Source organism: Sphaeramia orbicularis, chromosome 6, assembly GCF_902148855.1.
Source record: "Sphaeramia orbicularis chromosome 6, fSphaOr1.1, whole genome shotgun sequence".
Taxonomy (NCBI): domain Eukaryota; kingdom Metazoa; phylum Chordata; class Actinopteri; order Kurtiformes; family Apogonidae; genus Sphaeramia; species Sphaeramia orbicularis.
Genome location: NC_043962.1, coordinates 4,112,156 through 4,227,785, shown reverse-complemented (window position 1 = coordinate 4,227,785; position 115,630 = coordinate 4,112,156). Strand labels below are relative to the sequence as shown.

The 115,630-nt window shown below is 37.4% G+C and overlaps 4 protein-coding genes across 4 annotated transcripts; 2 read left to right on the top strand and 2 right to left on the bottom strand.

The window, feature by feature from the left end:
- Positions 1-2,675: 2,675 nt before the first annotated feature.
- LOC115421478 (C-Jun-amino-terminal kinase-interacting protein 1-like) lies at positions 2,676-30,652 on the bottom strand. Its single transcript, XM_030137382.1, has 12 exons — positions 30,492-30,652; positions 18,026-18,101; positions 14,175-14,771; positions 12,929-13,510; positions 10,783-11,040; positions 9,717-9,792; positions 9,471-9,637; positions 7,752-7,855; positions 5,540-5,650; positions 4,796-4,866; positions 4,287-4,385; positions 2,676-3,302 (listed from the first exon to the last, which is right to left on the bottom strand). Exons 1-12 carry the CDS (start codon positions 30,561-30,563, stop codon positions 3,230-3,232), a joined length of 2,286 nt encoding a protein of 761 aa, XP_029993242.1. The 5' UTR covers positions 30,564-30,652; the 3' UTR covers positions 2,676-3,229.
- Positions 30,653-44,412: 13,760 nt separating this feature from the next.
- On the top strand, positions 44,413-74,930 carry cry2 (cryptochrome circadian regulator 2). Its single transcript, XM_030136128.1, has 13 exons — positions 44,413-44,711; positions 52,449-52,557; positions 54,664-54,806; positions 58,230-58,414; positions 59,631-59,719; positions 61,888-62,028; positions 62,755-62,880; positions 64,343-64,528; positions 65,691-65,842; positions 67,293-67,495; positions 69,391-69,471; positions 69,802-70,322; positions 71,384-74,930. The coding sequence occupies exons 1-12, from the start codon at positions 44,554-44,556 to the stop codon at positions 70,317-70,319; spliced, it is 2,091 nt and encodes a 696-aa protein (XP_029991988.1). The 5' UTR covers positions 44,413-44,553; the 3' UTR covers positions 70,320-70,322; positions 71,384-74,930.
- A 2,888-nt stretch (positions 74,931-77,818) lies between these two features.
- Positions 77,819-80,161, bottom strand: cox8b (cytochrome c oxidase subunit 8B). Its single transcript, XM_030136130.1, has 2 exons — positions 79,929-80,161; positions 77,819-78,007 (listed from the first exon to the last, which is right to left on the bottom strand). Exons 1-2 carry the CDS (start codon positions 80,037-80,039, stop codon positions 77,912-77,914), a joined length of 207 nt encoding a protein of 68 aa, XP_029991990.1. The 5' UTR covers positions 80,040-80,161; the 3' UTR covers positions 77,819-77,911.
- Positions 80,162-83,762: 3,601 nt separating this feature from the next.
- Positions 83,763-89,914, top strand: c6h11orf24 (chromosome 6 C11orf24 homolog). Its single transcript, XM_030136129.1, has 3 exons — positions 83,763-83,854; positions 86,209-86,996; positions 88,884-89,914. The coding sequence occupies exons 2-3, from the start codon at positions 86,306-86,308 to the stop codon at positions 89,642-89,644; spliced, it is 1,452 nt and encodes a 483-aa protein (XP_029991989.1). The 5' UTR covers positions 83,763-83,854; positions 86,209-86,305; the 3' UTR covers positions 89,645-89,914.
- Positions 89,915-115,630: the final 25,716 nt, after the last annotated feature.

Here is a 115,630-nt window from a genome sequence, read left to right as displayed (position 1 = left end):
CAACCCTGCACACCGGGTTCACAACCGGAGCCGTTTGGAAGAAAAAGAACATTGTTAAGCAGCAAAAAGACAAAAAATCAGGCACCTCGACAGCCACTCCAGAGGTCCTCGGTCAGAGATTGTCAAGTCTGGGGCTTAAAGATACAGAATTCTACTATATATATCATAAATATTCTTTTTATCCAATACATCAATCTGTTCTCATCTGTGCAAGAAACAAGCAGGTCCATTTATTTCCCGTTCACAGCCTTTAAACACAGCCCGTCTGGTTCATTTAAAGACACAACTCCGACACAACCTGCATCGTACAGGTCTATTTCCATTTCAGTTCGATGCCCAGGCCCTGCACCAACACCTTTGACTATGAGATGCTGAAAGTGGAGTGTTTATATAGTTGTTTAATGAAATGGTTCAAATCCAGAGAGTGAATTCCCTTTTGAATATTGATGTCCTCATATCATAATTAAATAAGTTATACACAAATGGACAAAAGTATGTGGACACGTTGAATTCGGGTGTTTCTTTTCTAACAGGGGTCTGGGATTCAAAACAATAATGACTAATGTTATAATATAGTTTTATATTGGGATAAATATCATTGTATTGGTTAGTTTGGTTTAAATTGTTATCTTTGCTTCCAAAATGCTTCAGAGATGGTTTGGACTTCATTTCTCTTAACATTGATTTTTTTATTCATGACTGATTTTAAATGTTCTTCCTCTAAGTTTCTATAATATTTTTTGTGCTCTGACTGTAAATAATAATTTTCTACCACAACTAACCATCTACTTTATTCACATCTCACTGAGGAAAAAAAATCTACCATTAAACTTTAAAGAAATATTGATGTTTATAAACTTCATGGGACACATCATGTCCACAGCTGTAAGATATCCTGTTCATGAGGATTTGACATAGAAACATCAATATTAATAATTAACATATTTATCCCAATATAAAACTATTTTATGACATTTGTCACTATTATTTTGTCTCCCAGACCCGTTAGAAAAGAAACACCTGAATTCAATGTGTCCACATACTTTTGTCCATATAGTGGATGACTTATGTAATCATGCTAAGAGGATAATGATATAATAAAATGTGCTAATGAGTGCTATTGTGTGAAAATGTACATTTTGTTGTGATAATATTAATTCTTATAAATACCATTCTAAATAACACATACACTGTTGTCCATAAAGTTGGAATCACTTTGTTTTCAGACATAATTCCTAATTTTATTCTTATTTAATCACCTTTGACCAGGTTAATGATCACATACTGAGTCCCAGTTACACAATGTTTGTACAAATAAATCACATTGTCATAACCACTTCATGAGAACAGCGAAAAACATTTTATTCCAACTGTATGTGCAACAGTGTCGTTTTTTATGAGTCATGTTAACATTGCTACTGTGAGCAGTTACCATGCTACCTCAGTGTTAGCGGTATGCTAGCATTAATGCCTTCAATATTCTGCAGTGTTCTGTTTAAATTTGAAATTTCTCTTTGGCTTTTGTTCACCTTTCTATTTTATTCTTACTTATGTTTGAAATTAAGTTTATCATCATCATTATCATCGTCATCCATTTGCTGTTAAAATGGCTTTAGACCACGGGTGTCAAAGATCTGTCCCGTGGGCCAAAACCAGCCCACCAAAAGGTCTAATCGGGCTGAATCAGGATGAATTTGCAAAATGCAAAATTTACACTTAAGGTATTAAAAATCATTTTAGTTCAGGTTCTACACTCAGCCAAATTCAGTCTAAAGTGGGTCAGATCACTAAAATAATAACATGATAACCTATAAATAATTTCAACTCCAAATTTTTGACTTTGTTTTAGTGTATTAAAAAAAAAGGAAATTACATGAAAATGTTTACATTTACAAACTATCCTTTCACAAAAAAAGTGAATAACCTGAACAAATGTAAACAATATGAAATGTCTAATGAAAAATAAGTGTAATTTCACCAATATTCTGCCTGTTATTAAATGTTTTGTGTATTTGTAGATGTTTCTCCAATTTTTGTTCATTTTTGTGCATGGTTTATTCTTGTTATTGCTTAATTTCATCATATTTGTTGGCTATTCGCTTTTTTTGTTTTGTTTATTTCTGTACATTTTGTTCATCTTTCTCAAATTTATGTTCATTTTTGTACAAGTTTTGCTCTTGTTCTTCTTTAGTTTGTTCATATTTGTTGTTTTTTGTTGTTTATTTCTGTTAACTGCAGTTGTGTGTATGTATAGATCCACTGTGATCTGTAAGTTGTAATATACATCTGTAAATAATAAACTGAGGCAGAATAATGTTAAAAATGCACTTATGACCTCCGCCAAGGAGGTTATGTTTTTGCCAGGGTTTGTTTGTCTGTCTGTCTGTCTGTTTGTTTGTTTGTCTGTCCGTTAGTGTGCAACATAACTCAAAAAGTTATGGACAGATTTTGATGAAATTTTCAGGGTTTGTTGGAAATGGGATAAGGAAGAAATGATTAAATTTTGGTGGTGATCGGGGGTGGGGGGGCCCACGGGGGGGGCCACTGATCAGCCTTGGCGGAGGTCTGCGCTCTCCGAGTGCTTCTAGTTTTTAAGAATACATTTCAGGTTGTTCATGTTATCCACATTTTTTAAAGGATAGTTGGTGAATGTAAACATTTTCATAATGTAATTTTACTTTTTTCACTTTAAACCATAGAGAAAACTTTGGAGTTGCCATTATTTATATATTATTACGTAATTATTTTACTGGTTTACTCCTGATCTTATAGGTCTATATGTGGATTCTGAACTAAACCAAGTGCTGGCACTGGACACAAACTCAAAATGTACTTAAGGTTTATTTCTAAACCTTCTGTCATTAAACCGACTCCTCATGTAAAGCCTTTGACACACTAGATGTACGTAGGGCTCTCCTTACATCCAGTATCTGTGTGCTATAATGTATAGGGTCATCATTTGAAAGCCAATAAAATGCATCCATATGTGATGTTTGATTTCGGGTAGGTCTCATGTAATCCCATCCATTCATAGAGGTATTTATATGTGACATGGCCAAAGGAAGGAAAAGCTCGCTGTATCACTGGACGCAGCTAAGAAAACAGAAATCCACCATGCAAATAGTCTGACAAAGGTAATACTGTAGCAGTGGTCCAGTCTGAGGCACCAGACCAGACTTACATGCACGCAGTGACAAGTCAGTACATAATGTGGGACATGGGACGGGTGTTATTCAATGAAGATGTCTTCGGTGGGACACGAGTAGCCAATATGTTCCTTGTAATACTGCTGGAACGCCCTCCTGTGGATGACAGAGCACAAAAAATAGTTCCAGAGTCCCTGTAAGTCAGCATCACGTTCTATCTGATGCAATCCCCAGTTGAATGTGTGAGGTTGTCAGGATCTGTCTCTATGTTCCAGTCCTGTGGTCTGGATGCAGATCAATCTAACTATAGAAGTGGGCGGGACTTTCACTGGAGGAGAACTCAACTAATTCAATCCAAGTCCATATATGACTTCCACCAGTGATTAATAGGAACTATATTGATATCTGTAACTATTTACGTGTTATAAACCATCAATATATGGACCATTAGAAGGAAAGGAACATTTTTAATATTTCAAAAATTTGTAAAAATTCCAAAATCCAAAATTTTCAGAATTGTGAGCACACTTTGTAGACATTGTCAAGACAGATACATAAAATATTTGAAATGAATCCAACCAGTAGTTTCAGAGAAGAAGATTGCTGAAATGCAGATATTGGTGACCTTGGGTTTGACCCTTCAAGGTCACTCAAGGTCAAAGGTCATGTATCTAAATGAAAGTCCATAGATGACTTCCTGTCAGTGATTAATAGTAACTATATTGATGTTATAAATCATCAAAATATGGACTATTATAAGTAAAGGCACATTTTTAATACTCCAAAAATTTGAAAAATTCAAAAATCTAAATTTCTCAAAATTATTCAAAACAGTAAACAAACTTTGTAGACATTGTTCTAAGGAAGGTACATTAAAAAACTGGAATTCTTCAATATGTCATGACTGATTGGCCGGTGAGTAAATAAAACACACATCTGTTGAGATGTTGTCAACCATCATTTTTTAAATAAACATTATCATCCGTGGATGCAGGGACAGAATAGAATAGAATAGAACATTTTGTTTCAACCTTAAAAATGTTAACCAGAAACAGTTTTGTGGACGTTTACACTAATGAAAGAAGCACCCTTCATTTACTGAGAATATGTGACAGATAGTGACTGATGAGCAGATCTTACCCGACAGATTCAGCCAGAGGATGTAGAGTTGTCTCTGACATCATGACATGACAGGCAAAGCGCTGTTGGTCTGGGTGTTTGGTGATGAAACCGAAATACCTGCGATGCATTAAAGAAAAGAAACATATTACAAACAAATCTGGAGTCAGTGGAGAAAGACACAGCCAACACAGAACACAACATGAGAAATTATTATTATTATTATTATTATTATTACAGTGTGTCGGGAATTTATTATATCAGGATAGGATACGACTTTATTTATCCCACAGTGGGGGAATTCAAGTGTCACAGCAGCATTTACAGTAAAAAGAACATAGCAAATATTAGAAAATACACAATAATAATTAAAGTTTGGACTCATTACTGTAAAAAAAAATGTAGCTTTAATTACAGACTGAATAACTGTCACTGCAGTAGTGAAGGTATGAAAGGGTTAAATCAGAGAACTACACATCCTGGTGTCCAACTGTCCAACTGACAGTAAAAACACTGGAGGTTGAACTCACTTGCTGTGTTTTGGATGACATCCACAGAACGAGATGTTCTTTAACTGGAAGAAATGGAAACACTGGTCGCCCTGAAACACACAAATGTAAAAGGTTTCACTGGTTTTATTCATTCCTGCTTTTTTTAAAGATGAAACTTTAAGCCCAGGAGTACAGTTCAGTGTGTATCTGTGACATCTCCACCATTCTAATAATGTGTAGTTACAGCTTATGGTCACCAGACGGCGCTGTAACACTGGTGAGATGTGGCATTAAAGCAGGGATCCAATCATTTCAGTTCAGGTTCCACATTTAGACCAATATGATCTAAAGTGGGTCAGACCACTGAAATAATAACAGAATAACCTATAAATAATGACAAAGACAAGATTCTTGCTATGTTTTAAAGTGAAAAAAGCAAAGTTTATGAAAATGTTTACATCTACAAACTGTTCTTTAAAAAATGTAAATAACATGAACCTGAAATTTCTTAAGACAAATAAGTTCAGTTTTAACAATATTCTGCCTCAGTTATCATTTACACATGTGCATTATAACTTACAGATCACAGTGGATCTACAAATACACAAAACATTGGGAGCTTTTGAGAAATTTGAGAAACACAAACTTAACAGAAAAAAATCCAAAAAATTTGAACAAAATAAAGAATAATGTGAGGAAAACTTGTACAAAAATGAACATACATTTAAGAACAGATAGTGACATCACAGGTTAATACAGGTTTGTAGAAGCCTGTGGACGTACCCTGTGTGCAGAGTGACACTGGTCCTGGACGATGATCTTCACCCCCTTCACACTGACCTCCAGGACACACGGGGACGGGGGTTGACCCGCCAACCGCCGGTTACACGCCACCTGGAAACACACACCCACAACCAGTCAACAAACATCAACACACACCGTTAACCCTCCGCTATCATAAACACCAAACACACATAATCTGAACAGTGTGGCACTAATGTCAAAATGTTTTTTACACACTTTGTTTTTAACTTTTTACATTTTTTTGTATTTCATCAACAAAAACACCAAATAATCAATATCTGTCATATTTTTAACCCTTTAAATGCCATGTTTGCAATGTAAACAAACCAAACCAACATAATAACCTATAAATAATGACGACTTTAAATTTTTGTGTTTTACTGCAAAAAAAAACAGTAAATTCTGAAAGTATTTACATTTACAAACTATCCTTTAACAATAAAATGTGAATAACCTGAACAAGTATTAACAACCTATAATAAAACTTTGTTCATGTTTCTCAAATTTTTGTTCATGTTTTGTTCTTTCCATTGCTTAATTTGAGGTAATTTTAGCAATATTCTGCCTGTTACTGAATGTTTTGAGCCTTTGTAGATCTGATCTGTAATGAACATGTATAAATAATACAGAATATTGTTAAAATTGCAATTATTTTTCTAAAAAAAAAAGTCAGTTTTTTCAGGTTGAGTTGTCATTATTTATAGGTTATTATATTATTTTATTGATCTGATCCACTTTAGATCATATTGGTCTGAATGTGGAACCTGAACTAACATGAGTCTGACATCGCTGGTCTGAACTGTTAACTAAACTGTAAATCTACAACCACAGTAACTTTAACATACATGTCCTAATTTTGTGTACCTGAAGAGGTTTTTTTTAGATCAAAGTAATTATACTGTTTTAACATGATTACTGTTATTTTCTATAGTGATAATTATTGCAGCTGCCACTGCTGTCTAATATATCCAACCTAGTGAAAGGTCCCACTGTAATGAAATAATCAGTATTATTAACACGTCTCCAGTCAGTGGACATAATCATATGTCTGATCAGTGTATGTGTATGAAAAGGGTCTAATATTCACTCGCTTTCTCTTTCTTCATCTTCATTTACTTCATTCGACACTGAACTCTCCACTTTTCTTCCAAATTAAATTCATTAAGGAAACAGATCAAATCCATGGTCATTGTAAAAGGAATTACATAACTCAATTATTCAAACTATTCAGTGAATTTAATGACCTTTAATCCCTGTTTAGTGTGCGTGAAATACTGCAGTGTTTATATGTTAGAATGGTGCAACCTCTAAAGTGGTTTATTTTCACAATAACAAATACGAGCAGTGGCCTCTGTAATGATCTTAAGGGTTTAGAGCAGGGGGGTCAAACATGTGGTCTGTGGGCTGAAACAGGACCACCGAACGGACCAATCTGACCCATGGAATGAATTAGTGAAGTGCAAAAATTACACCGAAGAAATTAACAATTAAAGGTGTTAAAATCATTTCAGTTCAGGTTCCACATTCAAATCAGTACGATCTCAAGTAAAATACTATCATAATAACCTATTAATAATGACAACTACTAATTTTTCCTCTTTGCTTTAGTGTAAAAAAGTCAAATTACATGACAATGTTTACATTTACAAACTATCCTTTACCAAAAAATATGAATTACCTGAACAAATATGAACAACCTGAAATGTTTTAAGAAAAATGAGTGTAATTGTACCAATAATCTGTCTGTTATTAAATATTTTGTGTATTTGTAGATCCACTGTGATCTGTAAATTGTTATGAAGATGTCTAAATGATAAACTAAAGCATCATAATACTGTTGAAATTGCACTTATTTTTCTCAAGAAATTTCAGGTTGTTATATTTGTGGTTGTTCATGTTATTGACATTTTTAAAGGATACTATATAGATGTAAACCTTTTTATTAAGTAATTTAACTTTTTCACTCTTATTATTTTACTAGTCTGACCCAGTTGACATTATATTAGGCTGAATGTGTAACCTGAACTAAAATGAGTTTGATGACCCTGATATACAAACACTGAAAACACCAAAAGCACCATTAGAGACAATAATTCTGTTTCCAGTTCTATATTTGGTTGGTATGTACTTCTTTCTTACCAAACTTCTTCATTAGTGTCATAACATTAATAATCAGTTTTGCGCTCTGTACCTTCTGCATTGCAGCACACAGCACGTCGCTGCCTTTGTGGATCGGAACCTGAACCGAACCCAGGAACCGCACCATGAACTGTTCCATCCAACCATCTTTGTGGACTGACAGGAGAAAAAAAAAAACACATTTTACAATCACCCCCACCGTTTTCAGATATTAACCCATAAAGACCCAAACAGCCACTGGTGACACAAACCATCTACAGATATGAACTTTTTAATACCTGTTGATCCACTAATTCTATCAACCCATGTAAATAATTGGTGTAAAATACAGTTTGTCGTCTTTTCATGGTCATCAGATATGACCCATTTGGACGTTCAGAGGCTCCATAATGAACGTGGAAACACTGTCATCTTCTACAACATTGATTCACCAGTAAATCCCACAGAGCTGGATCAATAACAGTCGATGGAGACGCATGTTTGTACATTTAGTTAGCAATATCTTTGATGAAAAAGTAACTTGTTCTTCATTTTTCTTTGTTTTGATATAATTAACTTTGAATTTATTCTGAGTTTTCATGAACATCTACATGGTCTGTGAATTAAATATAGGAAAATACATGATTTACACCAAAAAATGCAAAATACAGAGGATGATATTATATTTTAAACATTGGTGATTAATCAGTTAAGAAAGGTAGAAATAGAGAAAAATTAATTTAGGAACTGCCACAAAAGTAGCACTGCGTCGTTATGGGTTAATGAAGGCTATGAAAGTCTGGTCACATGTTACATCACAGCTCAATAATCAAAGTTAATAGTTGAGTAATAATGTAGTGATGCTGGGTAATTAGCAAAGTAATAACCATGTAAAGATAAAAAATAGTTCTAGTGTCCCTGTATGTCAGTGTCATGTTCTATGTAAATCAATCCAATCCAATCCAACTTTATTTAAAAAGCCCTTTAAAACAGCCACAGTGGACCAAAGTACTGTGCAGAAGACTAAAAGCACAATAAAAATTAATAAAAGCATTACAAAACATTAAAGTCAAATAAAAATAGATAAATAAAACAAGTTAAAATATAAAAACAGAAACAAAATGTCAACATTGCACAAGTGTTAAAAGGTCAAGGAGAACAGGTGGCTTTTAAGAAGTGATCTAAAAACAGGTAAGGAGGAGGCCTGTCTGATATGCAGAGGCAGGTTGTTCACCAGTCTGGGACCAGCAGCTGCAAAGGCCCGATAGCCCCAATCCACAGTTGAATTTGTGGGGTTGTCAGGTCCTGTGGTCTGGATGCAGGAGATCTATCTCCCAATAGAAGTGGTGGTACTTTCACTGGAGGAGAACTCAACTCATTCAGTCAAAGTCCATATACGACTTCTATCAGTGATCAATAGGAACTATATTTATATCTGGAACTATTTACATGTTATAAACCTTCAGAATATGGACCATTAGAGGGTAAGGCGAATATTTAATATTTCAAAAATTTGTCAGAAATTCTGTGAACACACTTTGTAGACAGTGTCCCAAGGATGCTAGATATAAAATTTCAAATGAATCTGACCAGTAGTTTTGTCGGAGCAGATGTTTGAAGAAATTGCTAACGAAGACGATGCCGGACACAGTGCCTTCACTACAGCTCATGACTCACTGACCAGTGACATAAACATGTAGACCAGTGTTATCAGCCTCAACATTAACCCAACTGTCACCATGTTACTACTGAGCTGTGACGTACAGTGTTACCTGTTTTTCAGGTTTTTTACCTTTGTTATTATCTTTGTCCATCTTGACGGCGTAGAATGCAGGGAAGATGCCGGTGGCTCCGGTCCTCATGTTGTAACCCTGACACCACAGGTCCTCACACTGGTTCAGGATCAACACGGGGTCGTCCGTCTCCAGGTACAGCTCGTCTGCATGACGGGGGACAAACCTGCACATGCACAGGTACAGGCGTCAGTCTGATGGGTTAGTTCCATATGCCACACAGCTGTGTTAGTTCATGTGTTCACCTGTAGACGGCTCTGTGGGTCTGCTGTCTCTCTACGCCGTCCAAAAGGCAGGAGAACACGCCAAAGGAACCTGCACCTGGATCACACACATCCATGTTACATTAGTGGGAGAACGCTCTGAGATTATTTCCAGGGTCAACAAAGTTCTAGTTCTGGATGAGGGGGACTGTTATAGAAAGAAAGTGGTGTCAGTGCATAACATCAGCTGAGTATCTGACAACAGGGATGTGATTAATGATTAATGATTTAGAAATGTATTGATCCATATCAATGGGTTGTTGAAAATGTTCGTGTCACTGACCTGTATTTGTGAGTCAGGACTAAAATTGTAGTAAATACTGAACAGGTTCAGTTCTCTTGGAATTTCAAGACTTGAAAGACTTTGTATGATCCCCTTACACCAGGGGGGTCAAAGATGGGGCCCGTGGGCCAAAACCTGTCCGACGAAGGGTCCAATCTGGCCCACAGGTAGAAAAATTACACTGAAGAAACTAACAGTCAATGGTGACAAACTGGTTTTCGTTAAGGTTCCACATACAGATCAATATGATCTGAAGTAAAATAATAACAAAATATCCTATAAATAATGGCTCCAAATTCTTTTCCATTAAATTATGAAAATATTTACATTAATAAACTATCCCTTAAGAATAAATTGTGAATAACCTCAACAAATTTGAACCTGAAATGTCTAAAGAAAATTAAGTGTAATTTTAACAATATTCTGCCTGTTATTAAATGTTTTGTGTCTTTGTAGATCCGAGCTGTAATATACATGTAGAAATGATAAGTTGAGGCATAATATTGTTAAAATTGCACTTATTTTTCTTAAGAAATTTCAGTTTTTTCATGTTATACAGATCTTTTTAGTTTGGAAAGTTTGTAAATGTAAATATTTTCATAATTTAATGTTAAATGTTTTTTTTGCACTAAATCAAAAAAATATTTGAAACGGACATACCTACGTATTTACGAATTTAAAGTGAGCATAAATGGGCCTTAATCCAGACATAAAACATTGCTACGTCACCATAAAAAACAGACAGTAATCAAAGAACAGACGTACCGGTAGCGCTGTAATGGCTGCTCTCGTTGCCAAACAGATTGAGAAACTTCCTGCTTCGCGGAGCTCCGCCCCTTCCTCCATTGGACTCGTCTTCCTCTGAGGTTGTGGTCGACGTTACCTTGGACTGTTTGCATATCCTCGCCACCACCTCCCTCCTTCTTTTCACCTCTTCCTCCCTCCTCCTCCTCAGGTCCTCCTCCCTTCTCTTCCTTAGCTCCTCCTCCTCCTTTCTCCTCTTCTCCTCCTCTTTCCTTCTCTCTGTGAGAAGAAAACAAGGACAGTTTACAACGACAGCTACAAACTAGGACTAGCATTAGCAAATACTTTAGTTTGTGCTGAGTGGTGTTCCACAAGGCCTTGTATTGGGTCCTTGACTGCATCTCAGGAGATTAAAGAGCATGTTATCTCTTTCTATGCTGATAACATCCTTCTATTAAAACATCAAACACATGATTAGATTCAGATCAACACAGTTCACAAGACCCAAACTGCCTGTATAATGAGTAATAATTCTACTCAGAAAAACTAAAACTTTATTAAACTGCACTAGATATGGATGATTAAATAGTCACAGCTCAGATTTTCCAATGTCATAATTCAATGTTAGTATTTTCTGTTTGTTTGTTTGTTTGTTTGTTTGTTTGTTTGTTTGTTTGTTTGTCAGTATCTATGATGCACCACAAAGTAAATCCTTCCCATCAGCAGAGTGGCATAAGAAATACCAAGAACTTCAATGATCCCCAGAGGATTAGCACTTTCATGACCTTTCCTCCAGATCCACTTTTGGCACAATTTACTTTTCTAGACCCAATATCACTTACAGCATACAGTAGTCACAGAGTGGAGTTTCCTTAGGTGAGGGTATCCTTTATCCAAATACATATATACACATGAGGCGCCACATAATATCGCCCATTGTTCACTGAATTACCATTCTGAAGCTCTGAGTTTACATTTTGCAAATTGGTATTTTGGAGACAGAAGTGATCATACTTGGACCACTGAAAAGCACAACATCATGCCACCGCTAATGGAAAACACCAACATCACAGGTAAGAAATAATAAATGCCACCAAGCAATTTTAATACTTGGCAAATGTTAACAATTACAGTTCTATTTTTTCATACTATTGACAAATTTAGCAGGTTAGATGGCCAACCACATAATAATGCAGCATAATAATGGTATTCTTCATCTAATAAACACTAATTTCTTTGCTAATAGTAACTGTGAACTTGATGAACCATTTCCTAGGTCATTACAACAGCTATCAGACTTCATAACGGTTCTCATTAACCTCTCATTAACATGTTTTCTCCACTTCCCTGTTATTTTAGTCGTATATTCCACTACCTTTGTGAAGCTAAGACTTTGGTAAACCTATTTCGACACCAAATAATTATAATGTTAATATTTACCAAGTATTCAAATTACTTGGTGACACTTATCATTTCATTACGTTTTCCATTAGCGGTGGCATTATATTGTGCTTTTCAATTGTCCAAATATGGTCATTTCTGGCTCCAATTAAGAGAGGGAAGTGGAGAAAACATGTCTAAAATCTAATTTTGTCATATCATCTTTTGAACATAGATGCTTATAACAGTTCTCATAACCCCCCATATTACACCATGTGCATCTATTTTGTATCAGTATTTTGTATATTTTTGTATATATTATTTGATTAAATTTATATAAATATTTGTATAAATAGCATATTTCTTTTTTCTCTTTGTATTTCATGTTTCAGACTATATTTTCAGCTTGTCTTCTGTGCACTTTACTTTTTAGTAACTTTTTTCTGTCAACTGTGAAATTTCCCCACAGTGGGATCAATAAAGTCTTATCTTATTTTTTTCAAAAACAAAACTATTTAATTGGGTAAAAAATCATAGAAAGCAGAAGTGATGTTGTCAAATATGGGCGGGACAGTAACAGGAAGTCTGATTCTACCGTCACTACATACGTACAAACTCCAAAATAAATCCAGTAATGGACTGAAATGTCTAAACTAGGGTTCATCGATTATCATGTAAACACATCAGATCTGATTTTTACAACACTATGATTACTAACACTTATTGGATTCTTATGCTCATGTAAACACTGTGTTACATCCATGTTCCAATAACTCTCTGCCATTACCTTGCTTCTTTGTCTCCTCCTTCCTCTTCCTCTCCTCTTCATACTCAGGGTCTTCCTCCTCATTGGCTGACTGATAGACGGTCTCTGCATCGCTGTCGTCATTGCGCTCGTTGTAGCTGTGTAAACAGTCCTTGAGGCTGACCAGCTCCAACTGAGCGTGCTCGTCGACCACCAGAGTGTATTTAACAGAGTCATAGCTCAACCCGGCTGTAGCTTCGCTCTTTGGTACAGTCCAACCGGCTGTGGGATCTCCCTGAGTGACACCGTCTTGGTTGTTCTCCTCATCCTTGTGGCCTCCTGCTCCTCCTGGTTCCACCTCAGGTTTACTACAGTCCATGTGGGTCTCCTCCTCAGCTCCGAGGTGGTGAAGTGGACCGTTGTGGACATTGAAGCATGGAGTCGGTTCTCCTTCTCCATCCTCCTCACTGATGTCTGGGTTGGTTCTGTGGGGGTGGGCAGGATGCAGGGGCCCGGGTGGGGGGGCCTCTGTATCTGAGCTCAGGGACATTCTGTTTGACCCCCCCTCGCTGCTGGACCGCGAGAGGACAGGGGGGTTTTCCTGGCTCCTGTCATGGTTTTGGCCTGGAAGGAGAAATATGGACAGTTAGATGGACAAAGCACAGGAACCAACTGAAAGGATATCACCGAACTGAACCATATTTAACCCTTTCATGCATGAATTATGAGAACATATGTCAAGAGTGTTTTTATTCATCTTTAAGGAATGCGATTGAAAATTTTTTATGAACCTATTTTTCATGGAGTTCCATAAATGTCCAACTCAACTGGAAGCAAAAAATTGAATGTTTTCCATATGATAAATAGTAGGCAGATGGAACACTGGTCAGTTAAATTTTTTGTGTTTTGTAATAAATCTCTCAGAATTCAAATAATTAAACTGGCATTTATAAGGTTAAAATCCTTAGCTGTTACACACATCTGAGCCTTCGTTTTTGTGTTTTACATAAGTGAAAACTGCAAAATAAAATAAAATTTTAAAAAAAAGGTTAAAATCCTGAAAATTGTTGAATGTTTGGTAGTTTTGAGCAGGAATGAAGTTGTTTAAGAGATTCATCAAAAGAAAAAAAAAAACATGTATGATGATTTTATAGCAGGTTTTTTTATATGATTGTGTATTTTTGCAACAGTTAATTATAATAATGTGCAGCTTTGACCTTTGACCCCCGAGGTTAAAGGGCTGAAAGGGGGGGTCCTTACTTCAGCACCCCGCCCCGCCCGCTGTTACCTTGTTCCTGGTTCTTGTCCTTGTTCCTCGGTGCTACAGGTGTGCGTGGGACGACCATGGCTGTCAGATAAACCTCAGGTTGAGCCAACATGTTTGCTTTGGCGCCGACTCCGCCCCCTCGACCTCCGACCCTTGCGCCTACTTTTCCTTTCCCATCAGCCATTCGACTCTTGGGTCCATTGGCCTCCCTCGGCCTCTGATGTGCGTTCTTGTCTTTCTCTTTGCCTTCACACAGCCTGCCTGCTCTTTTCTCCTCCTTCCCGGCTGTTACTCCATCCTTCCCTCTGATGTCTCCCAGACTCCTCTCCCTCATCGCTGCCCTTCCTCCCCCTCTTCCTCCTCCTCCTCCTCTTCCTCCTCCTCCTCCTCCTCTGCGTTGACTCCTCGCTGCGCCGGCGGACTGTGTGTGTGTGGCTCCTGATGACTGTCGTTCCCGTGGCCGAGCCCGTGCGTCTGCGGCGGCCGTGGCGGCGGCGGTCTGGCTGTGGGCTCTGCCATTGGCTGCAGCGACCGTGGGGGGTTTGGGGGCCGGTCTGCGGGTACTGTGCCGGACTTTGTCCTCAGCTTTGGGTTGGACATCCGGTGGTGTTAGATCCCCTTAAAATGCACATGCAAACAAAATTATCAGATTATGTATTAGGCAACCAGACATAACAGAGGGATTATCAACGTAGCTGCAGTAAGTGGTTTATCCTCCAAACTCAACTACAGGAGCAGGAAACATACACACACAATCAATTTAAAGGTGCAGTATGTAGGAATTCTGTTCTCAGTAATTATAAAATGGCCCTGACTGTCACCAGACATTAAGGAATCCTGTTCATTTCAAATACTGATCTCACTGACAGTAGTAGTCCAGACAGAATATTTGCATTTGAAAAGCTCAGTGTCAGCTCTGAAATGATGTTTCTGTTGTCATTGTGTGTTTTGGTCTGAGGCTCCGCCCATCACCTGTCTGCCAATCACAGTGTCTGTAGCCTTTCAGCATCCAGGTTGCCAGTTCCCCCTGAGCTGCAGCTGGAACATTTCTGATCATAAATGTCTGACGTTAATAAACCTAAAAGGACTCTTATTATTCCCAAATACGTCATGACAAAGTGAGAAACAAAACAAGGAGATGTATAGAAGATGATTTAGAAACATGGAGACGACTGAAAGAGGAGAAGAATCTGAAGAACGACGCCGGCTCTGCCTTAGTCTGACCACCGCTGAGAACCACTGAGAGCTGGGACCACCGTCTCTTCACCTGGTCCTAGACCGTCGGTCTCTTCTCCCAGGGCCAGGCTGCAGTCTCTTCTCCTGGCCCTGGTGAACAGACTGCCGGTCCAGGACTGGTGAAGAGACCGGGTACCAGTGTAGGACTTGTCTCTTGCCATGGTAGCTCCTTGTAGTTCAGTGTTTTCTGCAGAAGTGACCTCTTCATGTAGCAGTGTGTAATCCGAAAGGGGGGGGGCGGGGTGTCGGTAGTCCAGCGTCCATGGTTCGGCCAGGGGGTGGTTGGGGGGGGGGGGGGGTAAGATAGCGATATATGCTGCTTGTACTTCGCTGAAGTAAAAGTGAAACTTAAGGCTCATTTCCCTTTTCCCTATCTCCTGAATCTTCGCAAACTTTCATTTGAGTGTTCAGGACGTTTTTCCTGGCCTATTATATATTATACTGATGCAGAATAAGTCTGGTGATGATTTTTTTGTATGAAATTTATGGTGTGGTGGCAAGGATTAGTGGAAACGCTAGAAGTAGATGCTCATGCTGGATCTGGCAACCCCTAGTCTGGGGGGAGGAGCAGAGGATACCACGCTCTACAGTATTTTGAATGTGATTGCAGTACCAGTTTTGGCCACAATCCTACATACAGCACCTTTAAAGAAGATTTAGTTCTACTCAAAAACAACTTGTTGTCACTTTTCTACCTCTATGTTTATCTGGAGTCAAGAAGTGTTATAATACACTCTAAAGTCTTGTATCAAAATATATTTCACATTGCTTTTGTGTACACCAGGGGTGTCAAACATATGGCCTGTGGACCCTCCAGTGTATTAGGTAACGAGCTGTGCACCTGTGATCTGCACGGTTAATTTGTGAAAAGCATGGCCAAAAAAATGGTGTGGAGTAAATATTCTAGTCTTATTCTTGTTAATTATCAATATATTGTTCTCTTGCCTTGTCACAGCCTAATTTTGGCTAAATCCATCTATTTTTCACAAAAATTAAATGAATCATCAATTAAGTAAAGAGCAGGAACTATTAGTGTGTCTTAATGGGGGCGGTACAACGTGTAAAGACCCCGTATAAGACACCCCCTGTTACAAATTTGTTTTCACGTGGGAACACCGTACCTGAAATTTTTCAGGGACGAGGGGGCTACGCACATTGCTTTTACACCTGCCGGAATATTACACACTTTGTTATTTTTACACACCCTGTTCTTCCATTTCTGCCTAATACACTGTGGACCACCACTAGTCTGCCAAAGGGTCTAATCCAGCCCATAGGATGAATTTATAAAATACAAAAATTACTCTAAAGATAATAACAGTTAAATATGTTAAAATCATTTTAGTTCAGGTTCTGCACTCAGACCAGGACCAGACCAGAAAAATACTATCATAATAATCTACAAATAATGACAACTACAAAATTTTCTCTATGTTTTAACATGAAAAAAGTAAAATTACATCATGAAAATATTTACATTTACAAACTATCCTTTGAAAATGTGAATAACATGAAAAACCTGAAATGTATTACGAAAAATAAGTTCAATTCTAACAATATTCTGCCTCAGTTTATCATTCACACATGTATGTTACAACTTACAGATCAGAGTGGATCTACAAATGCACAAAACATTTAGTAATTTTGAGAAATTTGAGAAACATGAATACAATTAACAGGAAACCCCCAAAAAACAACAAATATGAACAACATAAAGATCACAATAGCCTATAAATTACGACAACTCCGAAAGTAAAATTACATGTATCCGTTTAGATGTACAAACTATCCTTTCACAAAAATGTGAATAATCTAAACAACCATGGACAACTTGAAATTTCTTAAGAAAAATAAGTGCAATTTTAACAATATTAGGAGGTATTTAAGTGTGTTTCAAGTCATTTGTAGGGGGGTCAACAGCACTTCCCAGTGGACGACCATAAGGCTTTACCATGAGGTCCAAAAATTTAATTTCCGTCAAAATTTTTGTTTCACTTTAAAACAGACCCAGATAATCCCTAAGACATCAGTGAGTCACCTCTGAGCTATTTAAGTGTGTATTTGTAGATCCACTGTGATCTATAAGTTATAATAATAATAAGCCGAGACATAATACTGTTGAAATTGCACTTGCTTTTCTTAAGACATTTCAGGTTATACACAGTCATTCAGTTTATTGATCCAGACTGAACCCTTTGGTGGACCCATTTTAGCCTGAGGACTTTAACAAATGTGTTTTGTTTTGTTTTGTTTTTTTATCTTCTCTTTCTTTTTCTATTGTATTTGATGTTTTTTGTCTTTTGCTGCTGAACATTTGAATTTCCCTCTTGGGGGATCAATAAAGAATATCTTATCTTATCTTATCTTATGTTATCTTATCTTGTCTTATGTTTGACTCCCCTGCACTCTTAGCTTTTGTGTTTCTCCAAATGCAGTAAACACATCCTCACAGTCCTCTTCATTTTGTTATATTTATCACAGTGAAAAAAGTTCTCTACTTGGAAGCTTTGTGTTTAGCAGCGCTAGGGGGGATGCTCACATATTCACCATCTGTTCCTTTATTTTAGCACCAGTGAATTTTACACATCACAGTGAACTTGTTTCTTCCTTTCTGCTTCAGCTCCGTTGGTTCTTACCTGTGATGTGAGGGGAGGAAGAGCGTGAGTCCTTCCAGCTGTCCTTCTTGCCTAAAGAGTTGTTGTTGATGGAGTCCTGGACAGAGATAAGGACAGAGACGCATGTTAGACATGTTTGTGCAGAAACTCACAGCTGATGAGATTATCACTGATCCCACTAAGGATACACTGAAATAATGCAATCACAGCTTGATTTAACCTCATCTGAACCCTAAAACCATGTATTAGTCCTCCAGCAGTGGGATCTACCACTGCAGGTTTTGTCATTCAAAGTGCTGTTGATCATTCTGCTTTATTACTGATCCATATATACTTATTATCCCACAAAGCTGGAATTCACCCTCAGAGCTTGATGAGTTCATCACTTACACACATCTAATGATTCTTGATATCATTATCCTCATAGCATAACTGCCTAAGTCTTACACGATATGGACAAAAGTATGTGGACACATTGAATTCAGGTGTTTCTTTTCTAACAGGGGTCTGGGATACAAAACAATAATGACTCATGTCAGAATATAGTTTTATATTCAGATAAATATCATTTCATTGGTTAGTTTGGTTTAAATTGTTATCTTTGCTTCCAAAATGCCTCACAGATGGTTTTGACTTCACTTCTCTCAACAGATTGTGTTTGTTTTTATCTATGACTATGATTTTAAATGTTCCACCTCTGAATTTCAAAAATAACTCACTGTAAATAACAATTTTCTACCACAACTAACCATCTACTTTCTTCACATCTCATTGAGGAAGAAAAATCTCCCATTAAAGTTAGAATACTAATATTTATAAACTATATGGACAAAAATATTGGAGCACATCATGTCTACAGCTGTAAGATGTCCAGTTCATGAGGTTTTGAGATAAAAACATCAACATTTCCTTAAAGTTTGAGGAAATATTGGAAACATTTAGGAAAATGTAGACGTAGAACATTTTAAAGCAGAGTCTTGGATAAAAAAAACGTAACAAGTAAAATAATAAATTAAATTCACCTAATTCACAATAAAAATAAATACATGAATGATAAATTAATAAAAGAAAATAAGAAAATTTACAAAATAATAAATAACATAGAGAAAATAAGCAACAAAATGAATTTAAAAACTGAAACATTGATTCACTAGTAAAACCCATGGAGTTGGATCATGTGATATTTATCACCTGAATGTTCCAAGGATTCAAACTGGAATGGGGACGCGAGCCTTCATTCCTCTGCCTGGAATACTCGTTATTCGGAACTACAAAATACCAGAACTCATCTCACTACAAGCTTTTCATACTATTTTTCTGACTAGACAGTGAAAATCCTTTGGACAGTGCCTGTGTTTTTAAGTTGTTTGATGACCTCGACCAGATCTTGCACTTAAAAAAATTGTTTGTGACCTAAACTACACTGCACTTTAAAAATTCTGTTAAACTGTTCTTATTTTGTGACATTCCTAAATTACCTGTCTTTCATCATGCTGTATGTTACTTGACCTCTTGGTCAGGTCCATAAAGGTTCAATAAAATAAATAAATAAAAATGACAGTGGATGGACACACTGGGTTTATGTTCAGTTAATGATAGATTTGATGAAAAAGTCATATTTTCTTTAGTTTTCTCTATTTTTTTATATAACCCTCAACTTTAATCTAAACTTTTGTGAACATCTACATGATCAGTAAATTAAATATCAAATACATGATTTACAGTGAAAAATGCTAGATACGGAGGATAATATTATAATAAATGATGATAAATCACTTAAGTAAAGGTTAAATAGAGAGAAAAATTAATTTGGGAATGGCCACAAAAGTATCACTGGGTCTTTATGGATTAAAAAGATGAATATAAGAAACTATGTACAAATGTGACATAGTGTGGGCGAGCACTTTCCTGTCATCTTTAAATAAAATATTGATCGCGCAGAAGCGCTTGGTTTGAATTGCGACCAGTTCTAAGCCACTGACCTCTTCTGCTAATTTATTCTTCAAACTAAATTGACTTAATATTTTTAAACCAAATTACCAAATTTGCATTTTTATGTCGAAAATTCAGTATAATCAAAGCACCTTGCCGGAGCATTTCATCTTGTATTTTGCAGCCAATCCTGCAGTTCACAGATGCAATACTCATCAAAATCAACATTTTCATTTGCCTAAATGTGTCACATCAAGAGCTCAGTTTTGTATGAGGTAGAGGGTGTAAACTGTGGAGCCAGTTTTCACATGTTCTTGGAAATAGTACATCAGAGATATCCTTTAAGAAATATTTAAGGAAATCAATTATGATATCACATTGAGATATATAAACATATATATACACACACACACACACACACACACACACACACACACATATATATATATATATATATATATATATATATATATATATATATATATATATATATATATATATATATATATAAGTTTCATGAGTTTTGAATGTGTATGGACTTTGGAAGTCTCATAACTTTTATAATGTTTCTGTATTTATAAGGTGGAGGCTTTAAAACCAACTATTTTAGGCTTTCTGCCTCTCCCTGTACCCTTACTGTTTTATTATGTCTTTGATCAATGTTATGTAAGTGCAAAATAAATCATTAAATCAATGTAGAAACTACCCTTAGAGCTCTGAGGGTTAAACTGATCCTGAATCTGTCTCCATCTTTTTTTCTCCAGGAAAAGGAAGGAGTTCTGACTTGGAGGAAAGTGGCAGTCCAGCCTCGACGTCATGGCAACCGCACAGACTGTGACTCACTCCCTGACATCCCATCATGCATCTGCTCTGTCCCACACCTTCTGTTGCTATGGTTATTTGGACAAAGTGTGTGTGCGATACCAGTGTATGTGATGTGTCGTGTCTGACATTTCGACAGCAGACGTTCAGATGAGACGTTTTTATTCTCACTAACGTCACTTTGAGTCTGATGCTCTTTTATGAAGCGTCCAGTTTCTGCTGACGCCGGCTTCTGTTGGGTTGGATTACACAGAGCAGCGCCTCTGAACTCCTGCCCACCATGATTTTACTGACCACATTTTATGGAGAAAAGTTAAACAAAATCATAGATCACCGGGTCTCACAAGGTTATTATTGATCAGACGTGATCCTGGTTTTAACTCCGACATCACATTTGTACGTCCACTGTCATCCAACTCACCATAACGCCATCATGTTTGAACTACTGACAAAAACAGTATCTGAAAGGTGAGATTCAGAGCTTTTGTTTGCTATATAACACATTAGGGTAGAGGTCTGCATTGGCTGAGGGGGAGAGGTGGAAGTGGGCGGAGCAGAGAGCAGCAGAGTGCAGTCGGTGAGAGAGAGATGGAAGATTTTTATTACTTTTAGCAGCATTTTACAGAGGTTTTAGCGGTGAATTCTTGTAAATAATTGTATATAATAGTTTTGGAGTGTTCTACTAGTGTGTTTTGCCATGTTTTTTGTAGTCTTGTCTTTTTTTTTTTTTACTGTTTTTATCTGTATTTTTGCAGGTTGCATAGTTCATTACCTCCGCCAGGAGGTATTGTGATCGCTTTGCTTTGTGTGTTTGCATGCGTGTTTGTTTGTTTGCGTGCGTGCGTGTTTGTTAGCAAGATAACTCAAAAAGTTATGGACAAATTTTCACGAAATTTTCAGGAAATGTTGATACTGGCACAAGGAAGAAATTATTAAATTTTGGTGGTGATTGGGGGGGGAGGGGCAGATCTGTCTTGGTCCGTGCTCTCCGAGTGCTTTTCTTGTTGATAGTTGTATTTTATTTGGTTTAGTTTTCTTGCTTTTTTTTCATTATCTTATTCAATTTTTCTTTGGTTTTGTTCATTTTTTCATTATTTTACTCTTTTTTTTTTTTTTTTTTTTAGTTTTGTTCATTTTTTCATTACTTTATTACATTTTTTTTCCCCTGCTCTAATCATCAGTTTTGATCACTGCTTTTATACGTATTTTTCCAGTTTGTATAGTTCATTGATAGTTGTGTTTTCTCTATACATATTATATAAATGTGTGTATACTTCCATAAACTAAATCTATATGCAGTTCTATCCAGGGCAGACAGATGCAGTGTCTGTATTTGAATCAGATGATGGATGTTTTTGTCAGTGAAATGAGGGGCTCTGTCTACAACTAGACAGAAAGCGAACACAGACTATCACACAGGATCAAAATGACTAGAAAGAACTAAAAATAAGAAGAACATGGATACAGAATGATCTACACAAACAAAAATGTTTAAGCACATGGAAAATAGTTGAAAGTGTATTTCTATGATCTCTTAAAATTTTGTTCTTCACATTTACAGTTGTTCTACAGTGACCGTCACAGATTAGGTAGTTTGGATGCAGATGCTTTGCAGAGCAATCACTCTGCAGACTGTACTTTGTGGTTGGCATCAGAGGTGAAAGACAAAGGTGAGCAATCTATCACAGCATGGAGGCTGCAGGAGGAACTTGACCAGATCTGTGGAGGAGGCTGATGGAAGGACACAAACTGAAAACCGATGTTCACAGGAGTTTTCTTAAAGATGGTCTAAGACGTTCTAAAGACCAAGCATCAGGGGATGTATCTGTACAAATGGATTTTCTTCAATGATGCATTGTTTTATGGATGGATAAACACTATTGTCCATGCCGTAAATTGGTTTTCCCTGACAGTCATATCACAAACATACGGCCCATGTCAAACTTTTAGTTCAGGTTCAACATTCACACCATGATCTACAGTGGGTCAGACCAGTAAAATACTATCATAACAACTTATAAATAATGACAAATACAAACCTTTCTGTACATTTTAGAGTGAAAAAAATAAAACTTCATAATAAAAATGTTTACATCTACAAATTAACCTTTAAAAAATGCGAAAAAATATGACAAATATAAACAAATATAACAACCTGGTTCAGGTTCCACATACAGACCAATAAGATCAGAAGTAAACCAGTAAAATAATAACATAATAAGATATAAATAATGACACTTTTAAAGTGAAAAAAGTAAAATTACCTTTTGAAAATATTTACATTTATCAAGTATCCTTTAAAAAATATGGATAATATGAACCTGAAATGTATTAAGAAAAATAAGTGCAATTTTAACAATACTCTGCCTCAGTTTATCATTTACAAATGTGCATTACATCGTACAGATCACAGTGGATCTACAAATACACAAAACTTTTAATAACAGCCAGAATATTGGTACAATTACACTTACTTCTTTTAAGACATTTCAGGTTGTTCATATTTGTTCAGGTTATTCACAGTTTTTGTGAAAGGATAGTTTGTAAATGTAAACATTTTCATGTAATTTTACCTGTTTACATTAAACAAAGAGAAGAACATTGGATTTGTCATTATTTATAGGTTATTATGACAGTATTTTAGTAATCTGACCCACTTAAGATCATATTGGTCTGAATGTGGAACCTGAACTAAAATGATTTTAACACCATTGGTTATTAATATCGCCACAAATTCATTCCATTTTTAACTGGTTTTGGCCCATAGGCCGTATGTTTAACACCCCTGGTATAGATGTTGTCCCAGTTTTAGGAACAGCTGTGTTTTATATGGTGGGTAGAAGTTTAGTCAGTGTCACAAATGGTGTCTTTGCCTAAATGTCAATTATTTGCCCATAAATGAATCTTATCAAATGCTTATAAGTGTTCTTCAGAAACACGTGGATTAAAAAAACAATCTGAGATATTAAAGGTTTTGTCAGAACTTTCAGTCCTGTATGTACGTCCCCAAAACCAGCAGCGTCTTCCTTCTTATTGGATAACCAGGTGGTGATGAATCCATGTGGTGCGGTTCACTTCCTGTCTCATCATCCCTGTCTCCCTTTCCAAGTGAACTTCAAATGGCTTTGGGGCAGACATAACAGATCAATGGAGCTGCCTCGGATGCTGCATCGATTCCATCCCGCCTTGTTCTCTCGCAGAGGCAGCCAGGAGGGGCCGAGCGCTGCTGTTTATTATTGCATTACTCCTTATGGGGCATGTGCTGCAGCATGACTCCTCATATACACTCAGTCCACTGGATGCTTTTCACACCGTTGGTCTTTGCCTCTAAAGCAGCAGAACTGGTCAGTGATTGGATATTATATTTACAACAGTATCTGCTTCTGCTCTGACCCGTCCATCACTAAGGGCTGATGCATCGCTCCTACCCACATGTTCAGGTGTTTAAGTGGTGTTTTCCAGGAGCTTATACTAACTTCTAAAGCATTTGGCATCATGTTAAAATACTTTTTGGATGAATGTGTCTCCAGCGCCAAAATTTTTGTGAACACCATCATTCAAATCACAGTGACTTCTCAACCACTATTCGCACTATTGACAAAATTCAATCTGAAAGCTGAGATTGGGAGCTTTCGATTCCTAAATAACACATTCCGGTAGGTACATCACTTTTAGCAGCATTTTAGTGAGGTTTCAGCGCTATTTTTGCAGTTAATTCTTGTAAATAACTGTATATAACAGTGACAGTGCTGTTTTGGAGTGTTCTACTAGTGTGTTTTACCATGTTTTTGTCGAGTTTTGCTGTTTTTTTCACCTTTTCTTCACTGTTTTTATCTGTATTTTTCTCAGTTTGTATAGTTCATTGAGAGTTGTATTTTAGCTGTAAATAATATATAAATGTATGTATGTATTAAACCAAAAAATACTTTGTGGTTATAGTTCTAACAAGATAACTCCACATTTAATATTTTATTTGGGAAACTCATGTACTCATGAACATGTGCATTACAACTTACAGATCACAGTGGATCTACAAATACACAAAACATTTAATAACAGGCAAATATTGGTAAAATTAGACTAATTTGACAAGACATTTCAGGTTGTTCATATTTGTTCAGTTTATCCACATTTTTGTGAAAAGGTAGTTTGTAAATGTAAAAATTCTCATTGAATTTTTTACATTTTTACACTAAATAAAGACAAAGAAAAATGGATTTGTCATTATTTATAGGTTATTTTGTTATTATATTACTGGTTGATCCACTTCAGATCATATTGGGTTGAATGTGGAACCTGAACTAAAAACCCCTGAAACACTAATTTACAAATTATGGGATTTTTTTTTGTTTTTTTTTTTAACAACAGCCATATATCCTTATATCCATTCGATATGTGCTGTGTTACTGCAGCCATGTCTTGAAAGGAGGTATTTTTACTTCTTTTTATATAAGCACACCAGGTAAAATTAAGAGCTATATATGTAAAACCTTTAAGTTAATCTACTGACTGAGAGGCCGTTTGAAGCTGCAGCATATGGTGAATACCTCTGATATCTGCCTCTTTAATCCACAGATACCACCCTCTGTACTTTCTGCTGGATTTCAGCGACGCTCAGCATGAAGCTCACAGAGGGTGAAACCGAAGACACAGTCACCTCCTATATCTACCCGTCAGCATATTATCTCCATATTATATGTCGGCTTTCAGTGGATCATTGACTGCTGGACGTTCTGTCTCATCATTACTGATATTACTGATCACTTCGACAGGAGCTCCTGCCATCAAAGTTGCAGTGAGGGATGGTTTTTTGGCGTCACTGCACAAAAAAACTCCGTAATTACTTTTTCAGCATATTATAATTCAAGACAAAACTAGAAATTAACCCCCTTCTCTGTACTGTCACTAGAATTTGGCTGCTAATGGGTGTTTCCAGACCGGTAAGAGGTTTGATATGTGATTGACAGCTGTAATTACCAATCGGTGTCCAGATTCAGTCAGATACAAACACACAGCATTGAAAAGTGGCTTTACTTTCCTGCACTTTTCCCCCATAAACACCAACAGTTTTCTCTCTAGTAAATAATAAATAAAGATATAATACAATATGTAAGAATAGTTAAATTAAAAAAAAACAAAAAAACTCTATATACATAAAGACACAGTATCAACTTATACACAGTAATGGTGCAATTTTTCTTGCACTTTCTTTACTCTAAAGAAAGAGAACAATCAAGTTTAACCCATAGACCCAGTGCTACTTTTGTATCAGTTCCCAAATGAATTTTTCACTCTACCTAACCTTTTTTAAGTGATTTATCACCATTTATTGTAATATTATCCTCTTTAGCTTGAGTTTTTTTCAGTGTAAATCATGTATTTTCCTATATTTCATTCACTGATAATGTAAATGTTCATTAAAGAACCACAGTAAATTTACAGGTTATTAAATCAAAAACAGAAAACTGAAGGAAGAGTGAATTTTTCAGTAAAATATATCATTAATGAACATAAACCCAGTGTGTCCATCCACTGTCATTGATCCAACTCCATGGGTTTTACTGGTGAATCAATATTGTAGAAGACAAAGGTGTTTCCATGGTAACTACAGAGCCTCTGAACGTTCAAACGGGTCATATCTGATGACCATGAAAAGACGACAAACTGTATTTTACACCAATTATTTACATGGATTGACAGGATGAGTAGATCAACAGGTATTAAACAATTTACATGAGTAGATGGTTTTGATCTCCAGTGGATGTTTGGGTCTTTATGGGTTAACAGTAGTAAACAGTAAACATTTACTACTTTACACGAGCAAAGTAGTAAATACATGAATAGTGATGATTATTTTGATCACAGTGAGTTTTACAATAAAAAAAAATCTATGCATTTATGACCATGGACTATTTAATATAATATATAATTTATGGACCAGGAACCATGATGTCACCCAATGGTTTCTGGATCACCATTTTAAATCCAGGAGCGAAAAGAGCAGAACTACAGGAGCCTGGGAGGTCAAAGGTCAGCTAATGCTAAGTACTAGCTAACTGACTCAGCAAAACAGTTAACGTCAATTCGAACCTGTCAAAATTTCTATTTGACCTGCGATAAAGGTAGACTAGATCAGTCAGCACCAGAATGAGTCCTGAAGAAAATAAATAAATAAATAAATAAATAAAGGTAAGACTTTTTGGAGGAAGTCAGAACAAAATTATCACAGTACTGCAAATTTAAGATATGTTAAACAATTGTGATAAGATAACATTCTGTAAATTATTTATGATGTGATGACAGTGGTAATGATCTATCTGTCCCAAAAAGACCTCGACTGAGATGAAAAGAGTACGAGAGGGTGTTTGATCAGCAAAACTGGTCCAACTGTGGTTCAACAAGTGACAGGAGGCAGCTTTAGAAGTACTGTGTAAGTGTCCAAAGACAAAGAGGAAGCTGAAGGTGACAGGGCTTTTTCGGTCACTGTCCCCTGTGGAATGAACAACCTTTGCACATCAGACAGGACTGTTTTTAAATCCTCTCTAAAAACACATTTTAACTCAGCGTGAGAGGTTGGCTTTTGTTGTTTTAATGTATAATTACTTTTATTGTTTTTATCCATTCTTTTACGTGTTTTGTTTTTATGTCTGTGTAAAGCACTTTGGCCAACTGTGTTGTTTTTAAAGTGCTTTATAAATAAAGTTAAATTGAGCCGTATGATGAGGACAAGAAATGAAAATTTTTCCATGTTTTAGTGGAAATCTGATGTTAAAAATACATTATTAACATTAAATTATTTTATCACAGTGCACAATCAAATTTACTCATTTACTGTGTTCATCCAGAAAAAAATGATGAACCTCCACATTAATTAATAAAATTTACATAACAGAACGTGGTTGTAGTTGCAGTGACTAAAACTTGCCTACGACATAAGTTATGAGGCTTGTTGTTCTGGTAATGGGTTAAAAGCACATTGTAGATTTTGGTGTGTGTTGCATGTACAATATATACTGACAAATATACTGAGTGAGGGTTGGTTCTCATGCAAAACATGCCCTTTCAATATCATACTTTTTTTCCCCAAAAAACACTGAACTTACCTTGTATATATCGTTTATTACCTTGTACATATCCTATATTACCTGCATATATCCTATATTACCTGTATATATCCTATATTACTTGTAAATATCCTATATTACCTTGTATATATCCTGTATTACTTGTATATATCCTACATTACTTGTATATATCCTATATTACCTTGTATATATTCTATACTACCTGTATATATCCCATATTACCTTGCATAGATCCTATATTACTTGTATATATCCTATATTATCTTGTATATATCCTATATTACCTGTATATATCCCATATATCCCATATTACCTTGCATATATCCTATATTACCTGTACATATCCTATATGACCTTGTATATATCCTACATTACCTGTATATAATCTATATTACCTGTATATATCCTATATTACCTTGTATATATCCTATATTACCTGTATATATCCCATTTCACCTTGTATATATCCTATATTCCCTGTATATATCCTATATTACCTAGTATATATCCTATATTACATTGTATATATTCTATATTACCTGTATATATCATATATTACCTTGTATATATCCTATATTGCCTGCATATATCCTATATTACCTGTATATATCCCATCTTACCTTGCATATATCCTATATTACCTTGTATATATCCTATATTACCTGTATATATCCTATATTACTTTGTATATATCCTGTATTACCTTGTATATATCTTATATGACCTGTATATAACCCATTTTACCTTGTATATATCCTAAATACTTGTATATATCCTATATTGCCAGTATATTTCCTATATTATCTTGTATATATCCTATATTACCTGTATATATCCTATATTGCCTGGATATAGCCTATATTACCTGTATATATCCTATATTACCTATATATATCCTATATTACCTATATATACTCTATATTACCTGTATATATACTATATTACCTGTATATACTCTATATTACCTGTATATACTTTATATTACCTGTATATATACTATATTACCTGTATATACTCTATATTACCTGTATATATCCTATATTACCTGTATATATTCTATATTACCTGTATATACTCTATATTACCTGTATATACTCTATATTACCTGTATATATACTATATTACCTGTATATACTCTATATTACCTGTATATATCCTATATTTCCTGTATATATTCTATATTACCTGTATATACTCTATATTACCTGTATATATCCTATATTACCACCTTATTTGTATATATATTTGTATATATTTCTCATCTGTAGTATAGTTCTCTTTCGTATATTTCAGTAGTTTTAGTAATACTCTGGTAGCATATGTATAGGGACTATTTTATTCTGTAGCTTTTCACACATGCCTACAATTTTCTTTAGTATTTTGTGTGATATTTTTATAGTCTTCTTTTGCACTACGTTTTGCTGCTAAACTGATTTACATTGTTCATGTGACAGTGACAATAAAGATCTATTTTAATAAGCAGAAGGATTATCTTATCTTATGTTCTTATTCTGAAATGTAATCAAAAACAGTAGTATTTCCAAAGTCTTTCCACATCTTAACTGTTTTTCTGTGCAAAGACGCTAAACCTTTCATCATCCACATCAGGATTATTCCTCCTGGTCTGAGATTCTCAATAATAAATGTCAAAACTATGCAAATCTCCACACATCAGAGTAATGTTATTGATCCATTCATGTAGGTTGAAATCAGTCTTAATGTTGTGAAGATGATGCAATAACGCCAACTTTAAAAACAAAGTCAATAAAAAATGTCTGAAAATGTAAAGAGTTGAACGTATAGATGGTTTTGTCATCATGGACATAGACAAATAAATCTGATTTCACCTCAAACATGCTTATATGCATTGAGAATACAAACAGCCTCCTGTCTAAAATATGACTAAAATCAAATTAAATGTGTTGTAATTCAGGCCTGAAGGCACAGAAGGAGCGTTAATGAAACAGTACAAATCTCCTGTGTGTGATTGGACGCTGATGCTGAAGGGAAGCCCAGGTTATGGTGACATGACTGAGCTCTGATGTGAACTGACACAGTAAACAGGATGCAGGTCATTTAAAGGGACCGACCCCGGTACTACTACTACAGATACTACACTCAGTACTGAACACTGGCCTGCCCAGTCGGGGTACTGATTACTGCATCTCTTATTGTGTTTTAAATGTGAATATTCTGTCTTTATCTGCTGGTTTGGTGTTGTTTCCCTGTGCGGTGCATCTCAGACAGTCATATATATTTCCTGACATGATCTTAACGCTGCGATCAGGGTCAGTATCAATGTGTCCTTGAGCAAGCCAAGCTGTGAACCTGCACCTGCTGTAGCCCCGCTCGAAAACCAAGACGGATTGATGAATTTGTGACATGTTTATTGAAGCCATGCGACGTTCAGCTGCAGCTATTTTCAGCGTTGACCCACTGCCAACACACAAACAGACACACAACCAGCCAGTGCTGCCTCATCCTGAAGGATCCTCCCATATAACACACACATCCACTGACTAACCCATTTATTCAGCCTGATGCTGCTGTTGCCTCTCACGCCCATTTCCTCAGGTCGTCTTCACAGCAGACCCCCCCACCCCCACCCCACGCCCCCCCAGGCATCATCCTCACCCTCATATCCTTACCTGGGTGCCGGCTTGTGGCAGCTGTGGGAACAGAGCCAGGGTGGTGGGTCTCTTTGGTCGATATTTGTCCATGACAGCACAGGTTGATCCCCCTTTGACAGGCGACAGCTTCCTCCCTCCCTCCTCCTCCTCCTCCTCCTCCTCCTCCTGCTCCTCCTCCTCCTCCTCCTTCTCCTCTCCTCTTTTATGTATCCGGCCTTGGAGCTCCTCTTCCCGGACAAGGCCTCCCCCACCCTCCTCTACCTCCCTCTCTTCTTCGCCTCCTTCCTCCTCGGTCTCCTCAGCATCGATCAGCTGCAGGCTGAGCTCATAGACACGCCCCTTCCACTCCCTTCCGGTGTGATCATTGGCTGGCCAGAGCGTCACATCATCGTCGTCGTCGTCATCTTCGTCCCCGTCGTGTTCCTGGCAGGAGCAGAGGAGAGGAAGAGGAGAGAGACAGAGTGGAGGGTGGGGTGGATGAGGGTTGACGGAGAGAAGAGGGAAGAGAGGAGAGAGAGTGGAGAGGAAGAGGGGGAGGAGGAAGTCAGCAAAAGCCAATCAGAGGGAAGCATGACATCATCAGCTCATCTGCCTGTGGCGTTTTCTGTGAATAAGGCTAATAAACACTGGCAGTGGCTGTGCTGTGTGTGTCTGTGTTTGTGTAAGCCAGTAAAATAAGATTAAGCTGAATTAGTGAACACATGGAGAGACAAAGGCAGCAGGAAACAGTGGACTGCAACCACAAAACAGCCAGGAACACATTAATAAGACCAGTTATTTCACTAACTGGTCATTCAGACAACTACAAATATATTAACTATACACAGTGTGCAATTTCATCATAACAATGAAAGACAAAAGGCAGTTTGGTGTCATTATGAAATAAGCATGGATTTGTCATAACTCATGTTTGCATATAGGGCAATGATACAATTAAACATGTACAGTCCTGTGTAAAAGTCTTATTCCACCTCTATTTTTGTTTTATTCAGGGTTGAGATAATCATACATATTTATTTCTTGTTCTCTTTTCTTCACAAGAAAATACAAGAAATATGTGACCAGCATTAAAAAAACATAAAAAACTGAACTAAATGGGTTATAAAGGTTAATGTCAATATTAATTGTGACCTCTGACCCCACAAATGATTAGAAACATCTGACCTGTCACCTGAGGTGAATCAAACCTGGTCAGTTTTGTTCATTTTATTGATTATTTTGTTCATTTTTGTCCATTTTGTTTATTATTTTTTCAGTCTGTCCTCATTTTATTGATTATCTTTTTCATTTCATTGATTATTTTTGAGTTTTTTGTTGTTTTGGTTATTTTGATTATATTGTGATTATTTTGGCCATTTTTATTTATTTTGTTTGATTATTTTATTCATTTTGCTGATTTTTTTCTGTTAATTTTTGTCAAATGTGTATCACATATTTTTGTCAATTTGTGGCTCGTTTTGCTTATTTTGTTGAATTTGTTACTGGTATAAAATACCAGAAAATGAATGCCATGAATCTCAAATTGTCTGAACAAACTGGTTAAAAACACGTTAAGTGTAAAGGAAGGTCACGCTAAATGGGTGGTCATTACAATTTTACTAAACCAACAAACCAAATGTCAAATGAGGACTTTTATACAGGACTATATATTCATGTTTTGTAAGTTTATACTGAATTAGCTCCAAGTAAGGTTGTTATTGTTGTGTTAAATGATGAATGCCTAATATTGAATAAAGCTGCAGCCTCTGGAGCTAAAAGAAGAAGCTGATGCAAAAAGGATAAAAACTGAAGTTCCTTAAATGGGCTCTTGAGACTGGATGAACTGGACTCATAATTTAAGGCCTCAGTGTGACTATTATCATGCTGTTTTGTGAAAACAGTTCCCATGTTTGGATTAAACTTGTGTGTGGAGCTGGAGTGAAGCTGAAACCTCATGAAAATATTCACCAAATCCACTCAACAGTGTCATTATGAAACATCATCAAGTTATTTTAGCTACTTAACTAATGTTAGGTAATATAAAAGTTGTGAAATGTACAAAAACACCAGTTACAGCTATCTGAGCTAATTAGCGGATGAAGTGACACGGTATAATTCAGCAACAGATCAATCCAAACAATGGCTAATGCTAACAGCAGCTAATGCTAACAACGGCTAATGCTATCCGCGGCTAATGCTAACATTAACAGGCCAGGTATTAAGTACCAGTGAACTTGACGTGACAGAATTTTCTGAATTGTTATTGCAGTTCTTTAAATGTGACTACGACAAAGCTGTGTGTTAGGGATAAAAATGTTTAATTCAACAAAAAGATCTGAATGTCCAAATCAGCAAACAAAGCTAAGGCTAACTATCAAACAGCAGCAACATTAAGCCTCAATATAAGTTAAGTGAGTATAAGTATAAAAGTGAGTTAGATAAAAATATGAGTTATTGAAAACGTCAGCTCCCCATACAGTTCTCATGAATATTAACCTGTTCAGAGAGCATACTGACCCAAATCTGACCCGCTGTAACCCAGGTGGAATGAACGTTACATGTCACTTTGGGGATGTGTCAATTAGCATATGACCACGCCCACTAAACCCCATAAAAGGGCAGGTGTCGCGCCATGTGCAAACAGCTGACTTGGAGTCAGCAATGGGAGAAATGGTTGGGGAAAAAAAGTAGCAGTAACACAACAGTGGAAACACACATCTGATGCTGTGAATGTCACGACCATTTACACAAATCTGAAGAAAGTGGTTTGATTTTACAGATAATACAATTAAATTTAATGATGATAATGTAATTTTTTTTCCAACATAAAATAAATAATCTTTCAAGATTTTTTTCAAGAGCCTTCCAAGTTTCTTTCAAGAGTCACCCTTTTTTTTTTTTTTTATAATTCACCTCATGCTGCTGTCTCTTGACCAGGTCATCACTGGAAAGGACAATTGGTTCTCAACATCTTACCTGGTTAAGTAAAGGTTCAGTAAATAAAGCCATACTTGAAGCTTACAGAGGTCTACAGTAGATATAGACACTTATAAGTTATAGCAACACGACAAAATAAAAGACTACACATTTTTAATATTTTTTTTTTATAAATAGCAACTGTGATTTCAAGTAGTAAAACTGGCATTTAAAGGGTTAAAATTGTTGAGAGCTGAATATGTTCCAGAGATTTATGCAGAAAAAAGCTGAAAAATATGAATATGCAAAGTTTTTATAGAAATTTTTTGGAAGTGGACATTTTCTTCCTGAAAAGGGTAGTATTTTTTCCACACTTTTCTGATAATCTATTAGAAAAATTTATATTAGAATTATAATCTTTGCTAAGGGAGCGATATTGTCACAGAAAAAATGTGGCATATGCACTAACAGAAAATAAGATGACAGAAAAACAGGAAAAAACTTTTGTTCAAATGGACAAAAATGTCCAACAGTAAAGCATGAGGGTAAAAGGCTATGTGAAGGATGTTAGCTGTGGTTGATGACGTACCTGATCGTGGTATTGGTCTGTGATCTCAGTGAGTTCAGACAGATCTTCATCCTCAAACTCATTCAAGCTAAAGTCATCAGTCAACCTGAAAAACATCAGCAGATGTTCAGAAGCTCAGAGTAAAGCTTAAGGCTGCTATATCAAAAACAGAGAAAAACAGCAAAATCATCATTAACTTCATCATTAAATCTCTCATTAACTGAATATAAACCAAGTGTGTCCATCCACTGTCACTGAGCAAACTCCAAAGGTTTTACTGGTGAATCAGCGTTGTAGAAGATGACAGTGTTTCCATGTTCACTACAAAGCCTCTGAACGTCCAAATGGGTCACATATGACAACCACGAAAAGATGATTAACTGCATTTTACACCAGTTATTTACATGTGTTGATAGGATTAGTGGATCAGAAGTTACTTTAGATTTCAGATCAGTAGATAGTTTTGGTTGCCAGGTTATTTGGGTCTTTGACAGTTAAACATTTTCATCTGATGTATCATGAAGTCAGATCCTAATGTAAAGGATTCATACCACTTCTCCCACTGGTCCTCCAGCTTCTCCCCATCCTCCACTGGGTCCATCACCAGGAACAGCAGCATGGACTGGGCATGGACGAGAGGCACAGCAGCCTCTCTGGGTGGAGATCAATTATGTGGATGGATCAGCTTCTATATATAAGGTAACTGAATCCACTTCTAGGTCTGAGCCATGTCTTTAAGCCTGGGGGTGCACAGTGAAGTTCACTGGTGTGTATGGACAAGAGGCAGCACTGACACCTCCAGCTGGTTCTCCATTGGCCAAATCTGTGGGTGGATGGATTGATGGATAGATAGCATTAGTTAATTTAGCCTTTTGTTTTGTCAAAGTTCAATGTCTCAATAAACACTCAAACAAATTTGATTGAAAAAAAATGAAAGCCTACACATTACTCACACATACTTAAATATTCTTAAAACTACATAAATAACAAAGTGGGATGTTGGCACAAAACTTTTTCATTACCTTGAAACTAACTTGTATTGAAAGCAGCATTAGCTAATGTTAGCTAACATTAGCTACAAAATTTCTAAAGTTAGTTAAATCTGGAAGATGATTAATGTAAATATGATAATATAACAATAAGTCAGTTTAAAATAGATAGATAGATAGATAGATAGATAGATAGATAGATAGATAGATAGATAGATAGATAGATAGATAGATAGATAGATAGATAGATAGAAAACCTATACATTACCTACACATACTTAAATATGCTTAAAATTAGATTGACATAGTAGGATGTTGACAAAACTTTTCATTAGCTTGAAACTAGCTAGAATTTAAAGCAGCATTAGCTAGCATGAGCTAATATTAGCTACAAAATCTCTATAGCTGGTTAAACCTGGAAGATGATTAATATGAGATAAGACACGACAGATATGACAGTTACTGAGTATTTGGTATTTTTGTTAATAGCTCATGTTGGTGAAATACAAAAAAAGTTTAAAAAACCTGACTGTATGAAAAACCCTTTAGCATTACTATGGTACTGCACAGGTTACACGCTTTTGGTGTTTCGGTTTAAAAGGACCTCTGTCAACCGGATACCAGAGGGTTCAACATTTTTTGATGAGATAGTCCTGTGCCAACATGGTCCTGGGTTCCATCACAGGGTCTGTTTGGATCTACATGAGGTGGTCTTAGGTGGACTTTGGAAGGAGTAGGACTCATACTAGAGCTTGATCTTCTGAAGTCCTCAAAACAAGCACTTGTCCAAGGTCCACCGATCAGATGCACCTACGTCTCCTGGAGTCTTGGTTTTAGTAAAAGGCTGGACTTTCTTAACCCTTTAACCCCTGACGTGTCCATGGCGAGCGTTCTGAAAGTATGATTCATTTTAAATATTCATAAAATTTCAACTATTTACTCAACAGGAAAATTTTCAAAACATAATAATAGAATAGACTTTGTTCTTTCCATAGACATCTGAGCATGCTCTGTGCACCCCCCACCACCTGTGTAACGGTGTAAAACACAGAGCAGTGAGTGAGACCAGCACACTATAAAAATAAATGGTTGGGGCTTTTTATTTTTTCCTTGTGGTTTTTTTGTTTTTACTGTTGTTTTTTTTGTTTTGTTTTGTTTTGTTTTGGGGTTGTTGTTTTTTTTTTTACTGTGTTTTTACTGAGTTTAGACTGTGTAACTGCTTTTTGGAGTTCAACCAGGTGCCAAAAAGCATTGGGACTAATTTTGAAAAAACAGAGCCCAAAACAAAAACTACTGGGCCAAAATTCAAATAGTTGTTGTTCAGTGTGTTCCAGTTCACAGTTCATGTTCAACATCCTAAGTCTCTTAATGATGCACATTCCGAGTGCCTTATTTAGCAAAAACCTGTCAAACTTCCATTCCCCTTTGTCTTTGTCTGTTATTCCACCCTGTTTTGACCCTAAAACACACAGTAAAGCAAAACCACGGAAGAAAAGGAACACAAGCACATATTTACAGCATCTTTTATGACACTGAGAGACGAAAATACACAGCTGCACGTTTACCTGCAATCATGTCTCAGGGGTTAAAGGAGTATTGATCCACTGGTTTAAGTCCTGGGTTGACAGCAGACTTTGCAGTTGATCTGTAAATAAAGCACGGAGCGAACCAACATTTCCGGTCCAGATTGTGTTCCAGGTCCAGTGGGAGATGAAGCAGAACCTGGTGGTTTTCTGAGTGGAGCTGAAACATGCCTCGGTCTGAGAAGGCGACCGAATGCCCTTACTGCCCTATCCTCTTCCTCTCCCTCCCTCCCTGTGTTTCCAATCCAGCGACATCTGTTCCTCTGATCGATCAAACAACCATTAACAGTCACTTCCTCTCATCTCTACCTCCCTCTGTCCATCCTATTCTGACATGAACATCTCAGTCCTTCCAGCCTGTTTAACATACACAAACACCAGCAAATGTACAAGGATCACATTTCAGTACAAGGTACAGGAGCCTGAAACCAAACTGTCCTGACTTTCACTCATCAGTTTTCATGAATATAGTTGGATTACAATCGATTTAGGAAGCAGTAATGATAACGAATTAACTCATTAAAAGACTCAGACCCAATAGAATCCACATTTGTATTGTTCAGTTTCGGGGGGGGGGGGGGGGGGGGGGGGGGGGGGGGGTGTTGGAGGTTTCAGGGTTCACATTCAGACCCATAACAGCATAATAACCTATAAATGATGACAACTGATCATGAAAAAAGTAAAATTACATAATGAAAATGAACAAAGTGTTCTTTAAAAGAATGTCAATAACATGAAAAACCTAAAATTTCTTTTGAAAATTAAGTGCACTTTTGACAATATTCTGCCTGTTTTATTTACACATGTACATTAAAACTTATATATCACAGTGGATCTACAAATAAACAACACATTTAGTAACAGGCAGAAAATTGGCACCATTGCACTTTTCACATTGCTCAGATCTTTCGGTCCATAATAAACACCTGTCGACCACCAGAGGGCACTGTGTGCTTTTATTTCTCTGTTTCAACAGTCAAAAGGCCCCGATTAGAAATAGTGTCGGAGTGTGTTTTATATCTGTGAAGTCAACTCAGTTTTAGTGGAAACATTGTCTGAACTCTCAGAACCAACATCATCATCTGCGGAAAAACATGTTCTCCAAATGACTTTTTAAACCATAAATGTCTGCATGAATCTCGGACTAAGGGAGAAGAGGCTTTTCATAGAATTCTAAATCATGTATGGAGGGTTGACGGTGAAAGACTCGCACAAGTTCTTCTATAAAGTGAGACCTGCCTTATGTATGATGCAGGTTTCAAAACTTAACATTGCTCTGCAGTCATTCCATATTGAAGATGGGGGAAAGTAGTCTACATAGTTAAATCATTTGATTAGATAAACATGTAGCACATTTCCTTCTTCCATGTTTGTAAAAGAGCATAAGTATTAGTATATGTTCCTGTGGATCTATACTTTTATTATGTCATTATTTAGCCATATTATACTATATGTGAACTTTGGACACACTTTTACTCCGTATAAAGTTCATACAAGCTGTTAGAAACAGTCTTAGGGCGTCAAGGCCTTGCATGGATACAGTGGCACCAGCTGAGCCATGGACTTATCAACAGTTTACGTAAACACATACGTGTAACAACTCCGAGGAAGCCTTGAAAAACACCATTCCCTAGATGCAACTTGCATTGGGACATCGACATACTGTCAGTATGCCCGTTTACTCTGCATGTGCTAAAATAAACCCCTCTTCTTTGAGACGATCCACTGGTTTCACCTTGTTTTTGTGAAACAAAACGACATTCCCATTACACAAATTTGTTTAACTGAACCACCACTTTTCCTCATTTAAAAATTGTATTTTATATATTCCTTTAAATTCCCTTGAACATTAGTTGTGCCGTTTTAAGCTGAATCTCAGTAACAGGCAGAATATAGTTTCTGAAGTTCCAGGTAGTTTAATTTGTAAACTGAACATTCATCCAATTATGAAATAGGGTCACATCCACTGATGCATCTCCATCTTTAGTCCTTTGGCACCTCCTGGTGGTTACTATGGGTCAGTCTCACTTCCACTCCAGGTTACCCAGAGTGTGAATTGTTTCGGGGGGGGGGAAATCAACCCCCCCCGGTTTTTGCATCCTACTTCTACTGAAGTAATGTCATGGGGGGGGGCACAACTCTGATCACAAACCATTTGAAATAGGCTGGTTGTGGCTGAGTTTTCTCTTGTACACCTGCAGGAACCAGTGTAACGTTCTGTTTTACAGTCAGTTGCCCATTCACCATAAATACTCTGCTAGCAGGATTGGCCCTTATCTATAGTCCTGAAACTTAATTAGGCCTTAATCTCCTACAGCTGTGGCCATCACAGAAAATTAAATGTTTCATGCATTTTTAGTTTGCATTAAAGATGAGTCTTCAACATGTAGTAGGGCCAGCTGTTTGCTTGTTTTCCATTGAAAAACCATTTTGACATCACACCCTGGTTATGTTTCACTCCACTCTGAACCCGTTCATCCACTGTTTAACCTCACTCAACCCTTCACACCTCATTGGAGTTTTATTCACCCTACATTGTGTTTCACCTGCCTCCTTAGGCAGTTTCAGTCACCCTGGTAGAAAAACACCAGTTTTATTTGGTGCATTTCACCAGATGTGCCATCATCCCCCCCCCCCCCAGTATTTTTTTGGAGCTCTAAGGATTTTCTGTTCCTGTGGGTCCTTTGACAAACAAACACTGAGTTGCCAGTCAAGATTTGATAGCATTTTACTGTCTGACCCACCTGAGACTGCATTAAGCATTTCATGTCCTTTACATGAGATCCAAGTTTTGTTTTTATTAAATTTCACAAAGTTATCCTACAGCACCCCCCCCCCCCCCCCCCCCCCCAGGCCAAGTTTGGCACACAGGCTGCACATTGACACCCTTTTAGAGAAATCCTTGACAAATGCAACAAAAGCTGTTATGATTTGTTTGTTATGTTTATTAGCATTTCTGTCTTTAGAATCAGGATCTCTGGAAAAGGTGATCTGCAAGAAACAAGACCAGAGGTAAGTTGAGCCATTTTAACACTGGTCATAGTTTAATAAAACTAAACTTACCAGACACCTCCCTTAACTGGAGTAAGGGTCCCAGTCTTGGGAGGCTGGATCACTTGGTAAATCCTGGGATCTGATACAACTCCGACCTGTTGGTTGAATGGTATGTAGACTGGAGGAAATTGTTCTCCTGGGATGTACTGGGACTGGCCCCAGACAGACCTCCCCCTGATGTATCGAGACCTGGACTGATAGGAGTAGACCGGATCAGCACCGGCCACATCACTAAAGAATGCCCCTGCTGGTTCCCCAGCTGCAGCAGATCCAGGACTCAATACTTCATTTGAACCCCTGTAGTAGGTGTTACCAGGACCCAGAGCAGCACCAGAACCCTGAGGAGACACTGGAACTTCCTGAGGACCTACAACACGGTCACCAGTGGAAAGACCATAGGGAGCGGTGTAATGAGGGCCTGCGCTGCCGGATGGGCCATAAGAAGATGCCCAAACTGGAGCAAAGCCACTGTAGACTGAGGGACCGAGAGAGTCGCTAGGGCCAGATCCAAACATGGATGGTCTGCTGCTGGCTGGGTCCACATTGGCACCCTGCTGAGGTCCAGTTGGACTGGAGTTTTGAACATAATCTAGGAAAACAGAAGGACTTTTTAAATAAATGAGCCTCCTCTAAACAGGTCCCACCACCTTCAAAGAGCCCAACATCAAGAACAAGTCACATCCTGGACACAGTTTGACCTGCTGCTGGTGTAAAACAGATTTAGCAGTTTAACCCAACAGCAGTCACCACACTCACTGAAACAAAATTTTAAAATAATCAATACAATGACAAGATGTATACTGGTGATAGTTTCTGCTTGCATTTTAACCATTTATTTCTAGATATAATTTACAGATTGGGTGGCACTTTTATACTTTGTACTTGTTCAAATAACCAGGCACTGATTTCTAACATGAAATTAGACACTTACATTTCATCAGAGGAACACAGGTGATGCTTCCAAAGAGCAGAAAGGAAATCCACAACACCCTAGGAGAGTTAGTGTCAGTTTAACCAGGAACTCATGCAAGTATTGGTTTATCAGGCATCTCAGTCCAGTAAGATACTGAAACACTCCAAACTTCCAGGTTTTAGAGTGAAGACAATAAAATTACATCTACAGATCATCCTTTAAAAACATGTGAACAGGAAGCTGAAGTGTCATCAAGGTGTAACTAACAATATTCTTTAGTTTCACATGTGCATTACAGTTTAGCATGTTTAACACCCCTGGTTTGGGCCTCCCCCCCCTCCTCCATGTGGTTTAGATCATGTTGTATTGACACAAGAGACTCTGAACTCTAGTCTAACAGAAGTGCCAACAGTCTTACCTCATTCTGGCAGATGGATTGAAATTCAGGATAAGGACTTGTGATTTCCTAAAGTTAAAAAAGGAAGCAGGTGTCTGATTAGAATCAAGGTTAAACAGAGACTTAAAAGCCACAACCAGTGACCTTACCTGGTTCCAAACCAGCAGGTTTGTCCCCAACAGGTGAACCCTCAGGAGTGTCTGAAAGGACAGAGGAATGCTGCTTTTAAAGGACTCTGGGGACTAACTGGTGATGAGTGTCAGCTGGTGCAGGGGGTTGGACACCTGTGGGTTAATTAACCTCCATGTTAACGTCAAAATGACCAAACTGCATGTTCAAGAAGGTAGAAATCAACCAGGCATCTGTACAGCTCAGTGGTAATGGGACAAAAAAACAGAAATAGAAACGACCAGAACATCAAATGCACAGCTGAGATGTAAATACCTTATATCCTGGTTTTCCATCTCTGATAACAATAGAAAAATAAATTTAAAAAATTATTAATCGCGCTTATTTTTCTTAAGAAATATCAGGTTGTACATCACATTTTTAAAGGATACTTTTAAATGTACACATTTTCAGAAAATGGCCGGTGGAATGAATTTGCGAGGTGCAAAAAAATTACACTGAAGATATTAAAATAAGATAAGAAAGATAAGAAAAGATAGATATAGTTTTATTCAGGAAATCTCACAGTTAACAGCAGCAAAATACAACAAGCAAATGCAGAGAAAAGCACAAGTAGAAAAACAACAAACGAGTGAAAAATTATAAATAAATAAATATTATTTCCATATTTCTATTGCGGTTGCACATGCACATGATGTGAAGGGGCGGGGTTACTGTCAACCGTTCTATAGTCTGATGGGGGGGGGGTCAAAGTCTGGGTGCTGAAGGATCAGCCAAGGCCGGGTCTGCAGTGGTCCAGTTCACTGAGGTGGGCTTTTTTGAGAACTGGACCCACACAGGAGGTCTCAGGTTGAACAGGTCCAGAACCACCTCACTGAGCTGGTCTGGACTCTCCCTGACCACTTTGGCCTGATGTCGTCCAGGCCTGGGACTTTCCTGCCCTTCGTCCTCCTGAGCCCCCCCCTCATCTGGTCCATAGAATTAAGAATACTGTTATGAAATATAATATGAAGGATAGGTTATTATATTGTATGTGGGGAGTCCAGTTTCATGTCTGTCTTCATTTGTCCCCTGGTCTCGGATGTGTCTCCATGCGTCCTGGACGTTGTTGTCCTGCTCCAGTGTCCTCCTGGAGCCGTCCTTTCACCTCCTGATGCTGGATTTCAGTTCCCTCTGGACTCTCTGCAGCTGCTCCTCATCCCCACAGATAAAGACCCTCTTCTTTTCATTCAGCCTGTCCTTCAGGTCAGGGGTCATCCAGAGCTGGTTGTTGGGAAACACCGTACTGTCTTGGAAGGTCCAGTGTTTTCCACACAGAAGTTTCATAGAGTTTCATACTTTAACTGTACTGTTGGTGCATACTGTGTAATTTTGTACATATTAGGAATCTATTTTATTATTATTTTTGCACATTTTTATGGTGCTTCTATTCTACCCTACTTATCTAATAATCTATTTTTACCTGCGTCAGGAGGTATTGTGATCACTTTGCTTTGTTTGTTTGTTTGTTTGTTTGTTTGTTAGCAACTTTACGGGAAAACTATTCCACCCATCTTTACCAAATTGTCCCCACAGATAGGCCTAGGCCCTAGGAGTAACCCATTAAATTTTGGGCCAAGTAGGCCAAAGTTCAAGGTCACAGCAGGGTCACAAAATCTACAATTTTCCTATCTCTCATTGAGCAATTCTGAAAAATTAATAAAAAATTCGATTAGCCTCCAATTTCATCCACCCGTAGCTCAGAAGAATATACTGTATCTGGCTCAAAATTGTCCACATCCACTATGGAATGTGGACTCTGTGGACATTTCAATTTAACATTGAAAATCCCATTTACAACACATTTTTCATTATAACTCAACAAATATTGATTGGAATTTAATGTAATTTGACAGACACATGACTGGTACCAAGCTTCAACTTTTTCTACTGTATGGAACAACCTGGAAACTGTTGAATTTAAAAAGAAATAGTCGATCCACACATGTACACTGTTCAGGGTGCTTGGCAGAGGTTTGCGTTCTCTGAACACTTTATTTTATTCTTTATCTTCTTTCTCATGCTCCAAGACCTGGGTAACTACATTTTGTCCTACCATTGTTCTACCATTGATTGAATGACAATAAAGCTGAGTCTGAGTCCACAGTGTGTAATACAGTGGGTCATACTGTCCATGTCCTCTCCAGGTGGACTACACAGTATATCCCAGTCCGTGGTGTCCAAACAGTCCCTCAGCCTCTCACTTGCCTCCTCTGTCCATCTCCTCCCAGTTTTGTTGTGTGGATGCAGCCTCTGTATCACTGGGATGTAAACAGGAAGCAGATGGACGAGGATGTGATCAGAGGCCGATAAATGGGAGGGGGGTGGAGGTGTAAGTATCTGGAACATCTGCATACTGTAGGTCCAGTGGTTTGCTGTCTCTGGTGTGTCAGTTGACAGACTGTGTAAAGGAAGGGAGAGGGGTGTGTGAAGCGTACTCCAGTTCAGGTTCCACATTCAGACCAATATAATCTCCACTGGGTCAGGCCAGTAAAATGCCTTCATAATAACCTGTAAATAATGACAACTATGGTATATCTTTTCTGTTTTTGTGTAAATAGTAAAATTACATGAAAATATTTACATTTACAAACTAGCTTATGAGAGGCAAGAGCAATTTTACCAATATTCTTTCTGTTATGAAATGTTTTGTGTATTTGTAGATCCACTGTGATCTGTACATTGTAATGTATATGTGTAAATGATAAACTGAGGCAGAATATTGTAAAAAATTGCCCTTTTACTTTTTCCCACTAAAACCAGAAAAATATTTAGTTATTATTTATAGGTTATAATGAGAAAAGTAATTCCATAATAACCTATGAATAATAACTCTTATTTTTTGTTGTTTTAGTGGAAAAAGTGCAATTTTAACAATATCAAGAGGATAAAATTGCACTTATTTGTCTTGAGATATTTCAGGTTGTTCAGGTGACTCATATTTTTTAAAGGATAGTTTGTAGATATAAACATTTTCATTATGTAATTTTACTTTTTTCACTTTAAAACATTGAGAAGTTTGGAGTTGATATTATTTATAGGTTATTATGTTATTATTTAACTGGTCCTCTTCAGACCATGTTGGGTTGAATGTGGCCTCTGAACTAAAATGAGTTTGACATTCCTGCAACAGAATTTGAAGGATGGTTTGCGCAAATGTGCGTCATGTGAAAACTTATCAGACTCTTATATCAGAGAATGACACCGAACTGTGAACGTGACACAGCTCTTCACCACCGCTCCGTGTATTCACCCACCAACCAATCACAGCTCTCTCGTTTTATAATTCTCGTTGGGTCAATCTATTCGGTCCAATCAGCGCGCAGACACAGGGCTCGTGCCCTATAAATCCTCCCACCGCCTAGCCCCGCCCCTCTGCTCCTGGCTCTCATTAGCAACCTCCAAAGTTTGACGGAGTCTCCAACCCGAGGCAGTCTGTTTTCCATCTGAAGCCACGCATTTCCCTTGATTTTCCTTTTGTTTTTATGACGATGGTATAAGGAGAAAATAGCCATGGTGGTAAATTCGGTGCACTGGTTTCGCAAAGGTCTGCGGCTGCACGATAATCCGGCGTTGCTGGAGGCCCTGAATGGAGCGGACACAGTGCGCTGTGTTTATATCCTCGACCCGTGGTTCGCTGGCGCCGCTAACGTCGGAATCAACCGATGGAGGTTAGTGGCTCAGTCTGCGACGCATTTGACTCTATAAATGATGGTTAAACACAACGCACGGCATAAACAGGATGCATTAGGACGTCATTTGGGTGTTTCAGTGTCTTGTGAACATACAGCGTTGGGAGTTTAGGCTCAGGCCTCCTCACGGCGTCAGTTAGCGTTAGCTAGAGTTAGCTAGCATAATGCTAAAACAAGCTAAACAGCAGAACCGTACTATATGATACAAGCTCCAAAACATCATTACAGCACCCACGTGTAACCGAATACGACATATTTAGCACATTAATACAACCCAATGGTGTATTCGACGTGTAATGAGTCGCTACGCAGTTGTTAAATTGTGCATAATTTGTGGCAAAATCACGGTAACATGTCAACATCCGACTCATGAATTTTACACGGGCACCATCACTAGTTCTGCGGATTTCATTAACCCTTTAAGACGTAAACAGCAAAAGTATCAACTAATCTAATATCTTCTGATCCACTAATTCTATCAATACATGTAAGTAATTGGTGTAAAATCCAGTTTGTCATCTTTTCATAGTCCTCAGATATGACCCAGTTGGACGTTCAGAGGCTCCAGAGTGAACGTGGAAACACCGTCATCTTCTACAACATTGATTAAACATGACAGTGGATGGAGAACCTTGGTTTATGTTCAGTGAATTATGTATTTTGCTGAAAAAGTCACTCTTTCTTCAGTTTTCTCTGTTCTGACATAACCATTAAAATTTGAGTTTTTATGAACATCTACATCAGGGGTGTCCAAATCTGGTCCTGGAGGCTGGTACCCTGCATGTTTTGGATATTTCCCTCTTCCAGCACACCTGGAAGCCATTACATTGTTATCATGCTCTGCAGAAGCCTGATAATGAGTTGATCATTAATTGAACCAGGTGTGTTGGAAATGTCTAAAACATACAAGAGGACCAGCCCTCGAGGACTGGGTTTGGGCACTCCTGATCTACTTGATCAGTGAATTAAATATAGGAGAAGACATCCTTTTTTCTGGGAAAATGTAAAATGCAGAGGATAATGTTACAACAAATGACAGTGTATCACTTGAGATTAAATGCATTGATAAAATCATATAGAAGATGCCACATAAATAATTCTAGGTTTTTAAGGGTTAAGCTCCAACTTGCCTCTTCTTTTTTACCAGTTTATGCAGGACATATCCATATATAAAGTATAAAACACAATGTGAACATCCAAAAAAACAAGATAAGTATAGTGGCCACCTGCTTATGAAAGAGACTTACCCCTGTAGAAGCCATTATTGCATCTGTGTGTTATGTAGTGGTTTAGTCACATTGAAGCTCTTGTGCTGTGTATTTTTCATTTAGACATGAAAAGAGCCACATGTAATAGTGAAAAATGGTGAGACGCTGAGCTAAATTCTCATTGCTCTGGCTCCTGTTGCTCTTCCTTTCATGCAGACTCCCTTCCCTTTGTGTCATTTTTTGAACTGGGATGTTGCTCTTGGCACGATGTGTTGCTTTTGGGGTTTTAATGGTTTCAGAGGAGTCGCCAGTGAGCAGGGCTAGTCGTCACCCCCCTGAGGCCTTGAGCAAGGGTTACAAAAGGGTCTCAGCCAATTTACCTGATCTACAAGCTTTTTCCAGTCACACCCGAGCTCCAGGGGTCCCACCCTCCTTTGAAACAGTTAGCCCCTCCTGTGGGAAAAAATGGGTCTGTACATAGTAGTAGAACTAGTAGAAGAACTATACCCATTGAATTGGATATTCTCTATTGGTTGTCATAGAACTTTATTCACTTTTGATTATTACTTTTTAAAATTTAATGACTAATATTTCGAGGAACTTAATTAATGGCACGGTTAACCCATAAAAACCCTGGGCTACTTTTGTGGCACTACCAAAATAGGTTTTTCTCTATATTTAAGTTTTCTTCAGTGATTGATCATCATTTATTCTAATATTATCTTCTATATTAAGCAGTTTTTCAGTGAAATTGGGTATTTTCCTATACTTAGTTTACTGACCATGTAGCTGTTCATAAAACCTCAGGGTAAAGTTGAGGGTTATTGTATCAGAAACTGAGAAAACCCAAGAAAGTTACTTTTTCAGCAAAAATATCAATAACTGAATGAAAACAAAGTACCTTTATCCACTTTCATTGATCCAACTCCGTGGGTTTTACTGGTGAATCAATGTTTTAGAAGATGACTGTGTTTCCATGTTCACAGAGGAGCCTCTGAACACCCAAATGGGTCATATCTGATGACCATGATAAGATGAAACTGTATTTTACACCAATTATTTACATGTATTGACAGGAAGTAGATCAACATGTATTAAGCAGTTTAATCAGTAGATACTTTGGGTTGCTGGTGGCAGTTTGGGTCTTTATGGGTTAAGGACCACTGTTGTGATCGGAATTGGATGTAGTCCTGTCACCACTTTTACAGTAATCATATCCTGTATCATCATTATTTTACCTAAATAATTAAAAAAAAAGATGATTATTATAATAATTTGCATCTATAAAGCACTTTTCATTCAAATGAATCTCAAAATGCTACAGTGAAAAAGAGAGTATTAGAATCAAATGCTAAGTAAAATAAAATGCTCAATGTAAAGCAGAACATCCTGGTGGGCTATGAAAAACCTGTCTGAACAGGAATGTCTTGTCCCTTTCAGAATGTGTCCAGTGACTGGAGCTCTAAGGTGTTAGCACTGGTACATAATCAGCATTCACTTGTGTAGAAGAAGCTGGGTGAAACTAAGTGAAATAACAAAACTTAGGTGACTGTTCCTCTTTTAATAACTAATAGTTCTGTACTACCCCCCCCCCACAGAAGGTAATTTAGATTTTGTTGCTTGTATGTTTATACCATTTTCCATTTCCTATTAACAAAAGTTAAACAGAAATGTGTTCAGTTTTATTTCTATTTATACCCTAACCCTGATAAAAGACCTTCTGTCCCTTGACCCTCAGTCCAAGGGACAAATCAATCAGCATTGTTTGTTTGATTAAACACTCAACCATTCAGATTCTATTATCACAGCAGCCCTGATTCCATCGCTACTTCCATGGACAGTTGAAGCAGATTAATGCTCTGTCTAAACTAATGTGGACATTTCGCAAAATAAATATTTTTCTCTGTTTTTTGGGTCAGAAAAATGATTTTAAGCTTCTTTGTAACTAGACTTATATCTATGCTTACAGCACCTTCGTGGTAGATAAGAACAGGGGTATCAAAGTCATTTTAGTTCAGATCCCACATTCACCCTAATTTGATCTCAAATGGATCCTAACAGTAAAATAATACATAACCTATAAGTAACAACTCCACATTTATCTCTTTATTTTAGGGCAAAAAAGTAAAATTGCATTATGAAAATCTTTACATCTACAGGGCATCCTGTAAAAATGTGAATAACACTAACAACTTTGACCAACCTGAAATCTCCTAAGAAAAGGATCCTGTTGGACCCTTTGGTGGGCTGGTTTTGGCCCACGGGCCTTATGTTTGACACCCCTGGATTAAAGCCTCTTTGTTTGCCATGTTCAATATTATCCACAGTCTTAAGTCCAACAGAAGCAGTGTATATGTTTCTTTCCGCGTGTATATTGACGCTGTTATCAGCCCTCTGTCCAACCTGAATTGACGCGTCAAATACCGCACACTGAGGGTTAGGGTCGTCACTGTCTTATATGCTTGACTTGGATGGACAAATTTTTATGTGCAGATTAAGACGCTGGTATTCTTTTATGTATTTTATTTCTGCTTCCAACGTATTTACTGGTCTATATCTCTTGGAACGACTTTAACCCTTTATCGGGCAAGGGACTATTTTTGGTAATTTCGACACACATTACGAAACAGTGATGGCAACAGTTCCAATGAGGACAGTGAGTCAGCAATCTCAGGTCCAATGTGGTCTACAGGGTCTGTTAGGTCCACTTCTGAATGAACAGTGAGTGTACCTGCTTTGTTAGGTATCATGAAGTAATGGTACTAATGTAAGGAATGATGTTCAAGGGATCATGTGGATGTGTCTGGATCAGCACTTATGTTGTTGTGATGTTCTAAAATACATGTTCCTTTCATGTTACATGTGTATTTCTTGTATTTGTTGTACATATACTTCATGGATTTGTTTAGTTCATTTTCACCACATACAGGCAAGAAACCAAACTTCATTGACCTTAATTTTTTTTTTTTTTAACTGACAATAACATTTTTTTGAAATTTCCCAAAAGTAAGTCTTGTTATGCCCTCCAGTAACACACTATGGTTGAAAGTTTGAATTTCAGAGTATTTCTATGAGTGCCCCATGAAGGGTTAATTACAGACTCCGGTCCCAGGATCTGTTATCTCTGATCTAAAACTGGGAAAGAAAACTTTCAGATGTTGTGGTTCCACTGAACAAAACAATCAGCAGAAAGATAAAACTGAACTTTGATTTTTTTTCCATGAAGGATAAATCAGAAGCAACTGGACTTTCATTTCACCTCTAATCTGAGAAGCTTCATCAGGTCTAAATGTGTTTGTGCAGGAGCTGGTTATTCATCCGCTCCAGATGCAAGTTGCCTTGAGAGGTCACATGAGTCGTATTGTGAGTGGTGGGGGTCAGTGTCACCTCCTTCCCTTTGAATGGTTAATGAACCAGTATGTGGGTCTGGCATGGCTTAGATGTTAGGACTGCATTGTAATTAGAAGACAGGTGGTGGCACCAACCCCCACCCCTGTTGAAAGTAGGTCCTTTCAATTTGACATAGAAGTCAAGATTCACTCCTTTCAAACCATACGTCTTCCCTTTCCAGGATGTGGACGTTCTCATCATTAACAGTCTGTCCTTGGTTGTTGAAGTGAAGGTAAACTGCAGAATCCTGCCCTAATGAGGCGGATCTCCAATGTTGTGGGGGAGCAGTTTACTTTCTCCTATATCCAGATCAGTACACTCCTCACTACGTTGAACTGCATAAACCACATTTCTCAGCTGGAACTGGTCTTTAAATACATTCAAAGTCATTTAAAATCACTGAGAAAAGGATAAAGTCTGGATGTAGATGTTTTTTCTAATTGATTGAATCTGGTTCTGCTTTGAGATGCTTTTAAGGAACATTGTTGATTATATTATTAGTACCTTTTGATTCATTGGTGTTTTTAGTTTAGTGTTTTATGTATGTGTTTAGGATAGACATATGGATGAAATGTGTAACTGCTGCTGGAAGGAAGGATGAAAGAGGAAGGAAGGAACCAAATGATATACAGTTGTGGAAAAAATGATTAGACCATCAAGTCATCAAAAACAATTGATATACAATCAAGTACTAACTCCTGTGTGTATCATGTGACTAAAACAAACAGAAAAGAAAACATGGAATGCCTAAAAGCACTGTTTTTGTCAGCACAATGCCATAGATATTGATGTAAGAACTGAAGTGATCTTGGTTATTAAGAAAACCACAGAAAATGTATACATATAAGCTCTGAAATTAAACTCTTATGAGCTATTTTTTGTTATCGTTATATTTGTCCAAACAAATGTATCTTTAGTTGTACCAGGCATTAAAATGAACAAGAAATTGAAGAAAACAAGGGTGGTCTAATAATTTTTTCTGTGACTGTATGTTGTGTCCATGCTGTTGACAATGAAATACAAGTCAAAGGACATTTTTAATATTGCGTTCTTTTTATTTGTGTTTTCTGTATCGTCGCCACCTTTCTGTGTTGGGGGTTGTACATCTGGTAAACGTCTGTACTGACTGACAAATGCACCCGTTGTTGAAGGAAGTAGAATTAGTTTGACTGTTTTCATGATGCCTTGTTCAGACGTTCACCTCTGCACATACTTATCACTGCTACACATTTCTGGGTGAACTTTCACGTAAAACTGACTATAAAAAGACTGGACAATGCACAAATAAGGTTAATGGTGGATAATTATCCTCTGTCTTGATATTTATCCCTTGTAAGTAGACAGTGCTAATTATGTCGTTTAGTAGATTGCACAGCTGGGAACTAATGCATGTGTTGAACCAAAGCTAATTTTACTCTTAGACCTGTTGGTCGTTGTTTGACTCTTGCATTCATCTGTGCTCCTCATATTCTCCTCCAACATGGTCTTGAAATGTGACCTTATTTGGCGCATTAAATACAATACGATGTGTCTAACTCACTGATAAATCCACTTTTTGGAATTATGGATGATGTGACCAAAAATGTTGGATGTGTTTATCAATTGATGCTGATGTTATTGTGATGCTGTTGTTATGTCACCAGTCACAAGTGTTTGCTCCTGGAGGATTCTGTTGGGTTTCTGTAAATTGGCTTAGAGTCTGGTTTCGACCAACTCTCTGTAAAGCCTCATGAAATACCTTTAGTTATGATTTGGCACTATATAAATAAAATTTGATTGATATTTCCAGTAAATGTCTTTTAGAAATTATTTTGGCTTGGAGATTAAATGTATTAAATCTTACATTTTAAAAACAAGAATTGAAAAGGAATGCCCCAAAAATGCTGGTTTTCTGATATTTTCAATGTATATTATAAATATGTTGTTCCACATATTGGTTTATGTCCATTTGTACAACAGATTTCTAAATGCTCCAGCATAAATAACCTGTAAAGTGAATGTATTGTAATGTGCAGATAGTGTTCTGCTCTGACACAAACATTCTTTTGGAATTGAACCCATTCTTTAACAAATTCACATTATTTCACATTTACACCATAGACTGTATCTATGAAACTACAGAAAACCAGCATTTGGACTGAATTTATATTTATTAGTAGTGACTCAAACATGGTAAAGTTCCATTGTTTTTATTCTGGAGGCATTTTACTGATGGAGCGATCTTATAAGTTTTGGTCCAAAGTTAAAGTTGGAAAAACTAGATGGTTTAAACATTTTTAAAGGTCAGAATTTGACAAACACTTGCCAAACAATTGAGCATTTGGTGATTACAGAACATCAAAACACCCCTAACAATAAAATGTTTGTTTAGCATCAATGCATGAGGAAAAATTAAGAAAAACAGCACAACATTAAAGCATTTTGAGTTTAGATTAGATCCCTCAGGACATCAAGGTTCTTTTAGCAACACAACAACAAATGTACACATAAGAAATACTACAAGAAAATGGTAATAACAATAGCTATACAAACAATAGTGAAAAAACATGCAATTGCAGATTAGAAAATACTACTAGAGAAAATAAAGTAGTAATGATGATAAAGTAAAAAACTATGTTATAATATGTGCTGTGTGTAGATAGGTAGATAAACTGCTAATGATTATAAAGTGGTTATTATTATTATTATTATTATTATTATTATTATTATTATTATTATTATTATTATTATTACAGAAGTGGAAACAACTAAATGACCAACAACAAACTAACATGGCATACTGAAAGTTTCCACACACATAAAATGGTCAAAAGAAAATTTTACAATCGTACAATACTATAAAAGGCAAGAATTGTTATTGTTTTATTACACAGTTGTGTTTTACAGCTTTACAAATGTGCAGATATGTTTTATCGTTGTCATAACTGATCATGACCTAAATACGCTTGTCTTCACGCTCTGCTCATGTCATGTCAGTGGAATGGCTCGAATTACTAAATTTTGTATCCAGAGGAGTTTGATACCTAACTACTGAACAGTGGGTTTGATTCCCACACAGTCTGCTGTCAGTGGTGCGGGTGGATCCATTGGTCTGTAATGGCCTGTTTTCCATGTGTAGGTTTCTTCTGGAGGCTCTGGAGGATCTCGACAGCAGTCTGAAGAAGCTCAACTCCAGGTTGTTCGTAATCCGAGGCCAGCCCACTGATGTTTTCCCGAGGCTCTTTAAGGTCTGTACCACTGCCTTATCCATACTATACTATAATATAGTTTTCTATTGGGATAAATATTATTGCATTGATTAGTTTGGTTTAAATGTTTTTATTAAAATTTTATTTAACGTTTATTTAACCAGATAAATTTCCATGGAGGTCGAAATCTTTTACAAGGGTGACCTGGCCAAGAGGTCAAGCAGCACACACCATCCCATAATGATAAACAAATTAAAAATATTGGTAAACTATACTATCTGGACAGAAGTATTGAGACACATGTCTACAGCTGTAAGATGTCCTGTTCTTGAGGATTTGGCAAATAAACATCAAAATTTCCTTAAAGTTTAACGGGAGATTTTTCTTCATCAGTGAGATGTGAAGAAAGTAGATGATTAGTTGTAGAAAATTTACAGTCAGAGCATGAAAAATATTTTTGAAATTTATAGGTAGAACATTTAAAATCAGTCATGGATAACAAAAAATCATTGAGGGAAATGAAGTAAAAACTATCTCTGAGGCATTTTGGAAGTAAAGATAACAATTTAAACAATTTAATTTTTCAAACTAACTAATGCAATGATATTTATCCCAATATAAAACCATATTGTGACGTGTCATTATTATGTTCAATCCCAAACCCCTGTTGGAAAAGAAACACCTGAATTCAGCGTGTCCATATTGTGTATTGGTGGTTTTTACTGCTCTATTCACAGTGGAGTCTGTAATGGGATGCACTGACTGTTCTCAGTTCTGAGGAGCTTCCCGTGGGGATTTAGTTGTGGACAGGGAGGAGCATATCTATACAACAGCACTTATGTAACACAACGCTGCTTTTCCATAGGGTTAGAGCTCTAGCAGTTTATACTTCACATCCAGGAGCCAGAGCCAATGACCCGATACGGCGGAGTTTAGGTCCAATGAAGGCACCAGATAATTAAAACTGACCATGTGTTTTACAGGGTCATATGTTAAGCCTGGCTTTGGACCCAACTGTGGTCACGTTCAGACTGAGATCAGGTCCTGTAGTGGATGAAAACTCAGCCATGTGACTGGGCTCACCTGAGAATTCAGAAGAGACAAAACACAACTCCAGTCTACTTTGTGATGTGGATTTTATAGTTTTCCACTTTGGTTTGTGGGTGTATCTGGGTTGTAGCATTTTCTTTAAATTCACAGAAGATTTGGGTGCATAAGCTAGGCAAGGTCCTTCATAAAAAAATATGTAATTAGATGTGGTTTTCCAACTTTATGATCAAATCTATGAACAAAAAATCGGGAAACGGAGCAAATAAAAAAGCTGAAAAATAAAACTTCATAAAGGAGTCATTAGAGATGAAAACAGTAATTTTTGCCTGTCAACGCTAATATTAGTCTAAATTAGGGGTGTCAAATATACGGCCTGTGGACAAGACAGGCCTGTGGGATGAATCTATGAAAAGTAAAAATTACAGTGACAATATTAACAATCAAGGATGTTAAAGCTGCGTTTGACTTTTGTCACCAGTTTTTCATCAAATCTGTAAAACCCAAGTCATAGACTAAGTATCACCAATCTGTAAGTCTTTCTGTGATTACGCACCTGAATCTCTTCCCTCACAGTCAACAATTTCAAAGTGATCTCCACCATAAACAATTCATTTGTTTACAAATGGAGCCGGTAGGTCACTCGGGCATTTTCAGAAATTTATCACGACGTGCATTGTGAGAAGCGGAAGTTCACGCAGCTGCAGTAGCAAGAGGCAGTGAAGCCATTTCTGTGTTTGTCGCTGCTGCGGCCATTACTGTGTGGAGCTCCGCTGCTAAAAGTAATGAAAACCTTCTGTCTCTCACGACTGCACTCTGCTACTCTCTGCTCCGCCCACTTCCACCCTCCCAACCAATGCAGACCTGTACCCTTAAGTGTTACAGACCAACAGAATGAACCCAATCTCAGCTAAAAGATGACATTTGAACAATCTCAACAGTGAGAACAGTTCAGGAGTTACGGGAATTTGAATGCCGTAAAATGCAAAATATGCCACCAGAAACGCAGCTGTCTTAAAAGGGTTAAAAAAAAAAGGAAGCGATTTTTATATCTTAATGTCTTCGATACAGAATTAATGTGGTCTGGTTTCCCTGCAGGAGTGGAAGGTGACCCGGCTGACGTTTGAATATGACCCAGAGCCTTATGGGAAGGAGCGGGATGGCGCCATCATCAAGATGGCTCAGGAGTTTGGAGTGGAAACCGTCATCAGAAACTCCCACACCCTGTACAACCTAGACAGGTCTGAGCCACACGCAGTATTCACACACACCCGTTCTGTTCATGTGTTAATGCAGAATATTCACACAGTGCAGTGAAGACACGCTGCATATTTGAGCACATGTTCTGAGAGCTTTGGATTCTGAGTCACTCTGAACGCACCATCCTGTTTGGTGCCCTGTGTCGAGAAATCATGTGTTTGACTTTTTTTTTTTTTTTTCTTTTTTTTTTTGTTCAGATGCTGGTTTTTAGACAGTGAATAAATGACATGAAATTTAGATTTTTGAATTTTTGACAAATTTTTTGAAATATTAAAAATTTGCATTTACTTCTAATGGTTCATATTTTAATGGTTTATAACCTGTAAATAGTTAGCTATATCAATATAGTTACTATTGAGCACTGATAGGAAGTCTTATATGGGCTTTGATTTGGGTCCATGACCTGTGACCTTGAAGGGTCAAACTGAGGGTCACCAGTGTCTAGATTTCAACAACCTTCTTCTCCAAAACTCCTGGTTGGATTAATTTCAAGTTTATGTGCATCTTCCTTGAGATGATGTGTACAAAGTTTGTTCACAGTTTTGAGAAGTTAAGATTTTTGATGAAGTTTTGAAATATTAGAAATTTTCCTTTACTTATAATGGTCCATGTTTTGATGATTTATAACATATACTCATTTAGAATCAGAATACTTTATTAGTAGCTTCATTCAAGTATAATAAAGTAGCAGGAAAGAAATTATCAATACAAAACCAAATGTGTATGTATATATTTACATATATTGTATATTACAGTACACAATTAGAACAGCAATTTGTACAATGTGTATTAGACAATATATTATCAGTATGATAATTAAGTAATTATACATAAACAAAAGTGTGCCTTAATATTTTCACAAAAAATTAGCATTTTAAATTCGCATTTGTTTTTCTGATGCAGCCACGCCTTTTGAAACATAAAAACAAATTTCCGCAGATATGTCTTGCTATTTGAGATTCCGTACATATTCTAGCACCTTCCAATACTTAATGCAGTGTGTAGAGTTGAAGTTGGGGTAAAATGATATGTGTGCAGTGTCGCATGCAGAGCCCTCCAGTGGCCATGTGGTGTCATTGTAGTTACCCCACCCCCCACTACGAGTGGAGTGGAGTCATAACCAGGCCTGGCTGTGGCTCCAGTGCACAGGGATGAGCAGTATTACAGCACTGGATTACATAATGAAATGGAATATTAGCAGCATGTGTGCGTTACAGCACAGGGCTGTGTGTGTGTGAGGTGGGGCTCTGCTTTGTGTGTGTGTGTGTGTGCACCAGCTGGTTGGTCTATGTCGGTAGTCGCAGACATGTGCACGGCTTACTGCGCTCATTGATAGTAGTCACAGCCAATGGGCCAATAGGAGGCTGGCTCTACTGCAAATCCACCAACGAGCATCCAGACAGGTTGTATAAGATACAAACTATAAATACAGACTCTAGTCCGTCAAATGCACCAGCACCACAACCTGCACAGACTGAGGTGGAAATACAGTTGTCTGTGTAGATTTCACTAAAGCATTTGGATTAATTAGGTTTATCGTGAAAATCAGTGCAATCCTAGATAAAACCATCCACGGTTAATGACTGATATTAACATGATTATCCGTGAAGATCAGCTGTTCATTTTAGTCCAATGTAATTATATATCGGGATAAAATGACATTTTCAAGTAGAACAAAGTATTCTGTGTTTTATTGTTTTACTTTTTTTGCTGTTGTGAAGGTACTGCGTCCGTCATTTGTTGTCATCTTCATTAGCAGTTTCTTCAAACATCTTATCCAAAACTACTGGTTGGATTCACTTCAATTTTTTTTTTTTTTTATGCAGCTTCTTTGGGACAATGTCTACAAATTATGTTCACAGTTTTGAGATATTTCAATTTTGGAATTTTTGACATTTTTTAAAAAAAAATTATATTTAAATTGTGCCTTTACTTATAATGGTCCATATTTTAGTGGTTTATACCATGTAAATGGTTACAGATACCAATAAAGTTACTATTGATCACTGATAGGAAGTCATATACAGACTTCCATTTGGTTCCATGACCTTTGACCTTGAAGGGTCAAACTTTAGGTCACCAATTTGTAGATTTTAACAATCTTCTTCTCTCAAACTACTGGTCAGATTCATTTCAATTTTTTTATGCAGCTTCCTATGGACATTGTCTGTGAAATTTTTTCACAGTTTTGAGAATATTTGAATTTTTGACATTTTTTTGAAACACCTGATTCTTACTTTGTCTTTGAATAGATAAATGGATGGAAAGATTTACAAATTTTTGAAAAAAGCAATTTAAATATTGAAAGTCAAGACTTAAGCAGAATAATGTTTGCCTTGGTTTGAATGAACTACCCAAAAGGGACAGTGATGTATTTATTCTAGTTTACAGAGTATAAGTGATCAGGAGGGGTGGGGCTATTGATAAGCTCTGCCTACTTTTTCACTTGTTGTTTTGTAATAAAAAGCAACATTCTAATAGTTTTTGCAGCTCAACTGATGTAAAGAAGTTATCAAAATATCACTTATGGCCTAAAACAAATACATGAATCAAATCCAAACAAACTTGGAATCATTTACCAACTCTTATATTTATGCTTGACCTGCAGGATCTAAATTACAGGTGTCAAACATATGGCCCATGGCCCAAAACCAGTTCTCCAAAGGGTCCATTCCAGCCCATGGGATGAATTTGCAAAGTTGCATTGATCATACAGTTGTATATTTTTCAGTTCCAGATGCCCATTACTAAATCTATTTCTCTAGATCCACTGTGATATCTAAGTTCTAATATACATGTGTAAATAATAATCTGAGCCATAATAATGTTAAAATTCTACTTTGTTTTTCTTAAGAAATTTCAGGTTGTTCATGGAAGTTCAGGTTATTCATTTTTTTGTTTAAGGATAGTTGTTGAATGTAAACATTTTCACCCTGTAATTTTACGTTTTTGCGCAAAGTCAAAGAGGAAAAATTGTAGGTGTCATTATTTCTAAGTTATAATACTATTATTTTATTGGTCTAGTTCTTTTGAGATCATATTGGGCTGAATGTGGAAGCTGAATTAAAATGAGTTTGACAGCCCTGATCTAAAGACTATAATTATCTTATAAGTATATATTAGTATCAATAGTAATCTGTCTGTGATGCATTCCTCTATTACAGATTTGGACTTTCAGACCTAATGTCAAACTGAATATGACCTATAACATAATGATAATACAACAGACACATTAGTCTTAAATTGTCTTTAGAAACTGCTGGAATCCTTTGAGTCATGTTATAAAACTGCACCATTTGAACATAATTTTAAACATAAAACACACTGTTTTGAGTCACAGGATGTTACATCAGTTCTGCTCCAGTTGAGTTCTACCTGTGTCTTTTCTTTGTTTGTTTGTACAGGATAATAGAGATGAACAACAACAGTCCTCCTCTGACCTTTAAGCGTTTCCAGACTATTGTGAGCAGACTGGAATTACCCAGAAGGCCACTGGCTCCCATCACAAGGCAGCAGATGGACAAGTGTTGCTCTAAAATATCAGACAATCATGACCAGCTCTACAATATACCTTCACTGGAAGAGCTAGGTTGGTATTTTTATTCCATGTTTGACATTTGGGCTTCTCTGATATGACAGAATTAACCCTTAAAGACCCAAACAGCCACTGGAAACCTAAACCATCTACTGATCTAACATGTTTAATAACTTCTCATCCACCAATCCTATCAGTAAATAATTGGTGTAAAATACAGTTATTCATCTTTGCATGGTCATCAGATATGACCCATTTGGATGTTCAGAGGCTCCGTAGTTACCATGGAAACAGTCATCCTCTACAACATTGATTCACCAGTAAAACCCATGGAGTTGGATCAATGACAGTGGATGGAGACACTGGGTTAATGTTCAGTTAATGAGAGATTTGACTGAAAAAGCCAAATCTTCAGTTTTCTGTTTCTGATAGAATAACCTTCAACTTTAACCTGAGCTTTTATGAATATCTACACAATCAGTAAAATGGATATAGGAAAATGCCTGGTTTTCACCAAAAAATAACAAAATACAGCAGATATGATAAATGGTGATGAAACTCTATTTATTTAAACAAGGTTATATAGAGGGAAAAATACATTTTTGTAATTGCCACAAGTAACACCGGGTCTTTGTGGGTTAATTTAACCCTTCGTAACCTCTCAGGCTGTTTGTGTCCTTGTTTCACTGAACCTTATGTCTGTGTTATAGTTGATAACATTGTTTATTTTTTGACATCATGCATGTGTGCGTTAGCAACTATTGTTGTACATCACAACAGTATGTCAAGGTGAGAGGAGTTTGCTTTCACTTTCTCACAGCTTTATCTACAGAGTTTTATAACCCACTACGTCCTCCACAGACAAATTTGTCGCGTTACTTTTAGAATTCTGTTCAGCATGCATGATGTAGACCATGTTGCAAAAATTTAAAGGGGAAGGATCGGTCTTATGGATTGGTTGCTTTTACAGATTTTTTTTTTTTATTGATTTATTTCAAATATGGAATGATACAAGCTTCCTGATTGCTACTAATTGACTTTGCACAACATAATATAGAAATGAAAATGCAAGGAAGCATAAAATGATGATACACAAAAAAAGAATAAAATGCTATAATGTTTATCTGGGCCGATATCCGATCCTAAAATCGGATCAGTGCAAACTTAAAGTCAATGAGGCATTTTTTACGAGGGTCCAACACTGAATAAAAACTATTAATGCCTTTAAATCAGTGTGATTGATTTTCTGACTTTGTAAACTCATGCTCAGGTTTTCAGACGAGTGGTTTACCTCCAGCTGTGTGGAGGGGAGGAGAGTCGGAGGCCTTGGACAGACTTGGCAAACACCTGGACAGAAAGGTAAACCCACCCCTCATACACTAGTACTGATTACTGATCAGTTCCACCAGTGCTCAGTTTACTATAGATTAGACAGAGGAACAAAGAGAAGGGACTGTAAATAAGTAGTAAATGAGTAAAACTGTGATAACAAGCCACCAAAACCCATAAGGGTGAAGTTTCACGTAAGTAAGTGTATTTTGGTGTCATCAGACCACAGGACATGGTTCCAGTAATCCATATCCTTAGTCTGCTTGTCTTTAGCTAACTGTCTGGCTTTCTTGTGCATCATCTTTGGTTCAGATGTTGGCAACCCTGTTTGAGGAGAACGAGGTGAGGAGTATAAAGACAAGTGTGTCTTACCCACAGTCAGTCATGGTGGTGGGGGTGTCAGCACAGGGGAGCTACAGTTCATTGAGGGAACCATGAATGCCAACATGTACTGTGACATACAGAAGCAGAACGTGATCCCTCCCTTCGTAAACTAGGCCACAGAGCAGTATTCCAACATGATAACGACAAAAACACACCTCCAAGACAACCACTGCCTTGCTAAAGAAGCTGAGGGTAAAGGCGATGGAGTGGCCAAGCATGTCTCCAGACCTAAACCCTACTGAGCATCTGTGGGGCATCCTCAAACAGAAGGTGGAGGTGCGCAAGGTCTCTAACATCCACCAGCTCTGTGATGTCATCATGGAGGAGTGGAAGAGAATTCCAGTGGCCACCTGTGAAGCTCTGGTGAACTCCAAGAGGGTTAAGGCAGTGCTGGAAAATACTGGTCACACAAAATACTGACACTTTGGGGCCAACTTGGACATTTTCACTTAGGGGTGTTCTCACTTTTGTTGCCAATGGTTTAGGCCAGGGATGTCAAACTCATTTTCTTCCGGGGGCCACATTCAGCCCAATTTAATCTGAAGTGGGCCAGACCAGTAAAATAACAGCATGATAGCCAATAAATAATGACAACTCCAAATTGTTTTAGTGCAAAAAATAACATTAAATTATGCCAGTATTTACATTTACAAACTATCCAAATAAAAAAAGATGTGAATAACCTGAAAAAAATGCAATTTAAGAAATATCAGTACAGTTTTACCAATATTATGCCTTGACTTATCATTTATACATATGCATTACAGATCAGATTTCCAAAGGCACAAAACATTTGTAACAGTAACAGGCAGAATATTGTTAAAATTGCACGAAATTCTCCTTAGACATTTCAGGTTGTTCATGTTTGTTCAGGTTATTTACATTTTATTGTTAAAGGATAGTTTGTTAATGTAAACATTTTCATAATTTAATGTTTTTTGCACTAAATCAAAGGGAAAAAATAGTGGTGTTATTATATTATTTTTGAGTTTGATGCCCTAATTTGCACTTTGTAAATTCATCTCACAGGCCGGATTGGAACCTTTGACGGGCTGGTTTCGGCCCCTGGGCCGCATGTTTGACACCTGTGGTTTAGACATTAATGGCTGTTGAGTTATTTTGAGGAGACAGTAAACTTACACTGTTACACAAGCTGTACACTGACAACTGTACATTGTATCAAAGTATCATTTCTTCACTGTTGTCCCATGAAAAGATATAATTAAATATTTGCAGAAATGTGAGGGGTTTACTCACTTTTGTGAGATACTGGATAGATGGATAGATAGATATATTTCTATGTCAAATAATCATGAGCAGGACATCTTGCAGCAGGAGAAAGGATGTGTCCCAATATTTTTGTCCATATAGTTTATAAACATCAATATTTAATTAAAGTTTAATGGGAGATTTGAATTAGAAAATTATTTACAGACAGAGCAATGATATTTATCCCAATATAAAACTATATTCTGACATTTGTCATTTTTGTTTTGTGTCCTAGAAACCTATTAGAAAAGAAACACCTGAAATTAACGTGTCCAAATACTTGTCAATCAATCAAACTTGATTTCTATAGCACTTTTCATACATGGTACATGTAGCACAAAGTGCTTCACAACAAACCCCCCACTGTCCTGCAGTTGCAAATAAAAATACAAGCAACAAAATAAACTTGTGTCCATATAGTTGACGTTGTTGGTCTTTGTGGGTTAAAGTAGATTTGACTGACAGGGGTTGAGGTATCTGAAGTGATCAGGTGTGTTCAGATGATGAATGGAACCTCCTAACCTCATACTTTTCCGTGTGTGTAGGTGTGGGTGGCCAACATCGAACACCCCCGGGTCAGTACCTGTTCTCTGTACGCCAGCCCCACCGGCCTCAGCCCATACCTGCGCTTCGGATGTCTGTCCTGCAGGGTTCTGTACTACAACCTGAGGGAGCTGTACATGAAGGTACCACTGCGAAAACCACAGCACCACATCAACATATACAGTAAAACGGTCTCAGACACCCTTAAAATTATACACAATCTCAAACGTCATCATGAAATACTGACGGGGAAAAAAAAATAATTTCTGTGTTTGTACAGGTGTGGCTACATCAGACACAAGCAAATGATTTTAGTGTATTTTTTGTGTATGTTAGTGTATTGTAGCATATGGCTTGTGTATTTTATTGTATTTTTGGACCATTTTAATGTATTCTAGCATATTTTAGTGTATCCTTGTGTATTTTTTGTGCATGTTTCTCCATCAAAATGTAAACAAAACAAGCACTAAATCAGAGATGACGCATGTTCTATTCATAATGTGTTTTTGACACATTTTTCTTTTTTCATTTTCTACAAATACTGTAACTGGTTTCTTAATTCTTCATAATGTAAGTAAAAAAAAATATACAGAAGGAGCGTGTGTGTTTGGAGAATGGAACAATACTGGACACAGTTCAGTGACTTAAAAGTGATTCAGAATGTAATAAATCACAAATGCATGTGGTTAACTAAACCTCTTTTCCACCACTGTATGAACTGCTGTAGAAGCAAGTTTGAAATGACCCTGAACTTCGTCAGATTTATTTCTGTTCGTGTTTTATCATCCGTACATTGCAACATCTAGTTAAATCATTGTTCTCGAATAAATGTCTGTATTTGTGTCTTGTGTTTCCCGTGGGTTCGTCAGCTGCGGAAGCGCTGCAGTCCTCCCTTATCCCTGTTCGGTCAGCTCTTATGGAGGGAGTTCTTCTACACGGCCGCCACCAACAACCCAAACTTCGACCGCATGGAGGGAAACCCCATCTGTGTCCAGGTGAAACATGACGGGAGGGGGTCAATACTGGGATGAAACATCCACTAATGTCCAGCTTTAGAAAGCGTCATCAAAGGAAAAAAATACTGTTGTACTTAATCAGACGATAAGTAAATATCAGTATTATTGACCTATTAACCTTTAAAGACCCAAACATCCACCATCGACCAAAACCATCCACTGATATAAACTGTTTAGTACCTGTTGTTCCACTAATCCTATCAATCCATGTAAATAACTGGTATAAAATACAGTTTCTCATCTTTTCACGGTCATCAGATATGACCCATTTGGATGTTCAGAGGTTCCGTAGTTACCGTGGAAACACTGTCATCTTCTATAACATGGATTTACCAGTAAAACCCATGGAATTTGATATGTATATTGATAATACAGGGTTCCCACAGGGTCTTCAATCTTGAATTTACAAGCATTTAATACCTTTTAAAAAAAGTCTTTTAAAAGGTATTAAATTTGACATGGTAGGTCTTAAGTTCTGTTGCCATAAACTTGCTGGCTGTATTGTGTTTAAATATGTCTGTTAAATGTCCAACCTTTAAAGAAAGTAATGCTGGTTGACTCGGTTCCACCTATTCCAACCTGACGATTTATATTGAAATTAGGAACAAATTAGTAATTTTGCAGCCCCCGATGAGAGATGACTACAGAACACACCTGACACATGTGCAGCAGTTAGTTGCCTGAGAAAGCTGACTTTGGGAACTTTAAGGGACAACTCGCAGGGGGAAATGCAAATGTAACACTGCCTGGTGGGAGAAAAGAGCATTCTCGACTTTACTGACACGACTGGAGGGGAATGTGTTCAAAGTTCACTGTACCTTGTACAAGAAATCAGTTCAATTTGAATGGGAATGGAAGCGTTGGAGTCAATAAATACATTTTCCTAAACTCTAGGGGTCACAATATCTTGCCAGTATGGCTGTGGGCATTAAATTCTATTCTAAATAGTCTTAAAAAATCTTAAATTTAACATGTTGAAACTTGGAGGAACCCTGTAAAAAATAGATATATATTGGTTTTGTGTGAGTGAAATGATGGTACACTCAAACTTCCTATTATTGTCTTGTGCTCATGTTTGACTACGTCACTTCCGTTTTCTATGATTTTAATTGTTTTTACAGATGCGCAGACTTAAAACAATGGAATAAATCAGATTATCCTGTATACATGCATGAAGACGTATTAGTGATAAACCCAGGTGTGTTAATCTGATTTGTCATAATCAGGTTACTGCTCTTATTTAATCAAGTACATCAGATTATCCTGTTTACCTGATCACTTGAATAATCCAATAATTTAATAAAGAAACTCAGATTTGGGGAAAGTGGGATTTGGGCCAGTTTTACTTGCAGTGTGAACATAGCCTTACACACCACTCCTCCCATTAAAACAGTGGAACCCCACCACCGTCCTGTCCAACCTGAGTCTGTGTTTTGTCCAGATTCCGTGGGACCAGAACCCCGAGGCTCTGGCCAAGTGGGCGGAGGGTCGGACGGGTTTTCCCTGGATTGACGCCATCATGACCCAGCTGAGGCAGGAGGGCTGGATCCACCACCTGGCCCGACACGCCGTGGCCTGTTTCCTGACCCGGGGAGACCTGTGGATCAGCTGGGAGAGCGGCATGAAGGTACCACGGCCCAGTTTAGGGCTGATGATTCAACAGTCTATTTTTACTGGTGGTAACCCTTTTAGGACGGTTGTGTCTCTGGCACCACAGGTCATTTAAATGATCATAACTCCTGAACAGTTTACACTTTTGAGATTGGGTTCTTTCTATTGGTCTACAACACTTTAGGGTAGAGGTCTGCATTGGGGTGGAAGTGGGTGGAGCAGAGTACAGTCGATGAGGGGGAGATGGAAAATTTGTATTACTTTTGTCAGTGTTTAGTGAGGTTTTAGCAGTGAATTCATGGAAATCATTGTATATAATAGTGATAATGCAGTTTGGAGTCTTCTGCTGATGGGTTTTGACAGTTTTTGCTGCATTTTGCTGTTTTGTCCCCCCCCCCACTGTTTTTATCTTTATTTTGTGGTTTGTATAGTTCATTGATTGTTTTATTTTCTTTAGTTTAGTTCTCAGTTTTTTTTCATTATTTTAGTCATTTTTTCTTTGGTTTTCATCTTTTCATTATTTTACTCAATTTGAGTTTTGTTCATTTTTTTTCATTCTGTTCGATTTTTATTTTGTTTTTTAGCTTTAATCGTTCTTTTTTTTTTTCCAGTGTGTCTGTATTTTTCCAGTTTGTATAGTTGATAGTTGTATTTTAGCTGTAAATATTATATAAATGGATGTAAATCTATATGCAGAGCTCTCCAAGGCATTAAGATGCAGTGTCTGTATTTGAATCAGATGATGGATGTTTTTGTCAGTGTCTAGTTATAGACAGAGCCCCTCATTTCAAAGTGAACAGAGACTATCCCAAAAATGAGTAGAAAGAATGAAAAATAAGAACATGGACACGTGATTTAAACAAACTCAAATGTTTGAACACTTGGAAAATAGTCAAAAATGTGCTTCTGTGATCTCAGTTTTGTTCTGAACATTGACAGTTTTTTTTCTTAATAAATATGATAAAAAGACTAGTCTTTTTTGCTGTAACACACTGTTTTAAGCAATTATTATACCTAATAATGATAATTAAGACAGATTTTGAAAGTTAAGTTCTTCTTGACAAATGATGCAAAAAAGACATGCATTCTAACATGTTTTCTTGCAAAAACAACATAACTAATGCTAGTCCTGTTGTAATGGTAGACCTTATGGGATTAACAGATGTTTGTTCGTGCAGGTGTTTGAGGAGCTGCTTTTGGATGCAGACTGGAGTGTGAACGCTGGCAGCTGGATGTGGTTGTCCTGCAGTGCCTTCTTCCAACAGTTCTTCCACTGCTACTGCCCCGTCGGCTTCGGACGGAGAACTGACCCATCAGGAGATTACATCAGGTACCAGCGCCAGAAGAACATGATCATAAACTCGAGTATATTCATATTACATTTGGAGGATGTGGATGTGTGGTATCAGTCATGTACTGCTCAGTTAAATTGGCCACAAGCTGGTTTAAATATGCATTTACAGCTGCCAGCTTGTGTTTATTAATGACCCTCTAAGCCAGGGGTGTCAAACATATGGCCTGTGGGTCAAAAAAGGCCCACCAACAGGTCCAGTCCAGCCTATGGGATGAACTGGTGAAATACAAAAATTACACAGAAGATATTAACAATCAAGGATGTTAAAATCATTTTAGTTTAGGTTCCACATTCAGACCACTATGATCTAAAGTAAAATAACCTTTAAAAAACATGACAACTACACATTTTTCTCTGTGGGGGGGGGGGGGAGTAAAATTAATTGTTAAATGTTTGCTTTTACAAAAAATGTGAATAACCTGAAATGTCTTAAGAGAAGTGTCCCAATAATATATACTGTTGTCCATAAACTTTGAATTATGTTGTTTTCAGACACATTCCTCTTTTTATTTCTAATTAATCACCTTTTACCAGGTTCAGTGACTCCATAGTGAGTCCCAGTTACGCTTTATCTATAAGAATAAATCACAATCATTTCATGAGAAGAGGTAAAAATATTCCATTACAACTTTATGGGTGACGGTGTAATAGTATTAAACTATAATAATGACGACCCAATATTTTGTACTTGGTTTAATGTGAACAAAGGAAATTACACAAGAAAAACATTTAGATTTGCAAACTACCCTTTCACAAAATATGTGAATAACCTGAATGAAGAGAGATAAGTGTAATTGTACCAATATTCTGCCTGTTACTAAATGTTTTGTGTATTTGTAGATCCACTGTGTTTTGTTGGTTGTAATGTACATGTGTAAAGGATAAACTGAGGCAGAATATTGTTAAAATTATCCTTATTTTTATTAGAAATTTCCGGTTGTTTGTTGTTCACCTTTTTTTAAAAGGATATCTTGTAGATGTGAACATTTTTCATCCTATAGTTGTACTTTTTTCACTCTAAAACAGAAAAGTTGGAGTTTTCATTATTTATAGGTTAATATGTTCTTATTTTACTAGTTTGACCCATTTGACATCATATCGGTCCATATGCTGAACCTGGTTTAAGGCGTGACTGTCCCCATTGTGAATCCTCAGATCCCTAGACGCAGCTTTAATCCTCCATGACATCAACATACTGTATCTGATTTATAATGTGTGTACCACACAAATAGACTCTATAGAAAAAACCCACTGCAATAATATCCAACATGTATCCAGTGAAGATTTTAGATTAAATATTATATCTGTAGAAATGAAAGAATGCTTGATGCTGCTTGTATTGTGACTAGAGAGGCTTAAAATAAAATCCCCACAAACATGACTGAAGTTGAGTGAGATGTTCTTTCCATTTTCCTGTTTGCTGTAGGCGTTACATCCCAATCTTAAAGTACTACCCCAACCGCTACATCTATGAGCCCTGGAACGCCCCGGAGTCGGTGCAGCAGGCGGCCAACTGCGTGGTGGGGGTGCATTACCCCAAACCCATGATCAACCACGCCGAGGGAAGCAGGCTCAACATCGAGAGGATGAAACAAGTTTATCAGCAGCTGTCGCACTACAGAGGCCTCAGTAAGTCCCAACCAGAGGATACAGGATACATGTACAATATACCAGGGATGTTAAAGTCAGGTTAGTTCAGTTTCCACATTCAGACCAATATCAGATCAGACCAGTAACAGAATAACCTTTAAATAATGACAAATACAAACTATTCTGTATGTTTTAGAGAGAAAAGTAAAATTATGTCATGAAAATGTTTACATCTACAAACTAGTCTTTAAAAAAAATGAATAACATGAACAACCTGAAATCTCTTAAAAAAATTAAGTGTAATTTTAACAATATTCTGCCTCAGTATTATTTACACATGTACATTACAACTTACAGATCACAGTGGATCGACAAATACACAAACTATTTCATAACAGGCAGAATATTAGTACAATTACATTTATTTTTTGTAAGACATTTCCGGTTATTCACATTTTTGTGAAAGGATACTTTTTCAATGTAAACATTTTCATGTACTTTACATGACTTTTTTTGCACTAAAAGAGATAAGTTTGTAATTATCTATAGGTTATGTTATTATTTTACTGGTCTGACCCACTTTTGATCATATTGGTCTGAATGTGGAAGCTGAACTAAAATGATTTTGGCATCCTGGATTGTTAATGTCTTCAGTGTAGTTTTTACATTTCACTAACTCATCCCACGGGTTAGTTTGGACCATTTGGGAGGCTGCTTTTGGCCTACGGGCCGCATGTTTGACGCTCCTGCACTATATGGACAAAAGTATGTGGACACTTTGAATTCAGGTGTTTCTTTTCTAACGGGTCTGGGATACAAAACAATGACTAATGTCAGAATATAGTTTTATATTGGGATAAATATCACTACATTGGTTAGTTTGGTTTAAATTGTTATCTTTGCTTCCAAAATGCCTCAGATGGTTTTTACTGAATTAGTTTTTTTCTGTGACTATGATTTTAAATGTTCTACTTCTAAACTTTGAAAATATTTTCGTGCTCTGACTGTAAATATATTATGGCATTAGTCATTATTGTTTTGTCTCCCAGATCCCTGTTAGAAAAGAGACACCTGAATTCAACATGTCCACATACTTTTGTCCATATAGTGTAGTTTCTGGTAAATTCTGTAGTTTGTGCTTAAAGCTTTGACCACTAGATGGCAGTGTTCTTCAGACTGCACAGAAAGTGTCAGTATGACTGCATCTGTTTCTGTGTTTTGATACTCTCCCTGAAATAAACACAACAAAAATTAATAAAGGAGCATAAACTGCAGAGCATCCCTGAGGTTTTATCTGATTAGGATGAAACCTCAGATCTTTTCTAAATAAATGCATTTGTCAAAATGTCTTTGGCAACGGTGCCAAGACAGCAGCAGCAGTGGAGACAGAAAGTACAAGTTTCATCCATACATCTACACTAAAAATGTACATAATGCGTATAATAAGACTCTGCTCTAAAATTATACATAAAACACTAAACTGTAAACATGCATATAAAAACACAATCAGTAATTTAAAATGTATTAAAAGTATAACAACAGTGTTCCTTAAAAGCATCTCAAAGCAGAACCAGATTTAATTCATTAGAAAAATATCTACATCCGGATTAAATGATTGGTTATTACAACTGTCAATCACATCTAACGCCCTCCCCATGTTTGTCTGTGTGGGCCCCTGAACTAAAATGAGCTGCACCACCCCCCACGGGTTAAAAGATCCCAGGTGTATTGTGGGGCTTGTCCATGTAATGCTCTAAAAGTCTGAACTACACTTCTCTTATATTTTATTCTTACATTTTACTTTTACCGTTTGTCATGAAGCTGCTGCTGGACTACAATATCTTATCTTATCTTATCTTATCTTATCTTATCTTATCTTATCTTAATGAAGCCAGTATTTAGTCTGAATGTGCGTCTGACTTTCTGTGTATCAGGTTTATTAGCATCAGTACCAACCATCCAGGAAGAGGCGGAACCACCCATGACTGACGAATCGCAGACGAGCAGCGGTCCAGGTACGAAGAACCACACAACGAACCCTGAAACCCCGTCCTGTGATGAAGGACGTGACCTCATTTGAACAGTGTACTTGTCGTTAGTTCACCGTCCAATAGGACATGAGCAAATGAAGACGCTGTGTCCGCCGTCGGCTTCATCGTCATCTTTGTTCATAGTTTTGAGAAATTTTGATGAATCTTTGAAATATTAAACATGTCCCTTACCTGTAACGGTCCATATTTTGATGGTTTCTGACATGTTACCATAGCAGCAGAACCTGACAACCACATTCAACTTGGTCCTATTTTGTCTTTTTTTTTTTTTTTTTTTTTTTTTTTTTTTTTAAGACTCCCCTCCCAGAGTTCCTAGCGGTGATGAAGCTGCTCCAGATTCATCCACAGCGTGCCCCTCCCCCACCTGCTCTGCCGCCGTCCAACATCCATCCCCAGAAGAGACTCTGTCCAACCAGCAGACGCACGCCGCCATCTCATCCACGTCCTCCGGCCCCCCACCACCACTGGCAGCAGCCCCTCCCTCCCCATCCTCCCCCCTGTCCAGGTCCAAACCCTCCTCCCCGTCCTCATCGTGTCCCAGCCTGTCCCCGGCCCCGAGTCCGGCTGCCGCCCCCCCGCCCCGGGCGTCCACTCTGGGCACCCGAAGGAAAGGTATGGCCCGAAAGATGAGACGCAGCCAGAGGCAACGGGGGAGGCAGATCTGCGCCATGACGACCAGAGAGGGAGGGGGGAGGGAAGAGGAGGAGGAGGAGGAGCGTGACGACGAGAAGATGGAGGAGGACGCGGAACCAGAGGAGGAGGAGAGGATGGAGGAGGGGACATCAGGAGGCGCATCAGGACATCAGCAATAACAGGTAGGAAGGCCACGCCCACTGATGGGGATTGGATAACACACTGTAGGATGACCACGCCCACTGATGGAATCAATGAGAATGTAGTGATTGCTGTTCCATTATCTATCACTGATCGATTCAGTTCTCATTGATCAGGGAATACACTATGATACAAATGACTTTGTTCACATTAACTGTTTAATGTCAAATATACAATTGAATGGAACATTCTGCATCAAAATCAAGAAAATCCAACCAGATTATTTTGGTAATTTATGTAAATTTTGTTCATTTTGGTGATTATTTTGTTACTTTTTGGGGTTTTTTTAGTCATTTTTTTTTTACCAAATTAATGTTTTTTTTTTTGTTAATTTCTGTTTATTGTGTTGATTAGTTTATTCATTATGTTGGGTTTTTTTTGTTCATTATTGTTTATTTTATTTTCTTAATTTCTATTGTTTATGTTTTCATTTTGTTGAGAATTCTGTTCATTTGTTTATTTTGAAGATTTTATTAGTTTTATTGATATTCATTTAAGTTATTTTTCTGGTCATTTGTGCTTGATTATTTTTTTATTTTTATTGATTGTTTTTTTGATTTGTGGCTCATTTTGCTGATTAAATTAGTAGTAAACTAGAAAAGCACTCAGAGCGCAGACCTCCACCAAGGCAGATCAGTGCCCCCCCCCCAGATCATGCCCCCCCCCCCCCCCTCCCATCACCACCAAAAGTTAATCATTTGTTCCTTGTGCCAGTATCAGCATTTCCTGAAATTTTCATCCAAGTCTGTCCATAACTTTTTAAGTTATGTTGCAGACAGACGGACAAACCAACGCCGGCAAAAACAGAACCTCCTTAGCGGAGGTAAAAATGAATGCAATTGATCTCATTGTCTGAACTAAAAGGGTTAAAGACATGTTAAGGTCAAAGGTCACACTAAATAAATAGGACCCTTGTGGTTTATAGAAGCGGTTTCATCCATTAAACTGAAGGTTTCCCTGCTGTTCATACTCCACATGTATGAAGTGCATTTCTGTTTCTGTGACTAAACCAGTTTTGTCTGTTGTGCTTTTGTTTTTTCAGGTGGAGTTTAACAGAACAGACGTCAAAAAAAACAGACATTGGGACTCATCCGAACATTTACCAGGAGCAGAGCTGTGGTCGTGTGCAGATCATGAACACCCGTGCATGCCTTCAGCGCAAGAGGAAACGGTACAAAACAAAGCCACTCAGATAAAACCGAACACAGCTTTAGATGAACAGGAGTAGCTCTGCAATGGTAGGTCCCCACTCTGACCCAAAAGTAGACTCACTCCAGACCCACTGGACTCAAACTGGAGCAGAAGGATCTCAAAAACGTTCCAGTGAATAACCCTTGTACAGTTTTATCCCCAAAAAACACTGTCACGGTTAAAAAGATGTAAGATAACAACTGCACCCAATGTGTCCGTCAAAGCTCTGTGACCTGCTAGAACACACACACGCACTATAGTTTGGGTAAAAAACAGCCTATAAAGGTGGATTTTGACGTTTTGCGGTGACTGTGTGGGACTAAACAGCTGCAGATTTAGTCCTGATACCAAGTTACAGGCGTTCACACACCTGCAGCTGAATGGAAATATTAAAGGCAACACGCTGTCGTAGTTGGTTTCAGTGAACGTTACAGCTGACGTCAGGGTTCCTACACATGAGGGTAAAAAACAAAACAAAACTGGATTTTAGCCATAAAAAGAAGATGGAGAGTGTTTCTCTAACAGGTTGTCGCACCCTTTTACTTCAACACTACTAGTAAAACATATAAATGGATCTGTGTTTATTCTGAACCGCATCTATGTTTAATATCCGCCAATGACGGCGCAGATGTTAAAACACGTGACGAGTATGAACATGTGAAACACTACTGGAAAGTATCTACAGATCAGGTTTAATAGATGAAGGTGGATCATTATTCAAGTGCTAACATTGGCTTTAACCCATAAAGACCCAGTGATACTTTTATGTTGGTTCCCAAATGAATTTTTCTTTCTATTGAGTATTTCCTAAGGGATTTATCACCATTTACTTTAACATTATCCACTTTATTTTGCATTTTTCACTGTAAAATCACATATTTTTCTATGTTCAATTCACAGATGTGTGTAGGCGTTCTTCAGGAAATTCACAGGTTATTATATAAAAACAGAGAAAAAACAATGTTGTAGACGATCATGGTGTTTCTACAGTAACTATGGAGGCTTTGAACGTCCAAATGGGTCATATCTGGTGACCATGAAAAGACGACAAACTCTGTTACACCAGTTATTTACATGTATTGATGGGATTAGTGGGCCAACAGGTGTTAAACAGTTCAGATCACTAAATGTTCTGGGTCTTTATGGGTTAAGAATGAACAAGACAGAAAGGACTTAAAATGTAAGAAGAAGCAAACAGGAAGTGATGTAAAAGGGTTTAAAAAACAGCATGAAGTACACAGAAAGAAGTCAAAGATACAACAAAACAACAGCAGCATAAAAGATGCACAAGACAAAAAATACAGAATAGAAAGATAATGACACAAACACAAGAACGTGAAAGGACGGAACAAAACAAACCAACGAAATAGCCACAGATAAACTCAGATCCTGAAATGATCATGTGTGGGAGCCGAGACGTATTAAACCTGTGCATTCGCACTCTTTCATTAGTTCTGTATAAACCTGTTTTTCTGTCTCCATGTTCATGAAGGGCGTCCGGTACTGAGAGCTAAAGGTCAGAGGTCAAGCGTCAGGGAAGGTTTGTCATTAAAAATCAAACCCTTGTCAGTTTTTGTTGGTCACACATCTATGAAGGTATAGCAAATTGCTAATTAAAACTATGTAAAATAAGAGGCAAAGGCAAGACCTGTATGAAGAGCTTTTTTATATATCTATCTGTATCCATCTGTGTGTATATACAGATGGATATAGATATGAGACATGTTTAGATTCTGAAGATGGGATGAGGAAACGAACATGGAGGCTTCAGGTTAGTGACATTTTTACATTTGCCGTATAAATCTGTGGCAATTTTAAAAATGCTGCTTGTGTGAATGAATGTAGAGGGGAAGAGGGCTGTTGGCCCCTCGTATTTATCGGTTTGTATTTAAAATCTGTTCAATAAAGTCTGTTTTACTGTTGATGAACTGACAGACGGAGGTTTCGTCAAGGCTTCACCTGCAGCTCATTTGTGTGAAAGCAGCCACCAGGGGGCAGTAGAGGGGGGCGGGTTCTGCACATGCGCATTGTTTGTCATTGGAGGATGAGATCACTGTTTTAAAAAAACAAAAACTGACTTGGGTAAAAGCATACACTTATTATCACAAATTCTAGATTAAGTCCTTAAATTACTATAAAATTATATGAAAGTGGTAACATTCCTAGAAAAAAAATATTTATCTTTGATTATATTCATAAAAATGCCCTAAAAACAATCCTCACATTTTCTTAGATTATAGTAGAAACCTGAAAAACCTCCCAAAAATATTTGTGATTACAGCAGTAAATGTATTTGAAAAGCTTCCATATAATCCTTCCATTAAAAAGTCAGAAAATTTGCAGCAAGTTTGAAATTGACAAGAAAAGAACCTCATAAAACCTCTTTACAGAAAGAAATTCTTTCAGATTAGAGGTAAATTTATTAGAAAAAATAACATTCTCTCTCAAAATAGCCAAAAAAAGTATAGATTTTCTGATTACGGGTGTAAATTTACAATAAAAATTAAAGTGGTAACTGTTCAAGAGAAATGTCTGTTCAGTAATGTTCAGTTAGTCATAAAATCGCCCTAAAAAACAGTCGTCACTTGTAAATTTACTTAAACTTCTAAACATTTGTATTACAGCTGTAAATTACTTGAAAAAGTCAAATAGAATTTTACATTAAAAAGTCGTGAAATTTGCAAAAAGTCCTCAAAGTTTCCTTTGGTTTGGGTCAGAAATTTACAGGAAAAGAACCTGAGATTAGAGGTAGATTTATGAGGAAGAATCCCATTCTTTTAGATTCAAAAGTTATAAAATATTTCCTGAATTTGAAATGGTGCGTTTGAGTGGAAGAATGAAATCAGCCATGAAATATGTGTCCCCCAGAACCAATCAGCTGTTTTTATGATTGCATGATTTAAAAAACAAAAAAAACAACCCTAATGTAAAAGTAGGAATAATGTAACTGAAACTTTGACAATCGTGTTTTTTTTTTTTTCAGTTCAGTTTTTTGTAAATCCTTTGTGTAAAACCCCATTTTTCCTGACGTGTATGTGGATACTGGAGCTGCAGGTGCGTTTGTGAAACCCAGTCGGCATTGCCAGGACGGGTGGGGTTGGGTTTGGGGGTGGGGTGGGGGGTTGGACGACGGCAGATTGTTAGAAAACCTCAGCCGTCAGCGAGCGCTCATGCACTTCACCGTGTTCAGGACGAGTGGTGACTGAACGTCTCGGGTCAGAGCTCACAGGTCCCAGTCGTCCCTGAACACATCACGTGTACATTCCAGCTGCGAATGGTGTGAGGCTCTGACGCTGCAGGTCGGACTGAGAACTGTGGGAGACATGGATATTTATTCATTTTGTATTGTACAAAGAGAGTTTATTTTCATTAAAACTGCTGAAGGAATTGCCATTGAACCTGAGTTTTCCTGTGGTTATTTTTTTAAACTCTGCATTTACGTGTTTATACATTATGTTCATTTATCTGCTTTTATAAACATCAGTTGTGTTTATTTTTTTTTATTTAAACTTCATTTAACCAGGTTGGTCCTGGCTGAAATGGCAGTGGTACAGTCACATTAATTACAGGTTTACAATAATTAAAGCATTAACAAACAGTAAAAACATGTACAATCAACTTTATGGATTAAAATAGTTTTATTAGAATCTGAAATAACGAAATAAAATCATTAGAGCATCGACAATAGGGATCGACAGATTATCGGCACCAATATTCGGCATTTTGACAGATGTTGTTCAACTGTATTTTGAGACTGTTTTGGAGAAGTCCATTTTATTTGAGGAGACTTATTTAGAAAAAAATCATACAAGTTTATTTTTTTGTACAAATGTATTTATTACAAGTTGGGGTTTTTTTAGGAGTTTTTTTCATGCGAGTTTATTTTTATTTAAGGGGTACATTTATTTTTCAGGTACTTTTTTCTAAATAAATCACGATCTCCTTTTTTCTTATAGTGCATAGTTTTTGGGCTGTTGGCCCTCTGGGCCACCGTACTCTGCAATGTAGAAAAACTTCCATCAGGTTGTTCATGTTATTCACATTTTAAATGAAAGAACAGTTTGTAAATGTAAAACACAAATGTGTATTTGTCATTATTTATAGGTTTTTGTTATTATTTTACTGGTTCTGATCCACTTTAGATCACATTGGTCTGAATGTGGAGCCTGAGCTAAAATGAGTTTAACATCCTTTAAAGAAATGCAATTACATGAACAACCTGGACGTTCTTAATAGATCAGTGCAATTTAACACTATTCTGCCTCAGTTTATCATTTACACATGTACATTATAATTTACAGATCACAGTCGAACAAAGTTGTAATAGAATATTTTTACGTCTTCTCCTGAAATTGTGATTTATTCTTATAAAATGTAACTGGGACTCATTGAACCTGGTTGAAGGTGATTAAATGGAATAAAAAGAGGAATGTGTCTGAAAAGAACATCATTCCAAATTTATGGACAATAGCATATATTGTTAAAATTCCACTTAGTTCTTTGAAGACATTTCTTGTTCATATTTGTTCAGGTTACTCACTTTTTGTCAAAGGATAGTTTATAAATATAAACATTTAACATGTAATTTTACTCTTAGACTAAAAAAAAAAGAAAATGTAGTTTATATTATGATAGTATTTTACTTTAGATCATATACTGATCTGAATGTGGAGCTTGAACTAAAATAATTTTTCATTTAATGTTTTCAGTGTATTTTTTTGTATTTCAGATTCATCCCATGGACCAGATTGGACTCTTTAGTGGCTTGTTTTGGTCCACAGGCCGTATGTTTGACACCCCTGGTTTATATGATTATTTCCCTTTAGTGATTTTTGTCTTTTAACTTTACCAAAAACACACCTATTAGTTTGTTTGTAAAATGTTTTTTCTGTTTCCTAATAATTCTTGATTCTATTTTATTGTCTTTTAAAACATAATTTCTGTCTTGAAGTTTTATTCACAGATAGGGACGCAACAATTACCGGTATAATGATAAACCGCGGTAAAATTGCAGACTGTTAGTATTACCGTTTAAATTCTAATTATCATGATAACTGTGTTTGATTACCGCAGTTCCAGAGAAAACGCCTACGTAAAGACCTGCTTTTCTGTCAAATATTTGAGTATAGTTTTAATTTATTACAATTTTAATTTTCTATACCTAATATTTGGAACCAGTATTCAATTTTAAAGTCTTTGAAAAGGTTCGTTAAGCATCTGTGTGATATTTATGCAATAAATTTTTTTTTTTCACTTCGAGTTTATATACTTGAACAGTTGAATATTCACAACACTATCTGTAATGTCAAAATTTTCATGCCAATTCACTTACACTACATACAAAATTATTAGTTGTGTTTTAATTTTCCACTTAGATCCAATTTAAAATATAAATGACTCATTTTCAGAAAGTCCTGCCATCTAAATAAAAACTCTCCATCTCAATACGGTGACGCCAAAATCCCACTAAGAAGCTGAGTAGACTGGAAGCTGTTGGAAACTCACTACAGACTGGATTACATGAAAAAGACAAACGTGTAGTTCGAGTTCTGCAGTCTTGATATAAACATTTGTAGTTCGAATGTCAAGGATCATTCAAAAGAACACTTATTCCAGTTGAGACCTCCTACTATAAAAACATAAGCACAGAAAACAAAAAAATATATAAAATCCAATTTGACAAATGTATATAATTTTTACATTTCTGCCAAATGCATAAATGTAAAAATTATACATTTGTCAAATCGGATTTTATATATTTTTTTGTTTTCTGTCCTTTTTATAGTAGGTTAAAGTGGAAAAAAAATAATAGGCAGATGAGATAGATGAAGTTGTGCTGAAAAAACAGATCCCAAACATGGCTGTAGTAAACATTTGTTTATATAGTATATAAAGGCAAAATCAAAAGGACTGAAAAACGGACAAAATAGGCTCAGACCACTAAGGGTTAATGTTTGAATGTTTCTGCAACAGAAGGGACAATGTGCCTTTTATTTATTTTGTTTTATTTTTTTTTCAAAATACAACTTGGTTAAATTGGAACATTTTGAGCACACTTTTAACAATACCGTGATAACATGATAATGTTGGTCACAATAACTGTGATATGAAATTTCATATGGTTACATCCCTATTCACAGATGTTATTGCTGATTGTTGGTTCTGAGTTCAGATAATGAGGTTTTTCAGTAAAACTGAGTCTACGTCACTGATATAAAACTCACTGATGACACTAACGGGGCCTTTTGATTATGTTGAAACAGACAAATGACAGCACACAGCGCCCTCTGGTGGTCAACAGCTGTTTATTACAGACTGTAGGTAGATGCTCAGACCATCGGCCATGGTCCAGTGGGAGTATTTGGGGTCCGGTCCGGGTCTATTCCCTCTTCTTGTAGTCCTCGAGGTGGGCCAGGATCCAGCCGGACGGAACCAGGATGGCCACGAACAGGGCAGTCATCGCTATGGCCTGTTCCTGAGACGGACACACAAGCACAGGTCTGGGTCAGAAGCACCTGGAAAAGCTCCCATCATGCCTCTGGAGCTCATCTGGGTTCTGCTGGTTCATCTAATGGACAAAACCAGCTTCACAGCCTCATCACAGCAGACGTTCAGCCACTAAAAATGACCCAGAAATCCTAAACCACGACCTTTAACCTCCGCTTCATTAACAGGCCTCGGCTTTAGTTTGAATCCTAGGTTTGAACAGTGATAGACTCTCCATTGATTTGACTGACTCTGTCTTTGTTAATATTAGACCGATTTATTATTACAGCGTCATTTGGGTTTTCAGATCAAAACAGTGTGTAACGACAGAAAAGATAATTAACAGAATAAAAAATACACAGTAAAAGAACAGGAATAAATACAGTTTTAAAAGAGAAAAATCTAAAATATATAAATGTCAAATCTAAAGTGTAGATAAACACTTGAGATTACTGCGCTGTGGAATACTAAGAACCAGTGCGGTGACCCACAGGGATCCATGGGTTCTAGATCCTGGACTTCATCATTGTCAACCAAATCCATTTAATGGAAATGATGACATACATGATGACATACCGCCTACAACAGTACAAAGGTGTAAAGCACTGGAAAAAATGGGACTTTTTCATTCAATCTGTGGACAGTAAAGTCTGTAAATGTCTGAATGGACCTGTGACCGGGTTTCTGTTTTTGTATTTTACATTAAAACAATTAAAGAAAGTACAAAAAAAGAAAGGGTTAAAGCCTGTATTTACTGCAGATGTACAGTATGTTGATGCATGTGAAGAAAAGAGAATAAGAAATAAATATGTCTGAACATTTAACCCTCAGATAAAGATGGAACTAGAAGCACTCGGAGAGCGCAGACCTCCGCCAAGGCTGATCAGTGGCCCCCCCTGTGCCCCCCCCCCCCCCCCCCGATCACCACCAAAATTTAACCATTTCTTCCTTATCCCATTTCCAACAAACCCTGAAAATTTCATCCAAATCTGTCCATAACTTTTTGAGTTATGTTGCACACTAACGGACAGACAAACAAACAAACAAACCCTGGCAAAAACATAACCTCCTTGGCGGAGGTAATAATCAGACTTTTAGTAACTGTACATAATATTATTTTTCTTTTATTTATTCTGTTTTTGTTTTTGCAGTGAACTTCAGTTTTTATTCAGACTGTATTGGCTATTTTAATGTGTCCGCTATTGTTTCAGTGTGTGATCTTTATCATGAGCTTATAAATAACTGTATTCTAGTCCTATGAGGCCTGTCTGTCCACCTGTCTGTCTGTCCACCTGTCTGTCTGTCTGTCTCTCTGTCTGTCTGTCTGTCCACCTGTCTGTCTGTCCACCTGTCTGTCTCTCTGTCTGTCCACCTGTCTGTCTGTCTGTCTCTCTGTCTGTCTGTCTGTCTCTCTGTCTGTCCACCTGTCTCTCTGTCTGTCTGTCTCTGTCTTTTCTGCATCAAGGTCATTGACTTTCACCTCTCAAACTGCATGTTTCATTCCTACTGCACTGTCATTTTTCAGTATTCTTCCTTTTCTCCCACACATTCCTGGGTGTAAACAGTCCTGTGATGCCTCCATGTGTTTTTATTTCCATTTCTGTTCGTGTTTCTAGTTCACGCTCTGACCATCACGCGCGTCTACGTGTTGGAATTAGGAGGAATAATGGCGCTTATCAAGAGTTAAAAATAATCTGAGTCTATTTATCACTGATGATAAGAGCCAGGAGGAAGGAAATGAATGTCAACAGGCCTGTATGGGTATAAAAACTCTGCAGTGATTAAATAATACTGTTAATTTGAAGTTTTGTCGCAGTTTCAGACCTGAGCGCGCGAGGTCACTTCAGGACAAGATGCGGCGCGCGCTCTTCGATGCACCCAAAGTGAACCCGATAAAAACCTCTACTCACCCCCGCAGTGACGTTATGTTTGGCCGGTTTGGAGGAGACCCGAGCCACCTGGACCACCTGGGTCCTCAGTGCGGTCCTGAAGAGTCCGTAGGCGGCGGTGCGCAGAGACATAGCGGTAGAATATGGAGCCAAAAAAACAGACGCAATATACGCAGGTGTGCGCGCGATCAGTTTCTGTTTCACCCAGGCGACAAGTGGCGGGTGTCTGAGGCCGGAGGGAGGGGCGGTGGGGCGCACGGGACGTTCCTCCCCGGGCGGTGGAGGTATTTAATTGGCCGTTACAATATCGGATACCGGCACGCGCACGACGTAACCTCTGACACATATGACAGAGCAGAAATAACTTCACTTCAACAGGTAAAATCTACCACTAATTAAAACGTAATTACAGGTAAGAACAACATTTTATTTGCAACCAAAAGCGCAAAAAAAAAAAAAAAAAAAGTTTGGATATTATTGATCCTTACGTCACATCACGTGGTTGGTTCCGTCCTCTGCGTCATGTCTGTTTACCTCCTGTTCTGCTCATGTTCACTCATTCTTCTGCTTCAGCCAATATCTCACGCACTCATATGGTGTCTTTCTTTTTGTCAAACAGCTTTTACTGTGATGCTGTAACTTACAGATAAAGTTGGAATAATTTCAACATGGATCCAATATCTGAGACTGTGCTTAAGTTATTTCAAATATGTTTAACCTCATAATGGTTTAACCTCAATATTTAAAGACGTATTCATATGATCCGAGTCTCAACAGCATATTTTACTTCAGAAAATGACCCCGGATCTTGTATGTTTTTTTTTCTCGTGTATCTGACTTCCGGAAAACTTTCCATTTCCGATGGTTTTTTAATAATTTTGGAAGCTGAGTATTAATACCGTCGTCCCTTGCACTTATCAATAGTATAGATCCGGATTATTAGTATTATTTCATAATCAGAATATTAGTAATTATTCTATTTTATATTCTATTTCATATTATTATTATTAGATATATTCTTTGCACAGTACTGCATTCTCAGTCTTATTCCAACTTTATCTGTTGTTTTTCAGATTTGAAATGATCAGATATATTTATTTCTCATTCTCTTTTCTTCAGGAAGTATGACCATATTTGTCCTGTGCTCAGATCTCTGCACTGGCTTCCTGTCGCTCAGAGAATAGACTTTAAAACAGCTCTGCTGGTCTATAAGTCTCTCCATGGTCCAGCACCAAAGTACATCTGTGACATGTTGGTCCCATATGAACCACCTCAGACCCTGAGAACCTCAGGGACTGGTCTTCTGCTGGTGCCCAGAGTCAGGACTAAACACAGTGAAGCTGCATTTGAGTTCTATGTGTTTCAGTTCTATGCAGCTAAACTCTGGAACAGTCTTCCTAAAGATGTGAGACAGACCTCTACTGTGACAATGTTTCAGTCCAGGCTGAAAACAGCTGTTCAACTGTGCATAGAACAACTGAAAGGGTTCTATCTGCACTCTGACGTTTTACTTCATTTTAACTGATAATTATTTATTTTTTATTGATTGTGTTTTAATTGTAATTGTGTGTTTTTAACTTGTCTCTTTTCCATTTTTGTAAAGCACTGTGAATTGCCCTGTGTATGAATTGTGCTATACAATAAACTTATCTTGCCTTGCCTATACAATAATAAAATACAGTAAATATGTGCATATTTCAGTGTTGTGGAGGAAGTTACATGTATTCTATATATATTCCCTGTGCCTTTGCACAGACCACATAAGAGTGGATGACTTTCTTTGTAGTTTATGACACCTGTAAATTCTTAACCTTTTATGACCTTTCTTATCTGTTGGGTTTAGGTCACAGACCAGTGTGACACTTGGGGGGGGGGGGGGGGGGGGGTCTGAGACGAACTCTGTGATTTTTGATCACGACCAAAGATGAGGTCTACATGTATACATGCAAAAACCAGATTTAGTGATGCAATGGTTTTCTGATTATCCTGGGACAAGTCCAACCTATTTAACAATTATTTAGTCAAATTTAACCGCACAATCACAGACAATTGGAATTATTTGGACATGCAGGTTTTACTTCAGTGCTACATCTAATAGGGAGACATTAGCATTTAGTACGTGTTATCATATGCATGGATGAAAGCCCATCACCTTCAGCTGAACCTGTCCAAAACTGAACAGCTGGTCTTCCCAGCTAAGCCAACCATACCGTAGGAGATCTCCATCACTACTGACTCCATACCTCTGGCTCCTACCAGTGTAGTACGTAACCTGGGAGTCATGATTGATAATCAGTTGACCTACACAGATCATGTTGCTTCTGTCACCTGATCATGTCGTTTCACTCTGTTCAACCTAAGAAAGATCAGGCCATACCTAACCGAACAGACCACCCAGCTCCTGGTGCAGACTATGGTTATCTCCCGCCTTGACTACTGCAATGCTCTTCTAACGGGCCTCCCAGCTTGTGTTGTCAGACCACTACAGATGGTCCAGAATGCAGCAGCGCGTCTGGTCTTCAATCAGCCTAAAAGGGCACATGTCACCCCCTTACTCATTGAGTTACACTGGCTACCCATAGCTGCCCGCATCAAATTCAAATCTTTAATCCTAGCCTACAAAATTCTCAGTGGGTCTGCTCCTGTCTACTTAGGTGCACTAATAAAAGCTTATGTTGCCCCACGACCACTCCGCTCATCTGGAGAACATAGTCTGGTGGTCCCCAGACCTTGTACAAGACAATCCAGGCTCTTGTCATGGGCCGTTCCACGTTGGTGGAACGCTCTACCAAGTGCTACAAGAACAGAGTCATCCCTGCCTATCTTCAAGAAGCTCCTGAAGACCCAGCTCTTCCGAGAGCATCCCCTATCCTAGCACTGTCAGACATTCCATTTTAAATATTCTAATAAGGTTTTTCCCAGGATAACCACAGATTCTTCCAGGATTATCTCTGGACCTGCTGCGGTGGTCCTGCCTCTCTCCTGCCCTCATCATCACCACTCACTTATCCTCAACTGCCTCCATGTGTCTCCCCCTACTCCCCCCTTCTCCCCCAGTCTTTATCTCTATCGCTCTCTCTTTTTCTCTTTCTTTACTCTCTCTCTTTAACCCCAACTGGTCAAGGCAGACGGCCATCCTCCAGGAGTCTGGGTCTGCTCCAGGTTTCTGCTGTTAAAGGGAAGTTTTTCCTTCCACTGTCACCATCACAAGTGTTTGCTCCTGGAGGATTCTGTTGGGTTTCTGTAAATTGGCTTAGAGTCTGGTTTTGACCAACTCTATAAAGTGTCATGAGATAACTTTTTTTGTGATCTGGCATTGTATAAATAAAATTTGATTGATTGAGTGATTTAATTGGTTTTCCCCTGTAAGTTGCTTTGGAAAAAAGCGTCTACCAAATGCATAAACATAAACATATAATAAATATAATGCAGAGAAAAAGACACTGGCAACTTTTTTTTTAACCAAACAGAATCACATTGAGATTGAGATCTCTTAAAGGGCGACCTGGCCATGAGGTCAGCAGCACATGTGATGAAAGAATACAGATTTAAAGGACAGGAAATAGCAATGTATTAAAACAAACAATAATTTAGTAATAACAAAAGTAAACGTAAAGTTAAATAAAAGATATCGCAAGAAATGAAATGAGTGTTTAATTTTACTTACAGGAAGGAGAAAGGAGCTGATAGATTATTTAATACAGAAAGGTGTGAAATAAAGGAACATTATTATTTCCCTCCTCTTTATTTTATCATTGAGACCAACTATGTAGAGGCGACGTAATGACTCCGGTCCTGTAGGTGGCGGAATACATTTAAAAGGACTCGAATCTGCCGGGAAACTACAGAAGAAGAAGAACTGAACAGGAAGTGTTGAGTTTACATGTTTAGCCTGGACAAGTGTCCCTGCTCTAAACCTTAAACTGATGAGTAACCACACATCGCTGGTAAGTCACAGAAATCAGATTAAATATAGCATGATACGAGTCGAGTTGTACCGTAAACCACCCGTTTAACCGGCTTTAAACGAGCCGGTAGTTAGCATTATGTGAGCTGTTAGCCGAATGCTAGCTTCCTGATGTGTTGGAGATTTTATCAAACTCTTTTTACTCTTCGGTGTTGACTGTACATTCAACACTTCATTTTGCTGTTTCTAGCTCCAACTTTTTGTGTTTCATTTCAGTTGGAGTGAGTAGTTTTTTTTCCTGTTGTAGTTTGTGGAAAAGCCTGAACTAATCTAAACTTCGGGCTTGTCTGAAGTGAATTAACATTAGCTGCGTTGGTCAATATTTACCAAGTATAAAACAGATACACTTCTGTGGTCCCTGTCCTCTGGGTTTGTGTTGTTTTGTTCTCAGGTCCTGTTGTCATGAATAGTGTGTGTAATAGTGGTTAGAGTGTTAATGTGTGGAAGTTTGAACACTGCCAGGGTTACAGTGTGTTTGGAAGTAGAACTCTGAACCATGACTAAGGATGAAAACACATCTGTTGTTTAAATCTACCAAACATGTGGTCAGTTTGAAGTTTACATGTTGAATTAAAATCATCATCTGCATAAATTTTATAACATTGCACCAATAAATGCACGTCCTGCAGCATGATTTGATTTTATTGTCAGTTCAGTAGATGCACATGACGTACAGAGAACTGAGATGGTAAAAATAGAATAAGAATATCAAATCAAACCTATTTACAACACCAGTGAGAAGAGAAGAGAAGAGAAGAGAATAGAAAAGCCTTTATTGTCATTGTGTTCAATGAAATTAGGAGTGTTACTCCAGTCAGTGCAACAATATGAATAAAAAAAAAACAAAAACATAAGAAAATAAAAAAGCGAATATAAAATTACAAAAAAAAAACCCTAAAAAGTAAATTAAGAAAGTGGAGTATAAAACTTAACAAAAGTGAAATAACAATAGAACTAAAGTAGAATAAAATAAAAGTCATGAGTGGAGGGGTTCAGCAGCTTCAACATCAGTAACACAAACATTTTTCATGTACAAATGTAAGTGTAACGTTAGTAGACATAAACATGGGTCAGTCTGGTTCAACACAATGACTATGAGGCCTGTTGGACTGATGTTAATGTGAATGGAAGGAATGAAATTAGACCAAAGACCATGAGAAAAATGTCTTAAAGTCATAATTTGGCTCCATCAAACCTGCACATACCCAGTTTGTGTAGTTAGTCCATTTTTTGTGTATTTTGTGTACTCTAGCGTTTTTTTGGTTTTTTTTTTTTTTTGGCATATTTTAGTAAATGTGAGTGTTTGTTGTTTTTTTTTTCTTTGCATTTTTGTGTAACTTTAGTGTAGTTTAGTGTATTAGCCCAAGTCTGTATATTTAATGTATCATAGCATTTTTTGTGTGTATTTTAGTGTTTTCTAGCATATTTCTTTTGCATATTTGAGTGTACGTGAGTGTATTTTTTGTGCATATTGGTGTATAATAACGATGAGGCCTGTTGGACTGTTATTTATGTGAATGAAAGGTCTGGAATTTGACCAAAGATCATGGAAAAAAAAAAAGTCTTTAAAAGTTATAAATTTGGCTTCATCAAACCTGCACATACCCTGTCTGTGTATTTAGCATATTTTTGTGTATTTTAGTGTATTCTAGCATTTTTTTTTTTTTGTATTTTAGCATAGTCTACCATTTTTTGAATTTATATTTTAGTGCATTTGAGTGCATTTTTTGACCATTTTTGTACCTGTTGAATCAAAAGTCTGCAATTTGACCAAAGACGCCTGGAAAACTGTCTGAAAAAGTCCTAAATTCATCTTCCTTAAACCTCTAACTCTAACCTAAGCTACAGTCGTCCTCACTGTAAGGCCTGCTCTGATCTACTGGAGCGTTTGTACTCGTTCCCATGGCTGGCATCGACCTTTGAACACACCCTGTGTACATAAGGCGGGTCGCTGTGAACAGCCTGATTTAAAGCGTGGTGTGTTGACGAGAGTTTTATAATTAGTAAATGACAATGATCTGTACCTGGGACTTTGACACTGTTGTTTATTTACCTGTGGTTCATGACTGTAAGACTGAGTCATGTGAACACTTTAATGTCTGTTCTAAAATGTAGGAAAACAGAAGTATTTACATCCAGTAAAAGGCATAAGGATAAATAATGACCAAAGGGCATGTGGGGCTGTTTACGTACAGGCCAATAATATAAATAGATCAGGAAATGTTCATTCCTTCATGAATTAAGTTCATAAATGTCTGATCTTTGACTCTTCTGTTTGTTCGGTTGATGCTGCTTCATCCTCCTCCTCATCTTCATCTCTTTCCGCTCTTCCAGCTCCTGCCGTTGTGTGTTCATGTGAGGTTGTGTTTGTGAGTTGGTGTGTGTGTGTGTGAGTGTGTGTGTGTGTTGTGTGTCATCAGCCCCACCCATCATGTCCCCAAACCCATCGACGCTCCACCCACGTCCATCAGTGTGTTTTCTCCTCCTCCTGCTCCTGCTCACCCCCTCCTCCTGCACGTCAGCCCGGAAAGACCCGCTCCAGCCCAGCCCCGAGACCACAGACCAGAACCAGGCTGAGGCCGAGACCTGGGACCGGAGCCAGAGCGAGACTGAGACCTTGAACCAGAGCCAGGGTGAGACTGAGACCCAGACCCAGAACCAGGGCCAGAGCCAGAGTGAGACTGAGAACCAGAACCAGAGCCAGGGTGAGACTGAGACCCAGAACCAGAACCACAGCCAGAGCGAGACTGAGACCTTGAACCAGAGCCAGACTGAGACCTTGAACCAGAGCCAGACTGAGACCTTGAACCAGAGCCAGACTGAGACCTTTAACCAGAGCCAGAGTGAGACTGAGACCTTGAACCAGAGCCAGAGTGAGACTGAGACCTTGAACCAGAGCCAAAATGAGACTGAGGCCCAGGTCAAGAACGAGAACCAGACCCAGGTCGAGAACACGACCCAGGCCGGGACCCAGAGCCAGGCTAAGACCCAGAACCAGGACCGGACCCAGGCTGAGACCGGGAACCAGAACCAGACTCGGGTAGAGGTTGAGACCCATACCCAGGTCGCAACCTTGAACCAGATCCAGGCCGAGACCCAAAACCAGCTCAACACAACGCAAGGTAACTGTTGAGTGTGTGATCCAGTAGCTGTTGATTACTTCCGCCAAGGAGGTTGTTTTTGTCTGCGTTGGTTTGTCTGTCTGTGTGCAAGATAACCCAAAAAGTTATGGATGAATTTGGATGAAAATTTCAGGAAATATTGATACTGCCACAAGGAACAAATGATTAAATTTTCGTGGTGATCGGGGGCGGAGGTCTGCGCTCTCCGAGTGCTTCTAGTTTTCCTTATGTTTGTTTGTTGGTTTAAATTGATCTGATAAATAGACTTTTTGATCCCACAATGCGGAAATCTCTGTTTACAGCAGCAAATACAAAAATAAAGTACCAGAAAGACAGAAAATACACACTTGTGAAACATAAAATATAAAGAGAAAAAAGTATTTATGTAAATTTATTTCTGTTCCAGATGAATGTTCTTAAATGTTTAGTGTATTTGTAGATCCACTGTGATCTATAAGTTATAATGTACATGTGTAAATGATACTGAAGCAGAATTTTGGTAAAATTCACTTATTTTTCAGGTTGTTCAGGTTATTGACATTTTCGTAATTATATTTTCATGCTGTAACTTTGCTTTTTCACTCTAAAACATAGATAAAAGTGTGTAGTTGTTATTATTTATCGGTTATTATGTTATTTTTTTGGTTGGGTACTGTTTTTGGGTTTTTTTGGGTCATCAGTTGTGTCCAAATGCTGCTCTGTTATTTTCAAATGGACCACATGATGGCGCCAGAGTCCAGTTGTTCCAGATCTTGTCCATGAGGTCTGGACCTGATCCCCTTCACATGAGGACACATAACAGCTATTGATCAGGACTGGTTTTACCTTTGAACCCCTGATGTCATCTGTGATGTTTATGCAGGTTTTTCATGTGTTTTAGTGCAAATGTGTCAATAATAAAATATGGATAATCAATGACCTAAAACATGAAAACATAATACATTGTCATACACATGACTGAGATGTTTGTGGAACATGTCTGAGCTGTTCACGTTTACATCTGACATGGAGTAGAAATGAAAATCGTCGAAGTAAAAACTAATAGTGTTGGATTAATTTAAATTCAGTTACTGTGTAAGAGTCTGAGTCAGCCTTTATCTGAGGGTTAAATGGAATACATATTTATTATCCTTTTTTCTTCACATACAATAAGAAAATACAGTAAATATGTGTACAACCTTAAAAAAACAAACACAAATCGCACTAAATGCGTTAAAGTTTGTTTATTCTGACCTTTGACCCCATGACAAGAAACAGCTCAAACAGTTACAAACATCTGACATGAGTTGAATCAAACCTATTAAATTAGTTAATTTTTTTTATTTTCTGATTAATTTGTTTGTTTTTTTGGTTATTCTGTAGATTTTGTTTAGTTTTTTTTTTTTTTATTTAGTTTTCTGTGTTCATTCATTTATTTTGTTGTTTTTTGTTAATTTGTTAACTATTTTGTTTTGTTCAATGTGTCGAATATTTTCTTCTTTTTATTTTGTTGATTACTATGGTTACTTTTATTCATTTTGTCGATTATATACATACTGTGATTTAATTTATTTTTTTTTCCTCAGTTTTTTTTTTTTTTTTTTCATTGTTGCTTCATGTAGTTACTGATGTAAAACCTCAGAAAATGAATGCCATAAATCTCATATTGTTTGAACAAAAAATTTTTATTTACGTGTATATATAGTTAAATTTTTCTTATTGGGCAAACAGTTAAATTTTCATGAATATTTGAAGTAAACCATACATGTATAACATTCACCGCAGACACGTCAGGAGTTAAAGGGTTAAAGTGTTGACGTTGGATCAGCTCTGATGTTCTGTTGGGTCAGTATCATTGTGATACAGAGGTGGTGAAACCATTCACTGATGGGATGTGATGTTCTGCAGGTGGTGATGTTGGCATTGGAAATGCAGCCGAGCTGGACTCCAGTGATGCGGCGTTGAACATTTCGCCTTCTGTTCCAGACCTGAATGACACCAGCCACGTTCTCGTCCCGTCTCCTGATTCTATGGAAAACACTCCTGAACTGGACCTAAGTGGACCGTACAAGAACCATACCTCTGTCAGACACCAGTTAAATGACTCTACGGCGTCCCTCAGACCTCCGGAGCCTTCGCCCACCGTGCCACCCAATCAGCAGCCAGCGGCGCCAAATGACACGGGTCACTATGCCAATGCCACAGTCCCCGACCAACAGACTGTTCATCCTGACCTGGGTGTCGGCACTAGTCCCACTACGACCACCACCACGACATCTACAACCACGACGACAGCATCTACAACCATGACAACAACAACAGTGGCTCCGCCCCCTCCGACCACAGCAAAACCAACACCCACGACTCATACCACCTCCTTACAGACTCCGCCCCCCACACTGCAGCCTAAACCAGCGGTCCCAGTCCCGACGTCCACTCCTTCCCGTCCAGCGACCCCCAGCGTTGCCGTGGTGGAGATGGCGGGCGGAGCTCTGAGCCGGCAGCTGGTGGACACGGCGTCACTGCTCGCCGTCCTGCTCTTTGGGTTGCTCTTCTTCCTGGTCACAGTGGCGGTGTTCGTCACGCAGGCCTACGAGAGCTACCGGAGGAAGGACTACACGCAGGTGGACTACCTGATCAACGGCATGTACACCGACTCTGGGGTCTGACGCAGCGAGGGGGCGGGGTTTGTCCATGTGGGCAGGACCGGTGGCAGCTGTGGAGATGTGTTTGGAGTCAGACTCCAAGACGAGGTGATCCAGAGAAACCAGGACCTGAAGCAGGACCTGAACCAGGATCTGTGTGTCATAACCTTTTTCACATAGTGCTTTGTTCGATCATTCTTCTCCTGAATGTAATGAGTTTGTCCTGTTTTCTTTTCCTGAACATAAACGGCTGAAGCAGACGTTTCCTCTACTTACACCACGTTCACATTGCAGCTAAAAAAAAGGCCCAAATATGATCTTTTTTTTTTTCTTCTGTTTTTTTCAATGACCGTCTGATCAGCACAAATCAGACCCAGGTCACTTTCATATCTGGTCCTAAATTGGATTCATATCTGATGTTTTTCAATGCGGTTTCAGTCTGAACAGTCATGTAGTATTTCATTTGATTTTTCCATCATTGAAATGCAACAGACGTTCTAATTCTGCGCTGGTGGAGACGGGACCCGAAAAGATCCATATTTTCCTTGTTTTTTTATTTATGATAAAAATGAACAAAATGTTCTTAATTTATGATAATTTTGTTAATTTTTCACTTGTTTTTCTTCATTTCATTGATAATTTTGTTCATTTTTTGCTAGTTTTGTCTTTACGTTTATGATAAGTCAACAACATTTTCTTAATTTGTAATAATTTTGTTCATTTTTGGCCTGTTTCTCTTATAGTTTATGATAAGTGAGCCAAAACTGACTAAAATGTTCTTAATTTCTTATTATTATGAACAAAATTTTCTTCAAATGCATGACAATTTTTTTCATTTTTGGCAAATGTTTCATACTTTTTGAGAATTTTGTTAATTTTTTGCTTGTTCTTGCAATATAATTTTAGCATTTCATCCGACTTTTACGTCATTGAAATGCGACAGATGTCATAAATCTGCACTGGTGGAGGCAGGACCAGATTCATACGTCACTTCAGGACTGTAAACTGTTCATATATGAGTGATGGCATCGCATTTATATTATTATGTAAACAAACGCGCAAAAAAAAAATCCGATATGATCCTCCAGGCCTGCAGTGTGAACATGGCGTCGGTGTCTGTCGGTGGTTTGTGGGTAGTTCCAATAGTTGGGATTCTTCCAGGGTGATGGACGCTCAACACGTGATCTGATCTTCGTTTTCAGGAAATAAGTCGAACCATTTCCGCAGCAGTTTCATTCCTTTGCACATGAATGTAGAGTAGAGATAAAAAAAAAAAAAAAAAAAAGAAAAGGACCAAAGCGAACTGACAGAAGTACTTTTATTCCCTATGAGGAGAACATTTAGAAGGATGGATTTCTGTTGGAACAATCGGACCAAGTACAGATGGGGTTCAACATTTCTAAGGCTACATCCGATCTAACACGTCGTGTTCAGGATCCGTTTGGAAACGATGACACAGACCGACATATTTTCACTGCTCTCACATGATCCTTTCAGACAAAAACAGACATCCACTTTGACGACCGGCTGTTCACTTCTGGATGTGTAAACACTAACGTCATGACCAAATACTGAATATAAACACATCCGACTCTTGTTCAGTCTGTGATGCATCCACTTGTAGAGGTTATAACTGTCCAGGAACGCTGATTCCGTCAAAGACTGGATGTTGCGAAGCTGCTCCGTAAACACATGGGTGTGGATGTAGCCTTAAACACAGTGGACTGAACTAAAACAGGATGTGACTCTAATCAAATGTCTATAAACTTGAGGATTTTGCACATTGTTGATGGGGACGTCTCCATTTCCAGCAAAGGTTTTCGTGTCAGTCGGAGTCGTTTAGTGTATGCGTTCAGTGTTTTTTCTGTGAATTTGTCTCCATTCAACACTCATTTTAGTTTGTGTTTACATTGTCGACATTGTCCCTCCAGTATCCCGCCCACAGAGGTCCTTCTAAACACCTAAAGTGTATAATTCACACAGTGTCATAGAAATGTCCAAAAAATGAATGTTTTTCAGATGGTTTGTTTTGAACTTTTTTTTCACATTTTTTTTGTATTTCATCAACTTGAGCCATAAACAAAAATAACAAATACTCAAATAACTGTCATATTTTTAACCCTTTAAGCCCTATAAGTGCCATATAATGTAAACAAACTATATTTTTTTAATGCACAAAATTTTTTTTTAACATACTACATAAAAATTTGATTATTTTTTTATTTTTTCCATCCTGGCATATTTCAGTGATTAATACCAACATTCATTAATGTGCTTTATTATTTTTTGTGCGAGTTGAAATGCTAAAATGTGTCAGTGTGCATTTTGTACTCACTTAGTAGAAGGGTGTTAGTGTAGGAATTTAACATCATTTTGCAATGTGATTATTTTAGTGGATGGGTCAGAATTTTAAAAATCATGCAAAAATGAGCAACTTTTGAATTCTAACCAAAAACAAATTATGAAAAATAACATAACATTTAATAACTTGAAGTGCAAAGTGTGCATAATATGCTCACCTGGGTACTGGAAGCTAAACTTGGAGGATGTCACCGTTAGTTCTACCTTCATTCCATTCCTGACATTTCCCAGTGAACACATTGAATCGCTGCTTCATTTCTAACCTGATTGAACGTGGTTTCTTTGAGCGGTGACGTCAACGCCATCGGAAGGAAGACGCCAGTTCTGACACAGTTCACGCTTGAGTTGTCCCTCAGATGTAGACGTCTGTCCGGTCGGTAGCTGCAGCTGGGGTCAGAACAGAGCTGAACCCGACCCAGAGTCTTCCATCCTTTAATCAGGACTAAATAATCCTGTGGAAAAAACTTCACATGCTTTCACAGAGTTTTCTCACAAAGACAGAGTTGAATGCAGAACCGTCTGCCAGTGGACGGACGCCGTTTCCATCTGCTGCCGTTAAACTTCCCCAGATGTGGCCCGTTGTGTCGGTGCCAAAGCGAACGCCGCCTGGCCTCGCTTTAGTCGTGGACCAGGGACCAACCATCGAGTCCCATCCGCCGAGGACGTGTCCAGCACCTGTCAGTCTGCGTCTCAGTGTTATTGTTTGCTTGGTCACAGTTTGTTTGGCTTCATTTTGACCCGATTCATTCAAGAAGCAGCGTCGACAGATGGAGTCAAACAAACCAACAACACATGGGTTCAGTTTGACAGAGAAAACATCCATCACATTTCACACAAAACCAGCTCTTTTTCATTAAGGTTTGTGTAGTGACAGTCGGATCAGTGGGTGTTAACCTTCCAGTCTTTGGGTGAGCATATTATGCACACTTTACACTTCATGTTATTAAAGGTCCTATTATTTTTCACAACTTGATTTAGGTCAGAATTCAAAAGTTCATTTTTACCTGATTTTTTAAAAAATTCTGACCCATCCCAATAAAAGATTATTTGCATCAAAAAAAAAAAATGGTTTGTTTACATTACAAACATGGTGTTTAAAGGGTTAAATATGACAATTATTGAATATTTGGTATTTTTGTTTATGGCTCAAGTTGATGAACTACAAAAAAAGTAAAGTTTAAAACAAACTGTATGAAATTTTTTGACATTAGGGTGCTGTGCAGATTGTGCGTTTCAGGTGATTAAAGGACCTCTGTGGGTGGGATACAGGAGGGTTAAAGGAGACGCCTAATGGAAAACAGAACACAGACAGTGATGGACATGTCTTTTCTAGATGGAGGATTTGCAGACGGCTGTGAACTTGGCTGTAGTTTGAGTTGGAGTTTGTTTGGTGCTGGAACCTCATTTTTTGGCGTTGGCTGAGTCCATTTCAAAGCAAACAACCGTGTTGGTTTCTGAAATACATGACAAGAGTCTGTATTTCTACTCAGATAACCGTGTCGCCCTTTACATGAAAGTCTCCTCAGCAGGGGTGTCAAACATACGGCCCGAGGGCCAAAACCGGACACCAAAGGTTCCAGTGTGGCCCATGGGATGAAAATTTACACTGAAAACATTAAACATCAATGATGTCAAAGTTGTTTTTGCTCAGCAGTCACATACAGACCGATGACAACTCAAATAGAATAAAATATTAGCAGAATAACCTATGAATAAGGATAACTCTAAAAACTCTTCTTGGTTTAATGTGAAAAAAGTAAAACTACATTATGAAAATGTTTACAAAACATTCTTTAAAAGACAAGAGAATAACGTGAACAAATATGAACAACCTGAAATGTCTTAAGAAAGATAAGTGTCATTTTAACCATATTCTGTCTGTTACTAAATGTTTTGTGTATTTGTAGATCCACTGTGATCTGTAAGGTGTTAATAAGCTGAGCCATAATATTGTTGAAATTGCACTTTTTTCAGGTTGTTCAGGTTATTCACATTTTTATGATGTAATTTTACTGTTTTCACTTTATAACAGAGAAAAGTTTGGAGTTGTCATTATTTATAGGTTATTATGTTATTTTACTGGTCTGACCTGCTTGAATTGGGCTGAAAGTGGAACCTGAACTAAAATGAGTTTGACACCAGTAGCTACAGTTAGCTAACGTTAAAAACCAACCAGCATCAAACAGCAAAAATCCTGACACACTCTTGACTGAAGCGAACAAATCGTCCGTATCAGACCTTTGACAGTTATTTTGATGCTAGCGTTAGCTTGTTGCGGTGTCTGTTAAAATTTCAGCGAGTTTCCGCAGAATCACAGCAACATTCAGAGCAGGTTCTAGGGATCTACCGATGCTAACGGTGGACGTTAGCTTAAATAAATGCTGTGTTTGAGCTGGGAATGACCTGAGCTGGCTGTTCCAGTATAAGTCAAAACCAGAAGCAGTATCAGTTCCGGCCTGGTCCCCTACTGTCTGTCAGTCTTAGTAAAACCAGTTCGGTTCAACTCGTGCGAATGCGAGATTTGTGTCGATGTTACCGATGGACCTTACACTAAATTTCATGAGTTGCTAATCAGACATGCTATTTACAGCTGTTGATGATCACAGCCATCTTAGTCATTTAGGTTCATCTGACTTCAGGTCAACATTTCCAGTTGGGACTGTGACCTTTTGACCTTTGACCTCCCACTTGGAAAACACCATTAGCATCTGATTAGCTGCAGTGGTGGAAAAAGTTTTACCCCCCCCATGCATTTGTGATTTATTCCATTAAGAATCAGTGGTAAGTCATTGAACTGTGTCCAGTATTGGTTCATTAAACCCACATGATCATTCTGCACATGCTCAGTTCCATCCAGGTCAAAACTGGATGTTTCAGCAGATAATGAACACAAATCAACCGTTTAGTTTGGTTATTTTTTCTTGTTAGCAATAAAAAAAAAAATATTTGCATTAGTTTGTTTCTGTGTGATGCAGCCACAGCTTTAGAAACAACAAACACAAATATTTCATCCTGATATTTGAGACTGTGTGACATTTTATGGTTGTCTGAAAACTTTTTCCACCACTGTATATTTAGATAAATCAGAACTTGCGGTCTTAGTTCAGAGTCACAGTGTTGACTAATAGAACAAAAACTGAAGCTAAATCCCTGAAGCAGATGTATGTAGTCCTTCAGCGCCTTATGAGAGCATTTCAATGTGAGAAACCACACACAAGGTTTTGGATTTGTCAGTTAGCGTATTTTTCATGCTAACTTTTTTTATGCTCACACTAAGTTCAGGTTTTCCTGGGTGTGTTTCAGCGAGATGATCTGTGTGTACTTTTGTAATTTCCCCCAATTCTTATGTTTCCGTTTTGATTCCACTCCATGGGCTTCCATTAAGACCAATCACATTTCAGTTTATGTTTATGTCTTTAAATATGTGATGCAGTGAAACATGGGAACAAATGCCATATTATGCAGTTTCTTTGAACATTGGTGATATTTTTGCTCACAGTGAATGTACATTTGGATGCAGAGCCATTTTCTTAATATTAATCCAGTTTTTCTTTGCTTTGTCTGCACTTCACTGGCTGTGATTTCCAGTTTCGTACAGATTCACAGGTGAACGATTGTTCTTTTTTGTTCTTACAGCGTTGACATGGTTCCATTTTGTGCACATCGGGCCCCATGCAAGAACAACCTCATTCCATCATTAACGTTTTATTACGAACGTAGAAAGTTTTCAGACTCAGAATTGTAAAAATTATAAATATAACTGTGGGTCAGAATTACAGTGAAATACACACACACACACACACACACACACACACACACATGATTCCCTCAAATATGGGAAAATATGACAGCACTAAGTCCTCGTACATCACTTGTATGAGGGATTTCAGAACATGTCTAACCCTCTGGTATCTGCCCATAGAGGTCCTTCTGATCACAGAAAGAGCATCATCTGCACAGGGTTGTAGTAATGTCAGGGTTTTTTTTTTTCAGTTTTTCTGGTTTGCATTTCATCAATGTAAAAAAAAAAAAAAACAATTACTCAGTAATTTTCTTTTTTTTTTTTTTTTTTTTACCATTTAAATACTATGTATGTAATGTAAACAAACCATATTTTTGATGCAAAATCACCCCACTTTTTTTTTTTCAATCTACTGCATAAAAATTTTATTTATTTTTTGATTTTTTTTCATCCTGTTTTATGTCCATGATTAACACCAACATTGGTAAATATAAATTATTTTTTGTTCTAGGTCAAATGTTAAATGCTAAAATGTGTCTGTGCATTTTGTACTCACTTGGTAGAAGGGTGTTAGTGCAGGAATTTAACAGTGTTTACAATGCGATGATTTTAGTGGATGGGTTAGAATTTTAAAAATCAGGCAAAAATGAACAACTTTTGAATTCTGACCTAAAACAAATTGTGTATGTTAAATGTATATGTATGTTATATTATAAAATAGGACCTTTTACAACATGAACTGCAAAGTGTGCATAATATACTCACCTGGATACCGGAGGGTTAACTGTCTTATAATGACACCAGTGGTTCTTGCTTGAGGTCCATCATGTTCTGAAACAGATCCGACTTGTATCCGTTCTAAATATGAATGTGCGGATGTGACTTTGTGTTTGTCGGAGTGTGTTGATCGTTACAGATGTTTCCCGACCTCCTTCACATCAGTCACTGTGACTGAGGTCTGGGTAGATGTGCTCCAACACTTCATGTTAACCACTACAGACTGAATTACTGTTGCCTTTTTTTGACTTTCTGGCCCCGTTCAGACTCTGCGTTAACGTCTGTCCTGAGATATTCAACCTCCGCTGTTTGGTTCATTGTGGATCTGTTCAGATCTGGTGTTAAAATGTGGATCAGATCTGAATTCAGCCTCAGTATTGCAGTAAACAAACTCATCTGTGGCCAAAACCAGGGCAGAAGCTTTCATTTCAAGGCTGGATTTGAAGTTTTTGTCAACTTCATTCACTCTGTTTTGTCACCTATGACACCATGAATCAATAATCAGTCAATATGCCTTAAATATCAATATGACAAGTTTATTTTTATCACATTTAAAACAACACAAGATTCCCAAAGTGCTGTACAAAGATGTATATAAAACGAATAATATTGTAAAAATAAGCATAAAAAATACACTAAACTTGATTAAAAAACAAAAGAAACAAATGCAAAATAACAGGATAAAATGGTATTTAAAAACAAAAAAAAAAAAAACGGTTCCAGGACACATCCCTGTTGCATCCCAGACCACCTTCAGATGGGACCTGAATGCATCATCATCCACATTCTCAGGACAGATGTTAAAAATCTGACATGGGCCTTAATGACAGTTTACGTTTCCATGGAGATGATGGAAAATTGCCAAATAAAAACTGAAGCACATTATTGTAAAAGGAAAAGCCAAGGGAAATGTAAAGCCATGGTAACGGTGTGAGTGAAAACATGAAGACGGTGTTGAACTCACACTGCACCAACTGTTGTCAAAGTAAAAAGAGTCACAACAAAACTACTGAGTTTCACCTTCATTCTTTATGATTTATTGTCTCTTGATTTTTGCTGTTTTTATACAGTTCTGTGTAAAAGTCTTATTCCAGTTTTATCTTTGTTGTTTTTCAGGGTTAAATGTTCATACATATTTATTTCTACTTCTCTTTTCTTCACGTAAAACAAGAAAATACAGTAAATATGTGCACAGCTTTAAAAGAAACACATAAAACTGAACTAAATGTGTTGTAAAGCTTAAAGCCACTGTCTTTTGTGACCTTTGACCCCATGACAAGAAAAAGCACAAACAATTAGAAACCTGGTTAATTTGTTCATTTCTGTTGACTTTTTTCTTTCTTTGATGTATTTTTGTTTATTTGTTTTTTATTTTGTTCCTTTTGAGTTTTTTTGTTTTTTTTCCAATTTTGCTTCATTTTGTTGATTACTTTGTTAATTTTAGTTAATTGTATTGAAAATTTTTGTTCATTTTGTTGAAAATTTCATTCTTTGTGTTTTTTTTGGTTTATTTGTTTTTTATTTTGGTCATTTTGTAGATTTTTTTATATTGCTTCATTTTGTTGAATATTTTGTTCATTTTATTGATTTTTTTTTTTATCATTTTGATAAATATTTTGTTCATTTTTTTGGTTCATTTTTGTTCAGTTTGTTGATCCTTTTCACACTAATACTCTGATCATTATCTGATTTCTGGAGTTATCAGATTATTATTGATCATATAAACAGTACAGTGTGTTAAAATAGTATTCGTTCATCCTTTTCGGCTTCAGACACAGGAGGTCGTGAAGGTCAGAGGTCAGAGGTGGATCCTCAACCATCGCCAACACCCTGAGCTCCGCCTCCTCCTCTACCGCCGTTTACAGGCCTCAAAACAAGCTGAAACCACTTTTATAGGTGAGGTTTGCCAAGGCTGTTGTGTTCATTAGAAGGAAAAAATGCATCCTCATAAATTCCAAATATGTTCTACGTTGGATTTATATCAGTTATAACACGAGGACCTGGTGTGGATTAAGAAGAAGCAGTGATGAGAATCATTTTTACACTGAAAACTGATGATTTCAGCCTCAGTATGGAAGTAAAGAAACTCACCTGTGGCCAAAAACAGAGCAGAAGTTTTCATCAGCATCAGTTGACTCTGTTTTGTTGTCACCTATGACACTGAATCAATAACACTGGTCAACAACAAATTTATTGTTTAAGTTTTTCGAGCTGATTTAGGATCATTTTGGTGCTGAATCCAAAAATCACATTAATTTTGCTCAATCAGGTCAACTTTCTGAACGATGCTACATATTGGCTTTTGAACATTTTTGCTTACATTTATGGGCATTTTCACATCATATGATACAAAATTCTTTTATATTTTTTGCAATAAACGAGTTCTGAAGATTTTACTTTTGCCAATTTATGATTAATGTTTTTTTTTAATATTACAGGTGAATGAAATGGCTTCGACTAGAAGATCTTGCCAAAATAAGCCTGACGTATTCTGCTACATCTGCGCTGAATACACCATTGTACCTAACAGGAATCAAGTCACAAGTTTCCTAAAGTGTGCTTACCAATCTTATTTTGGTATTAATTATTATATTTTGTGAGAAGATCAAATTTTTCAAAATCAAATTAGCAAAAAAACCTGACCCGATTGAGAAAAACAGATGTCATTTTTGGATTTAGCGGTGCAAAATGGTCCTAATTCAGTTGAAAAAACCGAGACAACTTACAAAAAACATTTATTTGTAACCCAGTGTAATCAAACAAGTGTCAGAGAACGCAAACCTCCGCCAAGCGCCCGAACGGTGTGCATGTGTGGATCGACTTTTTCTGTTTAAATTCAACAGTTTCCAAGTTGTTCCATACAGCAGAAAAAGTTGAAGCTTGGTACCAGTCATGTGGATGTCAAATTAGATTCAATTCCAGTCAATATTAGTTGACTTCTAATTTTAAATGTGTGGTAAATGGGATTTTCAGTGTTAAATGTAAATGTCCACAGAGTCCACATTCCACAGTGGATGTGGACAATGTTATGCCAGATACAAGATATTGTTCTAAGCTACAGGTGGATCCAACTGGAGGCTAATCGGAGTCGTTTTGAATTTTTTTAATGAATTTTGGAAAATTGTTCAATGATGACAGATGGAAAATTGTAGATGTTGTGACCTTGCTGTGACCTTGAACTTTGGCCTACTGGGACCAAAATGGAATGGGTTCATCCCAGGGCCTAGGCCAGGGGTGTCCAGTCCTGATCCTCGAGGGCTGATATCCTGCATGTTTCAGATGTTTCCCTCTTCCAGTCCACCTGACGGTCGTTCTCAGGCTTCTGCAGGGCTTGGGGATAGGGCTATCATTTGAATCAGGTGTGTTGGAAGAGGGATCCATCTAAAACATGCAGGATATCAGCGCTCGAGGACCAGGATTGGACAGCCCTGGCCTAGGCCTATGTGTGGGTGAAATTTGGTAAAGATGGTTGCAATAGTTTTCCTATAAAGTTGCTAACAAACAAACAAACAAACAAACAAACAAACACAAAGCAAAGTGATCACAATACCTCCTGGCGTAATGGAGGTAATAAATAAAATACGCCTGACCCAAAACCCTACATGGCTGTTACATAAATCATGTAAACTCTTTATTTATGAGGCTAAAGCCCCATGTCTGACTATTACATTATCTGAGAATATTGGAATATGCTGATGACAACAGGACTCAGGAAAAGGAAAAGAAACAAGAAAAGCACTCGGAGAGCGCAGACCTCAGCCAATACAGATCTGCCCCACCCCCACCCCCCCAATCACCACCAAAATTTAATCATTTCTTCCTTGTGCCAGTATCAACATTTCCTGAAAATTTCATGAAAATCCATCCATAACTTTTTGAGTTATCCTGCTAACAAACAAACAAACAAACAAACAAACAAACAAACACACAAAGCAAAGCGATCACAATACCTCCTGGTGGAGGTAATGAAACACCATCAGATAGACAGATAAATATTTTAGAATATGTTTGTAGTTATGTAGAAGATTTTAGTTTATTAAAGACTATAATGTAAATTGTGTCTCTCATCACATGTCAGAGGGCCCACATTTATAAGCTGAGGACTGCCTCTGGAGTGTCCTGTTGCAAAATGTATCTGATAAATGAATTGTCAGTTTTGACTGTTTGGAAAAGTTTTGTAATAAATTGATTGATTGATTGATTGACTATAGTAAAATATTGAAAATAAGGCTGATAATATAGTAAAATTGATCATGGTGGTGCAGTGGATAGCACTGGTGCCTCACAGACAGGAGGTCCTGGGTTCAATTCCAACCCCAGTCGATGGGGGTGGGGCCTTTCTGTGTGGAGTTTACATGTTCTCCCCGTGTTTGTGTGGGTTCTGCCCAGGTACTCTGGCTCCTCCCACCATCCAAACACAAGCACTGATAGGCTAATGAGTTAATCTAAGTTACCCATAGGTGTGAATGTGACAGTGGTTGTTTGTCTCTTTATGTTCAGCCCTCTGATGAACTGGTCACATGTCCAGGGGAACCCCGCCTTCGCCCATAAGTAGCTGGGATAGGCACCAGCGACCCCCGTGACCCTAGTGAGGATAAAGCAGGTTTAGAAAAGGAATGATCAAAACACATGCAAAAGAATAGAATAAAATAGAGTAGAATGCCTTTAATGTCACTATACACATGTACAATGAGATTTAAAAAGCTGCTCCTTTCTGTTATAATAGGATAAATAGCATTAAAAAAAAAGACAGCAGGTCTCAGGACGTGTCCCTGTTGCATCCCAGACCAGCTCCAGATGGGACCTGAACATATCGTCGTCCAGATTCTCAGGACAAATATTAAAGGTATGAATTGGGCCTTCATGTCAGTTTACGTTTCTATGGAGATGAGGGGAAATTTGAAAGAGTGATTTATGTTCAGATTTAGTTTTAATGACCGTATTTTATGTCGTAGAAATGATTGTCAGCTGTAATGACCAATCACAGAGCAGGTTTCTCTGCTCTTCAGGGTTACTTCAGTGAACAGTTGTGGGTTTGTGTTGTTTACCGTAGTTTCTCTCGTATAAACCGTCCAGAGCTGAACGTCTTGTGGAGTTTCCACAGGACAGTAAAGACCCTTCAGTTTCCACGTGAAGCGGGCGTGTTGCTTTCTGAGCTTCACCTCAGAACTGATGTGTTTTCCAGAGCATCAGCGAGTTCTTTTCATGTTAGTCATGTACGAAGCGCTGCCAACACACCCACAACAAAGACAACACTCACAGCAACACATCAGTCAGGGTGTATGGGCGTCCAAACAGAGTGAACCACCGCCAGACTAAACAACACACACAGTAAACACACACACACACACACACGCACACACACACACGCACACACACACACACACACACTGCAACACTCAGCCTTTCAATACCTGCATTTTACACCCTTTAACGGAGCATTTAGAACAGTTTATAGGGACTTTATAGTGTATTTACACACCATCAGATGGATCCTTAACCCTTGTTCTACAATATATTTAACGTACGTGGATGAAATATAACTTGAAAAGTACATTTGTTAGTATTTTAGTTTTCCTTCTGCTGCTTATTATTATTGTTATTATGACATTATTATAATTATCATTAGTAAATCTGCAATTATTAACCCTTTCATGCATGAATTATGAGAACCTTAATCAAGACTTTTTTTTTTCTGAGTGTTTTTATTCCTCTTTAAACATGAAAAAACAAAACAAAAACAAAAACAATGCGATTGAAAAAATTTTTATGAACCTATTTTTCCATGGAGTTCCAAAAATATCTACTCAGCTTGACCTCATGTGTTTAATTTTTGAAGCAAAAAAACATGTATTTACTGATATATTGTGTGAAAACTATGAAATAAAAACATTTTTAATGGTGCCAATCTGCTGTTTTGTCACATTTTAACATACTCTAATACTAGTCATTACTCACTTTATGGAGATATTATGCAAAATAATAATAAAAAAAACCCTTTAATTGCAGTTTAATAACAATAACAAGCAATTGATTTACACTCGAACATGTTAGTGCAGATCAGGTTTATCTAGAACAGCAAAGTTACAGTAATGGTCTGAATGTCAGTGTTTGGGATGATGCGTTAGTGTCCATTTTTTTGCCCGATACGGAACTAAAAGAACAAAATACATAAATATATAAGAGAACAGCTGTAGAATAACTATCCACTGTAGTGACCGCTATGCATGGAAGGGTTAAACTATATATATGTATGTATGTGTGTACATACATGGATACATACACACACGTGTGTGTGTGTGTGTATATATATATATATATATATATATATATATATATATATATATATACATACTGTACATATTATAATATAACATAATTACTTTTTTATAAATATTTCAAAATCAGAATACTTTATTAACCCCTGGGAGTAATTATTGTGTGTTACAGTCACTCAAGTATAACAAGAGGTAGCAGGAAAGAAATGATTGATATAAAAAAAAACAAACAAACAAACAAACATATATAAAGCTCTGAATACACAAACATATATATTGTCGTCTTTATTAGCAGTTTCTTCAAACATCCTCTCTGAAACTATCGGATTCATGTCAAACCTCTTATGTATCTTCCTTGGGACAATGTTTACAAAGTTTGTTCACAGTTTTCAGAAATATAGATTTTTGACAAAATTTTTAAATATTTAAACTGTTTTTTTCCTTCTAATGGTCCATAATTTGATGGTTTATAGCATGTAAATGGTTACAGATATCAATATACAGTCACGGAAAAAAACATTGGGCGACACGGTGGTGCAGTGGTTAGCACTGGTGCCTCACAGACAGAAGGTCCTGGGTTCCATTCCAACACCAGTCGATGGGGGGTGGGACCTTTCTGTGTGGAGTTTGCATGTTCTCCCCGTGTCTGCGTGGGTTCTCTCTGGGTACTCCGGCTTCCTCCCACCATCCAAAGACATGCGCTGATAGGTTAATTGGTTAATCTAAATTGCCCATAGGTGTGAATGTGAGAGTGATTGTTTGTCTCTATATGTTCAGCCCTGAGATGAACTGGTGACTTGTCCAGGGTGAACCCCACCTTCGCCCCTATGTAGCTGGGATAGGCTCCAGGCGACCCCCGTGACCCTAGTGAGGATGAAGTGGGTTCAGAAAATGAATGAATGACAGGAAAAAAAAATATTAGACCACCTTTGTTTTCTTCAGTTTCTTGTTCATTTTAATGCCTGCTACAACTAAAGGTCCATTACTGTAGTTTGGACAAATATAATGATAACAACAAAAATAGCTCATAGTAGTTTCATTTCAGAGCTGATATCTATCCATTTTCCATGTTTTCTTGATAAAAACCAAAATCACTTCAGTTCTTACATCAGTATCTATGGCACTGTACTGACAAAAATAGTGCTTTTAGACATTCTGTTTTCTTTTCTCTGTTTTAGTCACATGATACACAGTTAGTACTGGATTGCATAACCATTGTTTTTGGTGACTTTTGATGGTCTAATATTTTTTTGCGCGACTGTAGTTCCTATTGATCACTGATAGAAGTCATGTATGGACTTTGATTGGATTAGGTGAGTTCTCCTCCAGTGGAAGTCCCGCCCACTTCTCTTGCTAGATTGATCTCCTACATCCAGACCACAGGACTGGAACATACAGACAGAACCTGACATTCTCACAAATTCAGCTGGGGATTGGTTCAGATAGAACATGCTGCTGACATACAGGGACACTGGTCTATTTTTCTACATGTACTGCTGTTTTTCTATGTGCATTTGTGACTGATCCCTGCAGTTCAACCCAGATTCTGTCAGAAATTTTCAAATAAAACTCAAATTGAACTGAATGTCCATGTTAAACCACCATATGTCAGGTCTGAGTCAGTGTTCTAGTTCTAGGTCGTCTGGTGCATCATTTATCTGGTAGAGCTGTCAATCATCCAAACCCTCCTCCCTGTGCAGTGTTCGCTGGAAAACCTTCAAGTCTCAAAGAACCTGACGAGTAACAGGAGGTGAAACAAATCACCAACAAAAGAAAAAACAGAGTCTTTATGAAAGCGTTTGATCACAGCAGATGATAGTTTTATGTTTTCAAAGCTAATCTGTGATTCATGAGGCCAAGTGAAAGGAGTCCAAGAGCAGAGGTCACTTCAGTTCAGTTCAGTTCAGTGGATGTTACCATGGACACCACTGGGGGGCGCAGCAGAGCACCGCAAACCACTGATGCAAAGAGTTTAGGTTGGATTTACAGGACATGAGTGGAGGTTAGTGTCATTAGTGTGTTTAGACCTCTACTTACTGTTCAGGACACATTTTATATGGTTCAGCCTTCAGAGAAACATCATACTTGAACATTTTTCATTCTGGTATAAGATGACATGTACTAAAGTGAAGAATGAAAAACAATTGAAGTCATTAAAACTGTTTTACAGCAGCTGAAATGTTTGTAGATAATATTAGATATAAACACATCACACACAATGTGGAAAAGATGGATGTCATGCATGAAGAAGATGAAGAAGAAGATGATGAGGATGAAGAAGATAATGAAGATGATGATAAAGAAGATAACAATGAAGAAAATGATGAAGATGAAGAAGATGATGAAAAATAAGATGAGGATGAAAAAATGAAGATGAAGAAGAGGAAGATGAAGAAATTGATAAAGATGAAGAATAAGAAGAAAATGAAGAGGAAAAAGAAAATGAGGAAGATAATGATGGTGGTGAGGAAGAAGACAAAGAAGAAGATGATGATGATGAAGATGAAAAAGGAAGAAGGAAAAACAGAATGAACACCAGACCTACCTGAGCATCCTCCATGATGTCGTATACTGTCATTCTTAAAAAAAAAAAAAGTACACACACACACACACACACACACACACACACACACACACACACACATATATATATATATATATATATATATATATATATATATATATATATATATACAGTGTCATTCTAATGCTGCTGTTTGTCTCCTTTCACTGCGTCATCGTTCTGGTTTGTCCTTTAGCCTCTTCTTAGCGCCACCCACTGGACTGCAGGTGTGGTACAGGCTCTGTTACTCACATACGACATCAGACTGAGTTCAATATGATTTCCAGAACTTTGCGGTGGAAACACAAACAACACAGATTAACAGGAATTATTTTACCAGGTAAATAAATTCCTGGTAATAAAAGTTCCTGGGAATGTTGGTGGAAAAGGGACTATTGTGTATTTATTGTGTATTTATTGTGTACTTTCCTTCACATCTTTCCTCAACATTGTGACGATTTCCAAACAAAGTGGAGGTAAAAAGTATCATGTTTTCAAATACTGGAATGCAGTCAGGTTTTTTCCAACCCTCTGGAAGGACTTTTACGTTCACTGGATCGTGAGGTGTGTTTTTGTTTATTAGTCAGAATGTTTAGAAAGTGTTATTTTGCAGAGTTGGGGCTGTTTTTTTTTTATTGGCCAGTTTATATGAGTCAGGTCTGATGATAATAACGGAGGCGGAGACACAAACAAAGAGCATCTGCATGGACCTGATTACAGCCTGGAAAGCCCAGACCCACTGAGCCTGGCCTGTTTGAAGATCTGAACCCGTTAATTGGATGAAGACGGACACACAAGAAGAGGTGTGTGTGTGTGTGTGTGTGTGTGTGTGTGTGGTCCGAGTCCTGAGTCATCACAATTACACACCGACATGGATTTGGACCAAAATGCACAACTTCACAACAACAACAGTCATATTCATTTCCAAATGGTCTGGTTTTACTGTCAACTGATTCTGGAGAAAAAACCTGCTGTTTATTTGGCTGTTAGGTGTTTTTTATTGGACGTGTTGATTGATTTCCATACTGTGGGACTTGAATGTTTGTGAGTCATTGAGAATTTCTGCAAATATGACTGAAAACATGTTCAGAATATCCCATTTTACAGGTCAAATACCAAATATTTTAGGCTCAGGGTCTGTATTTTCCTGATTTACATTGTATTCAATGTTTTTATTCAGTCTAAGGCTCTTCGTTGTTGTTGTCTTCGTCACTGTGTTCGTCATTTTTGTCATTGTTTTTGTTATTGTCTTCATAGCGTTGTCTTCATTGTCGTTGTCTTTGTCGTCATTGTCTTCGTCGTCGTTTTCGTCATTGTTGTCTTCGTCGTTGTTGTCTTCATTGTCGTTGTCTTCATTGTCGTTGTCTTCGTTGTCTTCATCATCTTCATCGTCTTTGTTGTCTTCGTCGTCGTTGTCTTTGTTGTTGTCTTCGTTGTTTTTGTCATTGTTTTTGTCGTTTTTGCCATTGTCTTCATTGCATTGTCTTCATTATTGTTGTCTTCTTCATTGTTGTCTTTGTCATTGTCTTCGTCATTGTTGTCTTCGTTGTTGTCTTCCTCGTCATTGTCTTCGTCGTCATTTTCTTTGTCGTCTTCGTCGTCTTTGTTGTCTTTGTTGTCTTTGTTGTCTTTGTTGTCGTCTTCGTCGTTGTCTTCGTTATTGTCTTCGTTGTCTTTGTTGTCTTCGTTGTCGTCTTCATTGTCATTGTCATTGTTGTCTTCATGGTCTTCATTATTGTTGTCTTCGTTGTCGAATTTTTTGAAATGTTACAAATGTTCCTTTCCTTCTAATGGTCCATATTTTGATGGTTTCTAACATGTAAATGGTTCCAGATATCAGTATCGTTCCTGTTGATCACTGATAGAAGTCATATATGGACTTTAACTGAATTAGTTGAGTTCTCCTCCAGTGAAAGTCCCGCCCACTTCTATTGTCAGACTGATCTGCATCCAGACCACAGGACTGGAACATAGAGACAGAACCTGACAACCTCACACATTCATCTGCGGGTTGATTCAGATAGAACATTCCGGTATAATTATAATATGATGGAAGGTGAAGGGAAAGGTCAGATCTTTTTTGGGTTGACCCTAATGCGATGTGTTTCGTGCGCTTCCACCCATGTGACCTGTAAGCGTCAGCACACCCACATCGCCGTCCAACCACACACAGTTATTCACAGCAGGACGGCGTTTCACATTTAGGGAAAACAAACATTTTAAGAGGCAAACATGGGAGCCATTAAGTGTGAAAACTGTGAGAACACAACTCCCTGGCATCTTTCAGGTTGCCTTCTCTCCGGTCCTGGCTTGGGAAACCGATGCCTTTCAGTAATGTGATTACTGCTCTGCTCTGAGCTGGTTCTCGTCCAAAGCGCCGCGGGGCGTCGGTTCAGCTGTTTTCAGAGGTGTGGTCACAGCAGGTGCGTATCACCAATCAGCTCCGCCAACATAAACCCATCACAGCGTCAGCGTTGAAACATTCAACGGGGGCGGGGCAGGGTGGAGGCGTGTACCTGCTGCAGCGGCCCCGCCCCCAGGTGGCTCAGGTACGCAGGATGTGAACTCCTGCAAGACTGGACGGATCCCTTTTATTCCGTTTGTAATTCTCATCAGTGTTGTCAGTGCGATTGTGTCCGGTTCAGTGGCATGACATCTGCACATACAGACTGGTCATATTAGAGGTTCATTCAGGCACATGCTAAGGTTGAGTTGAACTTGTTTTTTACCCCCATAGGGAAATTTAGTCTCTACATTTACCTATAATACACATTCACAGTACCTAGCATTAGTATTAGCATTAGCATTAACATTAGCACACATTAGGAGCCACTGAAGGCGCTCAGGGACCATCTCAGATCTTCATCATGAGGACTGACCTACAGCAGTGGAAAAAAGTGTTTGTTCACCCCATACATTTGTGATATTGCATTTATAAATATATTGTAAATCTATATTATAAAAGCCAAGTGGTCTGTGTGTGTGTGTGTGTGTGTGTGTGTGTGTGTTTGTGTGTGTGTGTCCAGGGATTCACACTAAATCTGTACAGAGCTGACTGCTGCAGTTTGGCACACTTCTGTATTTTTAGTCAAGGAACAGACTAGCAAAAACGGTAAGTTGATAGGACCAATATTTTGGGAATTATTAGTAATTTTAGAATACAATAGCCTTACAATCATATTGCTATACCCACAACACTCTGGCGGTGACTGCTGGACAAACGCGGTACAGCATGCACGAATACACAACAGCATAAAAACTACCACATCTAGAATCCATGGATCCACACAGGTCAATGCACTACTATTTATATAATATTTAAATTTAGATCGAAATTTTTATAAGTACAGCATAATAAAAATAGTACATTTCTTTTTGTTTTGTCTTTATATTTCATGTTTCACAAAAGTGTACATTTTCTGTTTTCTGTCTTCACTGCACTTTATTTACTGTGGTCAACTGCATCTTATCTTATCTTATCTTATCTTATCTTATCTTATCTTATCTTATCTTATCTTATCTTATCTTATCTTATCTTATCTTATCTTATCTTATCTTATCTTATCTGTGTCCAGTATTGGTCCATTCTCCAAACCCACATGCTCCTTCTGCACATGCTCAGTTCCATCCAGGTCCAAAGTGGATGTTTCAGCAGATAATAAACACATCCAGGACATGACATGATGAAACTGACAACTATCGATTACTATCATTGACTACTATTAGTTTGGTTATTTTTTTCATGTTAATAATAAATAAAAATAATAACACTTTTTGACAAATTTTTTAAGTATTACAAATATGCCTTTATTTCTAATGGTCCATATTTTGACGGTTTATAACATGTAAATGGTTACAGATATCAATATAGCTACTATTGATCACTGATAGGAAGGGTCCATGACCTTTGACCTTAAGTGACCTTGAAGGGTCAAACTCAAGGTCACCAATCTTTAGATTTTAACAATCTTCTCCTAAACTACTGGTTTCACTGGAACTGGATTCATTTCAGATGTTATATGTGTCTTCCTTGGGACAATGTTTACAAAGTTTGTTCACAGTTTAGAGAAATTTAGATCTTGGAATTTTTGACAATTTTTTTTAGATATTAAAAATGTGCCTTTACTTTAAATGGTCCATATTTTGATGGTTTACAACATGTAAATGGTTACAAATATCAATATAGTTCCTACTGATCACTGATAGAAGTAATATATGGACTTTGATTGAATTAGTTGAGTTCTCCTCCAGTGGAAGTCCCGCCCACTTCTACTGTCAGACTGATCTGCATCCAGACCACAGAACTGGAACATACAGACAGAACCTGACAACCTCACACATTCAGCTGCAGATTGAACCGGATAGAACCTGATGCTGACATACAGGGACATGTGATCTACTTCCTCTATAGTTGTTCAATATTGTCTGACAGTTCCAGAGCGGTCTAATGCCTCTGACATACAGACGTCCACATAGAAGGTTGTGTTCAGAACAGGACTGGCCTCAGACGGCACCTGTTTCTACTTACCCAGAGCAACAGAGAAAGGTATTTGTTCCACTCAGCCATATTGCTCCTAAACCTCAGTCTTTATGGAGCGAAGGCAGACCAATGCAGAGATCGTTTTGATATTTGTGGAGAGCCGAGTGTGGATCAAAGCGAAGCCGGCGGCTGCGGGATGCAGGTGACTGGGGAAAGAAAATATGTTTCATTACAGCATTCCAGGGCCGAGCCTCCAGAGTAGAAACAGAAGGAATAGAAAGAGCACAGAATAACATGGGCTGAGTGGAACGTTGACAGTTTATTTGGACTTTTATATACCAGTTACTGTTAAAGGCACCGTCAGTCTGAATAGAAGTGAAGGTTTCTTCTTGATTTTTACCTAAAATCAAAGTTTTAAATTCAAGTCATTCAGAAGTAGGTGCTAACCTTATCAGATGTTAAGCTGCTGATAAGCCTGATCAAATCAAACCAACAGTGGTCCATGTATTTCACACCGAGGTCTTCCATTTTGTTGTTGTAGCAAAATGAAAAAAGGTCGACACACAATTTATGGTGACCCGCTACAGGTAAAACAATGTTGGACAGGTTAATTCATCTGCAAAAAAAAAAAAAACTATAAAAAAATGGCAATATTCCGGCAGCAGAGGTGCCAAAAAAAATATTGTAAAATAACCATCTCATAAAAATACGGTAATTTTCCATAATTAAAATACAGTTTTTTGCCCTAACTTTGCATGACATTTTGCTTTTTTTTTTTTTTTTTTGACTTTTTAATGTTTAATGAAGAATATTTTCATGCATTAAAACAATCAAATTACCTATATATATATATATATATATATATATATATATATATATATAAATAATTTTCAGTGAGACTCACTTGTCCAATCCACTGATAAAAACTGTATTTGGACAGTTTATCAGTGCTTATACATGTTATACATTCACAAAAATACATTTATTCAACATTTTTGTTGTGAAACCTCCTGTAATTACACAAGATATTTGTCAATTAACAAACAAGTCTGGTTCAACTGACAGAACAAATACTTCTGTTACGGTTAATTGTCAGTAATTTTATCTCGTTTTATTATTTTTTTTTACAGTATTAAACTTCAAATTAACAGTTTAATCTCATAAATAGAAAATAAATATTTGTTAAATTACGATATATTTGCAAATGTATTTTAATTGTATTTTTCTGTGAAAAAAGAAAAAAATTTCTGTTAAAAAAAATGCAAATTTTATGGTTATTCACAGTTACACTTTTTTCGTGTTATTTTACATTTGACATGTAAAATCACAGCCTATTTTTGTCATTTCATTGATATTTTCCTGTATCTTAAAAATACAGGAAAAATCTGTAAAATAAACAGTGAAAATTCTGTTAAATTACAGATTGTTTTTACAGTGTAATACAACTTTTTTTTTGGACTTTTTTTTTTTTAATTGTGAATGTGTAAAATCATCAGTTAACAAGAGCAGAATGTTAATAAAAGCATTGTTTACAATTGGCCATGAATCCCTCGTTGCTCTCCGCCCCATTAAAAAGGTCAAAGGTCCAAAAGTTTCCCAGTGTTCCAGTGGAAAATATGAAGTGAGGGGGTGTTCATGTCCAATTTTCAAGTTTGTATTTACGTATAATTGTATACGTATAATTCCCAGAGCATGTGAAGGCAGGATTAATCCATCAGTACAAAAAAAAAATACCAATAGAGTGAATGTAAAATTTCAAAAACTAAAAATAAGATAAGAAAATAGAATATAAAGGTTGTATTTTGTTGTTCTTAGCCCGCTTTACACCCTGTGTTGTCATTAGTTTTACTTATTTACTTATTTAATCCCTTGTTTTATGTTTGGTGTACGGCACTTTGGCCAGCTGTAAAGTTCTTAAAGTGCATTATAAATAAAGTTGGTATGGTATGGTACGGTACGGTACGGTACGGTACGGTACGGTACGGTACGGTACGGTACGGTACGGTATGGTATGGTATGGTACGGTACGGTACGGTATGGTATAAAGGGTTGGCCTCCTTCCTGTCCCTGCCCGGCCCACTTTCATAGACTTACTCAGAATAGGTGAATGTTTGATTCCTAAAAGGATACATCTTCTGAGACCATATATTGATCTTCTCCAACTATCTGAACCTCCAGATACTGCCACAGCAGTTCATTTGAATATGGTGGAAAATACAGTAAAATCATTAGTTTGGACTTTTCAAATCTAAAATTACACTCTTGTCCACCTTGTAGATTCTACTGCTTGAAATATGTTAAACACACTACAGTTATACATGAAATATATCAAGCTTTAAAATCTACGAGGAGGGCAAGATGTTCAAATTTAAGGTAAACAAAGAAGGTTTAATAATTATACATTACATGCAGAAGTGAAAGGAACATCCAACTGATCACCTAAATGTTTAATGTCGTTATGATCATAAGTATTTGTTGCTTTAATAGAACTCCTTTCCAGTTGAGTAAATCATGTCACTATTAATCCAAAAGAGTTACATACTGAGTTTTACAGACATTATCAGGCTAAAACAGATCCATTTTGGAGATGCTTGATACTGCTGTTTTGCTTCAGTAACTGAGTCATGCAGCCCTGAACATGGTCCAAAATGATTTTGTAGACATAATTATGCATTTGACTGGACCAGACACACCTGTTTTTAAAATAAATCCAAAGTGGGCAAAACAGATATGATACCAGAACATGTCCTTTTACAATTCTACAAAGTAACATAAGAATAGAACTAAGGAAGATAAAAAATAAAAATGGACAAAATATGAATAGCTGTAAATTGACAGTATTAACAGTATGAACAATATGTAACAGTGTGTACATCTATAAGCAATATTAACAGTATTAACTGTATGAACAGTGTGTATATCTGTGTAACAGTGTATATATCTATCTATCTATATCTATCTATCTATCTATCTATCTATATCTATATCTATCTATCTATCTATCTATCTATCTATCTATCTATCTATCTATCTATCTATCTATCTATCTATCTATCTATCTATCTATCTATCTATCTATCTATCTATCTATCTATCTATCTATACCTATGAACCAAGTCTATATAAAAATAGTGCAATTACATTTTGATAAATATTGAGTAAATATTGCATCGTTATTGCAGAACAGAAGAATATTGCATGATATACTTTAAAATGAATGAATGAATGAATTTATTTATTTATTTTTGGTTTTACATCAGTCATTGTACTCAGTACATCAATCGTAATAAACATAAAAAACCAAAAAAGGAATAGGCTAGAAGCAAAAGCTTATTTTTTTGCCTCTCCTTTTCAGCTAATCCACTGCTTACATCAACTTAAATGTGTACAGCATCGAGCATTCACACCAGAATAATAACAAATAAAAAATTTAAAAAATCAACAACAAAAACACATCTACCATCTTAATTCAATATTTCTGAATAATTTAAACTTAAAGTACTCTTTCTTTTTTAAACTTCACCAAAGGTGTGGATAACTTAAGTGCATCATAAGGTCCATTCCATAATTTCACCCCCACAATCCCAGTTCATGTAGACTCCACATCTGCCCTCACTTTAATCCACTCACACATATGAAAATCTCTGAAATTCAAATGACTCTCTCTTAATTCCAAGAAACCACGACTGGTCTTTGAGACAATACTATTTTTATCCTTCATGTTCATGTTCCATATACCTACATGTCATTAAAATATAATTAGTGATGGAGGGTTTTCTTCATTTGTGTTGTTGTCACTTTTCAGTTCCATGATGTAAATGAAACCTACTGACTTCATTCCTCCTCCTCCTCCTTCTACATCCAGAACAGTCGTACCTGCTCTATTCACCGTATTCTACGGCCTGTACGTCCGTTGTCCTCCCTCACATGTACACGGAGGCGAACAGGGAGAACATGTGCTTCTGGTTTGCATTTAGAGCCTTTAGAGCAGAAGCCAGTTGGCGCTGAGAAGCAAGGCATCATGGGAGAGATGCCAGGGTTGGCTTAGTCGAAGGTGTGTGAGAAGACCCAGATCTGGGATGTGTTATCTGAGTTTCCATCAGTGTGTGTGAGCAGGAGTGTGTGTCCACCTTTTGTTTTTTAACACAGTTAATCCCTGATCTCTGACAAACACTGACCGGATCATTCACTGTCATGACTGTGGACGCTCTGCTCTTCCGTCCTATTTGTTTTTGGAAGATGTTGTGGAAGGTCTGTGGAGTAGGTTGTAGTGTTTACTGCAGCGAAAAACAATGAAGTCCAGATGTGCAGTTCAGATACTTTTTTTGGGTCAATTTGAAGAAAGAGAAGGAGAGTTTTAGAAAGTGTTAGAAAAACCACAAAATCTCATCTCACAGTGTTTTGCTTAATAAACGGGTTTCAAAGTCATTCTAGTTCAGGTTCAGCATTCAGCCCAATTCGATCTTAAACAGGCTGCACCAGTAAAAGAATAACCTATAGATAAGGACAAGTCCAAACTTTACTGAATACTTTAGAGTAAAAAAGTACAATTACATGAAAAAAATGAGTCACATTCAGACCAATGAGATCTAAAGTGAATCAGACCATTAAAATAATAACATAATAACCTATAAATAATGACAACTACAACCTTTTCCTTATGTTTGAGAGTGAAAAAAGCCAAATTACACTATGAAAATGTTTACATCTGCAAACAATCCTTTAAAAAATGTGAACAACCTGAAATGTTTGAAGAAAAACAAGTACAATTCTACCAATATTCTGCCTCAGTTTATCAAAGACATATGTACGTTAAAACTTACAGATCACAGAGGATCTACAAATACACAAAACATTTAATAACAGGCAAAATATTGGTATAATGATGCGTATTTCTCTTAAGACATTTCATGTTGTTCATATTTTTTCAGCTTATTCACATTTTTTATGAAAGGACAGTTTGTAAATGTAAATATTTTCATGTAATTTGAGTTTGTTTTTTTTTTTACACTAAAACAAAGAGAAAAAAAAAAAGTATGTCATTGTTTAGGCCTATAGCTTATTATGTTATAATTTTGCTGGTCTAATCCACTTTGGATCATGTTGGTCTGAATGTGGAACCTAAACTAACATGATTTTGACACCATTGATTAATATCAGTTAATATCTTCAGTGTCATTTTTGCATTTCAAAAATTCATCCCATGGGCCAGATTGGACCCTTTGGTGGGCAGGTTTTAGCCCACCAGCCGTATGTTTGACACCCCTGGCTTAAGACAATTGGTTGCAGCCAGTTCATTCTTCTATGCTGGTTCTTCTGGGGAGGGTAACATCAGACAAATGGACATGAAACACCTGGACCAACTGGGTGTCATCGTCATTATCATCATCAGCAGCAGCAGCAGCAGCAAGAAAAACTATTACCAATAACAAACAAACCTTTCAAACTGGAATAAACAATAAACAACATAAACAGCATTGCACCACAGAGTACATAAAGTGTACTTTTGACACCTCTAGATATAACACATCACCTAAAACACCTGAACATTTTAATATTAAAGCCATATGTGTAAGACACGCCTCTAAATCCCTGGGCAGTGAATGTGTTGTTCTAACAGCCTCCATCTCTCTGGTTCCAGACTTAGCAGGAGACTGAGAATCTGTAGGGATTTGTTTCCTCAGAGCATCAGTCAAGTCCAGTCCTGATCCACGTACAATGTGAGTCTTAACCCTGAACCAGTTTCAGTGTATTTGTTCCTATATAAACACGCTGCCTGTCACCTGCAGACGTTTTACAGGAAAATAAG

Bases quoted from the DNA above. Each gene is read 5' to 3' on its own strand.
- cry2 (XM_030136128.1), top strand. From the start codon at position 44,554: ATGGTGGTAAATTCGGTGCACTGGTTTCGCAAAGGTCTGCGGCTGCAC. The intron at 58,415-59,630 runs GTTGGTATTTTT...ACTCATGCTCAG, and splicing joins ACCTTCACTGGAAGAGCTAG to GTTTTCAGACGAGTGGTTTA. The intron at 69,472-69,801 runs GTACGAAGAACC...TTTTTTTTTAAG, and splicing joins GCAGACGAGCAGCGGTCCAG to ACTCCCCTCCCAGAGTTCCT.
- c6h11orf24 (XM_030136129.1), top strand. From the start codon at position 86,306: ATGTCCCCAAACCCATCGACGCTCCACCCACGTCCATCAGTGTGTTTT. The intron at 86,997-88,883 runs GTAACTGTTGAG...GATGTTCTGCAG, and splicing joins CCAGCTCAACACAACGCAAG to GTGGTGATGTTGGCATTGGA.
- LOC115421478 (XM_030137382.1), bottom strand. From the start codon at position 30,563: ATGGACAAATATCGACCAAAGAGACCCACCACCCTGGCTCTGTTCCCA. The intron at 4,386-4,795 runs GTGAGTTCAACC...AATGCATCGCAG, and splicing joins TGTCATCCAAAACACAGCAA to GTATTTCGGTTTCATCACCA. The intron at 3,303-4,286 runs GTAAGATCTGCT...TGTCATCCACAG, and splicing joins CCTCTGGCTGAATCTGTCGG to GAGGGCGTTCCAGCAGTATT.
- cox8b (XM_030136130.1), bottom strand. From the start codon at position 80,039: ATGTCTCTGCGCACCGCCGCCTACGGACTCTTCAGGACCGCACTGAGG. The intron at 78,008-79,928 runs GTGAGTAGAGGT...TGTCCGTCTCAG, and splicing joins AACATAACGTCACTGCGGGG to GAACAGGCCATAGCGATGAC.